This window comes from Necator americanus, chromosome III, assembly GCF_031761385.1.
Source record: "Necator americanus strain Aroian chromosome III, whole genome shotgun sequence".
NCBI lineage: Eukaryota > Metazoa > Nematoda > Chromadorea > Rhabditida > Ancylostomatidae > Necator > Necator americanus.
In genome coordinates, this window is record NC_087373.1 from 33,771,976 (window position 1) to 33,916,154 (window position 144,179).

The 144,179-nt window shown below is 38.6% G+C and overlaps 10 protein-coding genes across 11 annotated transcripts; 4 read left to right on the forward strand and 6 right to left on the reverse strand.

The window, feature by feature from the left end:
* Positions 1–7,836: 7,836 nt before the first annotated feature.
* RB195_011829 (uncharacterized protein) lies at positions 7,837–9,123 on the forward strand (the record flags this gene model as incomplete). The annotated part of the gene is made up of 4 exons (XM_064193411.1): positions 7,837–7,991; positions 8,203–8,355; positions 8,432–8,947; positions 9,021–9,123. The coding sequence occupies 4 exons, from the start codon at positions 7,837–7,839 to the stop codon at positions 9,121–9,123; spliced, it is 927 nt and encodes a 308-aa protein (XP_064050994.1).
* Positions 9,124–20,836: 11,713 nt separating this feature from the next.
* Positions 20,837–23,300, reverse strand: RB195_011830 (uncharacterized protein; the record flags this gene model as incomplete). Its single annotated transcript, XM_064193412.1, has 3 exons — positions 20,837–20,978; positions 23,081–23,160; positions 23,235–23,300. The coding sequence occupies 3 exons, from the start codon at positions 23,298–23,300 to the stop codon at positions 20,837–20,839; spliced, it is 288 nt and encodes a 95-aa protein (XP_064050995.1).
* A 2,081-nt stretch (positions 23,301–25,381) lies between these two features.
* On the reverse strand, positions 25,382–25,985 carry RB195_011831 (uncharacterized protein; the record flags this gene model as incomplete). Its single annotated transcript, XM_064193413.1, has 3 exons — positions 25,382–25,638; positions 25,715–25,811; positions 25,866–25,985. The coding sequence occupies 3 exons, from the start codon at positions 25,983–25,985 to the stop codon at positions 25,382–25,384; spliced, it is 474 nt and encodes a 157-aa protein (XP_064050996.1).
* A 15,028-nt stretch (positions 25,986–41,013) lies between these two features.
* On the reverse strand, positions 41,014–49,262 carry RB195_011832 (uncharacterized protein; the record flags this gene model as incomplete). The annotated part of the gene is made up of 6 exons (XM_064193414.1): positions 41,014–41,119; positions 41,177–41,203; positions 46,431–46,557; positions 46,623–46,699; positions 47,762–47,936; positions 49,157–49,262. 6 exons carry the CDS (start codon positions 49,260–49,262, stop codon positions 41,014–41,016), a joined length of 618 nt encoding a protein of 205 aa, XP_064050997.1.
* RB195_011833 (uncharacterized protein) lies at positions 49,209–49,576 on the forward strand (the record flags this gene model as incomplete). The annotated part of the gene is made up of 2 exons (XM_064193415.1): positions 49,209–49,368; positions 49,428–49,576. 2 exons carry the CDS (start codon positions 49,209–49,211, stop codon positions 49,574–49,576), a joined length of 309 nt encoding a protein of 102 aa, XP_064050998.1.
* A 334-nt stretch (positions 49,577–49,910) lies between these two features.
* RB195_011834 (uncharacterized protein) lies at positions 49,911–50,612 on the forward strand (the record flags this gene model as incomplete). Of its 2 annotated transcripts, none has more annotated exons than XM_064193416.1 (1): positions 49,911–50,612. In XM_064193416.1, the coding sequence occupies one exon, from the start codon at positions 49,911–49,913 to the stop codon at positions 50,610–50,612; it is 702 nt and encodes a 233-aa protein (XP_064050999.1). The 2 variants fall into 2 exon arrangements, with proteins under 2 accessions (XP_064050999.1, XP_064051000.1); XM_064193417.1 differs by having other exon boundaries at positions 50,112–50,612.
* A 1,359-nt stretch (positions 50,613–51,971) lies between these two features.
* Positions 51,972–52,211, reverse strand: RB195_011835 (uncharacterized protein; the record flags this gene model as incomplete). Its single annotated transcript, XM_064193418.1, has 1 exon — positions 51,972–52,211. The coding sequence occupies one exon, from the start codon at positions 52,209–52,211 to the stop codon at positions 51,972–51,974; it is 240 nt and encodes a 79-aa protein (XP_064051001.1).
* Positions 52,212–62,381: 10,170 nt separating this feature from the next.
* Positions 62,382–62,771, forward strand: RB195_011836 (uncharacterized protein; the record flags this gene model as incomplete). The annotated part of the gene is made up of 1 exon (XM_064193419.1): positions 62,382–62,771. One exon carries the CDS (start codon positions 62,382–62,384, stop codon positions 62,769–62,771), a length of 390 nt encoding a protein of 129 aa, XP_064051002.1.
* A 21,509-nt stretch (positions 62,772–84,280) lies between these two features.
* Positions 84,281–108,295, reverse strand: RB195_011837 (uncharacterized protein; the record flags this gene model as incomplete). Its single annotated transcript, XM_064193420.1, has 10 exons — positions 84,281–84,390; positions 84,912–85,016; positions 85,413–85,523; positions 85,590–85,704; positions 85,769–85,831; positions 86,873–86,969; positions 87,968–88,053; positions 94,383–94,575; positions 95,652–95,800; positions 107,960–108,295. 10 exons carry the CDS (start codon positions 108,293–108,295, stop codon positions 84,281–84,283), a joined length of 1,365 nt encoding a protein of 454 aa, XP_064051003.1.
* Positions 108,296–124,021: 15,726 nt separating this feature from the next.
* On the reverse strand, positions 124,022–124,438 carry RB195_011838 (uncharacterized protein; the record flags this gene model as incomplete). Its single annotated transcript, XM_064193421.1, has 1 exon — positions 124,022–124,438. The coding sequence occupies one exon, from the start codon at positions 124,436–124,438 to the stop codon at positions 124,022–124,024; it is 417 nt and encodes a 138-aa protein (XP_064051004.1).
* Positions 124,439–144,179: the final 19,741 nt, after the last annotated feature.

Genomic DNA, 144,179 nt, shown 5'->3' on the forward strand with positions numbered 1-144,179 from the left:
TGAAAGAATCTCTTAGCTCAACAGCTTAGGTAACCCTTTATTTTGGCGGATCCACAAAGTGGAGGCGTACAAAATGTACCTACAAGTGGTAGATACGTTTTGTCCGTGATGTCCACTATTTGCAACTGGTGGATACGTAGAGGCATTCTAATACTAGAAAATGTGCGTTCTCTACGAAGTTTCTGTTTAAATGATCCATTTTTTGGATCCATACTTTCTCTGCTTACTTTCCAATTATTCCCTTCTTCTTCTTGTTACTTCTGCTAGCTACCTTCATAATCTTTCTTTATGCTTCTTAATTATTTGGGTAGAGAAAAATGGGGAAAAAAATAGAAACTCCGATGTCTTAAAGGCATCACTCCACGAATCTGGAGTGGTACGGATTTTAGGTGAGGGTATTCGTATACGGGATAGTAGATTATGGAGAGGGGGGTGATTCCGTCCATTTCTTCCTAAGTACCCCGGAAAACGGCCCGGAAGATACGGCTTCGGGCGTTCTGGCACATGTTTTTCTACAAGGAGTTCAACTGGAGCGCGCCAGCCTTGTGCGGCGCTGCATCTTCTGGGCCGTTTTTTACGGAAATTAGGAAGAAATGGACGGGATCACCCTCCTCTCCATAATCTACTATCCCTTATAAGAATACTCCACCTGAAATCTGCACCACCTCAGATTCGTAAGGTGATGCCTTTAACTCAATTAATTTTCTTTCCTTCCGAAAAATGCACGAGCACCTTTCGCGTTGACTTTGACGCGTTGCGGCAGTTGACAGATGTTCTTGGACTTAGCATACTGAAATCACACCTCCTTTCTTATTCATAGAAGTTTTTGTTTCTATTTAGACTAACAAGAACTCGTTTATTAGATTTTAAATTTAAAAAAAATACAACCATGGTGAAAAACAGGAAATACAATTATGGTAGTCGCTAAGTTGACGTTTTAAAAGTAATTGTAGCTGAACGAAGCTTCAAAAATTAAAATATGACTACGGTAGTCCTTAGGTTCACGATAGACGCTCGATTGTAGGTAAGAATGATCAAAGATTCCCTTTCCTCTCAATCGAGTATCATTCCAATGTGTACTCTCACACTATAGTTGTTTTTGTTCTCCATCTTAACACTTCCAATCGGAGAATATTTTCCTTGAGTTTAGAAAGTTATCCTTTTCTTATCCGCTGATTTTCAGGATTTGCTGAAATGCATCTTGCTGCTTCTTTTTTTTTCTGCTTTCTCGAAGGCGATAATGCCGAAACGTTAATGATAATAATGTTAATAGATATCAATTTCAGTCTTGGCTACAGCTCAAGAAATTCAATAAACGCTACGTATGGAACATGCCAAGATTCAAAAATATGGTCGGACATATGCGTTTCTTTTTTTTTTATTTTCTATTATTTTCTTCTGCGTCTTTTTTTGGGCAGCTGACTGCAAATTTTTAACAAGCGTGTATATTCCTCAAAATTTACGATCTTCATTTCAATTTCTTCTCCCCTTCTGTTCTCTGTTTTTGCTTTTCTTTTTTTTTCTTCACTATTTTTTTGTCTTGTATTTTCGAGCAGGCTGGTTTTCATGACAACTCACCAATGCCTTATGTAGCTAACGGGGATTAAACAAAACTTGTTCTCAACTTTTTAGAGCGCTTTTTTTGGAAGCATTCCTCTTCCCCTGCCTGTTGCTTTTTTTTTTTTTTTGTTTTTTTCGAGCAGGCTGGTTTTCATGACAACTCACATAAATATTTACGTAGGGGAGAGTGTTGTGAAACAGTACAACAATTCTTTCTTGTATTTTTTTTTGCATATCACTTCCCTTTTTTTATAGGAGTAACACAATATTGTGGTTGATTCCTACTTTCACACTTAAACAAACAAATTATTAAAAGGCAAAAGCGTTAGTTAGGGAAGAAATCAACATTTTATTTTGAATAGTAAGCGATGATATACGATCTTACAAGTGCGGACATATGATTATATTCAACGATTATCCAACAGAAGAAGATTATGAGAAGATTATCTAGTGGTGATGAAGATGGTCAACAGGTCAAGTCATTGGTAGGTCATTCGTGGTCAGCGCCATAAAAATACCATTAGGAAATCACTGTTACTGTCCTCTCACAGTTTTTACTGTTACTGTTCTTTCGCCCGTGTTCAGTCGGAGACTTTTTTTTAGCGCTGGGTATTTGTGTTTTTTATTGTTGTTTGTTTGTTTACTTTGCTGTTTGCCGGTTTGTCGTTCCTGTCCATATTCTTAGTCCTGGAAGACAAAATGAAACCATAATCAGGTCAAAACGTTCTGAATATTGGTGCAGTTGCGTAAGCGGCTGCGATCGAAGCAACGATGGTAGAACCTAGCGATTCAGATCGAAAAGGAACCCCCGCTATCATCGCAGTAGTCCGAGTGAAGCCGGCAGCTGGTCCCTTCTCGATCCCAACCGCTAGCTCCACCGCGCCGCTTCGATCGCAGCCGCAACTGCGCCGAGCTACCAGTCCCATGTTTCAACTCGACAGTGTCACATGTGTGGTGTTTACATATTATCGTTGATCAAAATGTACAAGATAATGTTTGAGTTCCAAAACCTCAGGTCGTGACTTTGAGCATTTTTTTGATGTTTTAGAAAAAAAGTTCATTGGCACCCAAATTCCTAGAATTAAGATTAGACGGTTGCAAGATGCAAATTCCACTCAAATCATCAACACATCTAATAAAAATGCAAACGTTCTAGTCAAAAGTTCAAATTAGGATCTCCACTGAACATCTAATGATTTTTCTCAGTAAGTGGTTAAATTGAGCGGTTTTTAGTCATTCGTTAGCTACCTTGGACAAGCAGGAGATCCGATCCTTGTTATGTTAGCGCCACCCATCAGAGCAGTTCGCGATTATCTTATTTCGATTCCAAATGGTTTCTCAAGCGCGCCGCTTCGAGCGCAGCCGCATGTGTAACTGCACGGAGCTTCATGTCGTTTTGACCTGACTATATAATGCCGCTTGGTTCCAATTCTGGCTGCCGTTTCCATAAATAATACAAGGAAACTGGAAATGAGGCTTTGTCTCCTATTCTGGAGGTGTCAGCAATAAGAATAATTACGAAGAAAGTATTTCCAAACGAACAACATCGGTTCTGAATTTGTCTGAAGAGACAAAAACCTTGAGTTGATCTCGAACTTTTGGTTTTGTCCATTTTAAATAGCCAGTAATAAAATTCAAAATCGGAGCACTTTCTCTGAGTTTTTGGCAGAAAATTAAAACTGCTTCTTTTTGCTTTTTCCTAGAAATATTGACATTAATGGTAAAGGTTTTGCAATCTTTTTGTCAGAACGTATCAACACAACACTTTAAAAAATATTCAGTCTTTATTGCATATCCATATTTTTTGTTCTATTGTTGTCAATACTGCAATATGTAAACATTTTTCAAAGTATTGGGCAATCTTTTTTTCAATTAATTGAACAGAAAGATATGCCAACATAAAATAACGTAAACAGCATAAGCACTAACAATGATAAAGATGTAGTGCTAGTCCACCAGTCGGGTCTGTCGGATCACGTAAACTGCTACCTACTTTTTAAGTAGATTTTTTAATTTTCAAAGAAAAGACGAAAGGCATAATGAAAGGGCAGGCATAAGTACAGACCAGACACATGACTGCGCATGGTAGATTGAGCGTGTAGCCGCCGCAGCCATGAGATTATTTTGTGTTCTTATTTGAGTTGTCTCACTCAATCTCCCTGTTTGCCTGCGCAGACGCACCAATCTGACGCTGTGAATGTGACAACGTTGAAGCCACCGCTAGTCAAATGTACAAATCATAGTTAAATCCAATCCTACTACATAAGGTATAGTTCGTTCAAAACGATATGAAGCACGTACAGTTGCGTAAGCGGCTGCGCTTGAAGCAGCGCGGTGGGGCGTAGCGGTTCGGGTCGTGTAAGGACCCTCGCTACCTCCACCCATCTCTGCAGTTCGCCATAGCCCGACCCTGATTTCAACCCTATGTCTCCACTGCATCGCTTCGAGCGCATCTGTCGGTGCTTCGTCGGTTTGACCCGACTGTAGCATGACGGTCGTTTTACAAGGCAATGGAATTCACACGAAAGAAATTTGCAGGAATAGTAGAGCCCAAACTCAAAACCAAAAACACTTGAGTTTGGACGAACGCCATTTTGCACGTCTTTTTTCCCCGGTGAAAATAGCCGTTGAACAGTTCCTTGGGAAAACACATCTGCTGAAATGTGGACAAAGACTGGGAGTGAGCAGCAATCTGAGGGCGACATGGCGTCAGTGCAGCCGTTATAAACAGGGTACGATAGAAGTGCGAAGTACGAAGATGTCACTAACGATACTGTGCCAGCTGATAGATACAGATACCAGATACATCAGTGATGCCCCATTCTTGTTCTAGCCATAGTTGCAAAGTAAAAATTTGTGGACTCTAATATCCTAGGTGAGTTTCGAAGTGATATATATATATATATATATATATATATATATATATATATATATATATATATATACCAGTCTGCACGTCCGGCTGAAGCCGAACTTCAGACTTTCTATGGTGTTCGCTTCCGATCCCTCCACTGATCAATGAAAAGTAACAGTAATGGCATTTTTTGTGAAATTAGATTTGTGTTATTCAATCAACGCTTTCTTCCTCTTTTTACGACAAATAAAAATGAGAGAGTTCATCGTTTATTTTCCAAGCGCATTAGTTCCACATTTGGAGAACATTCAAATTTCAGTTACAAACATTCCTCGACACCAATATAATATGGACACGAATTGAAAGCATTTCTCGGAGTAGGGTTTCCTCCTGTTTTCCCTGACAGTTATCCCAGAGTGATAATTTAACGTAAAACGACGTGAACGATATCATCGTACTGATAAAGATACGTTCCACGTAAGATCTTGTAGACTGTTGGTTACTATTTAAACAGCCGTTTGCATGGGTGTTTTCACTTTTTAAGAGAGAATGTTACCAAGATGAGGCGGGTCTGCAAGGAAATAGGCACCAGAAGGAGTAATAGAGGTGAAAAGAACAGTTGTAACACCATCGACCTTTTGCGGCATGCACACGAAGTTATTGCGCACCAATCCGACACCGTGGGACCCGTCCCACCCCCTTTTACCTCTCCACGGCGCCGGTGGACCTGTCGTTCCCCTTTTTGGAATTTCGTTTCACGCATACACACACACACACACACACACACACACACACACACACACACACACACACACACACACACACACACACACACACACACACACACACACACACACACACACACGCACGCACGCACGCACGCACGCACACACACACACACATACAAACACACATGACAGACTAAGCCCGTTATTATATAGCATGATATATATACCACAGCGGCTATCCCCGGACTTTCAGACTTCTTGTTGTGCTCGCTTCGTTCGCCTTTAGTAATACGTAAAAAATTTGAGATCGGGCACTTTCTGCAAATCTCAGCCTGCTACAAAATTAAAACTAGTTTTGTAACTAACAACACTTTTCCGTTTTGATGAACGATTTGGCGCTTTTTCCTGCTGAAAGTTTCAGTACTAACAATGAAACAGAATTCTTCTCTTGTTCTTTCTTTTTGCTCTTTCCAAAAATTTTCATAGAATGATGTGTTAACATGAAATGACGTAAACCTTGCCACCGTAGTGATATTAACACTAATATAGCTATTGGTCTGCTATCGGTCAGATCACGGAAACTGCTAGCTACCATTCAGAAAAGTGTGTGCGTGTGTCCAGTGCTTGAGGAAAGAATTCGGCATATATGATGACGGAATCTCAATGGGGAATAGACATCTGAAGCATATAGGTGTACATCAGAGTGTACAACTGTGCATGCGATCAGCATAGCAGGAAACGGTTATCAGCGTTCCATTTACTCTTAAAATTTACTCCAGTGTCTCATTTACTCTTAAATTTGTTTGAGAATTCTGCACAGTTCAGCGCAGTGCACGACTAATCCCGTTGATTCCAACTTATTGTGCCAGAACACCAATTCTACGCAATGAGGCCTATCACTCATCTCCACTACTTTTTTTTCACTTTCTATAAAAGGCGCCAATTCGATTCAGAACCCGTCTTGCTCCATTTTACTGTACTGTTTACTGTACTGCCAAGGTGTTCTCCGCCGACACACCGATCCGGCGCCATGGGAGCCGTTTTGTCCTACTTAATGCTTTCTGTGGTTGGTACACTAAGTGAACACCTTGGCACCAGTCTCGTGAAATCTTTGTGCTTCCTTCTCCTGGCGCCTCGAGTAAAGGCCTCGGAACATACGTCATCCATCATTCTACTTTCTGGCACCATACCACTCACCAAACCCAACAAATCGACGTCATGGGACTGTCTCGAGACAACAACACAAAGCCATAGTTGAACCCGCTTTTCCGCATAAGGTAATTTGTGACACACATGCATATATAGACGATGTTCGTTGTTATATAATGTGATATTCTAATAAGGAAGAAGGGAGAGCGCTCGGAGTAGTTCGGTATCAACCTAAACACTCACTGTTCCAGCTGTGCTTTAGGTTTTATATCAAAATTGATGGTTTCCGTAACGCTACAGAATAGCAAAGAATTGCAAGTTCACATCCTTCGAAACTTTCCCTTTCTAGCCGAGTCATTGAAAATATATGTGCGTTTCCTCAACAATGCTTATTCATCGAGTTTCTACATGTAGAATCAAATTCTCTGTCACTGAATCAGATGATCGATCAATGAGATATTGTATCATATATGGAGAGTACATCAAGTTTAGTTCCTATATAACCTCCTTCTTGGATCTTATTGTTGCTTCCGTAGCCCATGAATTAGCAGCCGAATAAACGCCTTATACGCCACCTCTTCCTTGGAGCAAAACAATTGGCGACCACGGCAACCCACGACCAGTCTACCTGCACCGTCGGCAACGCAGTGCCAACTCGTCCGCTACACCAGTTCCATCAACCGCATTCGACGCCTCTTCATCTTCAGTAAACTGCAACGATGTCACGCCCCGACAGAGTCAAGATTTTTTTTTCTAGCCGAGTCATTGAAAATATATGTGCTTTTCCTCAACAATGCTTATTCATCCAGCTTCTGTAAGTAAAATCTAACACTGTCTCTCGTCACTCTCTATATCAAGTCAAATCACATTCGACGTTATCGAAGCATGTATCAGTCAGTACTGCGTATTTGCACAGAATGTCAGCAACCAGCCTTTCATCTTTCCGAACTCCATCATTAAGTATGACTACAGCGCTTCAATCAAGACGTGGACAAATGGAAAACATATCCAAGAAACACGACTTTCTTGCAAAGCAAACCCAAAATATAAAAAACACCACACCCCCTTTTTTTAGGAAAAAAAAAAAAAAAAAAAATTTTTAAAAAACCACAAAAAAAACCCCCCCCCTTTTTTCCTCCCCCCCCTCTTTTTTTCTTCCCTCTCCTTCTTTCTTTAATACCCTCCCCCCCTTCTTCAATTTAATTTTTTTTTTTAATTAAAAAATTTTTTTTTTAGACGACAACCACAAAACTCAAGGAAGTACATCAATTGCCGAAGACGAGTTCGCAACAGTAGATTCTTCAACTTTTGCGTTATTTCTCTTATAGCACTCTTTCAACATACCGAAGAATGCTCACACGTCATTTCGATCAACACCCACGAAGAATTATGCTTTATCACTGATAATGCCGAAACATGCACATATGAAGAAGCAGCAACAATTGCACTCCAACCTCTCCAACAAGAAATTTGCCTCGCCCTCAGAGATCGCAACAACAAAATCATCGCATTAATTTCCCTGAAGGTGGACAACATCCAGTTCCGATGCCAAAAGAATGTCGACTTCTTCACAAGAGACCACAAACTAATGTCGGAATGCATTCACCGGTGCTAACTTGCTGTGTGGAAAATGCGTGCGAAAACACTTCACCCGACGACAAATTGAAAGAATTCTCATATACAGCGAAAAACAACCCTGGGTATACCTTTTGTTTGCAAAGTTGTGGATGTATCACATGTGAAGGTTGCTTTTTCTGCCAGCCAAACTGCCTTTATATCTTTACGCAGTGCCGACTAGCTCTACTATATACACCGTCTTCAACTGTCCAAGCTGGGAAACAGTCGTGAATGCTGGGGTTACAATTCACCAAGAAGACTCCACAATAACTACTACTCTTCAACTCTACCCAGGACAAACTACCACATGGAACGAGTTGAGATTAAGCCTCTTTGGTGCTGTCATACCACAGCTCCCACTCCTGTCATCTACGTTCAAGGAAACAGAGATGGGAATCTCCATGGTGAAACCAGCCCACAAAGGCCAACTAGCAACGCACAGCGCAGGTCAGTTCCAGTGCGTTTAGGCAACCAAAGTATGCACGTGCACTCATGGACTTCGCGAAGCCTCCTGCTTATGTAGCACTGGAGGCACGAAAGAAGTTATAAAAACCTCGCCTTTGCCGCAGATTTCGAAAAACTTCATGATTCTCGCTTACAATGGTCAAGCATACGCCAAAGCCAACGCTGGATCAACTCTACAACTACATCTGGTGGCAGAAAATATGGAAATCACTACTCGTCTTTCCAACAGTACCTGCGAAATAGAAACAGGTTGCCTCGTCGGGTGCTACGATTGCGTAGCAGAAGCTGAATTATCATTGTACTGTCGAAGCACTGAAGGAGAAATAATAGCCGATATAAAGTGCCCAACTCAAGATCAAGTAGCACTATGTACTACCAACAGTCATTTGAACAAGATCATATTCCATTTCGGAACCTCGACAATTTCAACAGAATGCATTGCGCTTTGCCCCGGAGGGACTGCGAAATTCACAGTCAAAGGCATGCTCCAATTTGTCAACGACGGTTATCGCTTCCAAAGCGACACGAAACCGCAAAAGTCCGTACGAATCATACCAAAGAATATATCACACAGGTGGTCTACCTGGTACAATGATAGATATGTTAGGCAAAATTCCTGAATTCTTCTTTAATTCTCTCATCTTCAGAACTGTAGCTTTAATTTTAACTGTTTTCATCATCGTTCTGGGTATCTACCGTGCTATCTGTTATGATTTTTCAAATGTTTCTCATTCCAAGAAACTTTCCTAATCTCGTTTTGCCGTGGGAGTTTCTGGAACGCTACAGAATAGCAAAGAAATACAAGTTCACATCCTTCGAAACTTTTGTGCCTTTCTAGCCGAGTCATTGAAAATATATGTGCTTTTCCTCAACAATGCTTATTCTTATTCGAGCTTCGAGCTGAAAATATATGTGCTTTTCCTCAACAATGCTTCTTCTTATTCGAGCTTCTATATGTAAAATCAAAATCTCTGTTACTGAATCAGACGATTTATCAACGAGATATTGTATTATGTATGGAGAGTACATCAAGTTTGGTTCCTATATAACCCCCTTCTTGGGTCTTGTTGTTGCTTCCGTAGCCCATGACTTAGCAGCCGAATAAACGCCTTATACGCCACCTCTTTCTTGGAGCATAATACATACATACATCGTAAATTGCCTAAAGCTATCCTGCAAAAAACCTGAAAGTACCCACTCCCTAGAAATAAGAGATTATAACACCTGGAAATGTTATCGGAAACATTCTTTTCGGTGTTTACACGTGGTATGTTTTACAATTACACTTCTAGGAAGTCTGCAATCTCGAGACCCACATGTGTTTTTATTTGGAATTAAACAGTGCAGATGCTTCTTTGAAACATTTTTGTACTACGTACGTACGTAGACAGAAAGAAGGTGAAAAGTCGTTAGAGGTTCCCACAATTTTTCACTGTTTTAATCTTCCAGTTTCTTCCTGTTCTCATCGCGTTGCCGCAACGCGAACTTCGCAGGCGGCGGCTTACGACAAGAACGAGACAGTGCTTGAGAGTAATTAGCGAATACAGGAACCTTGGTGACACCACGCACTTCGCACCTGTCTTGCAGCTTATTCGTGGCGGCTATCGGCGTAAAAAAACAGCGTCCCCTATCTCGCTAAGGAGTACTGGAGGATAACGGAGAAAGTGACTTACATTAATCGATAAGATGAGATGCACCAACGCATTCGACTTCAATCATTCATCAATCAAGAGTCAAAGAATATATCAAGTCAATGTTCAAGACCCACATGTATTTTTATTCTTTTTAGGAAGATTTGACATCAATTTATCGACGTCGGAGGGACGAATTGGTTGGCGTAGAGCGGTTTCAAGCCATCGACTGTGCAGTCACAGCTGAACTTCCTACCAACTGCGTTACACGCGGAAGGGGTATTGTAACGACTAAATCGGTGAGATTCGAAAATTATTCAAGTACCTATCATAAACACAGTTGTATAGTTGGTTACGAATAGGATTTATTAATTTGATCAGAGGGAACTGCCGGCTTCCCAAGCCTCTCGTGCAGGTAACATTGTTCTTCAAGAACGGATGTTAACGTGACAAAGCGAATGTGCCTAAGAAAATGCTCAAGTACTAAGTCAAAAAGAGTCTTGCTGTAGATCATCGTAAAGTCTACAGATTACCTTATAAGGTATGAAGATTTCTTGGCATATGTGAAAATCGTTGTCAGTGTCTTTAAAATACATTAGCAGTCGCTTTTCTATTGCTCCTATGGCAAAAATAGGTCTATATCAATAATGTCGACAAGGCACTTTTTACAACATACCGATTTCCGTACACAAGTACACTCCTACACTTCTCGTTGAATCCCACATAAACTAAGTGGCAGATTTGCTTCGCAAGTGCAACAAATTTATTAAACCGATCGTTGCTGAAAGACGTCGTGTTATGACTGTGCAAATCAGCTATCAATATCGTCAACTACCTTTAGGAATCAAGTTCCGTCCGATTATATGGGATACAAAAAGAGAGATCCGATTTTTAGACAAGCACCTAGGGCAATGTTTCACACCTTCCATGCCTTGTCTCGCCTTCATCACCGCTCACTACAGCTACAGTTGCTGAACGTTTTGTACGTCTCCACGCTCAAAGGTTGCCCCACAAACTCTATCAATCACTCTAACGTTTCCCTGTGCAATGTACGATGCATTCAAAGTGATCGACGAATATCCCTTCTTAACTGTGTTGACGATTAATGAAGTGATCAGCACCACCACTACAGTGACGAAGATAAAGGCCTTACATCAGATAATGATCATCATCATCAGATTAACACTATTGTAGTAATGTAGATTTGACGTTTTTATAGTATCTTTAACTCCACATCTTTAACTCGACTCCTTTCCACTTACCATTTGTGCGGCCACATCAACTGGGCACTCACCGCTCTGCAGCAGTGGAACCAGTCATTGCTTCTTCACACGGTTTCCTTTAGGACTGCTTACAATCCCTACACCGTGGGATACTGCTAGCTATTCATAAAAGGAAGATGTGGCAAACGTTGAGAGTGCAAGAACAGAGAAGTAGGCTTACGGAGGCGTACATTGTGGTAAAACGCTAGTAGCGCATTTGTAACTGCCATGGACTGCCATTTTAACACAACCGCTTGGAATTCTTGCGTGTTGGTTGCTTTTTCGTGAACCAGTGACCGTGCGGATTCCAATTACCAGCTCTATCGCGCCAATTTGACGCTTTGGGAACCGTTTCACCCATTTCATCGTTTACTAGCACCAGCGCACCAATTCAACGCTGTTGGGATCATCTTGGCCTAGTTTACCGCTTATTGGCGAAATTTGACACTGTTAGACTCGTTTCACTCCATTTCATCGTTGTTTGGCACTGGCGCACCAATTGGACCTCTGCACCCGTCTCACTCGTTTCTAAAATATCGTGACACACATATGGCATGATAGCGCAGTGTGACATATATAACGCTAACACTGGCCGTCTGGCTTCTTGTGGTGCTTGCTTCGCTCGCCTCCACTGATTAATATAAATTAAAAGTTTTCTGTATGACAAAATTTGTATTTTTGCTAATAACGTTTTCTTGGTTCCTTTTTCTTAAAATTTGCGGCATTGATGAAAGATTTTATTGCCCTTTCTTAAATGCGTCAGAACTACATTTGGAGAACATTCGAACTCTATTTTACACCTATATTCCAGTGATACCGCAACAATCCGGATACATTGTTTGAAGTATGAAATTTTTTTCATCCTTTCCTCAATAGTTAGGGGTGTGTTAACATGAAATAACTTGAACGTTATTATCGTACTTATAAAGCCAAGGTTCTAAGGTCACGTAAACTGTTGGCAAAAAGTAAAGGCAAGTTATGTTACCAACTTGATGAGGCAAACGTTCAGGGAAACAGATTTGCGGAGGAGTACATAGGGAGGAAACGCAGCATATGCAGTTTTTACCTAAGCCATGAAACGGTTCGCATCGTCTTATTTACTTTTAAAAAAAGAACCCAAATGAATTTATTGCACGACTGCAGCAGTGCGGTGCACCACTGCGGGGCCGTGGGACTCATCTCAGTTCATTTCACCGCCTTCTAGCACCAATCAATGAACTCGACGCCAATGGACTCGTCCTACCTCATTTTACGGCTTTATGGGGCCAACACACCACTTCCACGCTGTTGGACCCGTTTCACTGGTTTCTGAAACTTCGTAACTAACACACACTTGACAGAATAAGTCCCTTATTTTATAGCGTGATATTTTAGTCTGGACCTCCGGCTAGAGCCGCGCTCGTTTCGCTAGCCTTCAATTATCGATAAGAATTTGAAGCAGAATCACTCGTGATGAGTTGCTGCCATAGAACGTAAATTGTGTTTACGAACGAAGCTCCTGCCACTTTTTTTTTAGAAACATACGCATTGACAGAAGATTCCATCGATGTCTACTTGTAGTCACCTTGCTATGAGTTTCTGAATATTCTACGTGTAGAGAGTATTCAAACTTGATTACACTTACACACACCGTAGAATACATACTATTCAAAAATACCATAGCACTTCGCAAACATACCTCCAAGTATTAGACAATGTTCTTGTGTTCCTGCTTGGCAGTTAACATAGAACGAAGTGGACAAGTGAGAAGTGACATGAACGCCTCAATCATGTTGACAAGGATACAGGGCACCACATCAAATCATGTGAACTGGTAACTACTACTTAACCCTTTGCACTCCAGTCCAGTCAGGCACATGGAACACCAGCAATTGCAGCACTTTTTCGTTGCAAGTGTTATCCTGATCCTAAGTCACATATTTTATAAAGCAGAAAATACAGTTACCGCAATACTATTTATTTGCTGTAGACACTAGCTATTTTCATTTTTAAATAATAAGAAAATAAGTTATTCATATTTGAAAATTTCTCAAAGAATGATATTTTTAGAAGCAGTCACCCACATGAATTCGAGATTTCCCAGGACAAGTAGAAGTATCACAAAACTCGCTACTCTAGCGTCGTTTTTTATTTTTTTGTCTGTCTGAACATGAGATACAGTCTCTTTTCTTTCCTTTCCTCAATATGTGAAGCTTTTTGTCGAGCCTCGTCTCGGATTGCTTAGAACGCTATGAATCGAAAAGTGAAAATGCAGTGAAGAAATAAGCCTAACAAGCGTTTCGCCGCTACAGCGACTAGAGAGTGCAGGGGTAAACAGCTGTCTGTGTGCATGTTTCCATTGTCTGAAGATCCGGCACACTGGCTGCAGGATAGTAGACATACGGAGACGTACATTAGGGTGCATGCCGTTATTACGGCAATAAAACTTGTTTAATTTTCAGTAAAACCTCTTTAATTATTGCACTGTACTGGTGCCCAGTAGTCCCACTCATTTCTTTCTCATTTTTCTGACGTCGTCGCATTAGTTGCCGTAGAGTCCCTCTCAACGTCGCCGTATCCACTCGACCTCATGGTACCTATTTTGCTCCAAATTATCGTACTCTGGTGCCGGCGCTTCAATTCGAGGTGGTGGGACCCATTTTTCTTCATTTCACTGTTTTCTACCATCCAGATCCCATCGACTTGTACGAGAGGTTCTGTCATTGTGGCAGACGATCAATGTATCTCGCCAATCCATCAACTTTCTACGTCGCTATCTGACTCATCACGTGGTGCTAAAGTTCATGGAACAAAAACAACTTCATGTTGTGTGCGGTGTACCAAAGAACAGCAGACAATTGGTGGATATCCAAACACGTCTCCTTCGAACATGCGTACGTGCCAAACAGGACCACTTATACACCTAAAGAAATGTTTGTCGAAAGAGTTGTTATTAACGCCTTTGGAGGAGAAGAGTGGGTGGTTCGATTTCGATATGTGATTCTATCCAGTCTAAGACTAAGTCTGCTTTACAGAAAAGTTTGACAGTTTGCTTAGCAGTGATAGTGCACAAAAGTGTCAAAAAGGGGTCCGCTCTGAATTTAGCAAAACACGCAAAACTACTGTTGATGAGGAATCTATGTCTGCCAACTCTCGTATTACCGTACTTGGAGGCATTTCTATATAAAAGAATAAGAAGAAAACAATGCAATCAGCACTAGAATTAGGACCCAGTTTTTCACCATCTCAACCTATTCCTATCGCGCTTTTGCGCAAATTCGCCTGAAATTTTACAAGAACGTCAAGATCGTCTCAGTTAGAAAGCAAGATCGAATAGCAGTGAGATAGCCCAGCAGCAGTCTGAAGCGCTTCCGCTTATACCCTTCCTAAGTACTTTCTTCGGACAACAAGAGTACCATGATAGATACTAGTTTTCGTCTTTTTGCAGACGAACTATTCAACTACTTTTACATCGCTACAGATGGAGAAAGTGTCCCTCATACGTCACACTAGAACTTGTTTTGGGAAGTTCATAAGCTTGGCAGGTCTAAAACTATCAAATTATCTACTAGTGTCAAGGGTGGGGAGTTTGTAGTCATTACTCATCTGGAAGGTGCTCTCACATGTCACCTCTAAGACAGCTCCCTCTATTGCCTTTTCACTTTCGATGAATCTCTAGCGTAGACTCAATAGAGTGTAGATGAGTACCAGTAAATTAGCGCACTTACCACCCTCGACTGCAACTAGGTTTAAAACAGAGTTGCCTGTGTCCTATCTTGTACCTTTTAATAAACACGTACAAGCTAACCTCTTACAGTGATCTTGCCCCCGAAGATCCTTTAATGTTCAAGGTAAGACTTATCGTAAGCTGCGTAGGAGGCCCCACAGATAGAATCGCTTGGTTCTTAAACATAGTTTCGGTGCAGCAGCTGAAATTCGTACCAGCCCATATTGCAAACACCTGTATTTTTTGAACCACTTTTATAAAACACATTTTGATAACTCATGTATATTGGAGTTTTTCGATTTTACTGCATTGTACACATGGAACGTCTCCAACGACTCCGCTATGCAGAACATTTTTGAGCTTTGGCTGAACACCACAGCTGAATCAACCTGCATAGCTTTTCAGTGGAACAGATGGTTGTTGTTAGGGAATTTCTCAGACGCACTGCCTTTAGATGGTCGGGCAACAACTTTGCACTAATCAGAGGTTTTGGCATAGGACAACGGTTGGCGCCAACGCTCGCCACTGCTTTTATGGCTTAAATTTAGGCATCGATTTGGGAAACACGACCTTTGCTTTATTGACGATGTATCGTGTATGTATCGTGCATCTTGTTTCCTTGTCTGCTCGTCTCAAGCAGAGATGGAGAATTGTTTTGACGTACTAATTGAACAGTCGGAGTACGTGGGCTTCACCCGAGATAAGCCCAAAGGAGAATGGTTACCCTGCTTCAACGTTCAAGTGCATATCTCAAACAGAACGCACAGGACAAAATGGTACCGCAAACCCAGTAATAAGAATTTCCTAGTCCACTTTCGTCTGCAGTGGAGGAGAGGAAACAAGAACCTATCGAACTTACTAGGAAAATTACGCTCAAACGGCTACAGACCCATGCGGCTTATGAGTAGAAGAGCACAAACCCGAAACAAATCTGGAACGAAAATCTGGAGAAAGCACCCTTCTGTACACCGTTTATTTCCGAAGTGTTTAGCGCTGTCATTCGACGGTGTCTGAGGGCAGCTAATCTTGAAGAATCTGTTCTTCAAGATTAGCTGCCCTCTAGTAATCTTAAGCAAGGCTCATATGCAATCGCCTATATGATCGTATTTGCACTATGCTGGAGTGCAAAATATGTCCAGACAACAACGAGGGTGATTGCATGAGTTCATGGGTTGTTTATGTGATTTGCTGTGTGCAGTGTGGTGGCGGATACATAGGAAAAACAGCTAGACCATTATGTATTCGAGACAAAGAACACCTGGACGGCAAAAGGAAATCATGCAACTCTGCATTAGGTGGTCATAGGGTGCGGTACCTCAACGGAGAACATTTTGAAGTTAAGATCATGATATTGGCGCGCAAATCTAGTGTTACGGCGCGCAAAGCTCTAGGGGCGTTTTGGATCCATTCCAAGAGTCCAAAGATGAACTGCACAGAGCAATGCCTCTGCATTGCGCGGGAACTCGCCCCCTATTAAAGGTTGACATTTGATTGCGCTAGTCTCCTCATCACAGGTATCTAGCAGTGGCAGGATAGTCATCTGATCCTAAGGCACGATGTTCTCTTCCACTTATAGGTATAAAATCAGAACGGTAAGCTTAGGACTTTCTTTGTTGGGCTGACAGCAGGGCGTTTGATCGGGTGAATCACGTTCGATTTCACCATTTCAAGCTCTGAAGAAGGGGATACTGCCAAAACGTTAGCCGTGAATAAAGGTTAATAACAACCTCGTATGCGACTCAATTAAAGAAACAAAATACTAAAGTAATAATATTTGTAAATAGCAATATTAGATTTTGTAAGAGGAATGTTTCTAACAATGTAATAACTAGATTGTTTTTTTCGAAGTTTTCTTTTGATCTCCGCTCCGTAAGAGAGGTTATTTTGTGATCAATCGCAATAGTTAATGGTCGAGCAACTTCGTAGATAACTATTAAAGCAAGTTACTTTTGGTTAACTCGTTGCATTCTAATGGAAAAGTGATTTTAAAAACTCGTCCGTAGATCTGAACAGAGATTAAAATGGGTAAATAACAGTTGATTTCGCTTAACCAAGCTCTGGAAAAAGAAAACTTGTTGCAATGCTAGCTCGATGAAAGTTCTGCTTCTGAAGAAAAGAGGACTATAAAAATCAATACAACATTCGATGTTCACTGGGGAACAAATAATAATAAGCATATTTTGCTAAGAAAATGTTTCATGAAAATTAGATGCAAGCGACCACCTGGTCACGTATTCACTTTCATATAGTTTTATATGAAGGTTTATAGTTTTCACCGTGTTTCATCGACTCCACAGGCAGAGAACTTCGCATAAACTTCCGAAAGCAGGACTTCACACTGTTGAACAAATTTGACGGCGACCACAGGTATTTGAGTCCTTCTGCTGTTCGTAATTAATTAACCTTGATCCATATTTGCACACCTAGCCCTCATTACCTAGTCAAAACGGTAACGGTTATCAACGGTAATAGACAGTAGGTATAGAAAAGAATAAAGCTTCACTTTCAAAGGCTCAAAGGCGCAAGACTCTGCTATCTTGAAGGGAGCAGCTCGTACACCGGCAGATTAGTCTTCCCTGAGAATCAAGGAGTGTAATTATTTTTATACGCAACCGAATTCGACTTTACTAGGTGAAAAACCACTCTGGAGAATGGCACTCTTCCGAGCGGACTAGAAAGAGCCTCACTTCAAATGTCATGTTTTATTCGACGACAGGTTTTTTTTAGTTTTGTTCTTCTATTAAATATTTCTCATCTTTTATTTTTATATTGTTTTCTTAACTACTTTTTATTTGTTATTGTCCTTTAGTGAAATGGGTAGTCTCTCTCGGTTCTGAAAATACTTTGGTTCTCAACCAGATCCTACGATGATAAGTCGAATCTTTGGCACACAAAAATTAAACTTTGTCCTGTAGCTGGAAATGATTTTTTTTTTCAAATATAGATGAACACTCTGAGTTCCTTACCTTCATTGACAAGGAATTCTGTCAAGCAAACAGAAAATTACCTCTAAAGCCAGTTTTTCCGGCGAATTCAATAAGACCTGTCAGGTCATCATGAGTGAAATATTCGGCACATTTCAATCATCTTCGCACAGTTTGGAATTTGAAACTGCTTGGCGATATCACTTCCTGGGTAGTAGACAAATTTTTTGCAACCGATATCTATGTCTCTCACTTATTTATTGAGCAACATTTGCTTTCGACTTATCTTGTCCGCAGTTTCGCAGTTTTTTTTTTGAATCAAGTTTCTTGGAAGCGTTGATTTTGCCTTTTTCGTGACCACAATCACAATCTTTTCTAAACATTTTCAATTTACAGACAATAACACTTTTGCAAATTGTTGAGAAGAGTACATAAAACTAAGAAAAGAGAAAGCCTGTCGTCGGATAAAAAATGATATTTGAAGTAAAGCTAATTTTAGTACGCTCGGATAGGAACTATCTTCCAAAAAAAAGACTTTCTTCACATTCACCTCTGTCACCTTGACTCCCACTGCTCGTCGATTTGCATGAGCATGCGCCAGTAATGCTTCCATTTGTCCCGATCGCATTCGAGAGTTGCCCAGTGTCGTTTTGTGTGGGAGAAGAAGAACATGAAATTTTGCTTTGAAAGACTATGTGAAAAAGTTCTACAATCGAGTCGGGAGTATTCCTGTCGTGCGTTTAATATCGCGTTAAATTCACTCGCTCACAGCTCTTGTCAAACGGTTTGACAACCTCTTTACATTATGAAATTAAAGTTGCTTGTGGACAAATAAAAGTGGTCCATTGTCGTTCTTCTTTTTAAATTCGGTTCTTAAATATTCGATAAGTTTGAAAGCCGGTTTAGTCAAATATTGGAGTATACGACAAAAGTTTCGAATATCCAAGAACAAGTTGAGTGTTGTGAAAATCAGATGTTTTCCATTAATAGTATTAAACTGGGGCGAGTGTAAACACAGTCACTAAGAAGCTCGTCTGTGACGAACGATAGTTCGAAAACCTGAAGTGCCAATCTGAACTTTCATCCCTCCAAGATCGATAAAATGGTACCGGACTTGTCTGGGAAGGTGACTGACTTGGTACATCGGTTAGCCCCCGCAAGTCACTGTAAGGCTGCATGCTCATGAACCTCAAACGATTCTGTACTGAATTTGAACGCATAGGCACATCCTCATAGAGATATTGATCAACGGCGTTTTATCCTAAAACTGAAATTGTGGAGAATTTTGGCCAAAAAAACCCCTTAGTTTCTACGATTCAATTCAAGTTGTTCAAGGCGAAATAATTTCCTTTGTACTTGGTAGTGCATGGCTTGTATAGTTTTATTTGTTTATTCGTTTATCTATACGCTATAAAACGTGTTCTTGACAAAAAGAGGTGTATTCGCAAAAACAAAGAGGATGAACAAAAAGGAAGAACAAATTTGATAATAATAATGCTGACAAAAAAAAAACACAGACTCGAATACCAAAAATATGGACGCTATAATTCACGTTATATTCTCCGTAACGAGTCTCTGTGGATAAAAAAGCCTTATAGAAATTCTAAGTTTAATATCTGAGCCCCGTGTCGGTTGAAAAACTCAATTCGAACGGAGGTTGAGAAGGATCTGACAACTTATGACGATGTATTGTTTTGCTTGCAATCAATTTAAAAAAATAAATGGTGCGTTTCCTATACTGAAAAGGAGGTGGCGCTTGTGTAAAACTTCGAATAAATTTTACAACATTTGGAATTAACAGTCCCACACTGTTAGTTATGAGTCCTGTTATTGGTAACATTCAATTATTTGTACTGGAAAAAAAAACCGAAGAATGTAATAATATTTATTCCTTGCACAAATATTCATAGTACTTGTTATTCAACGGTTTCTGCGAAAGTATTCTTATTATCTGCGCTGCATGGAACGATCAGGTAATGTTATAAACATGTATGATAATTTATACGGTCAGACATAATCTTTCTCACCATAGGATAAGCATAAAGGACAAAGTTTCTGGCGTTAATCATTCCGCTTGGGATGCGCCTCCACGTTCACTTCTATTCAGAATTGTTTGAGGTTTACGAGCGTGTAACTGGCCTATACAATGACTTGTAGTGGCTAGCCGATGTGACAGGTCAGTGTTTTTATCCTTCCATGCAAGTATGTTACCAATTTATCGAACCCGGAGGAGTGAAAAGCTTGGTGAACACTAGGACGGATTCGAACCTCTGATCGTGCAGGAATCGGAACTTCTAACCGCGTTACTACACCCGCCCCATACCTTCAAAATTTTTCTCTCCATACCATCAAAATTCTGGTAACGAGAAGTCTAAGAGATACTAATTCTCGCAGAGGATACCTCAAAGCGACTGCTACAGCCTTGTGGACAATGCTGTAAAAATCGACAAAAAATACCGCGTAAATGATAAGGAACTTGAACGAACGCAAGTAATATTTCCATTTGTCTCGGTCAGCAAAGGTAGCAAGCAAAGTGAGCAAGCAAAGGTTGCTCACTTGTCTCCCGTTTTGCAATCTTTCCGAGAGCATAGAATTCTCCTTCCAAGAACTTCAAGAATCGTCGTGTCGGAGGCACTCTTGTAATCTTTTTGTATCTGGTTGAGCGTTGTCGCTCCCGGCTCTGATCTGAGAATTGTCGTTAAAGGGCATCATGTGCTCGATCCACTTTTTTTCCCGAAGAATCATCGTTTGAGTCAGTCATTGTCAGCAAACGGTTCAAATAAAATGGTGTTGGTATGATTGTTCTGAAAATTGCAAATTACAGCTTTTCATGAAAATAATTGCATTATTTCAGAGAAGTAATGAGCTAAAAAATTTGTTGCAGAGAACTAATGTAAGTGTTTGGCTTTAGTTCACCGCATTCCTTTTTTTCAAGCGATCCTAACGCAAACACTGTTCGTCTTGTGTTCCTCTAGTGTTAAATCTGGCAAATAAAGTGGCAATATCCAATGGGTACCCAACTGGAGATGGTGCTACCCGACAAGCACGACATTCCTCTCGAAGATCCAACGTAGTGGATGGCCTAGGAAAGAAACCTTTCTGTCTACTTTATATATCTGATGAGCAGAGCGGTAGTGAGCTGTCTACGAAAAGCGGGTTTAGAGAATGACGTGGTTGGGCAAGTACCTCCAGCGAACTTCAAGGGTCAACTGGTGCGCAATCGTGCGTATGACCGACTCTGCACAACTCCCAGCTGCGTGGTTTGCCCGTGTGGCGGAGAGGGTGATTGCATGATATCAGGATTAGTGTATCGTATCACGTACAGGTTGTGCGGTGACGATTATATAGGGGAAACGGGACGTCCACTGTGTATTAGGACCAAGGAACATCTAGATGGACACGCGAAATCTAAAACCTTTACCCCACTTGGAGCACACCGTAAAATATGTCATCTAAACTCCGAAGTAGAGGTAGAAGCTAGTATATTATCCTACGAGTCTGAGATCACAGCACGCAGAACACTAGAGGCATTTTTGATAACCGCCAAAAGTCTAAAAATGAACAAGAAGGATGAGTGCATTGCTATCACAAACGAGCTATACCCATGTCAAAACCTATGCGGATTTTGATCTACTGAGCGGGCTGTGAGGTTCCTATAAAAAAACCCTTGTGACACATAGTTGTTGTACGTGGTGGTCGTTATCAAGTCTAGCTAAAATGAGGTAAGCACTAGCCAGTGTGTTGCTGTTTGGGTTTGCCTACTGTTTGGAAGCTTTCTGTAGGGTGATGAGGCGTCTGAGAGGACAAATCACTTATGGTTTTGATTTTCCAAGCTCTGAGGAAGGCGATAACGCCGAAACGTTAACTGTTGTTTAATAAAGAAGATCAATACCAATCTTTGTTACAGCTCAAGAAAATCAATTAAAAGTACTGTTTGTCTGTTAACCGAAAAGTACCTACACTAACGAAAATTTGATGAGGACTAGATTGCTGGAATTTTTGATTATTCGATAAACAAATCGCTGTTTTCCCATCGTTTACTGAAAATATTCAGAGTAACGAGCAAGAATCTTCTTTTTCTACTGCTCTTGTCAGTCAGTGAAATGAAATTGATAGAATGAAATGATCACCACTATCAATGACTCACATCAGATCACGTTAATCGCTAATTTTTGTTTTTGTGTGTGAATCATTTCTGTCATAGCACACGATGGGAGTAATCCATGGGGATGTACACATACGCAGCCTTGTGTCAAGATGTTGCAGCCGCTATGCCAGAACGTAGAGGTGTGTTAAAGGTTTGATACACCCCATTCGCAAATCCTCTGACATTTATTTCGCTGTACTGGTGCATGATGACTTCGTTTCTCATCACTCACTACTTTCGAGTGCCGGCACACCAGTTTGGCGTAGTTGGACCCGTAAAATCTCGTCTCATTGCTTTCTGACGCCTGTACACTGTTCTAACGGCGTGGGACGCGCCAAAGTGCTTTCTTGCGTTGGCGCAAAAACCTGACGTCACGGGACCCATATTGCTGTTTTCTGACGTTAGGTTACCGCAAACTTGATGTTGTTGAACCTATTTCATCTCTTCTCATTGCTTTTAGTGCCTTAGCACTTATTTGACAACATGACATTCGCCTCATATCGCTTCAATGTTCTTCGGTGCCGACGCACAAATCTTATGCAGGGAGATAAATCTCACCTCGTCTCACTGCTTTGTCACGCCACTATTTCAGCGCACTCGTCATACTGCTTTCTGACGTCGGCGCACTAACTTGACGCCGTTGAGCCATTTCACCTTTTATCACTGCTTCTTGGTGCCATCGCACCTATTTGGCGACATGGAACTCTTAATTTTCGTTCTTTGGTGCCGACGTACAAATCTGATACAGATGGACATTTCCCACTTCTTCTCATCTGTTTCCTTGTCCGACAGCCATGTTAACTGGAGCGGTACTCACTACGATATCTGCCGATGGCAATTATCGCTTTCATATTTTGTTATCACACTTTTAATAAACAGCCGTCACACTGCGCGCCAGATGAGGGGTGGAGTATCCGCACAGATTCGGCGCATCGCTTGAGTTTCATATGCGGAACATTTACACATGAATACCTACATACATACATAGATGCATACATTGCATAAATACATTTATTCATACGTTCTTACATACATACATGTAAACATGCACACCTAACGCCTGATAATGTCTACTAGAAATTTCTTGTAGTGCTCGTTTCGCATGACCATAAAAAATCTAAAGCGAAAGAACTTCCCGTAGATTTAATTATGGAAGTGAATTGATAATGTAGTTTAATCTGCTTTATTAACTATGGAATAGTGGTTGCTTTTTTCAAACAAAGCTTCTTTCGCTGTCCTTCTCAGCAACAGGCGCATTGACGATAATTTCATCGATGTATTTTTTGTAGTCACTTTGTTAAAATTGCCTAAATATTCCTTATCTGAAGAACATTCAAACATGATTTCACATCTATATTGCATCGATACCGCAGCAGTATTAAAATATATTGCTGAGTTTTAGACAAAGTAGTAATTTTTCTACTCAACAAGGAGCAAGGAATGCAAACGTGAAATAGCATGTACGCCACCATCATTCTGATAAAAATAAGGAAACTACGTCATCTAAGCTGCTAACTACTATTAAACAACTCTGCATCCATCCAGACTCTAAAGAAATGAATAGGAAAGCATAATGAAGCTAACTTTAGGCGAGTAGACGTATATTAGAGTGCGTGCAATTGTTAGGAACATAGAATCTCTCATTTATTTAAAACGTCGTTCTAAACGTCTTATTTACTTTTTGAAAAAATCGGTCGACATTGTTGTGCACAAATAACACCGCTGATTCTAATTTCTGATGTTTATGCCGGCGTACCTCTTCGAAGTGATAGAATTCACACTTAGCTGAAGCCTGTTCACTGTTTTCTGGAATTTTGTTTTATATATATGTATATATATATATATATATATATATATATATATATATGCCAGTCTGAACGTCCGGGTAAAGGTGGATATCAGACTTACTTTTAGTTTTTATGTAACCGTGGTGCCCGCTTCGATAGCCTTTCACTGATCAATAAAAACTAAAAGTAGTAACATTTTCTGCAAAGTTGAACTTGCAGTTTTTCTAGCACTCCTTTTCCTTCCTTTTTTTAAAAGAGATTTAAGCACCGAAGGAGTAATGATGAAATGAAATGATGATTTCACAGTTTTCTTCTTAATACGTCAGATTACCATTTGAAGAGTAAAGAGTATTCAAACTTGATTTGGACGTATATCCTTTTGATGCCATCACAATCTGAAAACGTTATTCGATATGAGTAGTACCTCTCGCTTCTCACCCCCATTAATTGGCAAAGAATGACGTACTAACTGTTAGCCGCAGTTATACTTAGACAGTCGTTTTCATGGTGTTTCAGTTTCTAACGAAAGGATGTTACAAAAATGATGAGGCAAACTTGCGGTGGAATAGACATGCGCAGGAGTATGTAGTGATAAAACATAACACGGTTTTTACGACAATGCAGCGGTCCACAATTTTTCATTTATTTTTCAATAAAATCGCTTGAAGCTACTGAGCGGTGCTGTTGCACAATAATCAGGACTGATTGCAACTTCTGACGCACCAATGCTACGTCGGTGGATCTGTTTCACCTCATTTTATCACTTTGCGGCGCCGATGCACTAATTCGACGCCATGAGAGCCGTTTTACCCCAGTCCAGCGCTTTCTTACGCCCACGCCATGGGGCCCACCTCACATCGTTTTACCACTTTTTTCTTAGAGGAGTCAGTACTACCTCTCACCTGTGCTCCCGTTGTTCGTCGATTTGCCTAAAGGCATCACCCCACGAAACTGGGATGGAACGGGTTTCTGGCGGGTATTGCCTGTACGGGGTCGTAGATTGTGGGGAAGAGGGTGACTCATTTCACCTCTCCCTGTATCAATGTAAACGGACGACCCCGGAACGCTGTTTCTTACGACGCCTTCTATTGCATCGCGCTACCTTTGCGTCTACCCGCCTGCGATACCTCGAAAACCCATTCGGACGTATCGCAGGCGGGGCGGGGCGCAATGGTTGCGCATTGCAACAGAAGCCGTCGTAGAAAAAAAAACAGCGTTCCGGAGTCGTCCGTTTACTCTGATACAGGGAGAAGTAAACGGAATCACCATTTTCCCGCAACCTTTGCGACCTTGTATAAGCATTACCCGTCTGAAACCCGTACCACCCCACATTGGTGGGGTGATGCGTTTAAGCGGGCACCACTAATAATTCCATTTGTTCCAATCGCGCCAAGGAGTGCGCATCTCTTTTTGTGAAGAGCTCGAAGACCATCATATTTTGCTTTGGAGGAATTCCTTTAATGGTCTTAGCAACGGATTGACGGTGTTAATGCGGTGTGTTTGATATCGCCTGGTAACCGGGCGTTCACAGCTCGGGTCCAACTATTGTCGCTAAAACACATCAGTGTCCGGAACATCTAATTTTACTTTTCTTGGCAAATACGGCATCTTCGATCGATGGCATAGGATAGAACCTCGAATTCCTTCTTCCACCCGTGTTAAGCGGTACTTAGGCGTTACTCCTAGCATCACCCTTTCAACTGAGCGTTCTATGATGTTGATAGCATTTTCCTCCTGCTTGCGAAACGAACAGACTTCCGAAGTGTAAGCCAGAGCAGGAATAGGTGCTGAATAGGTGGGCACGAAACCTGAATGTTCTCGTTCCTCTCAACCACATCTTCGATCGGAGGTCAGCTCGTCCAACATTTTAATTTCCCGACTTACATAGATATACATAGTTGGAGCACTCGGATACATTCGTTTCGTTGAACGTGAATGGAGCATCAGAAACCAATCCGTTCCTCATTATCATCATCTTGTCCTGCAGTTCAGTTGAAAACCGATATTTTTTGACGTCTCCTCATATTCGACCAACATTCTTTCCACACGAGGTGCCTGATGTTATCGGAGCGACGTCATCAGCGGAACGAAGATGGTGCAACTGTCGACCATCAACTTTCAATCTCATATTATCCCATTCCAATAGTCGCACCATGTTTTCGAGGGTGGTGCTGAATACCTTGGATAAGAATGTGTCATCCTGTCGAACCCCATGACTATTACACTGGTAGAGTATTCAAACAAGATTTTACACTCTTGAAGATCATTAATTGAAGGAATAATTTTCCTTTAATAAATGATTTTCCTTTAATACCACCACAATTTGGAGACATTATTCGAGTATGTATTATTCTCCTCTTTTTTTCTCCTTAAATGGCACAGAATGATGTGCTGACAATGTCATGAACGTTATCGCCATGCTGATAAAGATAAGGCTCCATGTCAAATCACATAAACTGTTAGCTAATATTTAAGCAGACGCTTGCAAGCGTTTTTCAAATTTCTGAAGGAGGTATGACCAACCTAATGAAGGAAACGATCAGGGGAATACAAATGCGGGGAAGTGCATACGGTGAAACGCAATACATGCAATAGGCGCGGCAATGAAACGGTTCACAACGTCTGATTTACTCCTTTACAAAATCACTTGGAGACAGTGTGCGGCATTTCTCTACTGTGACGCGCCAATCTAACACCTTAGAACCCTTATTTATCGTTTTCTGGCACCGGCGCGCCATTGAGACACCATGGGACCAGCCCCACCCTATCTTATCGCTCTCTGGCACGGACACACCAATTCGACGCGTGGAGCCCGTCTCACTTGATTATGGCGCTTTGAGGCGCCTGCGAGGGACTCGTCTTATGGCTTTCTGGAATTTCATTATCGAATAATTTCATTCACAATGACGAAGGAAGCCATTATTATATAGTGTGATGATATAATGCTACAAAATAACGGCTTTGTTTATCACACGTGTATGTATGTATGTTTATGTGCGTGAAACGAAATTTAAGAAAGCAGAGTGACAGGTCGAACGGTGTGAAAAAGATGCGTTGGTGCCACGGGCGGTAAAGTGAGGTGAGACCGGACGACTTCGAATTGAAGCGCCGGTGCCAGAAAGCGCTACAGTTAAGTTGGATCCTATAGGATCGAGTCGGTACGGCGGCACTATAGAAAGCGCTGAAAGGGATGCTACGGCCAGGGATTGGTGCTATGACGACAGAAACCCTAATCAGCGGGATTATTGTGCACCGGCACCGTACAAAAATTCCAAGTTCCAATTCCAATTCTTTCTTCAGAGATAGTTGTTTTTGTGATCTGACATAGCACGCCTACTTTTATCAGTATGACAATGGTGTTCACGTTATTTCTCGTTTGCACACTACTCTAGGTTAACTGCTAAGTAGAAATACAGAGGATTTGGTCTTATACTTCGAAATATACATAGAATGAATAATCACATCAAATTTGAATTTCTCCGAATGTAGAATGTTCGGACAGTTATAGCAGAAAGTTGACTACAAGAAAACAGATGAAATCCTGTTTCCTAAAAAAAGAGCGAAGTAGACTTCTTTTGAAATGAACTACTTCAATTGTATTGCAGAAATTTTTTGTTGAAAGTGCTCCTGCTTTAGGTTTGTGTTGATAACTGAGAGCAAGCAAAGCAAGCATCGGAAGAAGTCTAAAGTCAGGCGTTAGTCGGGAAAGAGGTAGTACATGATATATATATATTATATATATATATAATATATAATATATAATATATAATATATATATATATATATAATGTCCTGGAGCGCATTCTATAGCTTTCGGACGCCGGCGCACTGATTCGAGGCCGTTGAACTCGTCCAACCCCACTTTATGGCTTTTTAGCGCCGCAACACACACACACTCACACACGCGACAGATTAAGCCCGCTATTATATAGCATGATGATATTATATGGTTTGATCCACACGAAGTGTGATAAGCTATGGATAATCCAGAGATCCGGCGATTCCTTGAACAAAAGAAACCGGTAAGGACACTGACACGGTTGGGCCTTGCTGCAAAACATGGCGCTAGCCCACAGCGCAATGAAGACAGTGAAGTGTTGTGAGATCAATCGTTCGGTATTCTGGACGAAGGTATTTGGCCATCAAACCGATCTCAATCTTTCGGATTTTGCTGTCTGGTCGATTCGAGAGTTTCTAGAGCAAGAAGCCTGCTCTTTTAAACATAAGTCACAGGATTCGCTGAAAGGAGTCCTGGATGAGGCATGGGGGCGGAGGAACTGATCTCGCGCATTCTCAAAAATTTCCGGAAGAGATCGGATGCTTGTATTGAAGCTAAGGGCGATCGTTCTGTATGTGATGTGTAAGAACTTACGCAGAATTTTCTGACTCGAATAAAAAGAATATTTTTTATTTGGATCAATTGGTGAAAATTTGTAGGTAGTTTTCTGCGTCACACTTCATATGCACTATCCTATATATAGCCCCAAACGTTTGGCTAAGGTAGCATCAGACCTCTTGTGGTGGAGACTTCGCAAAACACTGCATACTTATCGTGAAATTATATTTGTATTTTTCCAACGACACATTCTTCGTCCTTTCTTTAGATACTCAATCGTTCATGAATAAATTGAAGTTGATGAACTGAAATGATCGAATTAATGGTTGCCCTACTTAATTCGTCAATACTTCATTTGGAAAGTATTCAAACTTGATTTTATACCTACATATATTCCTTCGATACCGTAACGATTTCGAAACGTAGTCCGGAGTATGAATTTTTCTTCCCTTTCTCAACAGGTATAGCATAATAATGCACTAACTGAAATGACGTGAGAGTCGTCATCATACTGATAAAAATAAGTTTCTACGTAAGATCGCGTAAACTGTTAGCTACTACTTGAGCAGCCGTTTGCATTCCTGTTCCTGTTTCTAATTTCTGAAGAAAGAAAGTTGCCAACCTGATAAGGCAAGCGCTCACTGGGAGTAAATCTGCGATGCAGAGAGGTGGAACACGACACAGCAGCTTTCACCAGCCATAAAATGGTTTACAACGTTTCGTTTGCCTCGTGTCAAATTCAGTGGGAGTTATTGCGCACCAACACTGCACCACGGCGCACCAATGCTACGTCGTGGAACCCCTCCCACCTCGTTTTATCGCTTCCTAAAACCTCCCATACAATAGGAACCGTCTCACATCATTTTACTGCTTTTCGGCACCTGTACACCTATTTAACGCCGTTGGACCCGCCTTATAGCTTTTTGGAATTTCCCTAACACACGTGCCGAAGTCCTCTCTACGACAAAAAGAGCACAGAGAGTAGTAGGCGTTCTAGATGTAGTAAATATATTAATTTGTTTGATTGTGAATGAAGTGCATAAATTACATGAAACTCCCTACTGTTAACACGGACGTTAGATTTTCACTTTGTTTCTTTCCAGACTCAAATACATATGATTGAAACACTCCAATAGATCTGTTCAGTTGGGTATTGCGTTTATAAATTTTTAATAAGAATATTACAAATTCATATCTACTCTAGAACCGATTTTTTTTTACAAGTTTCGTAACATACGGGTACCATTCACTTTATCTGACTAATACTTGAAAATAAAAAAAGATTGATTTCGTCGTCGAGAAGGAAAGAAAAGAAAAAGAAAGAAATGGCGGCAGCAATTTTTGATCATCGAAACGGTTCTAGATACCTTAGAAACCAACAATAATAATCAACATATGAGATAAACTCATACATCGCTGATGGCATATGGCCATTTCCAACGTAGGGAACGTGTAACAGAAAAGAGGCGTCCTAACTAAGAAAAATTTAATAGGACTCAATGTATACATAAATATATATGCATAATACATACACAAATATATATACTTATATGCATAAATGCATTATATGCATTTATGCATATAAGTATTATATTATATGCATAATACATACATAAACATATATACTTATATATATACATATACAAGTATATGTATATATATAAGTATATATATTGTATACTTGTATATATACTTGCATATATACTTATATAAATACTTATATATATATATATATATATATATATATACACCAGCCTGAACGTCCGACTAAAGCCGGACTCCAGGCTTTTTTTGGTGTTCGCTCCGCTCGCCTTCACCGATCAAAAATAAATAACAGTAGCGACATTTTTTGTAAGATTAGAATTGCTTTTTCTATCAACGCTTTCTTCAGTTTTTTTACCCAAAAATTTAAGCTTAGGTGAAAGGTTTTACGGTTTTTTTTACATCTATGTTCCTTTCAAACCTCTACAATTTGGAAAGGGGTATGAGTTTTTTCCGTTCTCAACTAATAGCAAAGAACGATGTGCTAACATGAAATGACATGAATATCACTATCGTAGTGACAAAAATAACGTTCTACGTCAGATCGCGTAAACTGTTGACTACTATGTATTGTATTTAAGCCGTTCGCATGTGTGTTTCCTTCTTTTGAAAAAAAGGATGATAGCAGCGTTAGGGAGACATGCTGGGAAATAGATATGTGAAGGAACCATAGAAACCCATTCTATTGCGTTGGGGCTCCCGCGCACCAATCGGGCGAAGCGGGAGCCGTCTCTCCTTACTCTTTAACTTTCTGGCACCGACCCCATGGGACTCGTCGCACCCCATTTTACAGCTATGTGGCTCCGGGGCACGAATTCGACGCCGTAGGATCCGTCTCACCCAATTTTACCGCGTTGATGCTCTAGCGCACCAAACCGACGCCATGGCATCCGTCTCCCTCTCTTTTTGGAATTTCTTGACTGAAACACACACACACATACACAGACGCAGATACGTGACAGAATAAGCTCGTATTATACAGCATGATTGCTTGCATGCTTGGGAGTATACATTCATTACAATTACATAAAAGTTTATTTACCCTCATTAACATATAAGAGACACTAACTTGCCTTATCAAAGCTAACATACATCCGCGCATAGCTTTGTACAATGGATAAAACGTAGAGTGCTCGCCTATCAGCTGCATGGCGATGGTTCGGTACCTCACCGATGCAGAGTTTTGCATCATTATGGAGTATTTTCGTGACACACACCACACACACATACACACATACAAACACACACACACACACACACACGGACTAAGCGCGTTATTATATAGCATGATATGTACTAGTCTGACGTCCGGCTAAAGCCGGACATCAAACTTCTTGTGGTCGCTTCGCTTCATCCGACTCCATTGATCGTTAGAAATAAAATGTGGTGACATTTTCCGCAAAATTAAATTTGTGTTTTTTCTAACGACGTTTTTTTGGTTCTTTTTTTTGAGAAATTTAAGAACGTTCATAAAATGATGAAGAATTGAGGTGATGCTTTATAGTTTTCTACCTGAAAGATTCAGTGCTACATTTGGAGGGTATTCAAACTTGATTGTAACCCCATAAATATTCCAAGGATACCGTTACAACTTGGAAACATAATTTGACGCATGACTTTTTCTTCTCTTTCTCCTCAACAACTAGTGTAGATTAATGTACTAACGGGTGGATGTAGTGTAGCGGTTAGAGGCTCCGCTTCCTGCAAGATCAATTTAAGGTTCGAAACACCCTAGTGCTCAACAACCCCTTCATCCCTCCGGGGTCGATAAATTGGTACCAAACTCGTCTGGGAGGACAAAAACACTGACCCGACACGTCGACTAGCCACCGCAAGTCATTGTATAGGCCAGTTACACGTTCGTAAACCTCAAGCAATTCTGAATTGAAGTGAACGTGGGGGCGCATCCGAAGCGGATTGATTAACGCTAGAAACGTTATCTTTTACTTTATCCTTAGTGTACTAACATGAAATTACATGAAGGTCATCAGAGACAAGGTTCTACATCAAATCACGTAAACTGTAGACTAGTATTTAAAGGCATCACCCCACGAGTCTATGGGAGTCGTAGATTGCAGAAACGAGTGGGATTACGCTCATTTCTTCCTTATTGCCGTAGAAACGGCCCGGAAGATGCGGGGCGTGCACAAGGGTGGCGCGCTCCAATAGAGCTCGTCGTGGAAAACAGCGTCCCGGGATGCTGGAAGTTCTATTGGAGCGCGCCACCCGTGTGAACGCGCGCATCTTCCGGACCGTTTTTTTTCCGTTATATCTCTCCCTGTTTCTGCAATCTACGACCCCTTATAGTCTTAAGCCATCGGAAATCCATACCACCCCAAAATTTGAGGGGTGATACTTCAAGCAGCTATTTACATTCGCGTTTCCAATTTCTGAGAAAAGGATTTTATCAACCTGATGAGGCAAGTAGATGGTGGGAATAGACATGGGATGGTGTAAAGGGGGGTGAAACGCAACACGGCCGCCATAAAATGGTTCACAACGTTTCGTTCACTTCTTGACAAATTCATGTGGAGTTATTGTGCTGTATTAGTGCACCGCTGTGGATCAATTCGATCTGGGACACGTCTACGCCATTTTGCCGTTTTCTTGCACTGGTGCACCAATTCGACGCCATCCCACACCCTTTAACGATATCCATTCCACACCCTTTAACAGTTCTGCAGCGCAACGCACCAAAGCGACGCCATAGAACCCTCCTTACCCCATTTTATAGCTTTCTGTTGCCAGCACACCAATCCAAGGCCATGGGACCGCAACTCATTCCATAGGTTTTGGGATGTGCACATCGATTGGTTTTGAGACCCGTCGCAACCCCGTTTTATCGTTTAAGGTATGAACACACCTATGTAAAGCCGTTGGGTCTGTCTCCTTGTATTCTGGAATTCTGCTTCACACATATCATACGGACGTGGCAGAATAAGCCCTTTATTATATAGCATGACCATGACATGTTGAACGAAATTCCAAAATGGAGGTAGGCGGGTTCAATGGCGTTAGATAGTTGTGCGATAAAACAGGGTGAAAAAACCTGTCCATGGTGTCACTCTGATGCACCCACGATGCGAATTGGTAAAGGGGGATGAGGTGGGTTCAACGCGTCGCTTTGGTGCACGGGCGCAGTAAAGCGATAAAATGGGCTGGAATTAAGTCCCGTCACATCGGAATGGTGCGCCGACACCAGAAAACGGCAAAATAGCTTAGACGGGTCCCACTTCGAATTGATCCGCCATGATGCAGTGATATCGCTTCAAGTGGATTTGTCAACAAGTGAACGAAACGTTGTGAACCATTTTATGGTTGCTGTGTAGCGTTTCACCCCTTTTTATTCCACCTCATGTCTATTCCCACCGCCTATTTGCCTACTGTCCTGCCTTCTTGTCAGGTTGGTAACATCGTTTCTTCAGAAATTGGAAACGCGAGTGCAAACGGGTGCTTAAATGCTAGCCAACAGTTTCGTGATCTGACGTAGAACCTTGTCTTTATCAGTGTCTTTATCATATGTCATTTCGTGTTATTTCATTATTCTGTGCTAACTTGAGTGCTTGTTAAGAAGTTTTCTCAGATTCTTCGTGCAATACTGCGAACCACGATGAGAACGTCAGGGCAGCCATAAGGTCTTAATTTGACTGGTTTTTTTTGTGGCTAGCGGCTGTTCTTAAGAGATTTCCCTCCCCTCTTGACCTTCGTAGACCACGTGAGTTCATTTCGAAGAAAAGCAAATTGTCCGCGCTGATCAATCAAAAAGGTGAACGTGTCAGATGTAAAGACGTTGAATCTTGGTGCACCACCATGACAAAAGGCATGGCTATAACAAAGAATTTTCTCATATTATTTGGTATGATAACGAAGTAAAGGATAAAAGATAAAACGCACAATCGTGCATTACTTTGTTACTTCGCCTTCTTCAGAGACTGGAAAATCAAAGACACAATTTGTTGTGATATCACATGAACTGGACATGGTTATAACAAAGATCCACCTTAGAGACGACAGTTTATACCACCTTTCATCTGCTAATGAGTTTGGCAGCCAATACCGACGTTTGAATAGGATATGGACTGCAAAATTGGCAGGAGTACCAAAAACTATTATCACGTCTCTAAAATGTGACCGGCCCTCTTGCCCAGTTCTTAACGTCCTAATCAACACCTACAAGCTCTCCGCTGCGGAATTTACTTCTAGCAAGCCATCAGAGCTTCTCCTCGAACACGAAGGGGCTCTGAATATATCCGGGTTCGCGATACAGCAAATAATGACGCTGTTAAGTGAATGTCTGAGATTTTCAGTAATTTACTGGTCTGGACAATACTATAGGAAGATTAGAGGTTTGGCCATGAGACAAAGACTTGCGGCTACATTAGCTGTTGCTTTCATGTCTAAGGGTGAAAACCCTAACTTGGATGCAAACCTGTTCTGTTCTCCCGATATATAGATGATTGTTGCATAATATGTCCAACGCAAGCCGAAATGGACACTTGCTTTGATATCTCGTACAAACAGTCCCTGTATATTAAGTTCACAAGGGAAAAACCCATAGACAATTGGCTGCTGTTCATCAATGTCCAGGTTCATTTATACAGTGGAAAACAAGGTTATACCGAAAATCGAGTTCCAGGAACTGAAAAAAAGGAATTCACTGCCATTCAGCACACCCCTCGAAGACCAAAAAGCTGTTATCTGGCCAGTTATCTGATCATCTCTCAACTATGTGGGGCTGAGTCCATTGAAACAAGAAAAGCACCATGCGCTCCGGTCAAGGAGCTCTTAGATGGACCCGGAAAATCAAAATCGTCTACCCCTTTAGCTTCTCATCGCAGACAGTGCCATGGAAACACCTATTTGCGCAGAAAACATTAGAAGCGTTCTACATAACAGCCAAAATTCCAAACATGAATGATAAGGAAGAATGCCTCGCTGTGACCAACGAGCTGGCGTCGTATCAAAGCCTATGCGGGTTTTGACCTATGGGATTAGATGCAAAGAGCATCAATATTAAATACTGTTAGCGGCGCAACTCAAACAATCGGTGGTCCGCTAACATCACGGTTTAACGTCTATCATGGTGAGAGCTATTGTGGTATGCTTCTCTGACGTTGTTTTGCGCAATCTCTTTGCTAAGTCAGATCTTGTGGTGTGACGAGGCATTTGAGGGGATAGATTACATGTGTCTTTGACTTCTCAAGTTCGGAAGAAGACGATAACGCCGAAAAGTTAGCCAGAAAAAAGGTGAATAACAATCTTGGTTCTGCTCAAACAAAGTAGTGTACGATGCAACTCTACAATGCAAAGATTCAAAGAAGGTCGAACTTGGAACTTACTCAAAGCGCACAATTTTGTTCAATCTATATGGGGATGTTCCAACGAACCGCAATCACAACGTCGGAGCAGCAATAAGGCTTGGTATTAGGTTGGCCAGTTAGAAAGGCGTGCTGCATATTTGCCCTCGTTTCGAAATATTGCCAAACGACGAGGTTGCGAAATCACTTGGACAATTTTTTTCCGTTTCGTTTTCTACGTTTCCCTTATGTTTTGTTTTTTGTGAGGAGTCTGCGATTTGATATTTATTGTTTAGAAAATGTACGACCGAAAGTTTGTCCTACGCGCTAGTATGTTATAGACTGCAAGGAAGGAAAAACTGCTCCCGAATCATATCGATCAATTTGTGCTGCTTTTGGAAAAGGCGAATTTCTTGAAAATGATAAACACGGAGTTAAGCCAGAAATTGTGGACAACGATAACGATTGAAGAGGATCCCATTAAAACAACCGGGAAATTAGCAGAACAGCTTGGATGTTCTGAGTCAACCATTGGAACGCATCTCCACATAATCGAACATATTTTCATTTGAATTATCGCCAAAAACGGATATTTCTAACCGGCCAACCAAATGTTATACTGACTGTTTTTTGTGTGCCAGCGGCTGCTTGAAGTTCTCGCGGCACACTCGATGTCCTGTCTTTAGAAGGAAGCAGACCACTGAGAAACTTCATCAATTCTCCGAACGTTCTTACAAAAAAGTTCGAGGGGTTCTTTAAATCACCCCTTCGATATGTAAAGTGGGACTCCATAGAAAGTTTTCGAAAAGATCACTCCAACGTGCAGATCAAGAACGCTGGATCTAGTCGCTTTTTAAGTTTTCAGATTTCAGATGCACGGCTGCATGAACTACATCCAGACCGTGTAGATGGATCATAGGGATGTGCCCCAAACAGAGATTTCCTTAGCTCTTTTTAACCTCCGAACAGTCACAAAAGTGAAGCGAATAGTCAGCGCAGATCGACCAAAAACGTGAACATAACAGAAGTGAAGATGTTAAACCATGATGTACCACTATGATAAAGTTTTGAAAAGGTATAGTAACGAATTAAAGGACAAACGATAAAGTGCACAGCATTGATCAGTCCCCAAGAGATGGGCCCGCGAGTTCGATACCAAATTATAATTGTTTGAATTTTTTATCAACACATGTCTGGTTTTACAGTGATGTGCAGGGACAAGTCGAAGTGTTTTTGTTACCAGACAAGTTTGGCACTCATCTATCGACCCTGGAGTGATGGTAAAATTGGTTGGTACTACGGCGAACTACGGATCTTAGTGCTTCCATAATCAACTCGACAGTTCTTCCAGCGTTTTGCTGTTCAGCTAAATGGTCGGTAGCGCTGGCACATTTTTAAAGTTAATCAGAAATGAAAAGTGCTGGAGTGATATCTTCTGAAGTTTGATCAGCAATGTCAACACCAAACCTAGCCTTGTCATTTCGGTTGGAGTTTAATGTTTTGTTCTCACGATCCAGCGAATTATGTATCTAGCATACATGATCAAATGGTCAAATCGTGACAGGGCATGCAAGATTGGATAGATGATTGTTAGCTGGATGGATCTCAGTAGATCTCGAAAGATGCGAGACGCTTTCGAAACCTCTGACGAGATGGAACGGTGTATTCGCAGCGTAGACCAACCAAATGAGAGCTCATTTGGATACAGCTCAAGGATGCGAATCTTGGTCAGTATTATTGCTTGCTAAGGATAACAGAGCTTGGATAGCCATTGTAAAGAAGAAAAATGAATTGGAACAATATTGATAACGACATCAAGGCAATTAATAAGCAACATTAATAGTATTTAAGGCTACACGATCACAGAAAAGAGGTTATCTTGGTACACCTGATGTTTTAGTTGTAGAGATTCTTTACTGATACTTTACTGGTTTCGGACGTTCTGAGACATTGAAGTGAAGGTATTGCGATATTCCTCGCATTAGCAGGGAAATAATGTGTGTTTACTTGCAATAATTACTAGGCTTTATGAAATTTTTGAAGAAGTCTTTGGGACCATCACTGTCTCCTCACGAAAGCTGGTTGTTTAGCTACTTTGAGATGTTACCTTCATTAGAATGCCTCTTCTCAAACACTCTCCGATCAACGAACGAGGAATTCTTCTTTTTAACTGTAAGAAATGCGCTGCCTAACCTAAAGTAGTTTTTTCCTCCAAGGTTCGAAGGCGTGCTTTAAAAAAATAATCTAGCTCTTGATGCTCTGCTAAGTAAGTTTATAAAACCCAGCTCCTTATAGCATTTCCGAATCCGCTTACTCGTAGTAATGCTCTTATCACTGATTGGAGTAACTATGTATTACCATGCATTTCACATTTCGAGGTGAAGCATTCGTTACACACTTTCCAAGAATGTACAATAGTTGGGGACAATCTCCTCGCTATCCAATTCCTAATGCAGACGCTACCAAGCGCAAAATTAACATGTTTTTCTTTTGCGAAGATTGCAATCAGCGACGAATAAGAGCAAAAAAATTGAATATTTTGATGTTTTTATGGAGCTAAATGGCTCTCTGCATACGATGTGCTCGTCACTACAACCCCTTTTAAAAGCATCACCCTACGAATCTGAGGTGGTACGGATTTCAGGTGGAGTACTCGTATACAGCGTAGTAAAAAATCTAAAAGAAACCAGTAATACATGTGCAATCGGGTTGCAAATTTGTTGTCTTCCGCGCTGCGTCCATTTCAGCGTTTGTGCTAGACATAGGACGACGATTATCTTTCGGACTTACACCTTCTCCAGAGTCATGAAAACACCGCTCTATTTCTAATCTGTATCAACAAATGTGTTGTCTCTTTCTGGAAAGTGCCTTGATGCTAGTCAAGTTGATTAAGAATAATTCTTTTACCGTACCAGGTGCAACCAACCCTCTTTCAATTCCGCCGTTTTTTGAGGAGAGTATTCGCATTGACAATGTCACTCACTGCGGTTTCACCAGCGTCACCCACACCCTACATGGTGATTGGGTTTGAACAGCAAGTGATCTGCAATTTCCATAATGATACCAACACCTGAAGGTCAATTATGATCACTAAACACCCATTTTTATTGTTCCGAATTTCTAGTCGAATTTAGTAAAATTCAGAACGCCTAGAGTGTTTTCTCGCTGTGCCTCATTTTCGCGTGCTAGTATTCTGCATGCTGTATCGGGTCGTAGATTATGTATATACCAGCCTGAACGTATATACCATATATATACCACAGAAAGTCTGAACGTCCGGCTAAAGCCGGACTTCAGACTTTCTGTGGTGTTCGCTTCGTTCCCCTTCACTGATCAACGAAAATCAATATTAGTCCCCTTTTCGATTGGGATCAGACTTGTGTATCTCTAAGTCAATTTCTTATGTTTTTTTTACTTTTTTTGTTCATTAAGGCAAAAGATCATGTTACCAATGTTAAGGCCAAAGAAGAAGGAAATAGCACAGTAGAAGTAATAAAGGTGTAAAGCAAATCGGGTTACGAATTTGCCCATGGCTCCGAAACGGCTGCAACCATTATCTGCTGCGTTCATGCTAGGCGAAGTGATGGCGCACCTTTACCTATCCTTCGGGACTTACGCCCTTTCTAGAGGCATTAAAGCATGGCGCTGGCGCACCAACCTGTATCAACAAATGTGTTGTCTCTTTCTGGAAAGTGCCTTGATGCTAGTCAAGTTGATTAGGGATAATTCTTTTACCGTACCAGGTGCAACCAACCCTCATTCAGTTCCGCCGTTTTTTTGGGGTTAGAATATTCGCATCGACAATATCACTCACTGCGCTTTTACCAGCGTCACCTGCACCCTACATGGTGATTGGGTTTGGAACCGCAAGTGATCTACAGTTTCCATAATGTTACCAACGCCTGAAGGTCAATTATGATTAAACAAACAACTAAACACTCATTTCTATTGTTCCGAATTTCTAGTCGAATTTAGTAAAATTCAGAACGCCTAGAGTGTTTTCTCGTTGTGTCTCATTATTGCGTGCCAGTATTCTGCATGCCACAATTAAAGGCATCACCCCACGAATTCGGCGTGGTGTGGATTTTCGTTGGAGTATACCTGCATCACTGTAAACAATCGAAATGCGGTTACTTACGACGTCTTCTATTGTAACGCGCCACCCTTACGTCCCGCTCCCGCCTGGGATTCGTCGGATGAAATGAATTACCTATCGGGGTGTGCGAATGGATTTTCGACAAATCACAGACGGACGCAAGAAGCGAGGGTGGCGCGTCGCAATAGAGGACGTCGTAAGGAGCCGCATTCCGAGGACGTCTGTTTACAATGATGCAGGGAGAGATGAGCCGAACACTGTATTCATAATCTAGGGCCCGATATAGATATAATCCAACGAAAATCCATACCACGCCATATTTGTGGAGAGATGCCTTTAAGTTAAGGGCAATTTATTCTGTTCCTAGCACCGACGCTCTCCGAACGAAGTGAAATCACCTCTTCTTGAATGCTCGTTCACTCGAAATCTCACTTCTCGTTTTGTTTCACTTTTCATAGCGCTTTGCTTGAACGCATGATTTGATTCGAATCAGAGGGCACTTGAGTTATAATATCCTTAAGTGGTTTGAGAGATCTGATCCACTAGTATTCGGCTTGCCGCGGATCAGCAGCTAGTTCTTGTAGTAGTTGTTTGTTTCATTAGTGAAGTGGAAAAAGTTGACGTTAGAGTAGCGCATAAACCATTTATGTACCATTTATGTTCAATTGAGGATTGCTGTTTAGAACACACAACCTATAATGAATGCGTTTTTAATCTTCTCAATCAGCAGCCACAATCCCCGCGACTAACATGAGGAAAACCTAATAACAGCTTCTTTGTTTTACGCAAACACTCAAATGAAACGATTTGTTGGCATGAATATGGCAGAATAAAGCTACTTCTGAATATTCGCGCATAGAATCAAGTGACATTTACCGCTCATGTTCAGAACTGTTTCCGAAGTGTGTTCATGGCCTGTGAAAAACATTGACTATTGATATAATAAGAAATAATGAATACATCATGAGTCTAAAACAAACGCGAAACATTGAAAGTTGTATGACTCACGAGTCGGCAACTTTACGCTTTGTTTTCCTTTCATCTTCGACGAATTTAATGATGCCGTTCTGATAAGTATGTTTAACATAAAAATCAAAAAATTGTTTGTCCTAGTGCTAAAATGAGAGCTCGCGCGAAAATAGGGGACGTTTATCAATCAAGTCTACAATAATGCAGGTGTATAGTACATAAGATGAGCATTTGAGTCAACAATCGTTTGTACAGTAAACAAAGGGAAGATTCAATCTTGACGTTTGAAGTGCAGGATAATGCCACACTGATATCAAAATCGAGGAAAACATTGGAAACATTCCTAAGTAAAAGAAGAAATCCGAGTATGGAGAAACAAAACTAGACAACTCACCTCTTGCTTTTATTGCAGGTCCGCATTATTAATTAAATTGTAGATCGTTTGCGGGTCCAAACCCAATCACAGTGTAGAGTGCGGGCGGTATGCAATTGCAGTGTCATTTTAGGTCCGGATATTCTCCGAGTAATAAAAAAAAAACGACGGAAATGAATGAGTGTCGGAAGGAGTACCTGCTGCTATGGGAAGCTTCAATCAATTCGAACCAGCGTCAGAAGACTAGCCAGAAGTAGACGAGATATTTGCTGGATCGAACTAAAAATAGACCAACACTTTCGGGGCACTGAAGGTGTAACAGTTAAACGTCGGGTCGTCAAACATGCCAAAAGCACCATTTAATAGTTTATTAGACATAGTTCATTCAAGATATCGATGCAAAGATGTCCAAATCAAAAAGTAGAGATTTAGCAAACGGTATATATGCAATAAAAACAGAGAAACGTCCGTAATGAAAAAAAAAACAAGGGAAAAGCGGGAAGACAATGGTAGCACAGAATAATGTATAGTCGTGAGTAAACCAAGAACTACACGAACGGATAAACGTTATCATCCGAGGTTTCTATCATTTTCTAAACAATTTTGCACTCTCATGTACATGTAGATAAGCGCACAAAGCTGCTTATGGAGTTTATGAACGAGGTTTGGACATTCACTAAAATATTATTACGAGTAAATGGTATACTCAAATCAGTTGTCAAAACAAACTCACAAGTTTGTACAGTCGGAAGATCGTCGTCTTTACAGTTGTGGTAATGCAGTCAGCAAAGTCGTTTTGTAGAGCAAACTAGTCGCACATTTTTAGGTCAATATGTGGATGTAAGGGCGGGCATAGCGCAGTCGATAAGAGATTCCGCTATGGCAGGAAGGTTCGAGACCACCCTAGTGCCAACCAAGCCTTTCGTCCATCCGGAGTCGGAAAACTGGTGCCAGACTTGTGTGGGAGGATAAAAACACTGACTTCACACTTGGAATTGCCCAAGGGAGTCACTCTACACGTTAGACAAAAACGTAAATCTTGTGAACCTCAAACGATTCTGAATTGAAGCGGACGCGTTGGCGCACCCCAAGGGGATTGATTAACGCCAGACACTTACACACACTTTATCTCCGTGAGAAAGCCCTCTGATTATTGGTTAGAACTTGTTATTGCAGCGAAAGGTGAGCGAATACCTCCTTCTCTCAGAAGTTTTCCAAAGCTCTTCAAACAGAGGAACCTCCTCATTAAGTTTGTACGTGTTTATGGCGTGTGTGTGTGGATAAATTGTCCGGCGTTAATCAATTCGCTTGGAGTGCGCCAAAGCGTGCGACTTCAAACCAGAATAGTTTGACATTCATGAATCCTTAAAATTCCTCATCCTTAAAATGAATTATAGTGACAAGCAGGAGTGTCAAGTGTGCACTAACGTCACCACGTACAAACCGTCCACACCTTCACATCTTGGTCGACCACCGCTGACGGTAGTGAATTTTCGAAGGCTATTACACAATTGATGAAAGTTACGACAACTGCGTATGTCTCAACAGACCTTTGAAACCCTTAGGACCTTCTGTATGTGGTCATTTAGCTGTAATCTTGACGAAATCCAGTTTGTTCTTGAAGTTGTGCTTGATGCGAGGTCCTTAGTGGTGTGCGGTTGACGATAATCTTCGTGAACACCTAATATAGGGCACTCAGCAAGTATGTCGGATGGTAGTTGTCCCCTCAGTCGCCTTTCTTACCGGTGTGTTACTTCTTGAAAAGTGTGCGAATTAATATCAGCCATGTGTACCGCTTGAACTATATGAAGAGGGTGGTCACCAGGCAAAAGAAAGACTGTCGATATAATATCAAGTTCAAGAGCTATGCGAGACTTTATGGCCTTAATCGCAACTTGTACTTCCGAAAGAAGAATCAGAGGTCTTACTCTACTGGCGGAGGAGTTCGTAGTTGACACAGGAGTTGACACAGGAGCATAAAGTTCGAATAGCGGAATCTTTTCAATCCCACGACGAGAAGAGGTGTAAATCTCGTCTTTACGAATACAATGTTCTGCTCATAACAAGTAGTTTGTGAACTCGTAACTCGGAGTCAAATAGCGACTCACAACAAAGGCACGTCCTCTGACAGGGCCTTTCAAGCTAAAAAGAGCTCCAGAAGAGGAATTCAGATTCATACAGGTAGATTTGGATAAGGGTACCGGAATGAAAATGGCAATCGCCTTACGTTCAAGTTTCCCACGCGCCTTTTTTTAAATGGGAATTCTCTTCCTGAAAAGAAGGATCATCGTCATGTAGAGATGGCAGTCGCTTAGCCGCACGACTCGTACGGAGATGGACGTCACAATAATCACCCATTGGGGGTAGTGTTTACTTAATTTCGCTCAGCAACAGCACTTTTCTGCAGAGGTCCCTGCTCACCGTCTTTTTCGAAATTCAAAACTAGAAGTCAGCTACAAGGGCGAGACAACATCTGTCTGACGACAACATCAAAAAAGGAGAAAAGAAGTCGGTTGCACTTTCTATTACTCACAACCCCAAAGCAACTGTACAACGAGGAGGATCCATCCGCGGACTATATTCTGCATCTCAACGTTTTGCTATCTGCTGCTGCTATCTGCTGCAGGAGTTGCTTGAAAATGGAAAGATCACGAGACTCTTGATGACAAACACTAGCTGCAAAACAATGTTGCAAGCATATTTTTGAAAGCGCTGGCAGGAGAGAGTTCGCTTATGCCGAAAAATACCAAATATAACAGTTAGCTAATTTCGACATGAATTCAAAACCAACGCATCACTATTGCTTAGGGAACAGAGTTGTTTGAATGAGGCGAGTCTGTCCAATTTTTTAATTATTGAGCTGCCCGGGACCACATCTGGGTTTGTATCACACATTGAAAACGAAAAAAACATGAACGGTTTTCAAAAAAAAAAACTTATCGGCTAACGCTGCCCCTGGTAACTAACTTAAACTCAAAAAAGAAAGCCGCAAAATTAGGACTACGGAATAGCGATGTGTAGTAAAACGTGAATCTAAATGCTGTTCTCATTTAAAAACGAAATCAAACAATGGTCAAAATGGTCTTCTGCTGTTTCAGGAAATTTTGCATTGAGGAGTTTTTCAAAAGTACGGCATTTGCAGCGATTCTGTGATTGTTTATCCGTTGATTTCCACATGCATACAAGTCGAAATCAACCAACAAAGATACACCTTTGGACAAACATAACGGCGTGTATTTGGTTGCGGTGGCGAAGAAAGAGCTCGACGAATGGCTTGCCGAAGGGAGACTTCTTTGAAAAGATCGCCCGTGACTGAAGTGTGGAAATCCCAGGCAAGTATTCAAGCAAGTGTGTCCCGGTGGTGGAAGATGAAAACTTGAATGCAACCTGCACGCGCTAACAACTTATAATTATCAAGAGAACTTCGGTCATCTCAAAGGCACATTTTCCTCACATGGAGAACAAAACAAGACTTTTTCTGCGAGTTACCTGTTCTCTTAAGAATTTTGGAACGGTGAAGGAAACGAATCGAAATCTCTAAGTGGACGAGAAAACGGTAGTGCAGCGGAATCGAAGGTTTCAAGATATGCTTGTCAAGCTTTGCAGAGACAATGATGTGTAGCTGGGCGGGCCGAGTATCACCATGCAGACTCCAAAAGAGGCATCGCCGAACTCACCACAAAATCCCGCATACTGACCCTTCTAACTATCTTCGCACCATGTTCAGAATGTGCCAAGATCTCAAAAGTAAAAATGGAACGAGATTCTTCATTCATTCATTGATAAACCATGCTCACCAATTCTCATTTTAGCGGCGTAGTCACAACATGGTAGTGGCGTCAATGATATCAGATTAGAAATACTTTTGGAAATAGTTAAGGTGAAGACCAACTGTTTGTAACAAAAACTTGAAATAGCAACAAAAAAAAATTCAAGGTTTCACCATCAACTTTTACAATTTTCGATACAGCAAGAGAACCAAAATGGCACCGCATAAAGTTATTACGAATGGATGTTTCAGAACTGTGTTCAGTCTCGGAGTTCTAGATTGCCTATGTGCATTCGCAGTAATTTGCGGCCCACTTGTCAATGTTTACGTCCAGCCACCCCTAGCACCATTAATTAATTAACTGCTAATCGTAGTGGTAGTTAATTTTATGTATCATAAATAGCTTCATGAATTGCTTGCCGTAATGGAAGTTAATTTTACGTAACTTCTCCACAGTCATGAATTACATTTCTGCATCTGGTTTACTCCTTTCATAACTTCCCTCAATGTGACCAATGGTCGCGCGAATTCTTCACTTTTTTTATCACTAAAGTAGGGTCAAAACGACATGACGCACGTACGCAATTGCGTTCGCGACTTCTCTCGAGGCCCCTCGGTGGAGCGTAGCGGCTAGGAGTGTGGTGCATTCCTTACTGGGACGCCCTCACCCTTCGCTCCAGCTTGCGACGGTCTCGACTCGGTTACAACCGCTGCCTCCACCGCGCCGTTTCGAGCGCGCACGCAAATGCACCGCAACTATACTCATGATTCATGTCGTTTTGGCCCGACTATACACTCCTTGTTCTTAGTTTTATGATGTATTTTGGTAGTATTGCCGTTCATTATTACCTTTCAGAATATGAAATCTTAAGGAAACACTATCTCAGAGTCGCTGAATTTTTAGGCGAGGAGCAGATATCAACTAACTTTGGGATAGCGATGACCGATTATCACGTCAGTTGTGATCAACGCCCCACAGTTTCTCTCGCCCTAGTTCTTCTATCTTAATGGCTGGGACGATTTCTTGCAAGGGTGATTTAGAACAACAAAACAAACTCTCGCACACAACCTTTTATATCTGCGCCGCTTTAAAAAATAATGTGGAATAATAAGATGATTTATTTAAACATGCATTAAACTAAAGGTGTAATTTCTAGCAGCTCAGTTTCCCTCTTCTTTCGTACTGTTCGCGATTTCAATTCTAGCTCAACTCTGCAACACTTCTCTTGAATTGTTCACAATTTTGAGCCTAGTTCAACTGTTGATTTCATGAGCAGTGCATATTGTGAACACATTTATTCTGTTGGCTAACATTTTGCATAGTTAACATCATGTTGGAAAGTATTTAGGAACCATCAAATAGTAACATTTATATTCTTACGATTACAATTCAACTGTTAACAATAAACTATTAATGTATTCACTACACTACATTGTCTCTCTTCTCTACGGCAACAGATCTTGATCTTTTGTCCACCTTTACAAACTCGGTTTTGTTGCAAGCAATGCGTAAATTTATGCGCTAAATGGTTGTTTAGACTGAGATTCTGATGCGAATAAGCTCATATAAGATTTTCATCTGATTATGATTGAATTAATGGCATCGCACATTGTGATAAAAGTAATTTGATATTATCGTTGATCGCACATGATAGAAAGAAGTTCCATATTATCTAAAAAAAAAGAAGGTCCCTAAGCGATGAAGAGCACGGCGTTGATCAATCCCTAGGGGTCAGGGTTGCACCTACGCTTTCAGCATCAGTTGAGAATCGTTTGAAATTTATGAACGCGTATGCAGCCTTACAATGAATGGTGAGGGCAGGTTAAGGTGTTAATTCTTTATCTCTATTTCCAAGCAAGCTTGATGCCAAAGTATCAACTGCGGGGAATGAAAGAATTGAGAAAAGTTATATTTAACATAATAAAGGGGTAAAGTATAAGAAAGAGCGAAGAGTATTACGTCTATTTGTAGAAATGTTGGAGGAATGATGTTAGCAAAAACATCAAATTTCACACACTAGAACTACTTCTACGAATCATCCCTGATCAGAGAAACTGAACGACTTCAATACGTCACGCGTATCATTCATCACCGAACATTTTGTTGCAGTTGCTACACGCCTAAATCACTTATTCCGGCGACATGTTTAACATTTCCACGTATTGAAGCAAATAAACAGTAATACAAATGGCATATTCCTAAAAATGTAGTGATAACGCATGCAGGGCTGCACAATGAGGGGTTTCACGTGGGACACGAGGAGGATCAACCCTTACTTTGAAGGACTTTACGGATGAATTTGACCAGCGTGACGGCTGTCGTCCAGTAGTACATCTAATATCGCCTGGAACAAAGTTTCTCACAGTTCTGGTATAGAAGTTTTCTTTCAACCACATGCGTTTGGCTCACCTTTACTTTCTTTGGTACACGCAGCGGCTTCAGTGATGTTTAATTGCAGAGGGGCGAAACTTCGAATATCTTTCCATCTTCACTCGCGATGAATCGGGATACCTCAGTATCTCTCCTTCGATTAAGCATTCAGTTGCTCTGAACATATTTTAATCCTATTTACGAAATGCCAAGATTTCTGAAGCATAAATTAATGCGGGAAATACGGTGCTGTTAAAGAGGAAAGTACGGCCTGAATCAACGCTAAGTACAACAAAGGCAGTCTTAGAATAGTCCTAGAAATGGACAAAGTGGGGCCAAATGTACAAATTTTGATGTATGCTTGTAGTTGCCTATTTATTTACAACATAGTAGTTGTTAAAGTCATAGTTGTTGACAGACCCAAATCCTGAGAATCCGAAGAACTAAAGAGTGAGGCTGCCCGCAGAGTTAAAAGCCGCGCGGCAGCGCGTTTTGGCGGCTCTGCGGTTTTGGTGCTTATTGAGCGCACTGTTTTAAATAGTCAATAACCACCAAAACAGTAGAGCCGCCGAACCGCGCCCACGCGCGGCTCTTAATTCTGCGGGCAGCCTAAGAGAGTGCTTCCAAAGCAAAGGATTACGATTAATTCGAGGCGTTGGTGATTAAATCGCCACCAACCAAAGGATATAGTCCGAGCCCTGTACAAGTTATGATAATATGCAGTAGTCGTAAACAGAAAGACGCATATGATAAAACAATGAAATTCAGAGCTATTTCCATGTGTTTACATTTTCTGGAGAAATTTGTTTTGATAGATTTTTCTGTTCTAACAAACCTCTTTGTACCACTAAATGCCTCAATGGTGAAATGATAGTTAACATGTGAAATCTTAAACGTATTACCCCACGAATCTGGGGTGGTACGGGTTTCAGGCGGGTAATGCCTATACGGGGTCGTAGATAGCATCGCGCATTGCAACAGAAGCCATCGTAAGAAACAGTTCTGGGGTCGTACGTTAACACTGATACAGGGAGAGATGGACGGAATCACCCTTTTCCCCACAATCTACGACTTTATATAGGCATTACCCGCCTGAAACCTGCACCACCCAGATTCGTGGGGTGATGCCTTTAAGGAATGTTACCAGATCGTATCTCACTCTCCCAAAGGCGAATCACCTTGACTCCCGCTGATCTTCGAACTGGTCGAGCGGGCGCCAGTTATTCTTCCATTTCTCCCGAGCGCGTGCCAGAGTAGCCCAGAGGTTTCTCCTTTCGCGTGGGACACGAAGAGCACCATAATTTTCTTTGAAGGACTTCGTGAAGAAGTCTGACCATCGGGTTGCCGGTCTTCCTGTAGTGCGCTTAATATCGCGCGGAACCCAGTCGCTCACGACTCTGGTCCAACGATTGTCGTTGAAGCGCTTTTCGTGTCTGGCCCACCTTATCTTGTTTTCCTTGCCAAACGCGACGGCGTCTCTAGTCTTTGATCGCTGATGTAGGACAGAATTTCGAATCCCGACCCTTATTTCCGCGAAGCGGAATACTCTACCATCACTCTTTCAATTGAGCGTTCAGTGGCGCTCACTGCATTTTCTTCCTGTTTGCGAAGTGCCCAGGTTTCTGAAACATAGGTCAAAGGCGTTCAAAGGCGATATGAACATGGATTAGCAATTCTTTCAAGAGAACGAAGAATTCTGGCATAAGAAAAATTTGCTAGTCTATTTGATTTAGCGAATTTTGAATTTTTAGTGGAACTACTTGGTACAACTTTCTCAACCAGTTTGTCTCTGTGAACTGCATATGATTGAGCGACACAGATTCTGATTATACAAAAAAAGCGTTAGCATTACACTCAATGCGCGACACACATTATGAGGTACTTCTATTGAATTGGAACAATATAACTTTAGTTCACTATGTAATAGAGGTCTTTTGTTGTCTTTAAATCCAGATATATATGATTTCACTCTTCTATAGAATCTTCTTCTATATCTTCTATAGATTTCACTCTTCGAATCAAAATTTCATCATTCAACTAATCAAATCAAAAAATTTTGTTTTCGAGAACGTATTGTTTTCGCACTTTTTTAGGATTATGAAGGTTGAGAGTGGAGCTCAGCGGGACAAAAGTCCCAGAATTTCTTCTTGGATAAAAGTATGGCCCTTATATTTCAGAACATGAAGTGAGAGGACACACTACTTTTGTATAATCTCTAAGTATCACAGTGAATAGTACCATGAATTGGATAAAATAGATGGGAGAGTTGAAGAAGCTGCGTTTCACTGCACTCATTAGTGAACTGCCGAATGCGAAAATGATGAAAATATAACATATTGGAACGGAAACATCAAAATTGTTCGTTCAAAATGAAATGCTTGATCTGACAGAACGGATCTATTCAAAGAATGACGAAAAATCATCGTTGAACATTTTGAAGAAGGACAAGGAGTCCTAGGAGTTAACACAATGTCAACACAACACAGTGACCGCGTTCAAGTGTCGTGAAACTGCGGAGCAGTTCGTTCGCATACGTTAAAATATCGTGCTTTTGGTTCGCTCGAAGACGCAACCAAGTCGTCGTGCTGAGATCCAGAGAGGCATCTTGTTGAACCAATAGTGCCCATGCGTAATATCGTCATTAAAATAGTCTACGTAGTCGCCCTGGATCGGAGACATGTCTGCTTCACCTGTTTCGGTTCTCTCTTTGAGAACCCTCAGACTAGCAATGTCCAGGTGGTGCCTCCTAAAGCCTTTGACGCTCTTTGGGAGAACCCGCAAAGAGGTGGGCGGCCTAAAAAACTTTTCTTGAGTCCTTTTCCATCCGTTTACGGTTACGTTTAGATTACGAAACTGAAGTATCTACCGGTGTGCAGAGCACGATCTCTTCTGTACTGGCCGTTATAATTACAAGAAGTGAAGTTCGACAAGATGTAAACGACAAAATGACTAGGGTAGCGGTCACGTGCAATTTGGGTAAAGAGTTTGGATAGGGATGAATAGTAGCTTTTTTTGTGCTCTTCAAAAGAGATAGAAAGTCTCGTAGTGGTGTTTGGAGTACAGTCACGAAAATATTTGCTGAAAGTGAAGCTGTTGCAATGAAACAAGTTGTAGCAAAACGAAAGCAAAATTTTGTTCAGTGAAGGTTATGTGGTAAGGTAAAAAGGACCGTGGAATACGCGCATGATACGTGCTCCTAGCGTGCAGTTCACGTTCTCTAGGAACGTTGATTTTTCAGCTGCGTATCAATTTCAAATGAAAGTGATATCTGTCTTAAAATAGCAGGATTCATTGACAAAAACGCAGGAAAATACTCACAACTTCATAATGTCCGACTCAGATTCATCCAAATTTACTGACCCATCTACTAACAAGCACTGGTCTGTAGCACAAGTATATGACAATTGGATCTATGTGTGGACACTGCCGCAGCACATTTCACAATCAAGATTTGGCGGTAGGCGAAAACCTTCAAGCGCATGCACCATTATTGCTTTAGCGATGGCTAGAGTATATCACAGGTCAGGAATGCGGTTGCCGTCAATGCCGCTGTCGAGAGAAGGAAATAGCAACAATGAGGTCATCATTCCAGTGTCATTACTAGCCTCACTAACCAACTCAATCGTAGACGGAAATGCGGTGCATGCTCGAGAGATGGCGAAGAGACAGACCTCACGAGTATCATTTGTTCTCGCACTTGACACATTCACTATTCCTCAAGGGATTGAGGCTCTTGGTGGAGTAATCCACGAAATCGATTACAGAAGTGTGCGTGGAATCACATGGAAACTCCTACCTCAGCACATCCAGCATGCTATTGGTAGTGAATTTATCGCTCATCTACCTTCGCTATTTTTCGTATTGATTATAGTTGAAAGAGCTGTTTTAATCATTCACGAAAGAGAGAACGGAACCATTGCAATTCTGGATTCTCATTCCTATATGCAAGGAAAGAGAGGTGCCGTAATAGCGATTTCTCACATTGCCAACTTGCGTCGGTTTACATCTTTTGACTCACATCTTCTATAACCGTCCTCGAAGGAACAGCTTCTACACAGTGTCGTCTGAAATTTTGATAACTATATCAAGCTAGGTACTACCACATATTGGAAGTCGATTTTAATAGAAAAAAAGTGCATTAATTCTTCGTGGAACTAAATATAGGCAAAACACTGCTATTTACTTGACTCAGTTGTTGGGCTAGTATTACTGATATCTTCGCCGAGACGTGTCGTCTTTGAACACAGCTCTGTACAAACTTTCTTCATATACGACAAAGACACGCACAGATTCCATCCCTTCGCCACTGCTTTGTATCCTGCGAGACTTAGTGTTTTCGTTGCATATTAACACCGAATGGCCCTAGTACCCCACGCTGACAATGGCAGTTCAGCGTAACAAAATGGACAGTTGCAGTCATATATTCCACGCTCCCTTTAAGTGTTTGCCTATTTGGGTTCAGTTTTGGCGGTGTGCTGGGCAACAGCACCTTCTTGCACCATGCGGGTAACTTGCGTCCTTGTAACTGCGCAGAACATACAGCTGTCGTGTCCACGCACGTGTACGTGTCCAGAGCGCATACTTAAATCCCTGGCTGGGTTTAGTGTAAGCGAGGTCAACGCGAGTAGGTAGCAATCAGATTTGTATTAGTGGACCCAAGCTCTGCTGTAACTCATCAACTACGCAATGTTCACGGACACAATGCTGTCAGTGCTCCACGACTTTATTTCAAAATCCGTCTCATATCCGTTTACATACATATATATCCGTTTTACAGCATCTCTGATCGCCTTCACTTCAATCACCTTGACTTGTTCTTTGAGCTGGGAGGGCAGTAATTTTTTTGCTTGTCCCGATCGCGTGCCAGAGTCCCCGTAGTTTCCTATTTTGCGTTGGTCACGAAGATTTTAAGATTACGAAGAGGCATCTAGATTTTCTTCAGAAGGATTTTATAAAGAAGTCTGTCAATCGGTTCTTCGGATATCCTGTTGTGCGTTTAATATCGCTTAGAACTTTGTCGTTGCGGATATGGTCCAATGGCGGTCGTTGAAACGGATTGCGTGTCCATTCTACTTCATTTTACTTTCTTGGGAAATCCCCAAGCCGCTCATTTCTCTCTGTCCAGCTAGGGGTCAGGAGGCCCTTCATGTTTATTTATTTTCCGAAACAAATAAACGTAGCTGACGCATTCGGATAGGTCTCTTCGCTGAGCGAAAATGGAGCACTCGAGACCCACCCGTTTTTCATGAACTTCTGTCTTTTGCAGACTCAGTTGAAGGCCGATGCATCCACAAATCTCAGCGAATTCGTACAGTATTCATTTCTTGGCTGCTAAATGGTAGATGTTATCATAACAATGTCCTCAGCAAAGCGCAGATGGTGTAGCTGTTAACCATCAATTTTCACTCCTACGTTGCCCCATTCCAGATCTCGCATTGCGTTCTTGAGAGTGGCCGTGAATATTTTAGACAAGATTGTGTCACCCTGTCGGACTCTTCTCTTCACTTCGATGATGATGTTCTTTTGGAATGGCAAAGTTCCGGTTGCGAATTTACTATATAACTCTCGAAGTACCTTTACGACCTTTACGTACTGAGTAGGAACGTACTGTCTGTCCAACGCCTCCATGACTCAACTGATCAACTGAGTCAAAGAGGTTCTTCGAATCGATGAAGGTAAGTCCGAGCGGCATTTCTAATATCTGAAGAAATTAGATTTTGTTGAACACTCAAGCAGAGAAAAAGAAGGTAAAGTGTCTGATATTAATCAGTTGCCTCGTGATGTATCAATGCATTCGATACCAACTCAGAATGAGGTTGAGACTTATGAATGCATATGTAGCCTATGCAATAAATTGCAGTGCTAGTCGACGTATCAAGTCAGCATTTTTAACCTCTTAGGCAAGCATGGTATCAATTTAACCCGTAGGAAGAAAAGTTAGGTTTTTTTCCAGGATACCAAATCATCGACTATTAAGATCCGTTTGAATCTCTTCATACTGCATTACATAAGAATTGCATCATGCATCATAAAGACGGCGAAGAAGCCGAAACGTCAGGCAAGCAAAGGTTCCATCTAAAAACCTCGCAGGCACACTATAACAAAACACAGACAGATTATGCCGAGGTTTCAAGACAAGAGAACATTCGAACTATCATGAATAATTTTTTTTTTGAGAATGATAACAAATAATTTAGTCGACATTTACGGCTTTTTGGAGGCGACGAATCCTCGGGATTATAGCACATCTTTTGAGTTTGCCTTCAAAAGCAGAATGTAAAGCACACTGAGTCCTCCCAACATCACACGTGTTTGCAACATTGCGCTTTAAAGCTTACTCAAAGCGAGTGAGTGGAAGTTGTGTAATGTTCATCATGTTCGTGATCGACGAGCTCGACGACTACTGCGTACGGATTTTCATTCGCAATTCCTCAAGATAGCTATTGAAATGCATACTCTCATATAAACTAGCAGGTATTTGCTGAGCCAAGGACAAATTTCAAAATAATCTCAATAATAAGAAAAAAATATAACAGCATCGGTATTTTTTGCAACCGAGCCACTACATTCGTAATATATACGAAAACTTCAGTGCTACCGTTTTATTCCATCTAGAAAGAAATGAAGTGAAAACGGATAAATCGATAAAACTGATGTTTACGCAAGAAATGATTATACTATCCAGTTCGTGAACTTTTAATAAAACTTTGACGATTTCCATTATCTTGACATCTTGATTGAACTTTATAAAAGATTGTTTGGATCTTCATTTCTGGCCGACACCTCGGAGTCTATCGTACGTGATCCATTCAAACGCTTCATATGTCCTAAAACGGGATCGAGAACACCCATGTTTTGAATAATATATTCTGGAGCAGAAGTGGGAACCGTACCCGAAGATGGAAAGGATCTGTGCTCCCGTGATGGTGTGCTTAGTGCAATTCGAACCATAGTTTCAGATGGGGAAAGCGTTTTTGTGTTATAGAGAAGCATCACTCTTTGGGATTCATATTTAGATTCTTGGCGTAGAATTAGTACTCGAGAGCTTTGCTGCTAGTGGTGTGGGATTTGTTTGTCCGTCAAGATTATGATGTGAAGTTCAAATTGGGTACAACACGACATCACACCTAAAGTCGTGAAGCGCCACGAGTTCTTTATTCCTGCAAGACTTTTCATTACTGGACGCTTGCTGGTCTAACCCTCTTTCCAATACATCCAGCCACGCGACTTTCTGCAGGAATTCACGAAAACTCGCAATAAAATTTGCAGAAAGTCAGATAATGCTGATGTCAGCAAACTTTTCAAAGTGTTCAGAGTTGTTGTTCGTTATAGAAAGACAAAACTGTGCCATATCATTTTGATTGGGCGCAATGAAAATTTGTGAATTGTTACATTTAAAAACGCTTACATAATCAGCCAACTACAAGTCATCCATCGACGTTCAGACAAGATCCTCTCGAAACTTCTTCAAAAATGTTACGCTTTGTAGTTCCCTCATTGCCGAAGAACTCCTAGTGCAAGGCAGCAAACCTAAAAATAGAGAGCAGTGTTAGGAAGACAGATGTACACTTATCAACTCTGAGCAAGATTAAAACAAAACAAACCTGAAATTCGGTTGCGTAGACGACTGCGCTCAAAGCGGCGCGGCGGAGCGTAGCAATTGAGATCGAAGAAGGGTCCTCACAAATGCCTCTCGAAGCCGTCCGAGTAAAGCTGGATGTGGCCCCATCCCCCGTCTGAAGGGGATTTCTTTCAGATTTTTGAACCTCTTCAAGAGAACTTTTTCAAGGATAAATCATGTAACATGTACTTTGCAGCTTTTGAGGAGCTTAAACGAGCCAGAAAAGCACCTTTAATCACAGAATATTGAAGAATATCTACCTCCAAAACTACTGCAATTTGCAAAACTAAGTCGGAGTAAATGTGTGGCAGTCAATATGAGGTTGGACCGTGACTGCTCAATCGATGGTTTGAAACAATCCTAGTGCCAATGTTTCTTTCCACACGCAAGTTACATTTGATCTCTGACATTAAAGTATTATTAACCACTGTGACTTTTCAATAGCCAGAATATAACAAAGCACCTCATTCACTATTGGTTCCTCGGCGAAAATTGGCTTACCAGTTTAGCATACTTATTCCTCTGTCACAGATATATTCCCTTTGATATTCGATATATTCCCTTATTTTTTCATGATGTGCACAAATATTGATTACGGAGTAAAGATAGAAGGAGTAGTAGTATTAAATCGACTACGGAGACCTCAGTGAAGATGATTACCTTTGGTCAATGTTTAATGGGTCATGAAAAGAACACTATCATTCAGTACTTCTATGCTCATTCAAGCTAAGAAGTGAATGGTACAAAACATGCTCCACATTTCGCATCAAGGCCAACGTGTCGTGGAATAGACGACATTCTAATCTCTCGAGGAACAGAGAGTGATGAAGGTGTAGTTCACGAAGATGATTTGAAATTCAAGTCGCGAAAAAAAAAAACAAGTCGCCGTGAAAACAACGGCTGGGAACAGTTCTGGTGAACGCGGCAGATGGCCGACCACGGACCAGCCAAGTTCGAGAATATTCATGTCCGCCTGCATTTACATCTGTTCGGTCAAATCACGCGGTACCCAATGACTGTATTTCCATAACTTGCCTAATTCGTTAAGAGCCTGAGCGAACTGCGTATGGGAGCATTTGATACGCTCTGCAAGACAGCGTGACGATTGCTTCGAATCCCCATCGATTAGGGCGAGGAAAACGTTGACTGTGACCGGACCACATGGCGATTCGTGGAAGAGGTTGAAGTCGCCATTGTGAAAGCGTTCGAACCATCTCGATAATGTCATGTGAGAGATCATGTTTTCTCCCATCACGAAGTTGATTTTGCGGTTCATCTTGCGGGCCGTCGTTTGCAAACGAAAGCAGGATGAGCGATCGGTTGTCCTCGCGGAGGAGCTAATTTGTGCGACGCAGACGCCATTCTTGGGGAAATAGATTGGAGCAGTGTATGCAACACAGCCTGTTCTTTTTATATACCACCTATGGAAGCTTCGAGAGCATTTGGGAAAAACCCAGAAACAGCATGAACTAAGTGTTTCAAAACTTTCCTTCCAACTTAATGTAACTCGAATGAGCATCAGAAGTCTCCCAACCTGCACTTTTATAGATGCGTTGCGAATTGCCATTGCTCTAGCATCAGTAACAGGTAGCATCACTGCTGACATGAGTGCATGCAAGACTTTTCATACGCTTGTGAGTTTCACAATATGGTTGCGCTCAATCCTTTACAGTAGCCCAGAAAAAGGAGTGTGAAAAGCACTGCTGCTTGTTACGGGTAGAAGAGTTTATTTATTTATCTATTCACATACACCAATGGTGCACCAGAACAGAAAGATAAATAAATGGAACACATTTTGTCTGAGTCAGAGAATCTTACGAACAAAAAGAAACTACAAACGCTACTAAAACCGGAACCCGATTTATTGTCAGAGAAGACTGGCGCTGTCTTTTTTTCGCGACGGATAACAAGTCCTCATGTTAAACATGTCGTTCTCCTACTCCAGAAAGTGAGGAATCCTCTTGTGACATCAACTATCCCATCCAGAGCGCTTACCATTGGTCCAGTTATCGAAACATCAGGGTTCGGACAGCTAAAATTAGTCCAAGGCATAAGGAGCCCGTTTGAACTAGAAGCGAATCTGACGGGTGACCTTAGGCAAGAGGGTTCACCAACTTTCGCGATTCTCAAACGACTGAGCACCACAATCTAGACAAGCGGCAGTCAAGACCAAACCTGCCAAAAGATGTGGAACTTAGCAACTTAGCATTTAGCAACAAGAGTTCTGGTAATCTGCAACGCTCCCACGATTCTACGATTAGGGCAGCCTGTGCTACTCATTTGAAATCTGTAAGTTGGACCGGGGATGTTGGACGTCAATGAAGTTGCTCGCCTTCTACTGCGTGATGTGTTTTATTGATGGAGATAGAGGATCACACAAAACTGTTTTACATGCCTCTTCTTGACTACTAAAGGTTATGAGAATGATCACCCTCATACTCATGAACTGCACTCGTACTCGTGACTATTCGATCAGAGACCCCAACATTGGAAGTTCATAGTATGTTGCACTTGTTCTGTTGGGTCCGAACAAAGTGATGAGGAATCAATGACCGATAAAAATCAATGAAGGACAAAATAAATAAACAAAAATCAATGGAAGACAAAATAGGGCGAAGCGCATTTCTAAACTTTGACACCATTTTGTGTAGTTTAATAACGAGAAGAGGAATCGCTGTTCAGAAATCCGTTCTTAAAAAAATTATTGTATCGTACAAACTTCTCTGCCAATTCTCTCATTGTTTGACGTGGGATTTGTTCCCATATTCACTTCAAAATATCACCATGTCATGAAGTCTGAAGGGGAACTTCCCGCCTGAACCCACCCTCTGCCTTTCAAGAACACATCTCCAGACCGGAATTTGACAAACCACTTCTTTTTCTCTAACGGCCCAATCGGTTATCACTCCCTTACCATCACCACTGCATATTTTTTGAGCCGTGGTCGCACCACTACTACATTGCTTAAAGGCATTACTCCACGAATCTGAGGTGGTACGGATTTTCGGTGGAGTATTCGTGTACGGGATCGTAGATTATTGAGAGAAGGGTGATTTCGTCCATTTCTTCCGTAAAAAATGGCCTGGAAGATACGGCTTCGAACGTTCCGGCGCGCTATTGTCTACAACGAGATCGCGCCAGCCCTATGCGGCGCCGCATCTTCCGGGCCGTTTTTTTACGGCAATTAGGAAGAAATGGACGGAATCACCTCCCTCTCCATAATCCATTATCCCGTGTACAAATACTGCACCTGAAATCCGCACTACCTCAGGTTCGGGGTATGGTGCCTTTAAGTTCCCCAAGCATCACGTGGCGTGTGTGTATTTTTGATTCTCCATTTTCAAGGTAAACAACAACATTAAAAATAACGTGCACTAAACTACTGTTTAAACACCAACCGAAGTTTTGTCTGGGTAACGACAATAACGACAACACGACTTTTTTTTGGGTAACCCATTGTACACGTAGACAATAACAACAGATAGCATATATCTGGACGAAAGTTATTTATGACTCCACCTAATACCTGCAAAAATTTTCGAACTCATGTCGATGATATCAACACAGGCATCTGGTATGAGTTTCCGCAAATAGAGTGGACATAAAAACAACGGAAATACTACTCTATAATTGTCCGGGTCAAGGATCACCTAGATAAGAAGGCTGAATAATGTGACTGTACAGTACTACGTAGCCATAGCAACACGACATCATTTACTAAATCTATTCCATATTTAAAATCAATGCTTAGAAGCTTCATAAAGCTAATATTGTGACATTTAGTGTTCTAGTACAAGAACCTGGAGTTGTATGGGGTAGTTCTTCTGATATAGTCGGGTCAAGACGATATGAAGCTCGTGGCACTTGCGTACGCAGCTGCGTTCGAAGCGGTGTGGAGGAGCGTAGCGAGAGGATCGAGAGGAGAACATTGCTAGCAGCACTTCATTGCTGCAGTTTGCGATGGTCCCATCTCTCAGCAGTATGGTCGGGTCAAGACGACATGAAGCTCTGAGCACCTGCGTAAGCAGCTGCATCGAGCTTCATGTCGTTTTGACCTGACTATACTACTCACAATCAAACATTTGCAACACAGTTTTAAATTGATTTTCTTGAGCTGTAGCCAAGATTGGTATTGATGGTCTGGTAGAGGTAGAAGTTAGTATATTATCCTACGAGTCCGAGATCACAGCACGCAGAACACTAGAGACACTTTGGATAACCGCCAGAAGTCCAAAAATGAACAAGAAGGATGAGTGCTATTGCTATCACAAACGAGGTATCTCCACATCAAGACCTATGCGGGTTTTCGGGGCGAGCCGTGAGGTCCTTATATAAAACCCTTGTGACTCATAGTTGTGGTACGTGATACGTGTAGAGGATAAATCACTAATGGCTCTGATTTTTTCCAGGCTCTGACGAAGGCGAGAACGCCGTAACATTAGCTGTTGTTTAATAAAGAAGACCAATACCAATGTTGGCTACAGCTCAAGAAAATCAATCTAAAACTACGTTTCAGCATGCAGAGATTCAAAGACAGTCGAACATTGGCAATTTGCAACACATTTAGAGAAAGAATGGAAGCTCTAGCAAGAACTCTATATTTTTCACGTCGGACAAATAGTTCGAAAAAGACGGCAAATCGTCTTTCATTATATTCAAAAGCACGGATGAATAGATTCTGCACGAGTTCCTGCTATGGGTCGAAAAGGTTGCGGTTGTTACGTTCAAGGACGACACACTTTGGCGAAAATGCGTATAACCCCCGTGTATCAGTTAGTCAGTTAATAAATGACTACAAAATTGAAAGCCCCAATGTATAATGGATCTACGCGAAGAATCCAAACATGAACGACAAAAAGAAGTGTGTTTCAATCAGGCAAGAACTTTCTTCGAGTTATAGTCTAATTTTCAAACTGTGTTCATCAGGTGGCCACGGAAGCAGATCGTTTCTGTTCGGATATACCACTCGTACTTCCACTTCACTTTCACTTTCACAAACTTGGTCTGTTAAAAGTGAAAAACTAACACTTTGCACACAAAGTGCAGCACGTAAAGTGTTTGGATTGATTCATTCCATTTCACCCTCTCACGTGCTGAAGGGGCGAACTCACAAAAAAGGGAGAAACAAAAAATTTGACAAATTTATGTTTGGAATAGAGGGGAAATTACGCTTATCTCTATATAATTTTATTTGTAGTTGGCATAATAGTATGTAAGGTGCTTCCACTGAGACTGCAAAAAAGAGAATTACGATATCAATAAAATCACAGCATGCAGAAAAAAAAATATTTCCATCAAAGTTCCCCACCGCCATGCGTCTCGGACAAACATGAATAAGATCGCAGTGAATCGATACTGTCAAACAAAAAGTGGTTTATAGCCTTCGCCCAAGAAGAGGAGGAACATTCTTAGTAATACAAAATTCCATTAAAAAAACTATTCATTCGTTAACCGTGTTAGTAATCATGTTATGGAATGGAAAGAGTAGTTTAGAGAACAGAAAAGTGTCATACTGGAAAAATATTGATGTTCTAGTTGTTATTTCAAGTTATCATGGAACTTTTGGATTCTCCCAAACATGAAGTAGCTGGTTTAAAATACAAAAAGATATATCATAAGATGAACAAGATAGAGGTAAAAAGAAGCACCTTGAATATGGGTCAAAGCAGTAGAAAGTATGGTTTTCTAAAGTTCCGCTACAAAGTAATGTGAACACTTCGAAGTTCCACAAGTTGGTTCTTTGATTTAAAATTTTTACAGAGGTTTTTCAGGATAGATAGTCGGTTACTGTAGAATTTAGGGTGCTGGGTGCGACTGACATTTTTTAAAGACATCACCCCACGAATCTGAGGTGGTGCAGATTTCAGGTGGAGTATTCGTATACAGGATGGGAGACTACGGAGAGGAGGGTGATTCCGTCCATTTCTTCCTAGTTGCCGTAAAAAACGGCCTGGAAGATACGGCTTCATTCGTTTTGGCGCACTGTACAAGAGGTTCGATTGGATTTTTTTGCCGTGCCTTTTTTTTACGGCAATTATCAAGAAATGGACGGAATCACCTCCCTCTCCGTAGTCTCCCATCCCGTATACGAATACTCCACCTGAAATCTGCACCACCTCAGATTCGTGGGGTGATGCCTTTAAGAGTAAGCAAGGAGCTGCTAAAATTTGCGACGGGGAGTATGTTTCAATTTTATCTTTATCATACCATCTGGGCATCAATTGGTATATGGACGTGAAACCTATTGTTTGAATTCACCTCTGGGTTCTCAGAATTACCGTTAAAGTACATTTCGAAAAAAAATTACCTTCGACTACATATAAACATAGCTGAGTCCAAATAAATTAAAGGCATCACCCCACGAATCTGAGTTGCTACGGGTTTCAGGTGTAGTATTCGTATACGGGATCGTAGATTAAGGAGAGGAGGTCATTCCGTTCATTCCTTCCTAACTGCCGTAAAAACGGCCCGGAAGATACGGCTTCGAGCGTTCCGGCGCGCTACCTTCTACAACGAGTTCGATTAGAGCGCGCCAGCCTTGTGCACTCGCCGCATCTTCCGGGCCGTTTTTCACGCCAATTAGCAAGAAATGGACGGAATCACCCCTCTCCATAATCTACGACCCCGTATAAAAATACTCCACCTGAAATCCGTACCACCTCAGATTCGTGGGGTGATGCCTTTAAACTAATAAAAAACCAAGAATATATCATGATTTACGTGAGTAGAATGCATGGACAATTAAATGCTATGACAATGATAAAGTTACAAGTTTGTGATCTACAATCTATTCTGTCGTGTTCACGACTTTACTTTTGCGCGCACTAGTAGGGAACTTAATAACATAAAAGTTAACGCAAACATTTTTATGTTTCTCATAGCTATAGCTTGAAAATTCTGGAGATGTTTGATCTAAGTACCCTGCGATGGAAATGAACTCAGAATAATGGAAAAGCTGGCTAGCTATATAAGTAGACGGAGTCCTATTTGCATAATTCATCTTCGAGAATTTAAGCAACAGTTTGCAAGGGAAAAACTAACAATCCCGACGAATATTGCTACGCAAACCTTGCTTCTTCTCTGTACTTAATTCTTTTCGAGTGCACTGAGCAATGCGATACCACAGCAAGAGCATTGGCTGTACCTCGGGGAATCTGGAGGGACGGCGTCTGGCTGGAAGACAATAGCCTACCATAGAGGACTGAGCCCGTGATCAAAAGTTTGATGATACTTGAGTGGTATTATTCGGAGCTAACTCAATAGATTTCTTTTTTTTCGAATAGGATCGTCTACTTGATACCTAGAAAAATCAATGAATCGTAAAAAATAAGGTCTTTGTGAAGCTCCATCAACAGTGCTTACCTCTACAGGATCAAACTCGAGGAGCAGATGGAGAATATTATGAAGAAAGTCCTAAACAATTTAACGGGAACCGTAAGGTACTGACCGGCAGAAAACATATCTCATTTGCTAACCTTTTACAAATTTTCAAATGAAGCAACACAATTTGAAGTTAAATACACCGGGAAACCAAACCGTACTAGCGCTTTTAGCCATCAAAAACAAAAAATTGTGTTTGTTAGCAAAAGAAAAAATCAAAACTTGCTGAATCTAAATCGTACGCTGGATCACAAGTAATAGCTTCCTTACAGATTTTACGAGACAATTTTTTTCGGTCATTAATATCGATCGTTTCTGTAGTTAATACATGGTATTTTAGAGAATTTTTAACATCTATATGGTTCAGGAACTGTGGCAATGAGGGTCACCAGACTTGTTTCCAATAACCTGTACGTTACAGATATGTAACTATCATTTCAGTTTTCAAACCATTAACGTCAAAGACTCAGCCCTGGTATCACCAATACCTCACGCAATTTTGTTCAGAAGTACTTTAGCGGTAGCTATTAGAAAGTCTAGTTATAGTAAATCGATAGATCTCGCGTATGCATATCCAATGAGGCACAGACGGAATGACAAATATAGAATTGAAGCGAACTATGAAGAAAAAAAGCAGATCCGCATCTTTTCTGTTTTCTTTCAAACAGTTACTCTGGCTTGCCGTAAATATGCACTCGAGCACGTTTTTAGACGGACATATGCGGTTAGCGAGGAGCCACAGAGCGAGTTTGAGGTCTTGGCCGGCACCCCAAAGATGAAGGTTGTAAAGTGCGGAGATGATGGAAGTAGCGCAGAAATGCTTAAATCTCTTGGCTCGTCTGGGATTCGTGGGATCACTGCCGCATGTTATGTACAAGGTTTTGGAGCGGATTATCATAGACCGACTTATTAAGCATCGCGAAGAAAGAAAGCGGCACGAGCAACCCGACTTTCGTCTTGGTCAATATGCGATTGACCAAGTTTTCATCGTCAAGAAATTGATCGAAATCTGGTCGCGGTATCCAAGGTCATTAGCTTTTCCAAACTTCGAATCTGCTCTCGAGTCTTCTCTTCTAAACGTGCTTTGCGCCGATAGAGTACCAGGAAAGTTCGTTCGCCTACTTGATGACATGAACCGACGAATAACTGATACAGTTCAAACGCCGGCAAGGTGCACCGTCGCATGAAGTGGTACCTGGAGTAAGACAAGGGACCACACCCTTGTAATGGGTAGTGGCAAGGTCCCTCTTGTTCAACTTCCCCATCGATGTCATCATGCGAAAGAAAGTTACTCACAGATCACTGTCCTGCCGACATCCTCTTGGCATCATAAGAGTGCTCCGTGACCAATCTGATGCTGCTAATGTTAATACGCTGCTGATGTTGTTATGTGTGCAGAAGGCACTACGAAACTTGAGCATGCTATCAACCTTGAGTTGAAATTAGCTGCAGTCGAAACTAGCTGCCTGTGGAAAATGTCTGCGCCCTGATAAATGCAAGCAAATGGGTCTCCCCGAGACTTAAAAGGGGAATCAGGTTGGATAGGCGACCGATCGAACTCGTTGATGAGTTCTATCACCAGGGTTGTTGGTGTATGTTGATGAACAACGGCAGCAACGAGCGTGATATACAGAAGAGATGCGCCGAGGTCTGTACAGCATTCAACTCCTTGACCAAGACTTTATTATCAACTCCCATAATCCACAATGTCAAGCTGTGAGTGTAAATGTCCGCTATCCGTCCTATCAGGATGTATGGAGCAGAGACAGCAACGTTTGCAGCGAAGAAGCTTGAAAAAAGGAAGCTGTCTAAAAGGTTTCTTGGCTAATTTTGGCTTAAGGTATGGCAAAATGTAGACTTTTTGCTGAAGTCGACGTTGTGTACCGGGGTGAGCGGTACCAAAGTCTTGCACCAGCATCAAATGTGGCCGCAGAAAAGCGTCTTCGCTCTTTTGGCCATCTTTTGAGAAGACCAGCAGACCGCCTTGTTCAGCGTGTTCGGAAGAGTCTGTCGGGTTCAAAAACTGGCTAAAAACGAAAGTTCTCTACGGAGTTGGTAAAAGAAGACCTGAGGACACTCAGCATTGATAGGCAGTTCAGGCGCGACGTCACGTTTTGCAGGATATGGAGTAGCAACGACTGGATCGATTTTGTGCAAGCTCTTGCTGAAGATAGAAAAGGTTTGGCAGAGATTTGCTCAAGAACGACAGTGACGATGCGAACAATGGCGTTAGGTGATAACATCGGGATTCCGATTCAGTCAACTATAGTCGGGTCAAAACAAAATGAAGCTTGGTGCAGTTGCGTACGCGGAAGCGGAGCCTTGGAGATAGCAGTTGGAATCGAGCTGGAAACACTGAGAACTCCAGCAAGGAACGGTGGTTGAAAGGGTCCTCACTCGATCTTAACCGCTACGCTCCTCTGCACGCTTCGAGCACAACCTCTTACGCAACTGCACCACGCTTCATATCCTTTTGACTCTACTATGAATAGGTCACACGCATACATTGATACGGTATTCTAAATTTCGGTGTTTAGAGTGGGTTATCGGAGAAATTATGAGTTATTTCCAATGTTTTCCAAAACAATTTGTTTAGAGAAAAAGTAAAGATCAATCAATGAGATATTGGCATTGTTGAGTTGGTTTTGTAACTTCTCGTTTACAAAGATCTGCCTTCACCGACGAATAATTGAAGGAGATTTGCCGATCAACGGTCATATCAAACCACATACCTCGCGAAACGTTTTGAAGAGGCCATGATTCATGCAAAATATGCTAAAACTCTGATGGTACAAATCCAGGCGAATATGGTATGTATGGCAACATATCGCGGCCAATCGCCGATAATTTCTGACGAATAAGCAAGTTTGTGTGTAGTCACGGTCGTACTGGAACATAACTCCTTATTATCTGGCAGTGGCAGAAGTCTGAAAACCACGACACGTTTAAAATCTAGGAATCCATCAACTAAAGTAAAATTAAGCAAAACAAAAGTCACCGTTACGAGGGTTCCCGGCACTGCCATTCTCTTAGAACAATGTCACCGTAAACTTTCCATAAGGTAGCGGCGTTTCTCACGGAACTGAACGAAAAAACCTAAAATATAGTGGAAATGTACATTTTCTAAAATACTACGTCCCAAAATTTCTGAAATTCTTTCAAAACAAGGGAACTCTTAAATTTGTTGTAAGAGTGGAGCTGTAAGTCATAGCTGTCAAACGGAATTGAATAAGAGGAATAAGAATCAGTCTGGATCTTCTAAAAATTGTGCTGCCGTCCACCGCACCAGAACTGTGCCGAGTTTTGCGACAAACTAATATATATATATATATATATATATATATAAAACTTAATTGCAACATTGCACATTTTTTCCTAAGATTAACTACATCTTACAATTAATTCATCAATTCTTAATTACATATTAACATCTGGATTGATTAGGTTGCAACTAAAACGTTTCACAAAGAAATTTTACAGTAATAGTGCTGCACGTTAGATGCGGCTTAGTACTTTTTTTTTTTAAAAAAATATAACTGGGATTCGATGCAGCGTCCCACATTAAAGGGGAAGGGACCCAAAATCCTAACTATTCGCTTGTAGCGCACTCGTCAACTCTGATCACAATTTTACAATATTTCTGGGAGTTCTCGGAACGATATTAAGCTGTAACTGCAACGTATTGGTAGCGCAAAATGTTCCGTTAGCTTGAAGTGAGATTTGAATGCTGAGAGTGAACCCACACATGTGAGGCCGCACACTGATTTTTTCACTGCAAAAACACAACTTGAATAACTTATAACTGTCATGTCATTGAAGTTGTACTACGAATTTGTATGTGCAAAAAAAAGTTCGTCAATATGGTCATGCAGTTACAGCAGCTGCCAAAAATCAATTGACAAACGGTTTTTCGAGGTTTTCCCCTCTAAAAATCGCTGAATCGTCTCCAGACTTGTACCAGAGGTGTCATTTGGTATTAGAAAGGGAAAAAAGCAAGAAATTCTGCCCAAAAATTTGCTCAATTCGAAGAAGCCTGAAAGGCTATCCCACAGTCTTGTCTTGACAATTTGTTGGACTCGCTGCCACGAAGATGCCAGGCTGTTATTGATGCTAAAGGTTTTGCAACGGAGTACTGGGGTTGTTATTTTGTTGTTGTTACGATATTTTGGTTATTGAAAGTTGTTATCAAGTTTTTTGTTCAAATAAACTGACTACGTGATTTTTCGCTTGTTTCAATAAAGTCGAATAATCGATAATTTTTTAGATCCTCATTTAACCTGAACGCGACAAAAACATCGACAAACAAACAAAACATCGAAAATCCGTTTGTTAATTGATTTTTGGCCGCTACTGTAGTTCTCGCTAACGGATCAATGTCTGATACGATTACCAAGAGTTCTCATGGGCTTGCCTTGCTTCCCTTCATTGATCAATAAAATTAAAAAAAGTGGTTCTTTCCGCAAACTTTCGCCAGGCAAAGAAATAAAATTATCTCTTCCCTAACTTTTTTAGAAGTTTAATCATTAATGGAAGATTCCACAGTTTTCCTTCTAAAGCATCAGCACTAGATTTGGAGAATATACACACCTCATTTCAGACCTATGTTATTACCTCGATACTGCTGCACTTTGAAAACAGTGATGGGAATTATGAGTTTTTTCCCCTTCTTCCTGTAATAATTGGCACAGAATGATTTTTTACACGAAATTATATGATATCTTATCATATATCAGTATCATTTTGATAAAGACAAGGTATAGTGATAAGGTAAGATCATATAAACTGTCAGCTACCATTTAATCAGCCGTCTGCGTTGCTACCTTCCTATTAAAGAATTAATCTTATGATTCAAACGTGCAGGGGGAAAGACACCCTCAGACACCAGTTCCATACGGTGTAGCACTCCTTAGTGTTTTCTGATGCTGGGGGTGGGGGGAGACCATAGAGATCAAAGGCAACACATGTAATTGTCACTCCCATTTTACAGTTTACAACATCTCGTTTAGTTTAAGGGAAATCCGCTTCGGCTGATTTTTGCACCGTCGCACCAGTTCCATGCACTCCTAAGTGCTTTCTGGTGCTAGCATACAAACTCAACGCTGTGGGACCCGTTCTCCTCCATTTTCTCGTTTTCTTGCGGCAGCGCAGCAATTCGACGCCATCAGACCTCTGCTTTCTGGGATTTCGTTTCGCACATACATACATATATATAGTCAAAAGGATGCAGTGCGTAAGCGGTTGCGCTCGAAGCGATGCGGTGGAACGTAGCGGTTAGAATCTAGTGGCGAGATCTGGTCCCACTTCGATTCCAGCCGCTGGCTCCACCGCCCGCTCGGGTGCAGTCACTTACAGGTGTTCATGTCCTTTTGATCCTACAATACATACGTACATGACAGGTTATTATAGAGCACGATACTGAAGAGGAACTGGACGAGTACGAGTAACAAGCGCTGAACAAGACGAAAATGTGGAAATTATGAAATTATGAAAGTGCTGATTATTTCTTGAATATGACTTTTCTTTTTTTTTCTTACTTTTTCTTTGATGGAAAGATTTTCTGCATGTAATTCAACAGCATATCACTCATGTATACATCCACTAACGGAAGAAATCCCACTAATGGTCGATTTTATCTATCCTGTACTACTGAGAAAAAAAATCGTCCATTCGCAAAATGGCAAAAGACTGCGCTTGGTTGGCAAACTGGATATGAATTTGACGGAAAAGATCAAAAGTAAGCTGAAATTTCATTAAAGCGGTTAAATTTAAATTACATCTTCAAAGGCTCGTCAGTTTGAAAACTGTCTAGTATTTCAGGATGCTACTTTATAAGCAAATTACTCTTAAGCATCTAAATATTCAATGATGCACGAGAATAACAATAATAATCATGGAAATATGTGAGGGCGGCGACAAACGTCGTTTTTGCCTCTTCATTCGATTCTTCAACTCCAAGCGCTTCTCCTTCCAAACTGCCAATGCTGTTCGTTCCATAGTAAGTGGTTCTATGATATCGATTTCTTTTAGGTCCAAACACACCCACCAAATATTTAGGGTTAAATTGAGCTCTTTTGAAGCTTATTCGATAACCATAAACTTTGATTAGTGGTTAATCTTTCAAATTAGCATAATCGTTTCACACCGTCTTCTTAAAATTCGATAGTTATTCTTTTTGTGTGCACAGTACTTGGTAAGAGGTTTAACCAATTGAAAATGGAATACTGGGAATTTTTCAAGTGTTTCCCTGCAATTACTAATCTTCTGTCGGCCTATTTTAGGCCTTTCTATGTCGCGTTTTAGAATTATAATAAGTTTTTGACAAGGCGCCACCATTTTTCAGATATGACGGGTACCTTGTTTTTTTTTTAGTGGAAGACATTTCACACCAACTATCTGCATGACCTATAAGTCTGGAAAAAAATTTTTTGGAACGTTCATATCGAACAATTTTTTGTTCCCCTTATGATAAAAATGTTATGACTTCTGCTTCGAAAACAACTACACGAGTAATCTACAGAGTCACTCTGACTATCCAAGTATTTCGAGTGATCACCATGTCTTTCCATTTCGACCAAATCAGGAACCGATAGTCCTTAAAATAAATATAGTTTAGTAGCTTTCAAAAGTAAAATACAATAATAATATTAATAGTAATAATAATAAAATAATAGTTTCCAGAAAATAAATATTAGTTTTTTTGGAAGGTTCATATTTTAAAGTTCACAAGAGCGTTGCAATTTTGTTTTGTAAACTAATAAAGACCTCGGTCGTGACCTCTGTCGTAATTTTCTAATGAATGTACTAAGGAGCATGAAAGAGGTTCCTGTACTTTCATAGTTTTCAGGAAAGAACTTTTTTCTTAACGTAATGGAATTTGATATTGTGCCTTTCTTGTCAGCAATGCATTTGATTGAACTTGCGATTAAATTAGACATAGAAAATGGTAATTTGTGAGATTAAGGAAATGAGATGAGTATTCAAATAAATATAATATAATAATGATGTAATATAATATAATAAATGAGTATTTCTTGGATTTAGGAATGTTTGACTTCGTCATGACAAGATTATGTGTTGATATTTGGCGAGTTGTTTATGAATTTGTTTAAAATTGACTCTATCGGCTAAACGTCTGGAAGAATATGACAAGAGGAAACCACCAGCACAGACGGGATACCTTACTGTTTCCCTTCCATCGCCGGTGAAGTGGGCACTGTCATTAGACGATGCCTGAGCGGAGCAGGCTTAGACAAGCTCTGTTTCGGTTGTAGAAGTATCAGCGAAGAATTTGAAGAACTAACTACCGGTTCAGGATCGCTTGTTCAGGATCTTGACACGATTTCCCGAAACAGAAAACCTTATCATTTCTCTGATAGGTTCACCAGGACAGTGAAAGAGATCTAGGGTACATTACCTATTTCTTGCAGCATCCGTGGCGACGAATATGTCGGCGGAACAGCGCGACCGTTCTGTATTCATATTAATGAGCGCGCAAATGGCAGGAATAAATCATCTGTCGAAAAAAAAAACCGGCATTTTTAGCTTTCGTAGGACATAAAAGCACTATGGGGGAAATGTTGAAATCAAAGCCAAAATCTTGACCCAGAGTTCCGAAATGTTAGGCTTAAAAGGCTTAGAGAGCTCTGGAAGTATTTCGGATTTGCAAATAAGATCCTATGGCAAATCTTAGGAAAAAATGCTTCTTGATTGCGAGTGGGAATTCGCGTGATATCTCGAATGGGTCTTTTTATTTGAATTAGACACTCGAATCAGTAGTGATCAATAAGTCAACAGTTACTGTTAAGTTTCTTCAATCTATGGAGAACACCAAGCGTAGACGCTATTTAGTTAAATGGAATTGATTGAAAAGTAATTAAATAATTTAATTAATTAAATTCGATTGAAAGGTAGGCTTCTAATTTTCTTTATCTAAGTTGCAAAAGGATATAATCACCTGAATTCTGAATAGAGTCGTCGTTCATTTCACACTGAAAAAGACGAATGACCGAAAAGGTCAGTCAGTCAATGAAATCACTTAACAACTCGTGTTTGAAATTTCCTTTGAAACGGGTGCTAGGGAAAGTTTTTCTTAAGTCAGTTAAAATTTTCATTTAAAATGGTTATATTTGACATTGGAAATCATGGAAATTCTCGCTTGAGCAAAGAAAGTGGAAAAAAGTAACAGAGAGAGAGGGGAAAAAGACGTCCCGGAAACGAACAGCAAAAAAAAACCCGACTCGACTCGACTTGTTGATACATCGTTGGAAAAAAATCGGCGATAAGATATCAAAGATTCGGAGATTATTTCGGATTTCTACACTGATCAGAATGTTTCGTGGTAACTCCGAAAAAAATTCGGTACCTGAACTTCTTAATCTCTTAAAATAATAGGTTTCAATCGATGAAAACTCCGGCTGATCATTATTGAATGCAGTAATAGTTTCTTCTTCAACATAATAAAAAAGAGAAAAATGCACTGAAAATACGTACCGCTTCAGATTCCAACTATTTTTTCTAGTAATTTTTTTTTCTGGATTTTAGCTTTCTCGAAGGCAAATTACAGTCTGTGATGATTACAACAGCTTGAATTCGAATAAATATGATATAAACATAAAATATATAATTAAATATAAATATAAATATTATCAAATATGCTCAGCTTAGATTAATCATGTTGGAAATTTCTGTCGAAATGCACGGCTTTTTCCCAAGTGCATTGCTTAACCTCAATTGAGGATGAGTGTATAGAAGCAGTTAACAGACGTAATGTAATGGAAAATAATGGAAAGTGATTTGTCAGTACTATTTCATCCATAAATTAACCTTGATCTACTACTGGTTTTTTATTTCGGTACTTGTACCTTTTGCTTGTGACAGATATAACGCGAAGGACCCTGTCACTGTGTTTTTTGTTCTTCTTTTTTATTTTTCTTAACATTTTTTTTCCGCATGTTTGTAGCAGAGGTGTTGATAACAATCCGTGGATTACAAAGGCGATGCATGTTGGACTTCGGGAGAGAGGACAAAACATCTACTCCCTGTTAAACGAGAGAAAGACATAAATGGATTCTGATTGTTGCGGAGGTTCGATGTATTTTTTGACCTTTTAAAAGTTTTTTTCAATTTAGCTCTATTATCGAACGGCAATTACTGAATAACACGTACCTTTATATGTGGATTGAACGAGGAGTTCGCTGAGATTCGTGTAACACTCGATAATTGTTGTTCGCAACAAGTTCTGCTGGGATCTTCGGTAGTTTTGAATCATGCATTCATTCAGGCATCGCTGACATTCAATTGAACAATGGATTTAGCATGGGATTCCTGGAAAACCTCCAAATTCTTCCCGAAGGTTAGGTTCTTCCCAATTTTAAATAGGCAAATTTTTTTGAGAAAGCTTTTCGAAATGCGGAGGTATCCTTCTTCTTTGCAATCTCACGAATTCTATTCTTTGCAATCTCTCGAAGTAAGAAAAGTTTCTTTTTTTCAACAATTGTGTTTTTTTTCGATTTTTGTAATTCTCTTATTTCAGCGAAAAGAACGATCCTTACGTCCGATATAAAAGATAAAGTCTCTAGCGTACCAATCCGCTTGGAATCCGCGCTAACGGCTTCGATTGCACTCCGGATTCGTTAAGGTTTTATGAAATGGTGTAGGCTTGTACAATTATTTGCAGGAGTCAGCTGATCTATCAGATTAGTGCTTTTGTCCTTCCGGGATCACTCTGGTACTAATTTATCGTATTCGCTGATTGAAAGGCTTGGTTTGCACTAGGGGATTCCCGAACTGTCGATCGATCAATCGACCGTGCAGTCACAGTTGGACATCTTACCGACTTCACCACACGTGCCCTTTGATGTAAGTTGAAACTTATTTACCTCAATCGATGATCGCTTATGCCGTTTAAGCAAGGAAATTTGTTAAAAGAGGTTAGAAGAGGTCGTCACTGAATTTTTTCAGCAATGCAAGAAGGCTATGTGAAGATTCATCCACCGCCAAGTAAGGACATTAAAACAGCTGTTTGGATTATTATTTTATTTTTCCTGATCTCAAATCGTCACTCTGTTTGTGACATCAAATTGATTGTGAGGTGATCTTCGGGAAATATTAGCCTCTATACATTAGCTTTGTCATCCTGGTGAACCTAAGGGCCCCATCGAACACCGCCTATTCCAATGTAGTGAAACTGCGGTCTAATATAAATTCTCCCCGTTTGTATGAAGCAGTTCCCTTTTTTTTTTATTAATTTACGCAGACGGGACAAATGAAACCATTACCAGTACTCACTCGATCAATTCGAAAATACAGTGTTGTGGTGATTCAAGTGAGTTTAATACTACTATGTTTGTTTTTTTGTGTTATTTTGTTTGTGTCGTGCCCAGAAATTTGTGCCCAAAGTTATGAAGCTTGAAAGAATGTCTTTTTTACATTTGCTTGATGTTTACGTCATCGAGCAGTCATGACGTAATTTAAATGGAGTTTTCCTTGAAATTTGCCGTATGTTCTGTTATGATTTTTTTAACTCTAAACTTTTAATAATCACCATTTTTCTCCTTTGATAAAAGTGCTTTTTATCTCTGTTCGTGCTTTGTTTTTTTTTTCTCCCCGATTCGTTCGGGTTTTTAAAGACCACGAATCTGACGTGTTGTGGGGATTCCATGGGAGAAGCTAGTGATGGTGTTGTAGTTTGCCGGATCAAAGGTTCGTTCCGCTCATCTCTCCTTAGTCGTCGTAAGTAACGGCACCACACTGGGAACCATATTGTTTATTACGAGGCACATCAGAACGCTCCTCTATGCGGTCCCCTTGCACAAGAGTGGCGCGTTGCAATCAAAACCGTCTTTAAAAAAGTTCTCTTAGTATGATCAGCAAGAAACGAGCTGAAGCATCCCTGATCCGGCAATCTAGAACCCTAACTCTAGATTGTCCCTCGAATTCCTTCGCCTCGCCAGATTTATGGTATGCTGCCTCCCACTCAAGTTACTCAGGTTGGTCTAGGCTTGTTAGGCTACACAAGGAACGTTGTTGAGAAAAGAGAAGAGTTCTAAACGGAGAAATGTAATGTATTGAAATAGCGCAGAGGAACGTTTGTTGGAAATCTTTGACCATCGTCAATCGTTTCGGAAAGGTGAGTTACGGCAAGAAAGGAGAGAACACAAAAAAGGATCACTTCATCAATGGAATCGGTTACTCTGCATTGATACAGGAAGCAATGAGCAATCAATACGTTGTTCTGTAACAAATGACGCTTTTGTTCGGCCAAGTTTACAATATGTTCTTAAACATATTTTCAAAGCGTATAATAGCAAATAACAGCTTTCGTTCTGATGAAAATCCCGTGAAGATGAGACTGTCGTCATGAATATCCAGTATGTTTACAGTTTCAATCGGAGGAATGTCAGTAGAAGGACAGGGTTCCCTTACGCCCAAAAGTAGGAGCATCAGCGGATATATATACGATGGTAAGTTCGCCTGTATACTCTCGATGTATTTCCGTTGCCCTTCGGTTTACTGTTTTAGGTGCCAGCAATGAAATTCCATTTGTCCTGTGGGAAAGTTGCTCAGAAATTTCTGCACTGTTCGCAGTTCAAACAAAAAGCTTGAAATTTTCCTTCGAAAGACCTTGTGGAGAAATTTGTCCTTGGTTGGGTCACTGTTCTTTTGTAACGCACTTTTTCTTTTGTGAAAATTCAACGTTCTCACGGTCCAACAGTTTTCGTTGAAACACTTTATTCGGCTTATTTCCTTTCTTTGACGAATGTTTTTTTATCAGAGCTTATTTATCATTGTTGGCTAATACATCACTTATTATTATTTATTATAGTCATATTATTTATGGCAATATTGTGGTCACTCCAAACTTTTCTCATCCTCCATTGTTGCTTCTGTTTGCCAACTATGAAATCCGCTACATACTCCTATTAACGATAACTTTTCTCAATCAATACTAACATGCTTCGTTGTCTGTCTGCAGAAAAGGTGAATGACTTTCGCTCTCATCTGTTTTCTGATTTTTCCTTCTGCTTGGTCATCTTTGTGCAACGCAACGAGCTATTAGGATGGTGCAAAAATAATGCACGTTTTTCGTTGCCTTATCTTCACGACAAATGTTTTTGGGTTACACTCATCTTTAAAATCATTAGCCGTATAGCGTTTTGCAGCGCATTTCATTGTGGTTATTAGCGCTGAAATGATTTTGAATGAGAATCAGTATTTGATTAGTACCAACACTTAGATGATAATAACGTTCCAAAGGTTCCGTTGTGGCAATATGAGCCTGGAAGTTCGCGGCCGCCCTTCTGAAGTTGACCACCACCTACTGAATGTAATCACCGAGGATGATCCACTTAAAACAAAATGAGAGGTTGCCCAAGAACTAAGTATTGACCATTCAAAAGTCGCCCGCCATTTTGGAAAAAAAAACGGTGAAAAAGTTGAACAACTTAGTCCCGCATGAACTGAACGAGTACCAAAGAAACCGCCGTTTTGAGATCTGCTCAGCGCTTCTGTTACACAACAAGAACGCGTTGAGAAATGTATCCTTTACGACAACAGGGAGCATCTCCCCTCATTAGATGGACAAGGATGAAATTCCAAGGCACTTTCCAAAGCTGGAAATTCACCCGTAGAAGATTATGGTGACTGCCCTTTACCCGCCATATTCGCCAGATCTTTCGCCAACCGACCGACCGTTTTTTTTAAACATCTGGACAGTTGCCTAAGAGGTAAGATTTTCCAAAACCAAGTTGATGCCGAAAACGACTTCTGGAAGTCCATGGACTCCAAAAGCTCGGATTTTTAAGCAGCGGTAATAAACAAACTTGGATCTCGTTGGCAAAGACGCGTGGATTGTAATGGTTCTTATTTCGATTGGTAAAGGTGATTTTGGGGCGAGTTGTAGCTTTTCGAAGTGAATGTTTGAAAACACGCATTATATTTGCACCAACATAATACTACATCGATATCCATCTCAATAAATCCCAGTGTAGTACAAAAAAAGCAAGCTATTTTTATTTTGTAAGAAATTTGTGATATCCTAGAAGAATGTGAGAAAATAAAACAAAAATTTGAGAAATGACTCTGAACGTAAGCTCTATTGATGATTTGCGTAATGAATAAAATGTTGCGGACTTCTAGATATTCATTTAGTGCTAACTGTTATTGTGGTTGTTCTATTAGTTCACAGCCATGTGTTTGATGAAGTAAATATCTATTGCAAAGAATAATAAAAAAAATGAATTTTTCTTATGAAATAGTGCTGATGTATGTGCGTTGCGCATATTTTGAAGGAATAAATCGAGGAAGGCTAGTTTTATTGCTCTTTTTGCAAGTTGCAGCTTCTTTATTTTAACCGTTAGCACTCTAGAAATCCACGGTTAATTGACTTCTAAAGTCTGGAAATAACTATCAGAATTTTTCTTTCTACGAGATTACACGTCAGAACAACGCATCGCCTAATACTCTTTTATTTATAGCGTATTCCTTAAGAATTGATTAAGTGAGTAGACCTACATGATAGTCAGGGAATAGAAAATGTGAATAGCGACGAGGGCAACAATGGGGATCTGCACTATCCTCAGATACTATCATTATAAACTTTGATGTTCTACAAAACTATCATATTTTAAGGAAAAGTATGCATGTAACAATAGATCCGCTGAAGTGAGGAAGAAATTGTAGATTCTGAATTTGCGAAGGAGTTTCGTGTAATATTGCGAAGATACTGATGGATCCCAATTCCGAAATAGAGGTAAAAGTTACTCTACTATCGTTCGAGTCCGAGATCATAGCACGCAGAACACTGGAGGAATTTTGAATCAACGCCAAAAGTCCAAAAATGAACAGGAAGGATGAGTGCATTGCGATCACAAACGTATCAGTACCAGTATATAAAGACCAGCGCGGGTTTTGATCTACTGGGTGAGCCTCAGGTCACCTATAAGGAACTCTTGTCACTCGTAGATATGGCCAGTGGTCTGTTGCGTTGCCAAATCTAGCAAACACCAGCAGTACACGGATGTGTTGTTCTTTGAGTTTCTTTGAGTTTGAGTCGAATACCTTGGATGCTTTCTGTAAGGTGACGAGGAACTTGTAAGGATAGACTCTCAAGCTATGGATTAGACTTTTTAGGCTCTGACGAAGGCGAAAACGCTGAAACGTTAGCTGATAATAAATATCAATGCTAATCTTGGCTACAGCCAAAGCAAATCAATTAAAAGCTACGTATTCAACATGCTAAGATTCAAGGACAGTCGAACATGCACAATAGTGATGGATTTTTCTGGAATAAAGAGCCAAAATTCAATCCTATTTTCACCACTCGAACGAGTAAAGATTCGATAAAGATGGCGGTAATTCATTAGTGACCGCTTTTTCTCTTATAACTTTTCACAATGTGAAAGAGTAAAGTCAGGCTCTTAATTTGTTACTCGGACTTGCTACGGATAAAATAAGCATTTATTTCTTCACAAATCAGTTTTGTAATTAGAGAAATACCCCTCATCTTCCTTCATCATTTACGTTTTGATTTCACGAGATTTTCTCCTGCTCCTTCCAGTCACATAAATTATCTCTTTCAAAACTACTGACTGGTATTTTGGTGCAATTTGCTGAATAAATTACCATTACCTCATCCACATTTTTTCTTTATTTTTATTTCTTTATTTTTTTTTTTTTGAAAATTTTTATATTGAGTCACACTTCTACATTAAGGAGGTGCTGTGGTGCCTTCCAATCTTTGATTTTCGATGTTTATATTTACAAAGACATCTACAAGAATTGATCAGAATGACAGAAAAAATTCTCAAAAAATTTTCGTTATTAAAGTTTCTGGATTGAAAAGAGAGAGAGACGCTGACGCTTTAGTGAACGAAAAAATAAAAACCATTCGTGAGCTTTAGTGTGTTGCAATTAATGAGATGCCAACAATTTCATGTCCTAGAATTCTGGAAGAAGCAGTTTGTCCATAATTTATGCAAAATTTATGGAAAAATTCCTAAAATTGTTTATTATGGAGCAGCTAGTGAGTTCATTTATGGATCGAAGATTATTCGCTGCGATTGGATCATCTATTCGGATCTTGGAATTCGAATCGAAAAATTTTATCAACGAACGAATTCATGGTGTTTTTCTACAAAGATCCTTTCATACTTCATCGTTCATCAATAAATGCCTACTCTGCAAAATTAAATCCATCTTTGCTAGTCATAGGACAATCTATCACTCGGATTATCCTTTAATCACCACGAAGATATCCACGATTATGTGTACGGCGATCGTGTGTTTTGTTATATCAATAACAACGTTAACATCCGTACCGAGGGGTTTGCATCTGGAGAATGGGATTTCCGTTAGAGAACTTGGAGCTAATTCCGGCTATTCCAATTAATCAAAAATTTACATCATTCTAATATGGTAGATGGGTCGTTGAAATTTTCTACTAAAATGAACGTTAGTACAATATTGTGTACACACATGGACCACAACCAACTTTAATTGACGGTACGGTACCGTCGGCCACAGTTATTTGCCTTTGTCCGGATACAAAATGAAAGTCCTAGTACAATTTATATATTGCTCAAGCTCCTCTCCCTGAGATCTATGCAAAAATTGGTTTACGTTGAGAAGTGGGTAATCGGGCGCCAACAATTCGCCTGAAGGAAATAATTGCTATTTAAACGTAGCTTGAGGTTCTAGATAAAAACTAAAGTATTCAAGAACTCAAATTCTTTTTTTTCTCATCAAAACGCCAAACTATTGTTGAAGTCAGCCACGAAATTGCGGTATTTATCATTTTTTTCTTCTCGTTTGTACAACTTTGATTACTGTGTAGAAATGTGGTTTGTTTTCAGTTCGCGACATTTACTGCAAGGAAAGAATTTATTAAAACAACTAATAAAATCGCGTCTAAGCACAACTATATCGGGATTTTGAGAGATTTTTATTATAGGCTTAGTGCTTAGTGCTTAGCGAACTTATTTCGTACATCAAAGTAATACGTAAACTCTAAAAATCCCACTTTCGCCATTTTCCCTTCAGTTCTCCACTATTTTATGCTTCCGTTAATCTCGAGAACAAAGTTCAAACTGAAAGAACCTAAGAAGACTCTTGGAACACATAATGTAATTCAATTTGTCGAGAATTTTCCTCTGAATGGTTTTATTTGCTCTCCTATAGCATCGTCTTTCTATAAATTTCCCTTGCAAGAAAAGAAGATGGGAGTTTCGATTAAATTTCTGCAACTATTTCAACATCATACTATTTAATTTACAAAAAAAAATTGAGTTCATCATAGCGTTTCGAGTTGAATGGTGTCAGTTTCGAGAATAGCCGGGTTGCGGAGCCTCACAGAAAAAGAAAAGGTTCCCGAATAGTTTGTGCACGGCACACGAATAGTGCACTGCTATGAGAAAAGTCGCTCAAATGTTGTTTTGTTGGATGGTAATGTTGCGAATTATTCAAAATAAAAAAAAATAAGCTCAAAAACCTAACTAAGCAGTATCAGCTGGTCAAAAATCAACGTTTTCTACACCCATCTGTGCCCGCCTTCGTGATGAAAAAAACTTGTTGAAGCAGCTCAAAAATTTTACATAGTAAACAGCGAATTGAATGAGGCGAATAGTGAGCGATAGGAAAAAAGTGTTTTTCTGAACGTCGATACACAAGTCGAAAAATGAGAAGGAAAGGAGTAAGGAATGCAAATAATGATCCTTTTATTAGTTAGATTGCTTGAGATATAACAAACAATTTCATGGATTTTTGTTGACAGTTAATATTTGCCGATTTCTTTCTTATTAGAAATTTTAGATTTAATTTTGATTTTGTAGACCTTGGGGTGGGTGTGGCGCAGTCGGTTAGAGGTCCGTTGTAGCCACATGGTCGATGGTTCGAAACCGCTCTGCTGCATCCATGCGGTGTCGATAAATTGGTACCAGACCTGTCTAGGAGGGTAAAAACACTAATTTGATCATCGGCTGGTCCCCGGAAGTCATTCAATTCAAAGGTCAAGACGCGTTCCAAAACCTCAACGATTAAGAATTGCAATAAAACGCGGATCCCAAATGGATTGAGTTTCTTTGACATCTTCTTCTCCTAGACCCTAGTCAGAGCACGCAAAATCTAACCGACAAATGATGTCCTGCCAGACGATTTTGTTCTACGAACCCAGGATCATGGCCCTCAGACACTGGAAGCATTTTGAATAACTGCCAAAGTTTAAAACGATAGTAATTGTCGCTTTGTTTGTCTTCTTCCATTTCCTCGAAGCAAATGCTTTTTTTTATTTTTTTGTTAAAAATTTGTGTTTATTTGAAAAGACGTCTCTTGTTGTTTCGAACAATGCAGACAATGATCACCATTGATTGCTTCTTCGGGTGTAAAAAATATCTTAGAACTGATCGACCAAAAAGTTAAAGATAAAACAGTTGGAAGCTGAGCCATGCAGATGGCGAAGATACCATCATCAAAATCGGGGAACGACAACATTGGAGTTGATTTGAGTGGATTTAGTATGAGGGGACCTGCAATGGTTAATGAAAACAGCAGTTAAAGTGAATTTTGGTGAGTCTGGTTTGAATCCTTCCAATTACACAGTCAGTCAATGTAAAATCGGGAATTTGGAATGGAACTCCTGTTTCATTTCCTGTACACTTGATACTGTTAGACTTCTTTTCTTCCGGTCGATGACACTCAATGACCGACAAGAAAGAACTCTGTGTTGCGAATTTGTGTGTCCTACTTCTTCGAGTTACGGTTACCGTTAACAGCAGAGCTTTTCAAGAAGGGTATCCATTGTCCGCGTGGACGATTTAAGAAAGTCAGAGATTAGGATGGCGAATATCTCTGATCCAATTACGCCCCTGTAATTTTGTTTTTACAACAGGATTTCCTAAGTCTGCCCTGACCATATCAGAAAATAAATACTCATTTACAATAGATTTGTCTTCGCAGCAGACGCATAAATTTCACCTAGAGACACTAGAACGCACTGAAACTTCAGACGTATAGCCAGAAATAATGGGAATTTTCTCTTCAAGAATAAGAAAGTTTCCAAAATGTTCAACATCTTCTAAATCGACAAGGTCAAAAGTTTCCATCACTTTTGACTTATCCTAACAAACTGCAGGTAGATTAGTGCAAAATAGAGGTAACTTCTTGTAAACCACTGAATTTCACCAATTTCACCATTCGGGCCACTTATTCGATGCAGTTTATAATGCTTAAAAAAGCTAGTAAGTCCTCTTCTCTTTCTAGCCTTATTTAGGAAACATTCTCGTCTTTGATCAATTGGATGGTCTGTATTTGCCGAGAACTAGAAATCACCGCCATTTCATTGCACTGCAATTATTGTGCAATATCGGCCGCGTCATGGAGTGATCACCTTAAACGATCCAAACATCGCGATACGCAGATCCAGCTGAAGACCGATATATTCACATGTTTCCTCGAACCTCGTCAATATCCGTTCTACCTTGCTGATGTTCGATGTTATCAGACCGGAAGCGCGAATGCAAGTTGTGCAGCTTCTGACCACCAACTTTTACTCCCTTTGCATTGCAGGGCTTGCACTGCGTTTTCGAGAGTTGCATTAAAAATTTTGGGTGAGATTTTATCACCCACTCGGACCAATCTCTTCACTTGGACGATGATGTTCTTATAATGACGAGTTTCATAGTCGTAAAGTTACTGCACAACTCTCAACTCACCCCTATATATTAAGTACGAATGCCTTAAAGATCTCAGTTTCCATGACTGCTTCGCTTCTGTTTCAACTGACTCGACACAGTTCAGTTCAGTTTTGGTGTATAGTTACGACAAATCAGTGTGATCGCAGGCATACTCGTGAAGTTTACTCTTAACTCTTTCTGTTCGTGGGATAATGCTAACACCCAACCCTAGACTCGTGATATCTTTTTTGAGATCTTTAAAGGCAGCGATACATTAAATTCTTCACGTACTCGTGGACAATATGGAGTTCAGGGTATAGATTATTGGCATGGATACGCTCAAATTCTAATCGTCCTAAAAAAACGGTGTAGAAAATGGCATATGGTCCTATGGGGTATGTACATTAGAAAGCACCACTGGTGCACACGCTCCGGTTCCTTCAGCAGCATGATCATTGGCAGTAATTGAATAAGTAGTTGAGTAGCCCATAATTTTGGACCGATCGCTCGAGGATACAACGAGTGTGCAAGGATGGCGTATTTAAACGTAATTCGTAGGAAATAAGGCCGTTTCCCACGCCCTTTTCTCAAATACTCAGGTAAATTTGAACGTGTCTGGCTCACACCTGTATTCTACACTCCAAACTCTATATCATCCATGAGATATACAAACATGGAGAATTTTATTGCATGCTCTCTTCAAACAAACACATGTGAGAGCGACGTGAATGAGGTCTATGGTGCTGAATCCTTTTCGAAAACTTGCCTGTTCACATACATCTAAAGCCCATTCTAATCTAATCGTGTTAAAGATCACTCGTGTAAAGAGCTTATAGACATGTTGCAGAATGGGAGATAGTTGTCGACATCATGTTGATCCCTCTTTCTGCACAACAATGCAATTCTGCTCTTCTGCACTAATTAGGAACCTTGGATTCCGAAAGGAAACGCGTAGAAAGACTTGCTAGAGTGTAAAATAAGCATCGAAAAATGCAGGATTACGCAGTTTACAAAGTTCAATCCTTCAGATCTCCTCATTAAAGATATTAACATCGTACAATATCCCTTAACCAGTAAAGCTGATTTTACGCTTTCAGTCTTGCCCTCATTAGCTTTGAACAGCTGCTTTTATTCGTTTTTTTTTTGAGGCGACTGGAATCTCAGCTGTTTGATGTGAGCTCGGATGAGCAAACAAGGCGGTTCCAATTTTGTATTTTAAACTTTTTTCCTCTTATCCTCTTCTTTTCTGCTGTGTTATTTTGAATCCGCTCACACTGTTAAAGGGCTCTAGTTGCGCTTCTCCTAAGGTAACCAACAGTTGAAAAAATTTCCTCGAATAGATTTTATGGAGTTTCGTGGATCGGATTACGTTATGACCTCTAAGTTCCTTCCAGCGTTCCAGAAGATTTAATGCTTAATTTTTTAAATTGAACAGCAAATATATTTCGATTAATATTGGAATCGTCTTCATACTTTGACCACAGAATGGTCAGTGACCTTCGTACCTCAATCGGACAGATTGTCTCCTTTTTTGGCAGAGAACTTAGGTAACTATGAAGTAGACATGTTGATGTGGAAGGAATTTTATGGGGCTTTGTCGAGTCTTCGAATGCTAGTCGCGGGTCCAGGTCAAAAAATTATCGATGTGTAAGTCATCGATGTGTAAGGAAATGGCACCGGATCCTAACATCCTACAAAGTGGGTCCATTTGACTGGAGTGTTAGAGGAATGGTAGCCACTAGGCTTGCGTCCAGGACCGATGGTTCACGCCTTGCCCCGCGGAAGCGCGAACTTGGGAGGCCCTAAGGCTACTGCCGCACTTTCCTTACTCTCAGTTATTACTCAGTGTGTACTGTATGCACCTATCCCACTCTACTCATATATACATACTACAATTTAAAGAGACGGGGCCTGATCAGATTCTCACTACGGGCCAAGGAAGTTCGAATCCCCGGACGCATGAGCAGAGCTCCTATGCGGGAGCGTGTGCTCCGCTCCTCCAGGCAGTCTTAGGGACGCTGGTTACCTCCAGCTCGCGGCAGCTTCTCCTCTGACTGATGTTACTGCCAGAAAATTGCGCTTGTTCTTCGTTAGCTCAACTCACTTTCTTCCCGTTCCGCTCGCTGATCCAAGAATATCTAGAATGAATGACGAATTACGAAGCTGCGGCTTTTATAGAAGTGGACGGTGCGTAAAGCGTGCGCAATGTAGGAACGCTGCAGGACCTCGTCTTCGTGTCCGCTCCGACTGACCCTTTAGATGGAATGAAAAAGAGTCGCGTCGAATCCGCAAGGGGCTTTATTATAACGCGAAAGTGTAGAATATAAATGATAAACACAGTACAGAACAATATGTACAGAAACAAGTGCCAGTCTGTGACGCGCTGCAGGCCGTCATAGTCTTAGGGAAAGTTATGTTTCTATAGTTCTAAAATTCTATGGCCCACACACTCTTATGTCTTAACCACAAGTGCTAAGTTTGGCAAAAGTATCTGCAAACGGTATCGATGCGTATCACTAAGGAACTTTGACAAGTTTAAGCAAGAATAACGCTACTATATATTTTCTCTTTCAGATTATGGCTGTTAGAAATCTTTGCGACACAGTTCATGAAGAAATACGAGAATCACTACAGGAGTTCACGGAAGACAGAAATATTTTGAAAGAGAATTTTAGAAAAATGATAGCCTTATTAAGTATCAAGTTCGACCTTCTTTGAATCTTGGCATCGCAGAGTTTGATTGTGTATTACTTTTTAAACAGAACCAAGATTGTTGTTGATCTTTATTCTGGCTAACTTTTCGGCGCCGTCGCCTACTTCAGAGTCTGGAGAAATCAAAGACACGCGTAATCTACTCTCTCAAACGCCTCGTCACCCCACAAGATATAACTTAGCAAACAGGTTATTCAAAAGCAACGTCAGAAAAGCAGACCACCATAGCGCCCACCTTGATAGCCACAAAATCGTGATGTTAGCGGACCACCAGCTGTTAGAGTTGCGCCGCTAGTAGTAAGTAGTAACGATGCCCTGGCCTTTGACCCCGTAGGTGAAAACCCGCAAAGGTCTTGATATGGCGCCAGCTCGTTGCTGCATTCTTCTTTACGATTCATGATTGGACTTTTGGCCGTGACATAAGACGCTTCCAATGTTTTTCGCGCCAGAACGTTTGATTCGCGCGCTAAGATCGTGACAGATATCTTAAAAGGGATGTTGTCATGACATTGTCTGCGATTGCACCTAAAGGGGATGATGTTTTTGATTTTACGAGTCCGTCTAGGTGCTCCTTGACCCGGGTACATAATAATCTTCCTGTTTTGCCAATGTACTCAGCCCCACATAACTAACAGGTGATTAGATAGATAACTCCCGATACCACGCAATCACCCTGCCAATTATAGTCTTATTATTATCATTGGGAACATGTGTATATGCCTTCTTCTCCTTTCGTATCATTCAAATCCACAGGATAAAAAATGGATTAGGATGTCCACATAATGCATCCTAATCTCTTTTTCCTTCCGAGAAGATTATGTACGATTAAATTTTTGAAAAAAAAACTATTATGGGATGAAAAATAGCACGTTGTAAGTAAATCCGAGAACGCTTGATCCGGAGATTTTCAGTTTTTGCTCCAGCATAATTATGATGAAATGTGTAGAAGCAGCAAAAAACTTTTATTCATCTCTCTTTTATTCGAAGACAATTACCCGTAATGGTCCCAGTATTCTCTTACAAAACAAACTTCTACTTCATCCGCTTATTATAAGAATAGACATAGACAAACGTGTCGAAAAAAAAGAAAGAAATGCATAGTGGAAATTCTTGAACGTGAGGCCGAAACATCGAAATGCGTGAGGCTCAATCACGATGGCACATAGGGCAAAAAAATCATTCTTCTTCTTTTTTTTTTATAAAGAATGAATAATGACTCTGAATCGGTTCGGCAGAGATCGTAATGTATGTCAAGTCGAACACACACACATACGCACACACAAACACATAACACCAATCAAATACTATTGTGTATGTACTTAGTATTCCTTGAGTAAACAAAGCCTTTTAATGATCTTTTTAAAGGCGGCACGAAAATCCTGTGAGAATACCGTGTAGATGATCGGATTCAGCGCTGAGTTTAGATAACCTAAAAAATGATTATTGATTAGATAATTCGCAGTCACACACTACTTGAAGGCAGTGCGAAACGAAATTGACGATGTTGCTGGGTGAGGTTCACGAGTATATCACGCTTAATTCCTTGTAGCTATCTAGACAAATATGTGGTGTGAAAATCCTTGTGTGATCCCGTCTCTCTAACGATGCGACTTATTACGGAGTGATAGAACGCGGACCATTCGCAATGCATCTTCGATATTGCGTATGGATCAGCCTCTTCTACTTATTCAACTCACATTAGTTGGATTGCGGCAGTTGGAAGACGACGGAGTTGCCCGCATTCTATCGCGCAATACGTTGCATCGTTGGGAAGAACGGGTCATAGAAGGCTGTTTCACATGCCTTTTCCGGCATAAGTGAGGGGAAGCTGAGCGCGATCGTGGTCATACACGTGAACTACACGCTTGCTTCCAGTTATTCGTGGATAAATCCTCACATCGTTAATTTCCTTATAGATTCCCTTTAAAATCACTTCTAATAAGACTGTACCTAGCCAAGAAGTGATTGTTTCGAGTGGTCGTGGAATGGTACATCTACAAACGGGGCGATATAATGAGACTAGGAAGAACGGCGTCCAGCAAGCAACAAAAGTACCTGAAAAGAAAAACGGGGTTTAGGCTAAGAGAAAAATTCTAAAGACCGGGAGTTAACGAAAAGCAAAAAAAAAACAGCAAGCAATAGCAATCATCTACTCTAAAGAAAAACTGAAGTATTGAAAATTTGTAGAAAAATTCAGGCATGCAGAACATTGGGAAGAAGATTGGTTAGAGAATTTTCTCTCTTCTAAGGTGTATGTTGTAGGTGTAGGTACTCCGGAAGTACTTAATTGTACTCATTAATAATTACGCACCAGTAATTATGTATTTACTATTATTATAAGCCAAACCAAATACAAATGTTGATTTTTCCAGCACTTAGAAATAGATAGAGAGAGTGGGTACGTATCTGGGAGCTTCATTTCGATCTCAAAGGAATTTTCCCGGAACGTACCCGTGATAATAGCTAGTGTTCGCCATGCTTTTCGCTCTCGTTTCGTCTCTGCCGTCTCTTTTGATCGTCTCTTTCTTTTCCCAACCATTGGTCTCATTGGTTTCCCGTTTCCTGGATCACTCAGCTCGATTTAGGAGAAAAAAATTCATCTTTTAATTTTAAAAAATGAAAAAAAACCTTGTTGTATCATGTCGTCCAACTTAGTTTCTTGTTCAGGAAAACCATGATTAATAGTGCTATGGGCATGATCCTCCTCGGATTGAGTTGATGTCGAGGATTCGACTGTTACTCCCTGAAATTTCATTTATTTTCCAAAAAAATTCTTTCTCTCTTCACGAAATAACTTCATTCGTTACCTTTTTGTTTTTATATTCTTCACTTCTTTCGACATGAGTTACTAGTGTTGGAGGGGAAGGAGTCTGAAATATGTTTGGATGAGACAATCTGACTAAATATAACGTTATTTTTAGGTTTTTAATAGTAATTAATTTGATTAATAATAATTAATTTAATCATTAAGTTGTAACCACTGTAATCGCAACAGAATAAAAAAAATTACTGATTAAATATTCAAAAAGAACAAAATTTCACTTAATTTTTCCATTTCTCATATAAAAAAGGGAAATTAACCTTTCTTACCCTATTTTTACGAACCTGTTTGCGGGAGCGGGATAGTAATTATTATTATTGCAGCATTACATATATAGATTCTTACAAATATTTATATATTTTCACTCCATTATGATCTTTTTAAAATTAATTAACAATAAAAAATGTTTGTTCACCCACCTAAATAAGCAGTAGCTGATAAGGTGATAAGTTTTAGCGGCTAAGATCAGCTCAGGAGTCAATTTTAATTGTATGTCATCAGTCTTTTTATAATTGAGCTAAATGATTCATCTTCGACTCTATAGTTAATCTATTCATTTTAATTTTTATGCATAAATTCGCATTTTCAGTTGGAAGGGGAAATTTCTTCATTTTAGCACTACTATCAACACCTTTCACGACTTCACGACTTCACGACTTTCACGATTTAAACGGCAGTTTTCTTGAATAAGGTAAAAGTTTTCCTTGAATTTATTTGAACTACTAAGAAAAAAATCACTTCTTACTACTTACTTACTTAACGAAAAATTTTTGTGAAAGGAATGATTGAAAAGAGGTGTACATACATATTAACAAGACTAAGGTAAAAATCTCGCTAAATCTCATTCGAATGATCAGATCGAACACTGTCGAATGTTTTTGGTAATGCTTCAAAACAGATGAACAGAAGTGAAATCTGGATATTTTAAAATGTAGTTTGAATTGTGAGTTTATGTATATTTAGCGAAAGAATGATAAATTTCAAGTTTAATTGATAATTTTCATTTTTGTTGTGGTTTCACTTTGAAACAAAAAAAAAACATTATGTGGCTTGAGGGACCGAATTAACGGTACCGTTAACTAGTTCTAACCTTCTTGTTCTTTTTAAGAATAAGCGGTGCCGTTTTTTCATTTCCTTGATCGTTCGGTGGACGAATTACGGTACGTCGATCTCGTTCTCTTTTAAACCTGAAAAATTCCACGGAATCCTTTTAAGATAGGAAAATATTATTGTTAGATAGAAACATTTTAATATTTCCAAAAAAGTGGTCTTATCAAGGATGTGGTGGTCCCGTCCGGAAATCATTGAAGTAGAAGAGTTAGTACAAAATACAGTAAGAAATGAATCACACACACAGAAATCAAGGAGACCGCAATTTAGATACGAGGAAACACGCATACAATGAGTCGTCTTCCGTACTTTTTTCTATTTTTATTTTTTTAACCAGCGGCAGAAACGTTTTAATCATCAGTGTAGTAACTAAAATAATCAATTGACCGTAATTTATTGATCGAGTAGATCAATGATCCGTTTGCGCTAGAACTCAAGTGACTGTAAGTTCAAAAAGTGTGGACCGTGTCAAGAAATTTATGAAGGAACCTATTAATTTACCATTCCATGTAGCGCAATTTGCGCATATGTTGCCATCAGTATTAAAAATGGTACGATGTCATATGTGTGGTGTTATGAACTTCTTTTAAAAGTATTTTTTCGTTTTATTGGAACCTTTCAATTATTTTGGATCTATGTATTGCCGGATTAATCTATGAAATTTCTACAAAACCACTTTAAAAAAATGTTTTGCGACGAAAATAATCGTCTTTTAGGATATTGAATGTTCGTGTTATTCAAGGTTTGAAATAAAATTTAGGAAATGCTGAAAATTCCTGTAAAAATCGTGGTCATCTTAAGAGTGTTGGATCAATCCAAGACCTAGAGGATCAGGATCAAGCTTAAGATTTTCACACTTTCGGCCCTTGCAAATTTGTCTTCTTCATCATCATCATTTTCTCTTTTTTCATTCTGGTTTTTCTTTTTTCAGATTTTTCTCTAAATAAATAAGCCCTTGCAAATTTGTCGTTTACTTTTGTAAAGTTTACCTTTTTCTGAATTTATTTCCCGAAGAAAACATTCCACAAACTACCTAAACATAAAAAAATAAAAGAAATATATATTAGTACCGTACCTCTTTTTTGCTGCTCTCATAATCTTCCAATATACGCATATGATAGCTATGAGCGGAATATAGAAGGCGGTGGCAGTCGAGAACACCTTGAACAGAAAATCTTACTGGCATCGGTAAAGATTTTAGCTTAGGAAAGGACGGATGTACGTTAAAGTATAAAAATAAATAATAATAATAATACAAATATATAATAGTATAACTTAGTATAGGTATAAAATATAGACATCTCGTCGAATAAATTGCAAATAGACTGGATTGATTGGACGAATTGGATGATCTGAATGATTTCCTTATTCCGCGTTTTTAAAGTCCAGGAAAGGGCAAACTCTACGAAAAATCAGGCATTTGAGGAACACACACAACCTGATGACGTTCTTGCGGCGAACAAAAGTTTTCAGGTAGATCATTATCGCGTAATTCTAAAAATTTCTCAAATCTGTGTCTCTCTAATTGTTTACTTGAAAATTCATTGGAAAATAAACAACTGGGGGGATAAAAACTGCGATGTAACTTGCTTGAATCAACGTCTTTTTGAGTGTGAATTAACCTAAAGATTCAAAAATTAATGAAATTCGAAAATCGATGAAACTCAAAAAATTGCCTCTGATCACTTTAATTCATAGATCACATCCTTGGATAGTACAGACTGGAGCAATTCGATGCTATCCGAGCACGGAGCGAAACGGTTGAGGAACTATGTAGTTCCCTTTCATCAAAATATCTTGCATTTATTTTCTCGTTCGGTTTTACACCCATTCTGTAGCAATCGTTTGAAAGCCTTCTTATCCGTGAAAATTTCCTTTTGAATAAGTTTTTGGCCTTAACTCCATGTACGATCGTCATTTTTTACGTCCTCACTCCACTACGTTCCTGAGGAATCCCCTCCAAGAAGAAAAAAATACTTTGTTCAGATACTAACGTTCCGGTACTATAGAATCGAGTTCCTAATTGGATTTCACTCCAAAGTAGAAGTAGACCTGAGTGAACTAACTCAATTATGCCAAAGAAGCACTTGGATCGTAACCATGTTGGCGGAACCGCTCCCTTTCAGGAAAACCTCCTCAAAAACTCTGTTTTTGCAAGGAAAGCGACTACCGTAAAGATCTTTAGCTCACGTCTTTTTTTGTGTGAAAATTTCCTAACCAGGAAAAGAAGGAGTGAGCCTTATCCCATCAGAGGTTAAAATGAAATCTCTGTACCTCTAAGCGAATTTTTCGAGAATTCCTTCAAGAACATAAGGGATCGAACATGGCTTTGTCTATGAATTCGTTAAAAAAGGTAGAATTGTCCAGAATAAATATTTCCACCTTTCGCTATAAATTTTCCATCTTAAAAGAAATATTCAATCTTGGTTAAAAAAAGAACTCGTCTCTCCTGTTTCTCCTCATAAAATCAATCAATTCTATCTCTTTAATCATAAAAACAAGAAGATTGAGCGCTTTTACTTGTTTCATGGGGATATTTACGCGAGTAGTACGTCCTTTTTTTATTCATTAGCAATTTCCTGGATGTAGCCATCCAAAATTTTCTGGAAACCGAGATCTTCATCGAAATAAGCGGAATATCATGAATAAGCTGTTTCTTTACATCCCTCTGGAACTTTACTCAGATCATGGATACGAAAAAATCGATTCGTGACATACAGTAGGGACCATAGCTACGAGATAACATCGGTGCAGGACCAGAAGTTTCTATTCGGTAAAGTTCGGTGGTGTCATCCGATTTTTATTCACAAAATACATTTAAAAAAAGAAAAAGGAAAGAAAAGGGACAGAAAGCATAGAAATTATAGAAAATCTGCGTTTCCACAAAGAAAAATAACAAGGGAATAGTGGTGTTCCAAAAACTTTAATAAAACGTTAATGAAACAGGAAAATAGTTGTAAAAACAGAAGCAAGCAATAGTTTATGGGTTCACAAATTTTTTTTTGTGAAAAATAATCGAAAAAATTCCTCCTCCTCTCTGAGCTTTTCTGCGAAATCGAGAAAAAAAAATCCCCTAAAATGGCTTTAAACCAGTTCTGTCCTAATCACCACAACTTTTCCAGAAATTATCGGAAATTACAACGGCGGGTGCTGTTTGCACCATTAATATAATAACGGCGCAAAATGCAAATTACTCTAATTGTTTTCTGCATACCTAGTATTTTATACCAAGAATCCAGAATTAGCGTAAAAAATCCAATCAGAATAAATGAATTTGAGATTTTCGTCTTTGCAGACAACGCTTTCTGCAGAATAATTCGATTTGAAGAGGATTTTCCTTCCTGTTATCATATTTTTTTTCGTAAGGACATTTTATTTCGCGTTCATTTATTTATTTTTCAATTCCAAATATTCATTTTCATGATCATATTTTATTTTATATTTTTAAATGATGTAAAGAAAAGAGAAGCTATTCTGGATTTCGGTAAATGTGTACGAGATGTTTTGAATGAATTAATTAACGTATAGACCGCCTATCGTTTAGCGTTAAAAAATTTTTGCCACTTTGGTAATTAATTAGTAAAACTAATAATATAATTTATGATTCATTTTATGGGCATCCTCTACAGATCCCAGCTTTCCTTGTAAGTAATTTTTGGATCTGGGAATGACGGGAATTTGGGAATTGTAGGGGTTTGATCGCGGTCGCATGGTATTTGGATTAAAGAAACTTTTGTAGTACACTGTTCGCGCTAAGGTACGGTTTATGGTTCTTTTGGTCACGTGATGCAGACGTGATTATCCCAACAGATCAGAAGTGTTAATTTGTACCATGACCCTCAATACAAGGACTACTTCATGCCTCAGTTTATTAAATTTCTGTACAAAACTCCACTATTTTTTTTTATTATTTTCTGTTCTGTGTTTTTCTTTCTTGTTCAATCTAACGTTTTGGTACATTTTTAATGAATAAATAAATAAAATAAAAATGTATACGATATGAATTGCAAATATAGACTTAATGAATGAAAATTTAGGAATGTAGAGTTAATGGGGGGATCTTTTGACGTCTCAAGAAAAAATCCACTATTTAGAGGAATTTTGAAAAAGAGAAAAGAGAAGGAAAGAGGAAGAAAGAAAGAAAAAAGAAAATAGGAAAGAAAAAGCATAGAGAATAATTAGAGGATCTGGATGAATTAGAGAAAAGGAGCATCATTGAGTAACAATTTAAGGGAGGTATGAACAAGAACTCCAACTCCAACACTCCAATCCTGATTTTATCGTGGATCTCGTTTTCTTTTCCGTATTATGCACAAAATCGAATATCACTTTCTTGTTTATTTTTTGGATCGGTTTGAAAAAATTTCAAGGCATTTTCTAGGATGAATAAAACTGCTCCAGAATAAGTTCTTTATGTATGAGGACAAAGGGATTTGGTTCCCTATCAGAAACAATTATTCCGAACACACTGATAATTCATTCGAACCAATTATTTCCATTTTAGCTACTATTTTAAGGTCTAGAGTTGAACTTTGAACATTTCTGGAAGGAATCCTACGTGCTAAAATTTGCAAAGAGCTCTACAATTTCGAAAAAAAGCTGTTGACGGCGATGTTAATAAGTTAGAATGTCTTAGATGGCGCGGTCAATTCAATCAAAAGTGCACCCCAGACATCTTTGGGTGCAAAGTGCGTGTGTGTGCAAAAATTGCTTGCTCGCAGTGATATATGCCCACTTATCGCTAAACGAAAGTCGATGGTTTGACCTTAGTGGATTAATGAAACGTAACTCCACATTTATTAGCTATAAGTGCTTCAAAACTGTAAACAACCGCATTAACTTTGTGATTTTAATGGATAAGCTTATGCAAAAATTCCTCATTAATCCTCGATTGACTAGAAACTCCTTCGGAGCAATATGAGGGACTTTATTTTTATTATATAATTATATTTTATATTTTGGTTTTTTGGGCTACTTTTGCATTCAATTCTTTAAAAAAAATAAACCATTTTCATACTTGAGTGGTCATTGTACGGAGAGAACATATTGAAATAAAATAATTCCTCTTAGAACATTTCCCGTTTCAATTTTTCAGTTATTTTTTTCCGATTTTTCCCTAGTCCTTTTTCAACCACTACAATTAGTTCGCAATTAATGAACGCGAAATTTCAAAGACATAATTTCTCAATGAAGGTAATTATTCTGGGCTTATTTCAAGATATAGAAAAAATTGAGCCGCTTTGAAAAAGTGGGCAGAGGCTTCGATAAAAAAAAGCATCACTAGATAGGTTTTTTTGAGGCTTACTCCATTTTTTTTAATGAAATTCAAATCAGCACTAACTTTGAGAAAAAAAAACATCGCTAAAAACTGAAGCTTGCGCATGAAATAGTGGTGCTCATCAACAATTAGACGGAAAAAAAAGCGCAAAAAAAATCGAGAGAGATTAATGGACGTGCATTCTTCGCAGGTCCGTATTACCGTATACTCCGGAGGTTGTTTTGTCATTACTTTGAAAATTTTAGTGCTAATCACGTCGTTGAGTCATTTGCAGTCACAGCCGAAAAAAAAATGTTCCAGCGATGTTATGTCGTAAGTAAAATGTGACAAGATGCATGTGTTAAGTGCGTATGCACTTCTCGGCTCAAAAAAAATTGAACGGCAAAAAAATTCGAATGGAAATTTTGCGAGGTATTTAGGTTTTTTCTACTTCGAGTTTAAGCTAATGGCTACGACTACTGTACAATCCGATTCCACAATTATTTCCAGAATCATTAAAATTATGTTGGATGGAATATTCTCAACGCAGAATGAGAATAGAAAAAAGTCATCAAAAAGATGAGGAAGAGTTTGCGGCAGAATTTTGGGAAGAAGAGCAACAACGACGTCGAAACGTAAGATTTATGGTGCATTTGCACAATTAGGTCAAGCTTTGTCACGTTAAAACACCCTTGGATTGGAAGGCGATCTCGGGAATCACATGATTTGTTCCGTCATGGATTTTCTCACTAGGATGTCATGGTTAGGTGGAGTACGTTCTCGTCGTGCCTACGTGCAGCTGTAGATAGTAGGTTATGGAGAGGGGGGGTGATTCCGTCCATTTTTCCTAATTGCCGTGAAAAACGGCCCGGACGATACGGCTTCGAGCGATCCGGCGCGCTATTTTCTAGTTCGATCGGAGCGCGCCAGCCTTGCGCACGCGCCGCATCTTCCGGAACGTTTTTACGACAATTAGGAAGAAATGGACGGAATCATAATCTACGATCCCGTGTACGAATAATCTACGATCCCGTATACGAATACCCCACCTGAAATCCGTACCACCTCAGATTTGTGGGGTGACGCCTTTAAATATCTTACTTCGTAATGGCGTCATTAAAGGCAGCATAACAATCTGACGTAGTGAAGGAAACCGCTGGCCAAGCTAGCGATGGGGTTGTAGATTGCCGGATCAGGGCTGGTTCAGCTCATCTCACCCTCATCGTCCCAAAAAATGGCGCGGGAACTGCTTTAGTTCCAGCAAGGAACTTCAGAACGGTCCTCTATGTATACGTTCTGGTCATGTCAGCAACCTATTCGTAGGTTTCACTTGAGTAGGCAGTCGAGGAAAACTCACCGGCATTCGACCGCTTTGCAGCTGGATGCGGCGCGTGTACAAAGATGGCGCGTTGCAAATGAAATTGTCGTGAAAAAAGGAGTTTTTCTCGCCGTTTTTTTTTACTACGATTAGGAAGAAATGAGCGGAACCACCCCTGATCCCGCAATCCACGACCCCGCATAGAGTTTGTCCATCAGAAATCCGTACCACGTAAGATTCGTTGGCTGATTCCTTTAAAGGCAAAACTCTAGTAGGTCATATGGTGTACTGCGCGTGAGTTAGCAGGTCCTTTGGATTCGGGAGCGGTACGGGGGGAAGGGGACATGAGGCACAGGAGTGGCGCTGAGGGCCCCAGGAAGGAGGCGTCGAGAGAGAAGTCAGCTCCTAGTAGTAACGGTCTGGAGGACCTAAGGAGCACTTTCAGCAAAATTTTCCAACTTCGGATCTCTATAACGATGTGCATGTTGGAGTGTTTTTTACAATTATCATTTTGAAAACCTATAAATCCAGGCATTCAAGAGATTAGAAGCACTCAAATCCATCCTCCGGATCCAGGGAGCTGTGTCCGGGTTCTGATTACCGATAAATGCTGATCTTTTGGAAATGGGACTGTGGTACAGTAGTTCCCCTTCAAATTTGAATGAGAATTACATTTCTGAGTAAGTTTCATAAGTTGTGCTTCATAAGGGTATGAATTTGAGAACATAGGTTGTTTTTTCTCCTATTTTTTTTATGTTCCCATCCTCGGTAACGTAGTTTTTAAGTCTCATCACAGTCAAATAACATTCATCATGAATTGCCCCTGAATCGATATATTCACTCGTCTTTGTATTCTTTCGTGGAAAGGACAAATCCAGGATAAACACAACTCATCCACCAACAATCGAATCGTACCTGATAGCTAATCTGTTGACTCATTAGGCAAACATGTTGACGAAGCACACGATCCTTGAAACCGTCGTCTTTCCAGCCGGCAAACGGTGCCAAACTGATCAACAGTGACGTCATCCAGATGATCGCCAACATTATCACTATTCGCTTAGGTGTACGATTTTGTACATAGCTTACATCTGTGATCGACCAGTACCTGAATGTGAGCGAATTTCTCAGCGAGACAACAGTTTTCTTATACAGAAATAATGGAGAGCAATAAAAATGTACGGTAGCCATGAGCATTTCTATATTTAAATCTATACAAAATATACATAATACAAATAGTAATAAATATAAATGTGATAAAACTAAAAGCGATAAACAATACAGTAATAAAATAACATAATAATAAATAAACATAAAATATATCTGTATAAAATCCCTTAGATAAGTCCGCTTGACAAGGTCGCTGCTATCAATATCATCATCGCTATCGGTAAATAGTTTAATTTAGTTTTTGTTTTTAAATTTAATTTAGTTTTTTCAGTTTAATTTTTTTTGCTATAATGTTTTTTGTTTAAAGTTTTAAAAAATCTCGTTTAAAAATCTTTGTCAAGCAAAAAAAGGCGGTGGCTAATTTAAATATGGGAATGCTCGTGGCTTCCTTGAATTTTGCAAAAATAAAAGCGTACTTATCCGTGGGATTCTGGGGTAATAGAAGAAAAGCAATAAATTACAGTAATTACAGTAATCAATACCAATAATCAGTCAGCAAATTAGTAGGGAATTTTTTTCTCGAGAAAAAAAAATTATTAGAAGATCTAACAACTTCTATAACCCATTCCAATTATTTTAAAAGTTTTTTTCTATCCTCTAGGTTGCAAATTACCTAATTACCATATGGAAGAAAATCAAGAAAAAGTTAGATAGCAAAGAATTTAGATTTTTTTCTCCGGAAAACGTTAGCCGTTTTTTCTAATGTGTTGTTTCCCATTTTTTTTAAACTATACTATTTTCAATTCATTCACTATTGATCCCGTGTTCTTCTCTTGCCATACACAATAAAGATAAATAAATAGATAAAAATAAATAGGGAAATAAAAACGTTTTTTTTCTCGCAATAATGTGTCTAACATAGCGAATATATGTAACAAGGATCAAAAGATGGGAATTTTACAGCAAAAACTATTCTACAATAAATGTTATAGCATAATCGAGCGAACGAAAAAAAAAACTAATACAGGGAACAGAATGGAATGAAAAAATTGAATGGAATATGTCTGGATGTACCTGTCAAGTGCGATTGCCACTAAATGCAGTATTGAAGCGGTACATACGATAACATCGACGGAAATCCAAAAATCACACAACGTCATGCCGAATCTCCATTCACCAGCCACCGTCGACCAAGCACCTAACGGTGTTACAATGAGACCAACCTGAAAAAGATGAAAGAGGTGCTAGAGGGCTGGCGAGAACTGGTCCACAAATCCTAACGTTGAGCTCTGTAAAGCTAGTCACATATTATGGTTGTTCTAAGATTGTTCAGCCTCTTTAAAAAGATGGTGATCCCAGGGAACTGGCGAGAACTGGTCCCCAAATCCTAGCACTCAGCTGTGCAAAGCTGGCCACTTTTTATGCATTTGAAATGTATGTGAGGAATTTGAAAAATGTGCAAAAATACTAAGAAAGCATGCAAAGAGTAGGTATAGGACACAATCTAGAGTTCTAAATCCGTTTAGATTTCAAGGAATGTTTTTTGGTCGCGAGAAAAGGACTCCATGATATTGTAAGTTTCCAAGTTAATTAATACCTTATCCTGATAATCACTTCATTTTTGTTAATTTTTTCCATTTTTTCTAACCTCACACCGGTTTTCGTCTGAGCGCAACGGCTTGCAGAAAAATTTCTAACAACTGAAATATTTCGAACATAAGGTAGAGTAAAATAGGGCGGAATCTCGAAAAAAAATACATAGATGCTACAGTAAGTTTATTATTTCTTTGAAAATTTCCTTTCCCTTCCCTTTTTCCTCAATGAATGCAAGGATATCATCTTCTGTTGCTGTGGATTGCTTTCAACTTTTTGTCCAAACCACACATTATTATTATTATTATTATTATTATTATTATTATTATTATTATTGTTATTATTATTATTATTATTATTATTATTATTATTATTATTATTATTATTATTATTATTATTATTATTATTATTATTATTATTACTATTATTGATATTACTGACATTATTATTATTATTATTACTATCATTGTTATTATTATTCTTATCACTATTAAGATTTCCGCTTTTCTAAAATATTTTCTTGCGTATTTTTTTAAAAGTACATTTCATCTATTTACATATTATTTTCTACAAATCAAGCATAATTCTGAGTCGTTTGGTATAATGATATCTACTATAATACTTTTCCAGCTTATTTTATCCAGTATTCTAGAGCCGCACCATGGAATCAATAAGACCAATAAATTCAAGCAAAGGAAAAAAAAACTAAAAAATAAAATAAATAAAGTTAGGCATGTATATATGTGCGTTCCCTCGAGTACATCGCGTAGGTGTGATAATCGTTGCTCTTTTCACGTGTGTGTAGGAGTGAAAATTTCGTTAGCGTAGCAGAGAAGGAGTTCCTGGATCCGCAGAAAGTTGATCCAATTACTAACGCGATGACGTCAACCATCGCTATTATTAGCATCATTATCGAAGCGAAAAAAGTTCATATGCATAAATTCGAGTGAACTTTGTTGTTTTTGAAATCGAACACGGATAGGTTAAATCTGGTTGAACTGACTATTCCAGGAATTCGCGTGGATTCGCAGAAACGATGCACCCACTATAAATTCGAATAATTACTGTAAAAGTTCGTGAGATGTTCGCGTTCGATCCGCAATAACTCGTATTATGAGGAGAATTTTCTCGAAATAATTTTCTCGAAACAATTTACGAATATGATAAAGGTGAAAAATAGGCTATTCGGCTCATGTCGTCACGTTTTTTTTGTTCAGTGCATGGAATGAAAAATAAATAAAATAAAAAACAGTATGAAAGATATAAATTCAGACTTCAGATTTTCTGAATTCTTTAGGATTAGAATGATTCAATACTAACTATCCGTACGTTTGCACCATTTGTTTGTATATTCGTACCGTATCCGGCACCGGTCCCATCGTTCGTATAACCGAACCAACGTCCTCAACGACATTTCATGAGCTTCCTGGCTCAGAAATGTTCCCCATATTTACCACCGACACCTCCTTATCATGACGTTTCTTTTATCAATAAATAATCAATAAAGTGGAGAAAAGGATAAATTGGCTGGAAATAATCAATCCGCTCAGGACCCGCCTATCCATTCTATTTCAGTTCAGAATCGCCATGAGGTTTACGTGCTCGTGTCTAGCCTACACAATAACTAGCGGGGAGTAGCCGAATAGCTGTCAAGTCAGTGTTTTTATCCTCCCAGACAAGTCTGATACCGATTCATCGACTCCAGAAGGATAAAAGGATTGGTTGGCACTGAGGCGACTTCGAACCATCGATCGACAGTGCAGTCACAACCGAACCTCTTAGCTCTTAGCGACTGCGCTACACCCCGTCATGTTTCCTTCATATTTTTCTTCAATAATAATATCCTTCATTTTACGTCATGACGTTTCATAACTATTTTTAAATACTACTTTATTATATCCTCTGCTTGAAATTAACCTTCCCTACCTTCAACCTTATTTCCGTCTAAGGCCAGTAGATCCTAGGAATTCGGTGAAAGTACGTGCACTAAGGGGATAAAACTGAAGTGAAGAGGTTGGGGCGAATAGAGGAACGCGCGGAGGACATTGTTGTCGCGGCGACATCCAAAGTGAAAACCTTCCCTTTTCACGGAAGTTGAATGTGAGTGACGAGAGCCGCTAGGAGGTGCGTTGAGGTTGAGGAGATGTGTGTGTGGGGTGCGTAGGCCTAGAAAAGGAACGACGTTTTTCGTTCGTTCGTTCGTTCGTTCGTTCGTTCGTTCGTTCGTTCTCCAGGCACAGCAGCTCCATTCAGCCAGTGAACGAGCAAACGCCGCGGATGGGAATCCGATCCGACAAAGTCAATTTCGTCGCGGATACGAAGAGAAAAAAACGCGCGCCGTAGAGGCTCGGATGCTCTTCCTAGACTCTCGAAAGAGACGAAAATTGAGGTTGCTTTCCGTTAAGATCCTGCGAAATTAACTTCTTTTGTAAGTTTACTTCAATGTTATTTGTAGATACGTAAATAAATAAATAAACAAATGAATAAACAGCAGAAAGGGATATTGTCAAGGTGAATGGTTAAACGAGGATTGCTAATTCGTTTTCTAATCACTTGTAGGTTTTTTTTCGCCCTCTGAAAAACATGAAGTGAGGGAAATTTGTCAATTTTCTCACAATGTGAGCAGTCTTTTTTCTTTTGAGCTTGAAAACAAAACGAAAATTTCTCAAAAGCGTCCATTGGTTCCGTGGAAAAAATTTCTCTCATCTTTTCGAAATGAAGAGATCAGGACCTTTTTTTTGGCCCCGATCCAGAAAAGATCAGATCTTGATTTTTCTAAGAAAATATTTTGTTTTCATCAGTAATCGCATTAAACCAGTCTCTCGAGGTTCGTAAGAAATAAATTCAAAAGAAAATTTTTTTGAAAATGAAATTAATTTCAGCTTCCGTGTGAATTTAGAAAAGTCTTTGTACTCATCAACTCCTACATAATTTACCTCCCCCGTCCACTCCGTTACCTCATTTTTTTCTTCATTTTACCCATATCGGAATATTATATAATTCCTGTAAAAGTGATTAGGCTAATTTTCAAAAGTAATACGGATACGTGGGATAAGCAGACGGAGGGAAGAAGAAAAAAACCCTAATCATTTCAATGGTGTTTCAATGGCGGCGAGTTCGGAGAGGGAGAAAAGAACGCCCACGTCGTTTTTTTCGCGGCGCCTTTTCTCAAGATATAGACACCGGGGGAAAAAAACGAACTTACTAGTAATGTAATGACTTCATTACTGTAATGAACTCCATCTGTAGATGAGAAAAGAGAACTCTGATGCCATCTAATTTCAATTTTCGTTTCATTTTAAGTCATGATCAGCAGGAAATATGCTGGTTGTAATGCGTTGTACTGTGAAATATCGTTCGAAATAATGCTTCATATTTAAATCCCGCGTATTCCATACCAATAGACCTCGACTACTAATATATAAAACTGTAATTATGCAAATAAAATAAAATAAAAAATAAAATGAAAAGTTAAAAATCGTAGTTAAGTTAAAAAAGTTAAAAAGTTCAGTCTAAAAAGTTTGTAAAATAATAAAATAAAATGTAAAATTCAAAAATAAATTTGTAAAAAAAAGAAACATAAATGTGAACTTTTAAAACTAGGAATGCGTAAAAATCAGAGAAAATTAATTGAAAATCATTGCTTTCTTTCGAATTTTCCCTTAAAATTTCCGGAAGAGAATTCAGGCGAACACGGAAAACCTTGCATGTTTGATTCTTTGCTCTCGGCCGAAATTCCTGCTTACATGGGGAATCGGGACCGACGCGACCGCCTCAGCTGACTTTTTGTACGGAAATGTATAATCGCTCATGGAATACAAAATTTTCCAGAAAATTTCGGTAAATAAAGCCAACTAATTATAAAAAATCATTTATAAAAAATAAAAAAAACATTGGGAAGGAAGAGTAAAATATGTATATAATAAATCAGATTATTTGATTTTAAATTTGATTGTTTGCGATTAGTTACATAAATAAATATAAATGGTTTAAAATAATTGAATATAAACAGCATTGTATAATAAAAGTTAAAACAATTGAATTTTATAGCAGCGTATCGCAAGATTTTTAGGTAATAGATTTTATAAATTTTAATTCCAATGATAGATCCTTGGAATTTTCTTGGGATTTTGTTACAACAAACCTAATTAGTTTTAACTTCAACAGTTTGTTTTACAGATTTTCGTGAAATTTAAAGAATTCAGTGAATTGTGGGAAGAGAAATAACTGGCTAATATATATATATATATATATATATATATATATATATATATATTAATAATATATATAATATATATATATATATATATATTATATATATTAAAATATATATAATATATAATATATATATTTTTATATATATATATATATATATATATATATATATATATATGTATATATATATAGACACTAAAGGAGACCAGAAAAAAATGTTTTGTTGTTGTTGTTTTGAAAAAAGTTGTTTGTTGTTAAAATAAAGTGTTCTTCAGAGTTCAATCTCCAGTTAATATTTGGGCTCAGATAAATTTTTATAATAAATTTGGATATGTTTGATGGTCCAAATGTATCCGAAAATTAAGCTCTGTCCCTCAACACCACCTTCAATGTTTTTTAATCTTAAAAATTATATTTAAGATCCAAATTTAGATCAATAAGACTATAGATTTCTTCTAAAGAGAAAATTTTAGACACACAATTGCAGTCGATTAGTGATGCGAATAATTTTTTCCTCATCATTTCCTTCTCTCATGTTCTATACACATTTTTTCTATTCTTCAATTGTTTCTTTCAATCGTATCCATTTCAAAATAAAAGAAAAAAATAATCTTTTTTTTTGAAATTGTAGAGCCTAAGAAAAATGTTTAAAAAAATCCAAAAGCGATTTATTTCCCTTCCATTTTCGAAATCCTACATATTTCCTATATTATTACGTTAGGAATAGAAAAAAAAGCTATTTCTCCCAATTTTTTTTTCCTTCACAGAGGAGTAATGTTCGCTTTTCGAGTTTTTCTTTTTTTCTTTTTTTCTCTTCTTTTTCTTTTTTGGTGATTAAACCATGTTGAAGAGTGGTGGTTAGGACCATGAAAGACTATCCAAAGCAGGGATTTTAATCCGTTCTGTAGTCAGTGCACGCAATCTTGCGTGTCACCATACGAGATGATGGTGGAGTCGTTAAAATAACGGATGAAGCGAGAAAAACGAGATCATTCGCAATTTAAAATGAATCATTGACGTTAAGGAAAGGAGAGAAAAGGAGGAGAAAGATGAAGAGGAAGAGAAGGATGAAGGAAATTTATTTTTAAGATTCTTTTTCCCTCATCATTTCCTTTTTTCATGTTCTATACAAATTTTTCTATTTTCAATCTTTTTACAATCGTTTCCGTTTGGAAATGAAAGTGAAAATAAAATTTTTTGAAATTGTAGACCCAGAGAGAGAAGGAGAAGGAGGAAGACAATGAAGAGGGAGTCAGCCTAACTCCTAATCTCTTACATTTCGCAATAAAGCCGCTCAAATTCTGTCCATGCGGAATTTAACCTTCTTAACTCTTTCTTTTTAGCTAAATAAAATCGATTTTTGTAATATTTTCCGAATACAATCAGCTTCGGCGCGACATGGTGAAAAAAAAAACAAATTTTTCTAGTATTTTTGCGGATTTCAGGTTCTAAATTGATTTTTTCTGAGGTTGTTCGTAGAATATCTTCTTGTAATCTGATTTTTATCGTTTTTTTTCAATCCAGGAATAGGAAACTATGATTAATTGGGCGTGAAGAGTTACTATAACGCATTTAGCGAAGAATTTATATTAATTTGTAAAATTTTCCACTTCACATCACCTTCACCCTTCTATGATTGCCCTTTTGATTGAAAATTTGACGTAAACACTAACATGTTCCATAAGAAAATGAAGAAAGTGAACGCTGAAGCATCTCGCTTTTGAAATCTTTCGGTTTTAACAGAAAATTTCGGAAATTTTCCGGAGAACCTCAAGAAAACCCCCGGACAAATCGAGCATTTCAAAGAAAGATATAGATATGATATTGTTAATTTATGTGATATCCAGATAAACTGGGGTTGCAGAGTTGAGAAATAGTAAACAGTGTTTCGCAGAATTTTCTTATATTTATCGTTTTTTCTCCTTTAGAGAAATCAACTTTCTAAGAAGGAGGTTTATTGTGTAAATTTATAAACTTTATAAAAAACTAGTTTCGTAGAAAGAAGTGTTTTCCTAGAAGTGAAGCAACAGCAACGGTCGAAGAAAATTCTCAGAGAACCCCCTTTGATTGAAAACATCCTTCGAACCACCCTTCGCTCCGCTCATCCACCATCATTGATCTACAGAATTCAAAATTTACAAAGACAAAGAGATAAGGATACTTGTGAAAAAGCGGTTCTTACGGGTCGAATCCCACAAATGGTCGAATCATTGGAGGCACAAATAAATAAGTATGAAATAAATAAATATGTGTAATCACAAAAGTTTTTCTTAACACAGGTTTCTTTCCAGGAGGAAAAGGTACCAAATGCTAAGATGTCCATTAAAAAAATTACTTTTCTGAAATATAAGTTGTCCTTGACATAATAGAGGTAAAAGTAGAAGTAAGTTTAAAGTAGTAGTCCTTGAGATAATAGATGAAATAGTGGTGAAACATATCTACACATATATAATTTCATGAAATATTAAATTTTACAAACATATTCAGTCTTCCTAACGTTTAATTTAATTTAATTTAAATCAATCAATCAATTAAATTTAATTCAGATCCACTTTAATCCAAAATCATGGACACACTTTGACGAGTTCTCAAGAATTTTCCACGTCACATCTAGTTTCCAACGAGTTCTTGCAGAGAAATTAATCCTATGCGATTCGGTAAATAAGAAAAGAACGGAAAATGATTTTTGTTCCCAGAAATTTGGAAAATGTTCCTTGCACGTTGTGAAAATTCCCGGTTTCAAAATAATCTAAAATACGTACATACATAAATAAGAACTGAAGAAGTCAATAAATACAGGCATAGGTTAAGGTTAGACTAACAGTTAAGGACTAACTTTTAAAGCACTAAGAACTAAAGATCCGCTTAAAATCGAAACTATCTCAGTGAAGTAAAATTAGAGGTAAAATAAAAATCAGTAGTGAGGAAAAATCCAAAACTACCTCGGTAACATGGAATTAAAAGTAAGAGAATTAATAAAAGTAAAAAGAAAAAAAAAGAAGATTACTCATGATTACTCATGTCCATCTGAGTTCTAAGTTAATTTTTCTTTTTCTTCTGAAAATCGATGAATATCAAGTAAATAAATATCGGGAGTTTTTCCTCAAAACGGTATCCTTTTCAGAAGGAATGAAAAAATAGAAAGAACCAGAGGATTCTCAGCACCTTTTTTCCAGTAATAGTCGAATTTTTTCGAGAACGTGCTGTGTAGTGCTTGAGAACTCTACTGATTTTTTTTAAAATAAGTTTACCCTTTAATAAAATAAAAAAAGACGTAGAATTAGCGTGGCGTACGTAACGATACGCGTATGTATGAAGTTCTTTTGTTATTTTTCTAATCAAGCTATTTAACTCTCGGTCTAGACAATTCTCGTCCCCGTCTCGTTGCACTTAACGTAACCTTATTCCCAGAATTCTCCTCACTTCTCATCACTTCTCATCCTTCCTCTCCTCCTCGCCCTCCTCCTCCCGCCGCTTGTCCCCGCTCTCCCCCTTCGCCGCGACATGCTCTCCACTGCTTTAAATCGAATTGAAAGCATTGCGTGTGAGAAAGAGACGAGAGCGATAAGATTAGGGTTTCATGTTAGCACATAGTGAGTTGACGTTGAGTTGAGCACGCGTTCAGGATAGCGTTCAGGATACGCAGAGGACTATACGAGACCTTCTGGGACCTCCTCAACGGAACTCTTTCAGTCCCCCATCGTCGACGTCAGTGGGTGGAATTTCCAGAAAGTCATTTATATTAAATAAAATAATATTTAAAATAAAAATAATAATAATATAAAAATAAAGTAAATATAATAATATAATGATAAAATAAAATAATATTGATATAAAAATAATAATACTATAAAAATAAAGTAAATATAATAATATAATAATGATGTAATAAAAATGAGTAAAATATAAAATACAATAAAAGTAATAACATAAATAAAATAAAATAACATTAATATAATAAAATAATAATAATGTGAGAAATAAAATAAATATAATAATATAATAATAATGTAATAAAAAAAGTAAAGTATAAAATACAATAAAAGTAATAAAATAAATAAAATAAAACAACATTAATATAATAAAATAATAATGAGAGCTGTAGCCAAGATTGTTATTGATCGCCTTGGATGCTTTCTATTAATGTTAATATTAGTAATAATAGTATAATATAATAATCTTAGCTTTCTATAGGGTGATGAGCCGCGCTTAAGAGAATAAATCACTAATGGCTTTGATTTTTTCCAGGAGGCTCTGACCGAGGCGATAACGCTGAAACGAAACGTTAGGTGTTGTTTAATAAAGGAAGATCAATACCTATCTTGGCTACAGCTCAAGAAAATCAGTTGAAAACTACGTTTCAACATGCCAAGATTCAAAAACAGTCGAACATGGGGAACAATAGTAGTATTAGTAGTAAATAATATTCTAAAAGCTAACAAATTAACAATATTTTGTGATATAATTGTATGTATTATATTACTACTATGTAATATTATATGTAATCATGTTATAATACTACAGTTTATGTATTTTTCCTATAATTTAATCATTTAATAAAAGATTAACTATACATCTAATATTATCCGTTCGATAGGCTCAATTATCAGAGTTTTGCCAATTTGTAGTATTTTTAAGATAAATAAAATAGAATAGAAATAAAAAAATCAAATAGAATTGTGGCAAAATATAGGCTCAAACTTGGATCGTATCTTTCTTTACGTGATTTCCTAAATAAAATAAAATGTAAAAAAATAAATTAAATAGAATTGTGGTAAAATAGGGGCTCAAGCTTGAATATACTATACAAGGTGAGGAAATACGGTAAGAAGATACGGTAAGCAAAAGGAAATCACATAACACCCCCTTTTTAAGGCGTGTTTGCGTGTTTTTCGAACTTTATTACAATGTTTTTTGATTACGGTGGGCGAGTGTTGAAGCTACGAATAACTACAAACTACTACTTCTCTTCAGGTAAACACAACAACATTTTCTTCCACGTGTAATGTTTTCGGTTTCTTTTTTTCCGCATTTTCTGAAAACTCTCCTGGAATTTTCAAAACAATTCGCAGCTGAGTGTAAATAAAAGTAAAAAATGAATTAAGTGAGTGAACATGAAAAAATTCTGATATCTATAAACGCTGTAAACAAATTACTTATTCAATTATCATTAAATTAAATATCAAATTGAACCAAATTAAATTATTATTAATTATAAAATTCTAAAACATATAAAAATTTTACAATACAACACGTCATCATTATAGCAGATTATACAGAAGAAACCAAAAATTACTAAAATGCTATCACTATGGTGGAATAAACAAAATAAACAGGAAGTAAACAAAGTACTTCTTCACCATGGTTGAATAAACAAATAAGTCATCGTCGCTAAAATAATTAAAATTGTCCTCATTCTATCCGTGCTTCATTCAATAGAAATGTCTCCTCATTTGAAAAATACAAAAAATCTCCCGTCTTCGTTTGAAGAATGTGAAAAAAAATACTTCACCACTGCAGTGAAATAAAAAAAAAACTAAATCATTACGACTAAAAAGAACAAAAATACCATTCTTATCAGTTCATCCTGAACGTTTTTTAAATTTCCATCAGTTCATTCCTAGTTTTTTTTGCCGATGAAACGCTTACTGTTCTATTTTAGAACTCCGGAAAACCGGATGCTGATGAGTTCATGGAATAAACTTATTGAGCGAAAATACAATTATTGAAAATATTTTTGTAATTGCTCCCTCTCACTCCCCGCCCCTCCGCTTCAGATGAACATTCAAGTGATTCTTCCCAGAAATTCGAGGCGTACCCCGAAACGAGGAGAAGAAAGCGAGCGAGCGAGCGCTCGCTTGCGAGGACGACATGATGTCGTCATGAGTTTTTCGACAAGCTGTCACTTGCACGAATGCGCAAGTGGCCGTGGAGGTCATAGAAGATTTGCCAGGCTGAGCTCCATCCACACAGCAACACCAGCAGCATTCACTTACCACTTCAAAGTTGAAATCGATGAATAGCTGGAGGGAATTTTCACAATCCCGAAAAATATCCTACAAATGTATTACAGTAATACTAAGGACGAGTTCAAGCAAGAAAATCGTTCGAATATGGTACTTAAATCAATTTTTTAAACCATTCTGTAAGTATTACAGTGATATTTAGGACGAGCTCAAGTCAGAAAATCGTTCGAGTATGACACTCATACTGATTTTTTTTCAGTAATCCTTATTCCTTTTTTGAATCCAAACGGAGGAGTAATTTTTGATTTTTTTCTCAGAAATTTCCCTTCGAATTTCGCTAATCTTAGTGCCTCTTTCAAAAAGAACAATCTAGATGAATAAATACCAATACCACTTAGAATCACCCTAAATTTATTGCCGAAAAAAATCTTGCTGAAAAAAAAATTTAAAAACGATAAAAAAAATCACTTGAAACAGCTCTCTATCCATTCCACAGGGGCTTGGGTGAGATTTTTGAGGAATCGTTCATACAGTATCCTCACGTGACCAATAAAATTGCATGGATATGGAAATTATAGTGATTGTCAGAAAAAGGTGCTGCTAGAATAGCCATATACACCGAAATCGCGATGTAAATTACCGGTCGCATCTGATGGCAACAAAATCGCAGCGATTTCATAGATAAAAGCATCGCGGCGATTGAAGAAATAAAAACGTCACAGCAATTATAGGAATAAAAATAATATTAATAGCTTATAGCGCAGCGAGCGCACTTTGTTTGATAGGTTTCCAGAAAACGTTGAAGGATTTTGAGGAGCTTCTACGAAATGTCGCCTAGCTAAGCATGCGTAAGGAGAAGTATAAACGGTGCCCTGGGGGAACATCTTTTCTTTCTGTCCTATTTACATAGTAAAAATTAAACCGCTTAATAATTCTTGAAGAAATCCTAAAGAAACCTGTCAAGGGGTAATACGGAGAGGGAAATTTCTGGAGATTATCCGAGTAACAGATGTCTTAATTATTTTGAGAGAAAAAAATTGGATAAAATCTTGCAAATTCCGAATAAAATTAAAATTTCCTGTTGACAACCCTACGATAATTTTGGTGCATGTAGTTTAAATGATTCCAAGAGCACATTCGTACTCGTATTTCTCGCAATTCCTCGGGACCTCACGTTTCACACAGCTCATCCCCTCGGTCCGTCCGCCCGTCCGTCCGTCGTCAGCAGCTCGGCGCTGACGTTTTCTCTCAACGGGCAAATCCAGAGCCAAATGAGCGCGCCGACATCACCGCCGACACGATGATAAAAACTGAGTTGAGATCAGATGGCAACAAAATCATGCACGGAACGGAACGGGAACCGCCAGAGCGGAACAAAAAAACCAATGTCGCACGCTGCCGCACTAATGATACAACAATCGTGATTGAAAACGAAGAACGTGACGCTACGTGACGTCATTGTGGTCGAAAATTTTCACTCGAGAAAAAAATAATCCGCTCAGAGTCAATTTTCACTGCATCAATTCTTCGAATACACTTCGTAATACAAATAGAAAATTAGTTTGACTCAATTAAAATTTCTATCCAAGGAAAAAAGTATAAACGTACCACTAGATCCGCTACCGCCAATGAGAATATCAAATAGTATTGTGGTCGTCCACGTAGATCACGTTCCCATGCGATCGCCACAATCACAAAAACGTTCCCGATCACACAGAACAGTATCAACAGCAGGAGAATAGCGGCCAACGTTAACGATTCCATAAATGGTCGTAGCGATTCGTCAGCAATCGCTGGCGACACGCCATTGTCGCTTATGCCCGCTGACGTCGCCGCCGCCGACGCCGCCGCTGCCGCCACCTCGGTCGCTGACGTTGCCAGCTTCTCATCGAGCCAGGTGCCAGCGATAAGCGTCGTAGTCGTTGTGTTTCGGTCGTTCAGCATACCTTTACCGACCTCTTCATCTGAAAATTTGAAGGGTTAATGAGGTGAGCTGATGGCGTTACGCTTTCGAGCAGCACACATATGTCTCAAATTATTGATTTGTGTGAGAAAGAACGGAGCGGTAAGCAGTACGCAATGGAATGAGAAAGAATGATAGAAAAATGTGAGAAATGGGAATGTATGTCCAAAATGTTCCAGAAAGCGACGAAGCGTGTAGGATGGAGAAAAAAAAAGGTGCGTGTAATTTCTCCGGATCTAAAATGAACGCTTTACAGTAGTCTTTATGGATATTCTAGCGATTCGACTCCATTCTTCACGATGACATCGAGGGGAAACGCAAAAGACCTTCATTTCGTCGAATATTTGAAAAATTTCTCCAATTCCTCCGTCAATTCTCACATAAATGAGACAAATTACAGATAAGATACAATTTTTTTATCCCTTATAAGAGTAGTGCGTCTATTTTTTTTACTACAGTGGTACGGTAGAGATTAATTCTGGCATTACGGACATGAATATTTCCACATGTCGAGGGAAAATGGACGATACAAAAAATAATTGCTGAAAAAAATAGATTTTCTTCCCCGGAGAATTACATTTCGAAGTGTTCAACAGCGTTGAATAGAAGAAAAAACAAATTAAAAACAGGCTGACAGCAGAGATGAATAAATGAATGGAGGAATGAATGAATGAACTAATGAATGAATGAACGAATGAATGAATGAATGAATGAATGAATGAATGAATGAATGACCGAGTCCCGGGAAATAAGGGAGCGAGCAGGGAAGCGACCGAAGTCCATCACCGTAATAAAAAATGTCGAAAGAAGAGAGGTAAAATAATGATTTTTTTCAAAATTTTTCTTTTCAGAACGGAAACCAATCCAAAATTTAAAATTTTTTCCTTCCAGAACGGAAATCAATCGAAAAGGGGTTAACATAGACGATCAAGCACTATAATTTCACTACCGTACGCTGCTGATCTTATACATTATATACACTATACATCGGTATTTCCGCAGCACCCATCCAGAAATCGAGAGCACCCGCCAGATTCAGAGTACTTCGATACAGTGACGATTTCAGAAATACCACGAGAGAATGCGACAAAGTGGGCGGAGCTAGCCGGTAGTTCTCTTCGCTGGCTCCGCCTCTTTTACCAGAGTGCCGGCAAAAGCTGAGAATGAAACCAACCAATTGAATTTGGTAGAAAATAAGTCCAGAAAAGAACAATGAGGGAAAAAATCGAAAACTGAGGGTGAAACTGAGAGTGTTGAGGTAGAGTATGGATTTTTTTTTCTAATTTTTAGGTCTTAGAAAATTTGATCGAAAGAAAAAAGAGGCGGGCGGTTCCTACAAGATCCAAAATTTCCTTATTCTTATCATTCTATCCTATCCTATCCTATATAGAATTTTCTCAAAATAGCAAACAAAAGGCACCATTACCGACTTCCAAGAAAAAAAAAGTGAAAGGTGATTTGCTTTTTTTTCTCTTCAGATTTTTTGACAATATAAAAAGGTAGCTATTGAAAAATATTCGTACAGTAGTTTTTTTTTTGTTTTCTTTCCGTTGTTGAAAATTGACTGAGTATATTCCCATGGCTGATGGTTAGTATTTCTTATAGAAAAAACTATAAGTGCAAGTGCCGTAAGTGCAAGTATAGAAACCTAAGGCAAAGAGAAGAGGAGATTGAGGCGAGCGACGTTCCGTGGGGGGGGGGAGGGGGAATCGGAGTCATTTTAATGAATGATGATAGATTTTTTCTTTTCTGAATCCTTTTGTGGATTAGGGCAACAGTGCCCAAGACATAATGTAACGGTGGCCGACCATGTGGTGCAACTGTTGAATGAATGAACGAATGAAAATGAATGAATTGTGAATTGTGTGGGCGGCGGAGTCCGGTGGAGACGAGGAGGTGAGGTGAAATGAAACAACAGACATGAGTATTGTACTTTGTTGTAAACTAGCGCTAGTAATCTGATCCATAGGAATAAAGAACATTAAATAAACTAAGAAATATCAACAAATAATGAGTACACTTTCCCCCGTCGCTGCACAAGAATAGAAACTTGATCATATCATATCAAAAATAAATTATTTAACAAAATAAACAATTAACAGGGAGGAAAAGATGACGCATACAAAAATTTTGACCAAAAAAAGACAACTATTGCATTTAACAGTGCATCATTTAAGGAATAAATAAAAAAATAATCCGAATAGAAAAAAATAAAGATAAAAATAAATATGGAAATAAGGAAAAAAAGAATAGGAAGTGTTATAGAATCGTATGTGTATAATGAACGTATATAATGAATGAAGAATTAATCCAAATAGATGAAAAAAGCAAAAAAACAAATACGAGAATAAAGAAAAAACGAATAAAAGTGTGTTATGTGCAGGTGTACGTGGAACAAATCGCTGCACGTTTTTCCATGTTTTCCGTCTACGTCTCTTTCTGCCTCCTCACTATTCAGTTACTGTATTTGTTTACATGTCTGTTTACTGTACGTGTGTTATTTCTTTTCCTGGCGGCTAGTTTCTTCGAGCGGCAAAATTGAACGCAATAGATAAATTCCAGAAAAAAATAACAACCATTGATGAAGATTCGAAGAAAAATTGCAAGCAATTAAAATAGTTTCCAAAAGCAAAACGTGTTTTGAGATAAGTTTTCAAAAAATTCTCGAATTCAAATTCTCAATCTGACTCTAAAGAGGAAAACTAAGAAAACTTCTGTTTTTGTTTAACATTCAAGCATTTCAAATAAATAAAACATCTTCCGAAAATCTCCCGAAAATCCTGGAAGTGAATCTCTGCACTGTTTCTCTTCAGAAGAAAATCATATATAATTTTGCCGAGAGAAAAGAAGAAAAAGTAAAAGTGGCCTCCAAAAGAAGCGGAACTTAATTTCCTTTTTTTCCAACGTGGGAACACTATAGTCGCAAAAAAACATCCTGCAACTTCAAGGAGACAATCGACATGCGAAAAAAAGAAGGAAAGGAAAAATTTTTCTACCATGGGGAAATTTATCACCTTAAAAAGTATCCATACTATGTACATAGATGTCAGGAAAATAGGAAATTATGGAAAAATATATAGAAAATATGAGGGTGGAACTGAACAACAACAGAGAAAATCAGTAAAATCGCAAAAAAAAACGCGTTTTGAATGATTTGGAAAAAAAATAAGATTTAAAAGCACCCCGTCAACTATTTTCAGTCGAAAAATCAATTATGCCTGGTATTGAAAAGTCAACTCGTTGCATTTATGTATGGATAAACGAATTGTGGAATGAATAGGAGAATTATGAATGGAGGATTGAGGAGAGGGAAGGAAGATGAAATAGAATGATTCGATAGGAGAGCAGATGAATTGATTATGTCGAAGAAATGAATAGGAATGAATGAACAACAGACTGATTTATTGTACGAATTTTCGAATTTTCGAATGAATTAGGAGGACAAATACGTTTAAACATGTATAATTAAAGTACTGGAAAAGGGAAAAATTAATGGTCGAATGAATAAATGAATGAACGAATGAATGGGGGAGCAGTATGCACATTGATGAACGATCGAGTGGGTGAATAGTGAATAGATGAAGAAATGAATGATCGAACTGTCGAATGAATGGATGAACGAGTGAATGAATCGATTGAATGAGTGAAAGAGTATATGGGTAAACGATGGACTAAGTGAATGAATAAATGAGTGAATGAATGAATGAATGAATGAATGAATGAATGAATAAAAATAAATAATTAAATAAAAGAACGATCCAATGAAGGATTGAATGAAGTGAGTGAATGAATGAATGAATGAATGAATGAATGAATGAATGAATGAATAAAAATAAATAATTAAATAAAAGAACGATCCCATGAAGGATTGAATGAACAAGTGTACGGATGGAAGATCGATTAGAAGAACGAATGAATGAATGGATGAATGAATGGATGAATGAATGGATGAATGAATGAATGAATGAATGAATGAATGAACGATCAAGTGGATGGCTGAATGAATGGAGGAGTATATGGATGGCCAAGTGAATGGAGGAGTAGGAAAACGGGCGATCGAATAAATAAATAAATAAATAAATAAAAGAGCAATCAAATGAAGGATTGAATGAATGAGCAAGTGTACGGATGGAAGATCGATTAGAAGAACGAATGAATGAATGAATGAATGAATGAATGAATGAATGAATGAATGGGTGAATAAACGAATGATCGAATGGATGAAGAAGGTGAGCGCGTGCAGTGTTCGTAATCCGTCCGCTTGAAGGATCTGCTTTTAGTGCAACTGCTCCGCATTTCTCCACGTAAACATCAAAAGTGCAGAAGTTACGAGAAATGAGCAGGAAATTGCTGTTCTTAGAAAAGCAGCACACTAAACGAGGAGTTCATTTCGAAGAAACGAACGCCTCGTTACTTTACGGGGAAAATCTCGTAATTCTGCCCCTACGTCTCAATGGATCTATATGTGCTGGCTGTCGGAAAACTCGTCCAACGAAATCGCGAGATTGACGATCTGTTGCATTACACGGATGAAGGTTCGATTACATTGAGTAGGGCCGAAAAATTCTCAGCAATCCATGTTCCTACGTTAAAGTTCACGGATTTTTCTTGGATGCGTGGGTAAATAGGAACGAAATTATGCGAGATTTTAGCTGGATTTAAGAAAAAAACAAGAAATGTTACCAGAAGATGCAAAGATAAAAATTAGATGATGCGGAAAATTTTCCGAATAGATTCCGAAAGTCCCAAAAATGCTACGCGATTCATCGTTCCGCGATGAAAAGAAGAATAAAAATGATTTTGATAATTTTTTTTGAAGCATCTTACACTACACATAAATACATCTATAATTTTTGATAGAAATGGATGCACACGTGCAATTTCCGTTACTTTTCCATTTAGGAGAAAAGCACAGCCACGCCCACTAATTTGCATCCACTTATGTAGGCACGGATAAGGCGTGAAGGCGCGAGGAAATGCTGGAATTCACACGCATTGCTCCTAAATGTCTTGACCTACTTACTATACGGGTTAATTTTAATCAATTATGCAAGAAATCACCAACTAACGAGTGGATTAGTCCTATTTTTCCACATATATCACTAAAAACTGCAAGATTTCTGGAGTATTTTCCCATTCGTAGGACCGGCGATAAAAGATTAACTAAAAAAATCAAAAAAAAATCTCTTCAAAAAACATTGTAAAGTTTCTTTATTTGTAATATTTTTAAGAAAAAACATTGTAAAGTGACGTTATTTTTTTTAATGGGATATTTTTTAAAACAGTTGTTTCACACCTCATCTTCCGTCTCAAACGGTCTTGAAAGAGAGGCACGAACGAAAAAATTCGTAGATCAAAAAGAGGACCACGACAAATTGAGTGAAAACCGATCTAAGCCATGTCTTTCAGGCATGAAAACATGATTTCGAGGAGTTTTCTGCGAGTAAATACATTTTTCATTAAACTGCCGTCATTTATCTGCTTATTCAGAGGTTTCATTTTTGATCTAGATGTTTTGTAGTCATCTCTTTCTTCTCTTTCCTACGTTTATTTCATTTTTATACTACTTATGCATTCAAGAGCACACGTAGCGAACCAATATAATTCACTTTTCACGTATTTTATTCACATTCTCAATAGAAAAATACTGGAAATATCAATTTTGTAGAGATTTGTGATGCGAAAACGTTTTTCAGGATACAATCGAATCGAACAAAAAAACACGAGTAAAATTAGAATCATGGTATGTGGTTTCAGTGAGAAAAAAGTGGAAAATTAAGGGAAATTAAGGGTTGAAAAGTTGCAAAATACATGAAAAAATTCGGAAATAAAAGATAAATTGACAGATGAGGGTTTTTCTAGCGAAATAGTTAGCTGGCCTTCAGCCGTTCGTGATCAAAAGTAAAAAAAAAATTAGCGGAGAACTGTCGGAAAACTCAATTTCCTTTGGGACCCACAGCTGTTTTTGCATGTTTCAGCTTTCCACCAGAAAGATCGAAAAAAATCGTAGGTGTGAAAAATAGCCAGGAAGAAATTGAGGATTTCAGTAAGTTCCCTTCGACTAACTTTTGAGAGAACGAAATAAAGCTTGAAAAAAAAAGTAAAATTGGATTGTGATGAGAAAAATCCCCCTCCCCCCTAACAAACAAGAAAGTCAATAAGTTTCTATAATGTGTAGGAGTGGTTTGATTATGGTTATATATGGAAAAGGAAGTGGAGGAGTAAAGAGTTCAGGACCTCGTTGACGACGCTTCGCTTCGACTGTCGGCTACTCCGGCATCCAGGACGGCGTCTACGATAGCCGGCACCGATGTCGAGTAGTCACTGGCGGAGCGGGCACGTGTTAGTGTCATCGCCGAAAGAATAATGCAATTAAAGGAAGCTGATTTGATGAGGAGGATAGTAGAGTGGGTGGGCGAGTGCGAAAAAAAAAGAAACGGAAGGAAGCACACCGCACCAGACGACCAAAGGAGAATCTGGGATGAGCAAGTGCCGACACTTGCAGCGTTCTTGAAAGCTATATGAGGAGTTTTTCGGACGGACGACGCGCGCATTTTGCAACGGAGGCGGCGTTGGCGGCGGCGGCGGCGGCGGTGGCGGCGACGGCGACGGCGAGGAAACCTTATTTGGTTTTTGACGCGCACGCGTAGATGTCGTCGAATGCTCGATAGCAGTGGTTGTGGTGGACTCCTCGGAACGCAAATAGAAAGCCTCCGGATAACATGTAAACTGATATGGATTAGTACCCTCACACTACCCGCGAGGTGGTGGTGACGAGGAACGCGAGCAATACGCGCTCGCTACGAGCGCGCGCGGCATACACACATTCAGTTGCTCTCACATCGCATACACAAATCACATTTCGCTAAAAATCACTAAAGTGCGTTTATACTACGGCGAAAAGTATAAAAGGTATCTTTTACTATATTCCATATACGTAACCATCCAATCAGTTCTAGTCGTTACCGATCACTCCAGAAAAAAAAAAAGAAATTTACCCTCGCGAAAAAAATGCCCAGCTGAAAATTTCATTAAGTGATGACAAAACTCCAAAAAATTGGTGCAAAGTATCGGGCGCAAACGAAAAACTATAAACGGATTTCCGAGCAACATAAATTGTCTGGGCTGTCGACGAGAAGAAAAAAGAAGCACTTAGAGAAAATTCCATCAAAGAACACATGAGCAACGACGACGACGACGAGAAATTATTTTCGCTCCATAAACTGAATTCTGATCTTCTAGATGTGGGATGCTGTTTTTTTTTGCCGGCGATGAAAATACTGAAAAGCGAGTTGATGAAACTCTTCAACGCATTCACTGCATTCGAGAACACAACCCGACGACAACGACAACGACGATGACAGCACGACGACGACGAGGAGGAAAAATATGAGGTTTGAGCTCTGGAAGTTGAATAGCATACGAAAACGCGAAGTGGGACGAGTTGCCGTCTGAAGACATATTGGAATCGAAATTCCTCACGCTCACGCTTACTCAAATAAGGAACGAACAACCAACTGAAACATCAAGGATGATGGGGAAAAAAATGTAAACGGGAACGAGGAACGGGATCTCATGATGAATATCCAGTTGTCTGAGTTCATATTTATGTTTATGTTTATGTTTTCTCCATTAATTACGGAAAAAAAGAAAATAGTATGATCTTTCTTAAATCTTAAATCTTTAGGAACCGGATCTTTTAATACCAATTGACCATTTGAGAATTTTTTTTTTGAGAAAATCATTAAAAATTATTATTTAACCATTTGACTGCAGTGAAACTCAACGGTAAGCTGCACATTTTTCAACGGGTAATTTTTCAGAATTTCTTAATTTTTCAAACGTTTTACTTTCTTCACTGGGTTTATTATTCTAATAAAATTATCCCATCCTAGTTATCCTATCCTAATTATAATTATCCTAACAACTAACATAATTGTAAAATATCAAAAATAAACATTAGATTAAAAATATAATAATAATAAATGTAAAATATAAAATACAATTATAATTTTCTATCCTAATATAATACAAATACAAGCCAATAAAAGTCGAGTGGCTTCTCACGCTGCAAATACACAAAAAAGCGCGCTATCGCCAACGAGTTAATGATTATTAGTACGTAATTACGTACATCAGCACGATCGCATTGTAAATCTGGGGAACAGATCTCGCAGGGGGACCACCTTCACCATCGGCGGTCCGTTTCCCAGTCACGAGAAGGGCTTCCCAGAGAAGAGCTACGCCGATTTTTATTGTAAAAAAAATTAAGTGATTAAGTGAAAAATTGAGATAATTTTTTGTTCCTCGGACCGACTATGGTTTCTTTTTTTTTTCTGGGTGCACCAATGGTGTATCTGAATGAATAAATCGATTAATAATTCTATACATATATTATTCGACGAAAAAAAAAGGAAAAATTCATTAAAAAAAGAGAGCAAGAAACAAAGAACTGTTACAAGAGCACTGTCACAGGGGATAGTCCAAATCGCATCGCAGATTGCTCTGGCGTTCCGTAGATCAAAGATAACCCCATGGCTCTGCCAAGGTTCAGCGAAATTAAAGGACGTGCACGCGTCAGTGTGATAGCGAAAGCCGAGGATGGCTATTATCTACCCTAGTTTTGACATATAAGGTAGGCGTTAGGGTCCCATAGCGTAGGAATAATCGTGTTAATCGGTAGAAACAACGTAACGACTCAATCATCTAACAAAAATAGATTTTTGTAGCGAAGTGGTTCCGCTGGTCACCTTATCCTTATTGATCAGGTGATGAGGAAATTTCCTAGCGAACGATGCTTTGAACGAAGACGGATGCATTCCCTGGTAGAATTTTTGTGATCTTAGTCAAGAAATCACGCATCTGGCAAAGAATTCAGATCAATAAAGATCCAATATTGATGTTTACCGCCGGAAAAATGATATTTTGCGATTAATAAATGATTTTTTAAAGATAGTAAAGTGCTAAAAAGCACTTGTTTGTTTCAAGTTGAGCCAGACACGACGTTAGGATTTTTTGTGCTTTGCTGACGTTTCTAGGCAAGTTCTCCCTCGTTCAGAGCCGTTAGAGGGGAAAATTTTCAGTTTCCTGTGTTCAATTAGGGTTCGCGGGGAACCAAATGACGTTGAAATTCTTGGAATCCGTTTCGAAATTTTCCCTCTTTTATTCTTGGAATCTATGAATAAACTACAACTATTTATACCATCTATAGAGTGAAAATCGGTCAAAAGTAAGATTTCAGGCTTCTTCTATCCCGAGAAATTCTCCTAGATGGTATAAGTAGCTGTTTTTCTTCGAAAATTCCACGGGGATACGTGAAATATGTGGTTCCACACCCTACCAAGCCTTCTAACCAAATTTTAACCCAATGTTCATAGCAAGCTTTTAAATTTTTTTTTTGAAAATTAAGAGAAAAATCAGTTTTTTCAAAGGTCGATTCGTCACACCAACCCGTCGGAACTCGTGCCCGATAAGTTTTTCTTACCGTACCCTCCACACTGAAATAATTTCTAGGATAGACACACTATTCCCTACATACATGTGGAGTACACACATGCACACAGAATACTCTGAGAACCTACGCCAATCTCCTCAATTCCCTAAAAAAAAGCAAAAAAAAAACGCCGAAGGGAAAAAATATAAGAGCATGAAACGAGATCGGTGTTTGCTTCCGATTGAAAAAAGTGCGAAATTTTACTGGATTAGCGAAATTTGGACAATGATCCCTTCATCTTCGTATTTCGTCCCTCGAAAGACCTCAATTTCATACTCGTACTCATATATATTATATTATAATTTCATATACTAATAAATTTGAAATATAAGGTCCTTTTTTCGGTTCTTACCGATAAATGTTTGAAGAATCCCTAAGCCGGTTCGTCATATCCTTTTTTTCAACACCTTTCTACTGCAAATAGCAGCAATTGGTCGTTTTTTCGGCCCATTCCGAAAACGCGAGAACTACTGTCAGTACTACGGTAGCTGGATAATGACATATGGGAAAATCAGCGGGATAGAAATGTATGGGAAGAAAAAGCGATGTAATCCAGTGAACGCGCAGAAATTCTCTGTTGAAGAGAAAAAAAGAAATCCCTCTATGTGCATAGAATTGGAATGTTGTCCCAGTTGAGCGTTTTTCCTACTTTTCTGATATTTTCATTATTTTTTTCTGATCAACAGCAACACTCAACAATATTTCCATCAACAATGTCATCAGCAGGATAAAATGAATAGTCTACATCAATCAATATGAAAATTATTGATTTTTTATGTCTATTATTCGAGTTGTTGTGGGTTAAAGTGTTGATCCAACCGTGAAAGGAGACCTAAGGAACAAGCTAGTGCTACCGTATATGTTGCTGCAGAAATTTTTCCGTTTCTCCACGACGAATCTTCCGGAAAAATTTCCATCACATGATCTCTTGGGAAATTTTCGTTTTTCTCCGGAAAAAAATGTTCTGATTCCAGTAAACGGTTATTGTCGACATTAGGACGGTTATAAATTGTTCTTTAAAAATTTTTTTCTCCTATATTCCAATAGGCAATGAGGACATCACATGGTTTTACTCTTTTTTTTCTGGAAAATTTGAATACTGAATATTTTATCATCTGAAAAATATATGGACGGATGAATAATATTCGAACATCTACAATTTGAGAGCGTTGAAGGATTGAATGCTTGATTAGTCGAGTAGTCGATTATTCGAAGAAAGAATTGGTTGGATATTCAATGGAATGTTAGTTTTTTGTTTTGCCCTGGCTGGGAATCGATATATTTCAGAGTCTCGAGTATTCGAAATAGAGCGTTGTAACCATTCAAATAATTGAATTCAATTTATCCAGACAAGCGAGCGAGTTCTCGAATATTTGAATTTTTCTTTAAGATATGAAAATATTGAAAATTAACCATAAAAATATTATTTGACATATATACAGTAAAATACAGAATTTTTAAGTGTTTGAGGAGTTAAAAGATGACATTCGCCTGGAACTACTACATGGGATCGGCAGTGGTTCGAAGAAAGCCCCCGCCCGCTTGCAAGCTGCAGCTTAATCGAATTTTTTTGCCAGGTGCGAGAAAATTGCGACATTTTCTAATAGCTGCTATAAATACCATTTACTAGTATTTCTATTTATTCACTACGTTTTATGAAGTGGCGAAAAAAAACAACACAAAAAAAAACAAAGGGAGTGTACGAGCAGAAAGAAGAGAGAGAGAGACGGTGAGAAAAGTCTGGGGTTTAGGCACGAATGCCGCATTGTTTGCCTATTTCGATAGGTTTTTCCACTCTGGATACTCTGGAAACTCTGGAAACCTTCTTGTTTTCCTAGATATTTGAGAGCGAAAAAGTCACGAAAATTCATTTTTTGCTTCATTTGTAATCTCATCCCCGACACTCCCGCCCCTCCATATTCGCTTGATATCAAAGAAGGAAATAATAAGCCATGAAATGGCGTCGGATGCGCCACGGCTCCAGGCTTAAGATCTTCGTTTTTAATCCGTGCCATTCGCCTTTTGAGACATTCATATCAAAAAACAGATGTTTTTCGAAGCGAGCAAATTTTAGGAATATCAAAATATTTTCAGTTCTACTGGATTTTGTGGAATTTTAAGCGAAGAGGACCTTGATTTGCCAAGAAATGAGAACAGTTCAGCAGTATCTTCCAATAATCCAAAAAAATCGGAATATAAATGTTTGAAAAAAAGAAATAAATGAGTATGATTGAAATATAATAAAATAAAAGTATAAGTACAATCCTATTTTTAATGTTTTAAAATTTTAGAAAAAAACCAAGTCAATCAATCAGGTCAAAATCATCCCAAGTTGAGAGTAAATATTGATTGATGTTGATCGATTGCCATCGATTTGTATTGAACGATCTTCATCGATTGTATTGAACGATGTTCATCGTTTCGCCTAACCGGAACCTAATTATGAGGAGGAATTTCTTTTTTCCTCACGTCCTCCAAAAGGAACAGGTGAGAGGTATGAGTGAGTTAAATGGTTTGCTTCAAGTACGACGAGCCTTTGTGAGTCTGGAGGTGTGGACAGCTGGAAAGGACAGATTTCAAACAAATTCACCTGTCAGAATAATTTCCTCTCAGTCACGCCTGCATGCGAAAAAATACATTAAACTGATTCTTTCAATAGAAATACCGTAACTTTTACAGTAGCAGAATTTGTACCTCAGAAAAAATATATTTATTATTATATTTATAAAATATATATTTGATATATTCTTCACCACTTGCTTTCGTGGCGTCACTTTTTCAGTATTTACCCGTTATTATTAGTAGTTCCAGGAATTTAATCCCCTTTCTCATTGCTACTTATATTTTTTTAAAATATTTTTTCCATTACTTTATCATTCCTCAACCGCTCCCGTGGAAAGTTCTGCGATCAGCGTACGAAGGAGGTATGGCAAACTATCGCAAACCCGCACCGCATTCATTGATTTATCTATCCTGGATGATCGCGATAAGGTGGGAAGAAAAGTGGAGGAATGCATGTACTGTTAAGTATTTCATTCAGTTGCTACGCGGTCGCGTCGCGGTCCCCTGTGAGAACATAAGTATGGAAATGGTATGGTGGAAAATCTATTGTGTACTAACGCGGGAAACTGTAATTCCCACTAGTGTTTTATCTACAAAATATCAATGTGTGATAAACATATTATGTGACAAACTATCCAGATCTATAAATATTAAATGAATAAAAATAATAAACATAAATATCAGTGTTTTTTTCGGTATGCGACTCTCATAAGTTATACTTCTATTCCCACGCTAATAAAAAATACGTGACCTTCATTTTTTAATATTCAAATATTCTCATTACTGTTCTCTTGTTACTTCAATATTATTATTTAATACTTTATTTTATATTATTATTAGCTTTATGTTTTTCCCTCTCAACTGCTGCGATTTCGCTTCTTATTACATTACAATTAACTGGAAAACCCTTTACTTATGACTCTAAATCATTTCAGAATGGATTTACTTACTTTCTATTTGATCAGAGCAAATTTCTGGCTAATTCGGCTCCGTGAGGATGAAAAATTTTGGATGGATTAGCTCCAGTGATGATTCATAATCATGACTCATCCATTCGTTCATTGATTGGTTCATTCATTAGCGCAGACAAATAGCCATTCGTTCGTTCGTTCATTCATTCATTCATTCATTCATTCATTCATTCATTCATTCATTTATTCATTCATTCATTCGGTCATTCGCTCACCAGCTCATTCATTCGGTCATTCACTCGCACACTCGCACTCACCTAAGTCATAATCTCATAATTTACTTGAAGAATACTTGTTTCACTTTTTTCCCTCCTATTTCAAATGATTTTCAAAATCTCACAGTTCACTTAAAGAATATTTATTTCACTTTTTCTTTTGTTCCTCTCTTACTCCTATTTCAAGGTGTTTTCAAATCTGCATAACATTTCGCGTTTAATGCAACTATTTTTGACCACATAGCTTCGTTTTTTTTCGAATGTATAAACATTTATTTCATAAACAAATAAATAAAATAAATATGTATGAAATTAAACCTGAAACAGTTTGGAGGAAAAACACAAGGAAAGAAATTGATCACCTAAGAGGTAATATCATTTCAAATCTAATCGAATCACGTCAAGTCGACGTCAATGCGTTTAATGCAATTCCGGTGCACTAGTCACATTTTCTCGTTGACTTAGGAAACATGAAAAGAAGAAGAAGGAGATGAAGAGGATCTGCTGAAGCAACGCATTCATAGAAAATGTAATCATAGAAAATCCATCTCATGTCCAGAATTTGTTCGTCGGACGAGAAAAAAATTTGTTCTGCAAAATCTCCAAAACATCTGCACAACAGATGGCATTATAGAGGTTTGAATGCGATTATTACATAATTACATAAGGGATTCCAGTTAATTTCCTCTAAAATACAAGAAATTTCCCAGGATTATGCGTAAATGTTATGAAGTTTAGGACAAGTATAAATGAGTCCATAAAAGAATCATAAAAGAATCGTCTCCTTATGGAAGGAAACGGCATGAAAATTAAAAAGAAAAACAGTTAAAAAGAAAAAGTTATGAGAAAAACATTCACAATGGAATAATTATCTGCCCTGCGGGGGAAGAAATAATCAAAATTTTAACGGAAAACTTTTTTTTCTGCGCAAAAATTGAAGGTAATTTTTGAGCACAAAGCTCCGACTAGTGGCCGGGCAGTGGTAAATGTGAATTTTTTTCGATAGCGACTGAGAAGTGTGTGTGTGTGAGTGGAAAGTAAATGCAATTTTAGACGTAAAATACGTTTTTTTCTCTATCTCAGTCCGGAGGAAATCCATCTTCATATACGGCATCAAATCGAATTTAGAAAACATATAGAAAATTTTGTCGAGAAGAGTAAACACAAGTACTGATGGTAAGCGAAAAAGAAACGAGGTTGAGATGAAACTAAATTTACATGTGAATGAGAAAAAAAACAGATGTGAACTTGCTTTTTGGGATTTTTTCCCCTTAAACGCCAAAAATTAACCCGAGAAAATAGAAATAGATCAAAAATTGTAGAGTTAAAATTAATTCCCAAAAATCGGAAAGAAAATTCTTACGAGATTCGAGAGTTAAAATATCAACGTAATGCTACAGAAAGAATGATATAAAAGAAGCGATCCGGAAGAAATCAATCAAATTCTCAGAAATAAACATATGTAGAGACAAATAAAATTGTAAAAAATTTTAAAATATATAAAATAAATATAAATATGGACATAAAATTAAATAAAACTGTGAAAATCTATTTTCTAACAAATCTAAATCCGTATAAAGTAAAAATTAAAATAAAAAATAAATATCAAATGCGGAAGTCCGGAGACAGATCACGACTAAGATACAAAATGACTTTTACCTAAATTTTTCTTAACTTTCCTAATTTTACCTGGATTGATGTGTTTTTAAAAGATGATGGTCTCGAAAATTATCTGGAACAGAACTTCTACAAAAGAATAATTAAAAATAAAAATTAAATTGTTTAGAATTAAAATGACCATGCCAGATATGGATCAGACAGTCGATAAAGCCTATTAAGTACAAAATAACTTTTTCCTAAGTGGTCATTTCTCGTCGACATTTTTTTTTTTTTTTCAAACACAAAATGATTGTTTAGAAAATTATTCAGAACTTCATGTAGAGATAATAACTAAAAATAGAAATCCAGGAATTCCATGTAGAGATAATAACTAATAATAGAAATTATATTATTTAGAACTAAAAACACCAAAATATTATTTTATTTAGAATTAAAATCACTAAAATGAGGATCACAAAACAATCATTTTCAAAATATAATTTATCGTCAGTAACGGAGTTGAGTTCTTGCGAGGAGAGAAGTGCGAAATGTCATGAACTCAGAGCCAAAAGAATCCAGCAAGGCAGTGAATGCTAAGTGAAGCGTGGATTAACGAAGAAGACGCGCATCCATTGACTGAGAACATCGTTTAAATTGAAAGCATATACATGGAATGCACGATAGGCACCGTAAAGATGAAGAATAAAGTGAGTACGAAGTTCTTCGTCGACGTCGTCATCGTCGTCGAACCCACCGCACGAAGGCGGCGAACGAAGCTGCCAACGGCGGAGGCGTGGCTACCGTTGGCCTTTCCGGAATGGCACGCCCACACTCTCCCTCTCGCACCCGGATTGCGTGTGAGTGAAGTCATCGTTGTCGTCGACGACGGGTGTCTGTGTCACACCATCGTCGACGCACCGCACCGCACAGAAACGAAACCCCTAGTGAAGAGGTTTCGTCGTTTCGCCCTGCGACGATGACCCAGCCGATGTGTTCCGACCGACGACGACGACGACGACTACGACGAGGTCTATGGCCCGTAATTGAATCTGGGGGCGGATCGGAATCGGGCCAAAAGGATGAGGAGGAGAAGAGAAGGAGGAGGAGCAGCAGCAGCACAGCAGCAGAGAAGCGCTTGAGTGAGACGAAATGAGAGAAAATCGAGAACCTCATGGGAATTCGAACTGCCGCTGATGTTCCGGATAAAGGGTGTGAAACATGAACTGCCGCTGCTGCTGCTGATCCTCGTGCTGCTCCAGCAGATGTTTCGGCTTCTTTTGGCATAAAATGGAGAGCAGAAAAAAAAGAAGCGCATACAATCCCGGAGGAGTACGTAGAAATTCAATCTCTCACAGATTTTCTTACAATTTTGATGTCACCTTTTCGTTCGGAACAAAATTAAGAATAGATTCCTAAAATCCATCACAGAAAAAAATTGTCTACGCTTGATACAGCAATCATAATAATCATACGAAAGTCAAAAACACTCATGAGTTTTTTTCAATTTTAGTTTAAAGTTTTAAAGTTCAAAAGTTCTTTAGAGTTTAAAGTTTTTAGAGTTTTTAAATCTCTCGCAATGATCTGCATCCAAAGAAAACCACAGAAAGAACTCAAAACAACGCCAAAAAACAAAACAAACATCAGGATCGGATGCCCTAATCCGTGGATCTACATACATTAAGGAAATGCCATAGATACAAACGCTAAGAGCTCTTCTAAAGGAAAAAAAAACATGGAGAACTTTCGGATAAAAGAGGACAGCTAGCGAAATTCTATGTAGCGTCTCATGAAAATCCTAATAATAGGAACAAAAAAGAAAATTCATTTATTTCTTTTCTATTATTGTTATTTTATCTGTTATCTATTTATCCATTATTTGCACCTAAAAACTTGGCAATTTATTTAATTAGAGATTAGCTGAAAAATTCCCAACGTATCCAACCGACCGACCGAATAATGGATAAATTAATAACAGAAATAAATAGATTCGTTTTTTTTCTTTGTTCCTATTATTAGGATACTCACTCACGAGACGATACATAAAATTTCCCAGCTCTCCTCTTTCATCAGAAAAATCTTCATGGTTTTTCTTCTAGAAGAGTGTATCCAACCGACCGAATGAATGATGGATAAATAAATAAGAGAAATAAATAAATAATGTAAGAGATTAGCTGAAAAATTCCCTGTATCCCGCCCACCGACCGCCAATTTTAAATTTATGCTAAATTAACTGACTTTTTAGTTTCGATTTAAAAAATTTTGAAAAGGAGATTGAAAATGTAGAAAATTAGAATTTAGAAAACAACAAAAATAAAAATGTAAAGAATTCAAAATTAGAAAACATAACACACACTATCTGAACGACGAATTTCTTCCATTGTTAGTTTGTTAGAACGACGAACATCACGGTTGACGGTGAATTATCGCTGCTGCCAAATGCAAATGGCACAAACAACTTCCAAACAAGCGCCACCCTGATGGTTTCTATTTATAAGAACAAGATTTATATCTATATTTTATTATTTTTGCATTTATTATATTTATTCACTTATTTGTACTTTTTTTCGGTTGATTCCTAATTCATTGACATTTGAGAAAACGCCAGAACCTCTAAAGAAGCGCCACGCCGAAAATTTCTATTTATAAGAACGAGACTTATATTTATACTTATTTATTTATTTTTATACTTATTTGTCCATTTGTTTATTATTATTATTTATTATATCTTATATCTTATATATTTACATTATTATTTATGTTATTATTTATTATATTATTTTATTTTTATTTTTATTTTTATTTTTATTTAATATCATTTATTATATTTATTCAGTTATTTATTTTTTATGGCTCGTTTTTAATTTATAGATATTTCAGGAAAAGTTATATAAGCAAAAATATATATTTATCCCATTCTTCTACTACTCACTGAATCCATAGTAGTGCTGTGGTCAAAAATGCAAGAAATTTCGCGACATGCGGCCGATTTTGCCGCGGCATGTGCAGTTCTTAAGGTGGGATGTCTTAAATCCCACCTTAAGAACTTGTCTTAAATTATCTGATTCGCATCGTTGTTGGTTACGAGTGGGAGGTTTTATTCATTTATTTTTTTTTATTTCCTGTTCTTATCAATTGTTTATTTAATGTTTACGCCATGTTTATCAATTCTATTTACTTGTTTACTTTATTGCTTCTGTTCCTTAACTTCTAATTTGAGAAGAACAGGAATTGTAGCGATTACAAGCAGAGCGATGGTTCGACTCTCAACTCAACAAAAATGTTACATTGCGAAAACTGTTCCCCAGCCTTAGACGTTGGAATGCAGCCAATTCATTTCCTCCATTTTTATCCACTAATTCCTTATCCGATTCCTTTCACTTCACTACGCTAGTGCCAGTGGATCAGTTCTCCTAAATAAAATCCACTCAGCTACATGTTTTTGTAAGTGTTTTTGAGATTGACGTAAATATAAATATAAATAATAATATAATAATATGATACGAATAATATAAAAATAAATATATAGCTATTGCCAATAAATTTAATGGTTCAATTTCCAAATAATCACAAATCATATGTTGCGAAAACTGGTCCTGAACCAATTGAGGTAGAGGAACCAGCATTTCTTTCATATATTTATGATTTGATTTCGGATAAATTTAACCGATAAACGTTCGAACATGTTAGATGGATCAGTTCTCGCCGAAAATTCACTCACTCAGCTGCGTACATATTTATCGTCAATGTTTTTGAGATAATTATATTCGACGCACATGCACGTATGCGCTTGAGGTTGTTGTTGTCGGAAGCGATTTACTCACATGTTCTGTAATTTCTAATAGAAAAACATATTTGTAACACACGAATAATTTGATTTCTTTAAAGGAGAAAAAAAAACATTGAATAGCGCAAAGATTTCCGAGGAATTTATCGAAAATTTTCCTCGGAATTCGCAAAATGGAAACAGCTTCGGGCTGACGTTTGAAGTGTTGTGCCGAGGACATGGGGACAAATACGTACGCTACGCTTCGTAGAGGTTCGCCTTGGGATTTTTGCTGGGAATTTTTTTTTTGATTTTGAAACTGAAAATTGCATTTTTTTCTACTGAACGTAAGGAATAAGATGTCCTAAAATGGAAAAAAAACCACAATTTCAATGTGACATAATTTTCTTTTCTTTTTCAATTTTCAAAACAAAGTTTTCACGGGATTCGAATGACAATTTCTATATAACAATATCAATTACCTAATCTAATCTAATCAATTAATTAATCATTTAAATAAATCTAATGATGATAAATGTATGAATAGAAAATCAATCATTCATCTATAAGTGCATGATAAATATTTAAATAAAATTCTTCTTTAGCTTCTCACGTAGGCAACAACGTCATATTTTTAATGGCGAAAAAACAAAATTTTTTCTAAAATTTTCAAAAATCAAAGGCTTCGAATGAAAACTTCCATATAAATTCTCCGGCATCATTTTATCCTCCCGGATAACTCTGGTACCAATTTTTCGATCACGGAGGAGGGATGAAAGGTTTGTTTGGCACTAGGACGATCTCGAACCATCGATCGATCGATCGATCGGAAAATCTTCATCTCTTATCGGCTGCGCTACACCCGACACTGTTTGCAAAACTGTATGAAGTTATACACATGGAACCAGTGATAATAACTGTATGAATAGAAATTTTTGGGGTTTGAAAGGATGTGATAAAAAAATATTAATGAATCTCTTCCTCCTTATGTTCTCATAGAAACGATGTACTTTTGTTACCATGAAATACGATCCGATTCCTATTTATTTTAAAAAAAATCAGACTATAAATAAACATTAGCATGTGAGTGTATAAAATTATATGAATAGAATCAATAATAATATCTGCATGATCAAATGATAATGTTAAGAGTTTCGAATGTAAAGGGAAAAAAAATCTGGTTAAATTTTCCCATAAAATTCTCGAGCAGTCAATAATAATGTGCTCATTTTAAAGATGGAAATTATCCAAGCTAATTTTTCATTTTACTTCTATATATTTTTAATACTATTATTATTTATTATTTACCACTTGTTTGCTTTTATTTACATACTTAGTTTCAGTAATTTTTTCTTATCTTTCCTCAACTTCTCAACTTCCTGTCTTCTCCAAGCCTCAACTTTCTAGGTCCCTTTCTAGCGGTCAATCTTGAAGCTGGAAAATAACCAAACATTTCTACTTTCTAGGTCCCAAATGGGCCCATTAGGGACCTAGAATGGAGAAATGTTTGGATATTTTCCAGCTTTAAGATTGACCTTTGGACTCGTTGTCATTTTCAACAATCCATATGTGGTTCATCCGTTATTTCTCACAGATCTATTCACAGATAAGCCGCTGAGAACATTGAGCGAGCGAGCGACGGAGCCGCTCCCGAAAGAGCAGCTTATGACAGCAACCGTCGACCTTATCTATGTCCAATAAACTTTCATTTTTCAGTTAATCCCCCCGAGGCATATTTACTTCATGGGGAACGTTCGAGGAAACAAAACCACATAAATGTGACAATCAAAAGTTGACACATGTCTTTAGGATTGAGGAATAAGTCTTGAGCGTCTGCTTCTTCTTCAAAATAAAAAAAGGCACCGAGAGCTGAGAAGTGTTCTCGAAATGTCAAATATATAAGACGATGCGTGTCAATTTTCTATATGAATTTTTCACCTTAAAAAGAGAAAAAATTTCACGATTATTCCTACCGATATTATATCGATAGAATTTTCACGAGAATTAGATTGAAATGTTAAAATTGAAGCTCGGCTAGTCGTGAATCGAATTGAAATCGTGCTGCAATCGATGTATCGATCGATACAAGCGCGAACAACCTCCCGAACCGACGTGAGATGGTAAAGTAACAATTTTTTAAAGGTGACTATTTTGATACGGTAACTATTTTTTGAAACGTAGGTGTTAGAAAGAGTTGATTGTGTACAGAAATTCCTACGAATACCATGTCACAAAAAATTCTATGGATTATCCTAGAATGACCGAAATTTTCGTCGTTTATTTAAAAGTTCAGATCGCTCTTTCTATATAGAGAAACAAACAAAACAACAAAAAAAAGCTCTAGCTGTCACATTTCCATCGTTGATATAACGGAAATAAATTTTATTAGAAAATATTAAATCTGATTTCAAGGTGTATTAAGATGGATTTCTCCGTAGGAAAAAAATTTCACGCGAAAAATTACACACAGCTACAACATTGGCCTGTCTAGCCCTAGCTTGATTTCAAAATTTCACTTTAATTCTATTTAGTATTTTTTAATTTTAATTTTGATTTAATTTTATAACTTAATTTGTTTTAAATAAAATTTTAAGAATATTTGTCTGTAAGGGAAACATCTATCATACTTCATAAATTTCTTTTCATAATTTTTCTGCTTATTTTCGCTTGGTCCCGTTAGAGTACGGTTCTTTTATAGATCATTCCATACTTATTGTACACCTTCCCACATTCTCGCATAGAAAATCGTCGCACAGAGAAATTTTACGCATTTCATACGAAAGTGGAGTCGTTTATGCATAATGAACTTCTTTACGGATATTTTTTTCTCACTCGAGAACTCGGTTCAAATAATTTTTTTTCAATTTTTTCCAAATTCAACTTTAGATTTCAAGGAGAAAAAACGTTTAAAGAGCACATTTCAATCTGTTTTCTCTCATCTACCATATAAATTCAGTTTCATTTCAGTAGCGTTTTACTTATTTTCCATCAGTGATCGGTGATATAAATTGTCTAAATAGATATTTGCTTGAATTAGGACATTCACGGAAATTTGCCCCAGGGGAAAACTCGCACAGAATAAATTTGCACAGAAATTTCCTAGTTGTCATTTTAAGATTTGCCACTTTGCATTGAAATTGTAAGAAATTTTCCGCGCACAGCTTAGTTCCTACTTTTCACAAGAAATTTTCCGCTAGAATGAATAAATTAATTGGTTTTTGAGATTTTCAATCAACTAGTTCTCTTTTTTTCATCACTCCGTTCTTCCTGACATTATCGACGTATGTGCTCGAGGCATAAAATTAACGTCGAATCCGTGTCGCGTGCACTGTGCGTACATGAAACCTGCACTTGACATCTCGCCGTGACAACTAAATAAACAATTTCGCCAGACTTTTTTTCTTTAGAATCTGATGCCAGAAACGATGACGGTGAGTGGGATTCAAATCACTCCACCTCCACTAAGATTTAATAACCTTGTCCACCATATTCCGGAAATAGCTTGACCTAAAAAATGCATAAGAGCGGGTGTGGCGCAGTTGGTAAGGGGTTTCGCTAGGTCCGCACGATCGATCAAAAGTTCGAAACCGCCCCGGTGCCAACCAGGCATTTCATCCTTCCGGAGTCCATAAATTGGTGTCAGAGTTGTCCTAGGAGGATAAGAGCACTAACTTGACACATTGGCCAGCCCCCGCCAGTCACTGCATAGGCTAGACACGCGGTCGTAAGATTCTCAAAAGATTCTGGATTGAAGTCGAGCGCGTTGGCAGGTCCCAAACGGATTGATCAACGCCGGACACCTTACTATTCCGCTTCAATACCAGAGCACTAAAAACTTTTAAAAAAAATTAAAAAATTAAAATTAAATTAAAAATAAAACCGTCATCCCAAACGGATTCATCAACGCCGGACACATCACTATTTCGCTTTAATACCAAAAAACTGAAAATTAAAAAAGTTACGGGTAAGATAATCGCCGCCATCTCACTCCATTCACTTCTCCTCCTCTACTTCCTTTCTACCGTAAACTCTCCTGACTTCATATTCCACATCACTGGCTTTCCATTCGCTGTTTCTCGAAATTTCTCATGGAAAAAAGCTCACTTAATCCGCTCAGGGATGCGGCATCCGTCCATAACTGACGTGTGAAATATTTCGGGTGATTTCAAGTTCCTAATGAATACATTTTCCAAATTCGGCGACAATTACTTGTTACTTACTCCAAGTATTAAAGGTGAAGTTAAACACACAAATTTTTTTTGATCCACAACACTCCAGACGTAGTTTATCGAGCGGTCAAGTACAAATCCAACTCTTCCAGAATTCCGCGACAGAATTTGCGTTCTGATCCGCCGTCCCGTGTCTGTATTAGGCGGGTCCACCGTAGTCATGTGCACATTTAATTCCGCTCTTCATACAGTTCATAAAACAAAGTGCACGTAATCAAAAACAACTAAAAATCGCATACAATCAAACTTTTTACGTAATTTCGCATTAGGCTCAAATTTTCCCCGAATGAAATGGGGGAAAATGTTGTTGGGAAAGGGGCACCCGCTGGCGTCCTTATTTCTAGACGCTCTATTTTACTTTTTTCTCTTAGTATCTTAGTTATTTTAGCTTAAATGTTATAGATCCTTTAATACTAATGCTTAGGTCTTAGGGCCCTGACTGATTCCAGAAATGACTAGTTCCAGAAATAACGGTGCCACTAAGTGCTTGCCCCTCCCCCCCCCCTCCCCAAACACATTTTAGCTGTAAACTTGCTTTTTTAAAATTAATTCTAGACTTCTAATCAATCCAGCACAAGAAAATATCAAGGGACGGTTTTAGGCGTATAAGAGCATCGAGGCTGTAGTGAAGAGAACTAAGTACATCCGCCTCCGGGCCCACTTGTTCAACACCTACGTTCTTCTTGCCTTGAGCTACGCTTTAGAAATCTTGGCGTTCTGGAAACAGGAAGAAAATGCGAACCGCGTCCTCGAACGAGGAATTGAAACGCTGATGCCAGGAGTAACCCGCCTGACGCAAGTGAAAGAAGGAATCCACTGTTCACTCAATCGTTATCGATCGATCTACGTCATCGATCCAAGATCGGAGACTCTGCCGCATATCCCAAAGAAAATAACTTTAGGTGGGCCGGAGAAGTGATTCCGTTTCAAAGACATTTCCTGGATCAAAGCTGTGAGCGACTGGATACCCACCTGGACATCAAACGCACCGCAGGAAGTCCGGCGACCCGAAGATTAGACCTCTTTACGAACTCTTTCAGAGAAAAATACGATGCTCTTTGAGTCACCGTCGGCAAGAAGGGAAACGTTCGCACACACACGATTGGCACGGAAATGAACGTACATATTATTGCCGCCCGTCAAGCAGATCGACGAACAACTATAGCACAAATGATTCACAAGTGGGGTTGATTAAATTTCACTAGTTAATTATTAAAATTAAATTTTTTCATTAGTTATAAGGAAGTTCGATCGCTTCACAAGCACAAGTTGGCTGTTCTAAAAAGCAAGAAAATCTTATTACTCAGGTTTTCTTAATTTCTTCGAATTTCTAGGATTTCTAGTGATGAAAAGTATCCGCAAAAATAGAAACCTATTACAGACACAAGGAAAAAGTATAAAAAATTAGGCCGATAGTGCATTTATAAAGTTCTAAACATTCTAAAACGGTGTTTCCTTGTTTTTCTCTAGAACTCTGTTTTCAGGAGAAAATTTTCCCGCTAAAAGTTCGTTTGAGGTTTGAGCAGGTGTGAAACTTTTCCGGAATTCTCTTTTTTTAAATGTTTAAAAATTTTTAAATGCACTATTTGCCTAAATATTTCCCACATTTTTCCTCGTGTCTGTAATAGGTTTCTATTTTTGCGGACACCTTTCATCACTAGAAATCCCAGAAATTCGTGATTTTTTTTTGGGGGGAGGGGGCAGCAACGCCACAGACACAGCAGGTTTTTCTTTTTCTAGGACCACATAATTAGTGAAAAGTAAAAGCTGTGCTGCACTTTTGCGGTGTACATATGCGTGTGTGTGTATGTGTGTGTGTGAACGACGACGAAGACGTCGACGAAAAGCTCATCAAATATGCATATGTCAAAGCCTCTTCAAATAATTCCCTGCTCGTACATATACACGGACACATTACGTTGAGAATATTCGAGGAATTCCCTAGGAATAGGAACCCCCTCATTATCCCCATCAAAATACTCGTCATTTATTTATTTTTTCTCTTATGCGCGATTTACAAATTTCTTGTTGTTTTTAATGCTGCTTTTCATCTTTCACTTACACTTCACTAATAAATATTAATATTGAAGTGCTTTAAGTGAGCAAACGACCAGCAAATGTTCAAATATTCACTAGCAACCATTCTTCGCGGTTACCGTGCGCAAATAATACATTAATATCTGAATTCTTAAAGGGAATCCCTTCAATAAATGTACGAAGAATGAATGCTTATCATTCGAATGGTTCTGCTGATCCGAATGATTCCGCGCTCGAACCATTCACTCTCGTGATCGATCAGTCAGCGGTCCATGCTAGGCATGCGTCTCCGATCTAAGGTGAGCACTTAGTGTAGTCGCTAAACTGGTGATTGAAAAAGTATGAATGGAGTTTAAAGGCATCACCGCACGAATCTGAGGTGGTCAGGATTTCAGGTGGGGTATTTCGTAACGGGACCGTAGATATGGAGAGAACGGTGATTCCGTCCATTTCTTCCTAACTGCCGTAAAAAACGGCCTGGAAGATACGGCTTCGAGCGTCCTTGCGCGCTACTTCCCACAACGAGTTTGATTGGAGCACGCTAGCCTTGCGCACGCGCCGCATCTGCACGTAGCGTAGTAGTTCTTAACGTAAGATATTTTTGGAAGTAGTCATCCATCACAAAACTCTCTGGAGTCGAGTCGTTTTCCCTTCGCTTGTCTATTTGAACATATGTTTGACACAGTCTCTTTTTTTCCTTTTCATAATATGTGAAGTTAGAAAAAAAAAGAAGCAAAAAAAGTAAAATCACGATGCAAAAGACCGCAGGAACGAGCAAATCCAGATTTTTTAAAGTCTGGAAGTGCTCAAAGAAGCCAAACAAGCGTGTCGCCGCTACGGCTACAGTGGATTTATTGAAGTACATATTTTCAATGTCGCATGTACGGCAAGAGACAACGGCGGAGTGCTGAAGGTTAAAAGTGGTTGGCTTCAGGAAAAGATCTCGTCGCCGCTGACATTGTCGGAAAAATTTCGAGAGCTAATCCAAGCCAAGACGTCCAAAATAAAATCTCGATGTTCCCTCGATAGCTAACGTAATCTCGTTTCTAAACGATAAAGAAATTTTATCAGATTTGCTCTCCAAGCATCTTCAAGAGAATCCATTCTCATGGGGAAATCGTGTAACGTGTACTTTTCAACTGTTGAGGAGCTTAAACGAGCCAGAGAAGCTTTTTTTTATCGAAAAAATATATAAAATATGTATAGCTCTTGATCTACCGCAGAACTGCGTAGGATAAATCTGGAACTAAAGTATTCCGAATCTGGAACCATTTAGATATGGTCGAGTATAGCGGAACTGGTAAGAGGTTCGACTACGATTACACGATCGATGAGGTTCAATGCCGTTCCACGGCGAACTAAGCCTTTCATCGCTATGAAGTCGATAAATTCGTGCGAGAGATGTCTTAGAGGATAAAAACGTTAAGGAGTTAGCACAGCGGATCTGTAAGAAGTTACTGTAAGGGTGCACTCCCCCCCACAGATTACTGTAAGTGTTCATAAACCTCAAAAAAAGCAACGATTCTCTAGTCGAGCGCTGAGCTCAGCGCGTAGGCGTCCCCGTATAGGGATTCACGAACGCGGTGCACCTCATCCTTATCCCCATACGTCTGGATTTGTTGAAATGTGGGACACGACAAAAATGTTATGTCCCATATGTGAAAAGGGTCAGCTGACTGACTCTATCCCTGTCCCAAAAAATTCCAAAAGATTCGTTGTCGACTCAAAACAACAGCACTTTTTCCCGAGTCGATATGAATTGCTATTTTTCCTGTAAAATCTAGTACAACTGCACTGAATTCCTATTTATTGAAATTCAACAAATTGGTGTGTGTAATTGCGGAGTTCCTTTGTTATTCTTCGGTCTACAGTAAGTCCGCATATCTATGTACATATATGTGCCGGAGTACTGTAACTGTAATTTTTCACTTGGTATTCTGTTCAATCATAGAAAGTGCTAACATTTTGCGGTGACTCATCCGTACAAAACAATTCTCTAACGCCTGTAATCACCAAAGGAACAGTGAACCTTTAAAGGCATCACCCCAGGGATCTGATGCGGTACGGATTTCAGGTGGAGAATTCAGGAATTTCAGGAACAGGATCGTAGATTATGGCGAGGGGAGTGATTCCGTCCATTTTTTCCTAATTGCCGTAAAAACGGCCCGGAATATACGGCTTCGAGCTTTCCGGCGCGCTACTTTCTACAACGAGTTCGATTGGAGCGCGCCAGCCTTGTGCGGCGCCGCATCTTTCGGGCCGTTTTTTTACAGCAATCAGGAAGAAATGGACAGAATCGCCCTCCTCTCCATAATCTATCCCGCATACGAATACTCCACCTGAAATCCGTACCACCTCAGATTCGTGGGGTGATCCCTTTAAAGGACAGCTTCCCAGCTCCGGGAAAACTCGTCCACGCACGCGCACACAAATAAACGATTCGAGGAATCGTAAATTTAAAATGAAAGCGATTTTTGCTGCGAGTACTGTTAGTTCCACCAATCCCGGCATTTTCTGGTCCCATTTTGAACATCTGACTACGTAGAATGGATCATGGGTAGTTTTTCATTCAAAAGTGAAGGGAGGAAAACCAAAATCACATTTTCTTTTTTTTTTGTTTCTTCTTTTTTTCATTTCCTACTGTACCTAGTTAAGCAAGAAAAAGTTGAGTGATTTGAAAGAGTCTGCTTTTTTCTTCCGCAGGCGACTTCAAACTGCACCAAGCAGCACCTCTAAAGCGAAAGAGAACGAAAAAATTGAAGGAATAGATTTTTTCTTTTTATTGAAATTTTGGCTTACAAAAATGAAAGATGTTGGATCATTCATTGTAATTCTGTTTAAAAGCAAATAGAATAGAAAACATTAGTGCTCAGTTGTATTTTTGTCGAAAATTTCGTATAAAAATTCAGAAATTTATTTTATTCTCCTGGCTTATCTCCGAGAAAGGTTCAATTTCCTCGTGGAAGAAAAAAATTATGACCAGTTAGTCATTGGTTGGAACAAAATACGAAGAACTCCTTATATTTTTGCTACCGATAATGATTTGATTAATTTTCCATAAAGGTCCAGAACGTGGTAGTTAGTTACATATGGTATACGGTACCTCACTAAGTCATTTGGCTATAGTCAGCCAATCAAAAGAATATGAAAAGATGGTAGAGGTGAAATTCGGCCTCTTCGTGTGCCACCCAACTGACAATCTCTAGCACTTATTGCCCATGTTCGACTGTCTTTGAATCTCGGCATGTTGAAACGAAGTTTTTAATTGATTTCCTTGAGCTGTAGCCAAAATTGGTATTGATCGCCTTTATTCAACAACGGCTAACGTTTCGGCGTTATCGCCTTCGTCAGAGCCTGGAAATTTCAAAGCCATTAGTGATTTATCCCCTCAAGCGCCTCATCACCCTACCGAAAGCATCTAAACGGTAGGCAAACTCAAACAGCAACACATTGGCTAGTACTTACCTCATTAGCTAGACTTTTTGACACAGCAGACCACCACGTACCACAACTACGATCACAAGGATTTTATATAGGGACCTCACGGCCCGCCCCGTAGATCAAAACCCGCATAGGTCTTGATATGGGGATAACTCGTTTGTGATAGCAATGCAATCATCCTTCTTGTTCATTTTTATACTTTTGGCGGTTATCCAAAAGGCCTCTAGTGTTCTGCGTGCTGTGATCTCGGACTTGTAGGATAATATACGAACTTCTACCTCCACTTCGGAGTTTGGTTGACATATTCTACGGTGTGCTCCAAGTGGGGTGAAGGTCTTAGATTTTTCGAGTCCATCTTGATGATCCTTGACCCTTGTACACAGTGGACGTCCCGTTTCCCCTATATACTCCGCACAACCTGCACGTGATACGATGCACTACTCCTGATATCATGAAATCACCCTCTCTGCCATACGGGCAAACCACGCAGCTAGGAGTTGTGCAGAGTCGATCATACGCACGATTATGTACCAGCTGACCCTTGAGGTTTGCTGGAGGTATTTCCACAACCCTCACGTCATTCTGTAGACCCGCTTTCCCGTAACGCTCTGCTCACATCACATATATAGGGTAAACAGAAAGGGATCTTTTCTGGGCTATCCACTACGTTGGATCTTCGAGAGGGATGTCGTGCTTGTCGGGTAGTACCATCTCCAGCTGGGTACCCTTTGGATATTGCTACTTTATGGACCAGATTTTCAGACCATGTTTTTTCCTGGCTACTTGATGAGACTCTTGCCGCCGTTCTGTAAATGTTACCTATAACAGATTTTTTCATTTTGCCGGGATGCGCTGAAAGGTAGTGGATTAAGATGTTTTTGCTACTGGGTTTCCGGTACCACTTAGTCTTACATATCCCATTCCGCAAGTAAATGTGCACATTCAAGAAAGCCAACCAGTTGTCTATCGGTATCTCCCTTGTGAACATAATGTGCGGACACTGCTGATTAAGAAGATTAAAGCACGTGTCTAGTTCTGCTTGTGTTGAGCAGACCACGCAGCAATCATCTATTTAACGATAATACAGCAGTGGTTTGCGGTCTATTATAGGCTTTTCGATCTTGGCCATGAAAACAATGGCGAGAGTTGGTGCCAGCCTTTGTTCCATAGCTAGGCCTCTAAGTTGTCGGTAGTACTGTCCCGACCATCAGAAAATAGAGCAATTCAGGCATTCGTTTATCAATGTCATGATCTGCCTAATGCTTAAACCATACATGTTTAATGAAACCTGGCAGTGCGTGAGCAGTTCGTGAACAGCCTGCATCGCTACATCGTTTAAAACGTTTAAAAAAGTGACGTAAAAGGTCTCTACTACACATTCAAACGAGGTATTGCGGAGATGTTCTAGGAAGTTGCTAGAACTGCTGAGGTTGGCAGGGACATATTTTTGCAACTTTCCAGGCTCTGACGAAGGCGCTAACGCCGAAACGTTAGCCGTTGTTGAATAAAGGCGATCAATACCAATTTTGGCAACAGCTCAAGGAAATCAATTAAAAACTTCTAGCACTTATGTTCTTGCGCTTGGCCGCGACGCGTCCGCAACATCCACTACTTATGTGCCTGCAGTTGGCCGCGACGCGTGCGCAGCAATTCATTCGGCCTCGCCTGCGTAGTATAAACTCTTTTTGCTGCTGCCTGCGTAAATCGAATGCACATTGTGATCGAAGTGATAAACATAAGAAGTAATAGAGCTAAGAGATATCTTACCAAAAATTTTCCCTTCCACGAGCAAATGAAACCTTTTTCAGAGAAAATCCAGAAGAATAAGATGAATTTCTGAACTTTTATCAAAGTTTTCCAAAAAAAAAACTACTAAACGCTGATGTTTTCTATTCCATCTGCCTTCAAAAAATACAACGAATAATGGGAAAAGATTTACTTCATCACCGAACGTCACAACCAGTAATTATGAGTATAAGAAAATGTTGCGCAAGCGGGAGAAACTACAAAAAAAATGAATTTAAGGAAAAAAGAATTTTTAACTTGGACAAAAAAAGCAGTACACTGAGGGTTTCCCTTCATTCTTGCTTCTTTGAAAAAATATGACCGAAACTTTTGCTAACAACAAGAAAATTTGTGCTAGACTTATTTTCTGAAAAAATTTTTAAAGCTACTTTTGCTCTTATTGGCTTTTTTTCATCAAATAACGTAGTCGCCTATGTATTTAAAGGTGACTTAACCCGAAAAAAACTATCTACTGGAGAAAATTAATTCGCTTACTTTCAAGAAAAAAATACTTTGAAAACCCCTTGTTTTTTAAAATACTCGGATAAGTTTTAGAAAAAACACTTCTACCCCACATTTAGCCTCTGAACAATTCATCAGGTACTGAAATATTACTGGAACGTTAGAAGTACAATTAAGAGAACGTCTTTTCCTACACCTAGATCATTCCAATGCTCTTATTTTGATCTTTTTTTTGAAAATTTTCCAAAAAGTTTTTTTTTTGAAATAAACTCCTTTCAATTCTAATACATGTAGAAGTACTGAATAGAAAGGTCAACTAAATTTTAGCTTGAACTTAATGAATAAATAATGGATGGGTTATTAGATTATTCCGTAATTTCCTTCCCACGTTTTTCTTGATGTGTTTTTATTTTATTTTTCTACTCGACAACAAAGATAATTCAATGAATACTGTAGTCAACAATGAACTCGTTAATGACCTGTAACGATCGGTAGAGTTCATAAATCTTTTTTTTTTCTTTTTTTCTTTTTTTTCGATTTCTTTTTTCCGGGAATCCAGGCTATTATGATTTCAAACAGTTAAGGATAGTGATAGGAAAAGGAAAATGAGCTAATTCAGCAAATACATGAAACGACTCCACTCCAGGCTATTAAATAGAATAAAAATTATGAATAATAATAATAAATAAAATCAAAATAAAATAAATAAAATAATAATAAATAAAATCAAGTGAATAAAATAGTTGTAACGATTATAACGCGTTCCATGGATGACAGCAATCGATTTGACGTCATTCTCAGTCAATTTCAGCATATTTTCGCATGAATTGCGTCGAAAAAAAAACCGTCGCCGCATAATAATACTAGTACTATTCGTAAAAAGTCACTTTTCAGTCACGGTAAGAAAAATCCTACCACCATCATCATCATTCCCGAAAACTGCGAACATTCAGCTATTGTGTAGAGAACAATGAAAACGGACAACAAAATGTCGCCTGGGCCACAACGCCAACGTGAATGTCCATAATAACACTAGAAAAAAAAACTATTTTAACCTATTCAAAGTAGCAAACGGACGGAGAAATCTCGAACGACAGTATTTTTACGAGAGAGAGAGAGAAAAAAACTGCTGTTCAGCATCTGTCTAAAGGAAATCTGTGTGGGGGTTTGTTCGGCTAAGAATTCACCGGAAGCATTTTCCTGAAAGGAGAGGTGAAAATGTTCTTCGAGGAGGAATAAAAGACGAGACTTTGACGTGGATCTATCTTTTAGGCATGAAAGAGGAGCAAGAGGAGGACGAAACGGAAAAACTCGGCAATAAGAAACACAAAAAAAAACGTTTCAATTTTCCCACAAACGACGCATTTATGAGAGAATTTTCCGAAAATTAATTAATTCTACATAGCTAAGCACCTACCCACTCACCAATTTAAGGAATCTACACCCCCCCCTTCCCCCTCCAAGGCACTTCTCGATCTTAAACAAAAAATTCACGGAAAATGCGCTAGAAATTTATTCGAATAAAAAAAGCACCGACACATCCAGAGGCTTCCCGCGTCCAAAAAGGATATTTACATTCTTTGACGCTATGCTAATTACATATGTATGTACGTACATAGAGATGACAACGAAACCGGGAATACATTAATTTTTGTACGTGGTGCGATTTTTTCCCCCTGGAAAACATCGTTTTTAAGTGTCATTTTTTATGTGAGGAAAAGAATTTTTAGGTGAGTAATAAAAAAAAATATATATATATATAATAATATAAAATAATATTATTTAGCAGTTGAAAGTAGTTGAATAATATACAGTATAAAAATAACACTGCATAACAACAAATAATTAAATAATATGAAATAAAATAGTAAATAAAATACATAGTAAAGTAAGTAAGATAGTAATTAAACAATATGAAGTAAAATAGTAAATAAAATAGTAAAATAAGTAAAATAGTAATTAAATAATATGAAATAAAAGAACAGTAAATAAAATAGTAAAGTAGATAAATATTCAATGTAATACATAACCATACAACATACATTATTTTTTTATTCATTTATATTTTTTTTGATTCACTAAATGATTAATATGATTCAGTTGATGTTGATATTTACTACTATTTTATTTAATTATATTAATGATTGATAAGCTAATTAACCTCAACCTCACATGGATCCATGAAGCAGTCAGGGAAGTTGACAGGAATGTTGGATTGTTCAAATAAATCATATGGAGCGCAGTTGGATACATCTCGAACAATTAGTTAATGCATATTTTGTTCGATTTTTTTGCACAGTTGGATACATGTGGTGGAGCGGTTAGAGGTTCCGCTTCCTGCACGATCGATCGGAGGTTCGAATCCGCCCTAGTGCTCACCAAGCCTTTCATCCCTCCGGAGCCGATAAATTGGTACTAGACTTGTCTGGGAGGATTGAAACGCTGACTTGACACATCGGCTAGCCACCGCAAGTCATTGTAGAGGCCAGATACACGTTCGTAAACCTCAAACGATTCTGAATTGAAGCGAACGTCGTGGCGGGTCCCAAGCGGACCGATTAACGCCAGACGCTTCACCCTTCATCCTTTATATGTACGATGCTGGTACACTGAACCTACGTACCTTTGTTGCAATCTTATCATTTGCTAATTAGTCTAACGATGAAAAGGATAAAGTAAAATTTAAAAAAAATACACTGCAGCATCCGCTTAGGATACGCCTACGCGGTTCGACATTCCGCTTCGGAATCGTTTTCGATTTATGAAGCGCGTCTGATGCCTATAGAATAGTGAGTTGCGGGGACTTGCGCGTCCGTGCAAACGTAATGTAACGGATTAAATATTCAAATAGTAGTAATTTTGGATATTTTCGTATTCGCAGTTCACGTATGTATGCGGCGTCAGAATTAATGGTACCGGTTTGCGACGAAGTCAGTAGACGCAATAGAAACGACGATAATGTGTGCCCATATTCGATTGTTCCTGCATCTTAGCAGGAAAATAATAAAAAAATTAAATTGAATTAAATTAAACAAAAAATAAAAATAATTTATAGTTTTGATTGATCTGCTTGAGCTAACAAAGAAAATCAATACCAATCTTAGCTACAATTCAAACAAATTAATCAAAGATAATGTGTACGTTGAAAGAATAACGGCGATGAGCCGTTTTGGATGGAGCACGGAAGGAAAGGAGGGGAGGACCAGGAAGATTGAAATCGTTTTGGACAAAGGAATTGTGGCACATATTTACAAGTGGATCTCTATTGTACGGATCCAAAAACGCCTTGAAAACGCGCAACAAAGTACTATAAACCTATAGATTAGATATGTATTTCCCAAAGATCCGCTACGACAAAACCATCCCGAATATTCCACGAGGACTCTGCGTGACTCTGCGTTTTCTTTTCCTCTCCTCAAACAGTAATTATTCGAGGAATCCAAGAAAAAGCGCTACGCTCCGCGATGACGATGACATCTGCAGACATGTCGTTGTCGTTTTTAAAAAGTCCGTAAGCAAACCGGAGTAGGGTCCCAGAATTAGAGCCAGCCAGCTATGATGGCCGTAGTCATAGTGGAAGGTGGGGATGGGTCCCATTCGGTCGATTAATTCCATTTTCCATTTTCACTATGATCGGGTATAAATGACCTGAAACCTGATGTAGTTGCGTAAGCGACTGCGTTCAAGATGGTGGAATGGAGCGTAGCAGTTGTGGTCGACAGAGGTGGGACCTTTGCTAGTCCAGCCTAGTTCGTGTTTTCTATTTTCTACGTTTTTGGTGCAAAATTCGTGTATGTCAATAAATAAATAAATAAATACGGTCCCACCGCACCGTCGTCGAGCACCGCTGCTCACGCAACTACACCATGTATCACGTCGTTATGACCGCCTGGGGGCTTTTGACCCATGACATATTATCAAGCATATTATGACTGTGGTCGTAATTATATAAGAATATAACATAATTAAAAAAATAAATGGTGTATAATAATATCTACTATAGATCCACGGACAATAAGAATTTCTGCCGATTTTTTCTTAAATGTTCTGACTTAAACAAATGTGTTTTCTATTTTCTTCGTTTTTGGTACAAAATTCATGTATGTCAATAAATAAAAAAATAAATAAATAAAAGTGGTAGTATGTAACAAAAAATAACATCGAAAATAAATCATCCCGATAACGTAATAATAGCTAAATGAATAAAATGGGACTTCATGCGAAACTTTTCAGAAATACGTTTAGTTTTTTTTTCCAAACGAGATTTTTTTTCCTTTTTACTGCGCTTTAAAACGTAAGGGGATGCCAAACGCCCAACCAGTTTAGTTGTGACTTATACATACGTTTATACGAGAGAATTTATGCTGTAGAATAAAATTCACATTCAAAATTCAATAAATCGTTCTGTGCGGTAACTGCTCACATCCATATCATTTTTTCTATTTATTTTATTATATTTTATTATATTTATTTCTATTATTTTATTATTATCTTATATTTTTATTTTATTTTATTCTAGAAGAACAATTTTGAAAATTTCACAAAAAATTAATAACTACGCGTCTTAATGCGAGTAATCCACACGATTTCAATGACAATAAATTGCGAGTGCGATTTTTTTTCTTCAAAAAAAAATTGTTTCTATTTCTTTTCTTTTTCCATTTTTTCTTTCTTTTCTTTTCTTCGCTATACATCAAAGTAAATATGTTTTTCTTTTCTCTATATTCATGTGCACTTTGGTGTTTGTGAATAAATAAATAAATAAATAAATAGCTGAATAGATATGTAGGCTAGAATTTTACTTTACGAACAAGTTCGTAGAAAAATATCCCATTATCCGATCCTGGAAAGTTCTTGGAGGAGAAACACACATACATATGGAGTATGAAAAAAATCCGAGCATTTTCTTTTCCAATAAGAAATGACGAGAGCTGTCAAACCAGATGAAAGAAAAGAGAAGATTTGATTTTCATGGTTTAACACTCAACTTTACATTGAGGTGCACATCTCACATCTCATATTACCCGACGACGACCGGCGCGGCGCCGGCTTTCTAACCGCGACCACAACAACTGTGGTGGCGAAGCGGCAGCGGAGCAGCGAAAAAAAAGAGAGAAAAGCGCGTATAAACGAAAAGGTTTGTGCAACGAACGATAATTCGCTGCACAAATACAGCTGTTACAGATTTTTCTGCAAAAATTCCGTTGAATTTACACGGCTAATAGCTCAGATGAATGATCAATGATGTTAAAAACAATGCCTTGTTGAAACTAAAGGATAATGAGGAAAGTCCCTGACGTATCCGTAT